The following is a 144,179-nucleotide window of genomic DNA, read 5'->3' as shown; positions in this document are numbered from 1 at the left end:
TCATAAATATTTCATTACTAGGTGGTCACTAAAGGTACCATGGCTAAAAATTTTAGTGATCAAAATATAAAATCATCAGAAAAAATTATTATATTGAATGATGAAATATAAATGATTATTAAAAATAAATATTAGTGACGATTATATTTGTAGCAAAATATTAAAAAAATTATTGTTAATGATCTAAAAAATAATGACTTGATAAGAAATTAATGACCAAACATAAATTTTAATGGGCGTTTAATATCGTCACTAAAATTTTTTGTGATGAATTTTTGTTGGTCACAATAAGATGATACAATTAGTGATAGAAGAAAAATGGTCATTAAAAGCAAGCATTTGTGATGATTTTCTTCTATGACAAAAAATTTAAAATTTTTTATAAATAATCTATTAAAATAAAATTTATTTATTATAAATTAAGATTATACTATCTCTATCTATATTTAGTCTAACTAGATTTGAATAGAGATCTTATGAATTTATTATATATATATATATATTCTTTATACATAAGTCTCTATGAAGAATCAAACCTAAGACCTATTGAATATTTATCTACTACCTAACCATTATGACAATATTAGCTTTTGATATGAAGTCACTTATTATACTTATTTAATTTTTTTCATGTTATAAATATTTTTATTTCAAATATATTATGACATATTTTATTTGTTATTAATTAATTTTTGATAATAATTTAATCATCTTCTTTTTTTAAAGCCCTTTAAAAGTAGATAATTTATGACTCTTTTTATTTACACTATAATTAATAAGTAATAATATTTAATATAGAATATTTTTTAATACTTCATATTATATATTTTATTTAAATTAGATTGATGATCTAAATTCTTAAGTTTATCGGTCTCCATGAAAGTTTTTAGTAGTTATGTTTTAAACTATTATCTGATTTTTGTATGTTACTTCTAATATTGATGGTATATTTTATAGTAAAAATTATTTTTCTCTAATTGTTAAACTATTTTAACTTATATAACTTATTCATTAAATAGAAAGATCAAATCAAGTTGAAAATAAATATTTGATCCATAAAAAAATTCTAGCTAAATAAAAAATATATAATTAATTTAGTTTAATTAAATCTTGATAAGACATGAATTTCTATAGTTTAATATATTTGAAAAATATATCAAGTTTCTAATCAAAATTATGTCATATTAGATATATCTTATTATTTTCTAATCTCACTCCAATTCTCATGATGATTGGTTTTATTTTACGGTATACTAAGTATAAAGTCAAGGTCCACTTTTTATTTTAGTAATTAATATATGCATCATTTAAATATTATTATAATTAATATTTTTATTGATGATATCGTTATTTCATCATACTATGTAAGATTTTAGTAATAACATAATAATTGATACTAAAGATAGAGATTTTTAATGACCACTCTATAGTTTTATCATTAATATTATATACCTATAGTGACTATTTTAAAATATCATCATAAAAGAATATACTTTAGTGATGAATCATAAAATTATTATTAATATATTGATCAATATTTATTTTAATGATCATTTTATTAGTTCATCATTAAAGGATATATACATATAGTGATCATTTTAAAATATCATCATTAAAGACATAAGTTTTAGTGATGAATTATAAAATTATCACTAGTGATTTGACCAACATCGATAGTGACACCAAAATCATGATAATATAATGTATTGTCACTGAAAATATAAACTTTTAATGACTACTTAATAAATTTTATCATTAAAACTATATATCTATAGTGATCATTTTAAAATATCATCACTAAAGAGATAAGTTTTAATTATTCCTTTAGTGATGAATTATAAAATTATTATTAATGAGTTGACCAAAATTGATTTTAGTGTTAAAATTATTTTTTATCATAAAAAAATTTATTTAATGGTAAATTATTTATGATAAATTAAAAAATAGTCATAAAAGATATATATTTTATGATGAAATCTCATTTCGTCATTAAAAATATTAATCAAAATGATTTGTTATGATCATTTTTTATTATCATTACTAAACATGAGGCTTTAGTGACTAGACTTATATTTTACTACCAAAAGTTCGTTGATAAAAAACTAAATTCTTATAGTGATAGTAGCTATACCATTTTCTCATGCAACAATAATTTCCTCTATCGATCCTTGAGACCATTGCATGGAAGCCTTAGTTCATTGAGAAATGACGTCGAATGTGGGATAAGCTTGTGGTGCCAGAAAACCTTGTCTCCACCAAAATGCACAACTCTAGATTATTATGCTATATGATCCTCCTGGACATTGAATGGAAGGAGGGCTTGCTGCTGTCCTACAAACGTTCCATAACAATATCTTCATCGACAAACTAATGAGGGAGGCATCTCCTAGGTGCTCTCGAATGGCGACCTAACTAGGTCTAAACTCCTTCCTTCCCTCCCATCTTCGAATCACCATTGATGGCTTCCAAGGTCAACTTCAAATAGCCTGCAACGCCCACATGGCCCAAAATTTCCAATTGGCCCATTTTACCTCCATTCATTATGGGCAAAGCATCACCTCTCCAACGGTCATGTGCTAGTAGTTGGATCGGATTTGTCATTGTAGACCATGGTGGAGGCAGCCATAGACTCCTGATGACCCTCTTCTGGCCTGGCCTCGAGTATAGTTGCCACTGGCCATGATTTGCTACCTGCAGCGCTAGGTCTTATGGGCATGGGTGATAGGTGCCTATCTATAGTCACCGACAAACCTTCCCCATTGGTGTCAGTGGTCGGTAGGAGGGTGGGGGGCCAAGGTAGTGTGACCCCCATTGGCACAGGAACCTCCTCTTTCGACCATGGCATAGGTGTTGTCCTCTTGATTTGGGCCCGATTAGGTTGGGCTTTAAGCCCACTTCAGTGAGAGCCCGCCTGCTTCCACTATATATTGGTCTCGTGGGCTTGGGCCTTCCTCGTGGCTCATGTCCATGGCATCGCAAACTAGGCCCAGGTTAATAAGCACCTGCAAGGCCACTTTTGACTTGGCTAATCTAACCTGGCTGGGTTCAAACTCTCCCCTCTGCTTCTTTGATGAGCGATGATAGGCAAGTTTGGTGGGTTTCTGCCATCTATTTGAATTATGTGGTGAATTCAGTAACCTTTACTACTTCCTCGATACACTTGGAGGGAAAGAAGATGAGTTGGGACTGGATGAGTATGGGTTGGACTCAGTCTCCTTCCTCAGTTTGGTCCCAACCCTAGGTGGCCATGGTTGTTGGATCTTGGATGTGATCAACCATAGCCCTAGCCATAGTCAGAACACCATAGCCATAGCCTCATCCCCAATTCCATCTCTCCTCGGATCACCGCCCCCTTCCATTATCATTGGAGATACTATTATTGTATGGGAGAACTACTTGAAAAAAGCTCTAAATTCTTGAATTTCCATATGGAGCTTCTTCCTCTTTTATGCAAGTTGCTTCCTAATGCCAATGGAGCACATGGACCATAAGATTAGGTAGAAAAGGAGAGAGAAGTTTTGAATTTGGTGGGAGAAAATTGAAAAACGAATGATAGAGCCTTGGGATATTTTAATTAAAAAATGCATCCCAGACATGGAGGTCGGCTCCTATTAAATCAAAAGTTGGCTCCTAAAAAGGGGTCGACTCTAGTAACATTGGGAGTAAACTCCTCACAGAATTATTTTTCTACATAAAAGCATGAGTCGACTCATCGATTTCAAGAGTTAACTCCTAGATACAGAAAATAATTTAAGAAGTTTCAAATCAAGAACAAATTATTTAAATTAAATAGAGATCAATAGACAATCAAATCAAATATCAAGAATGATATTCAAATCAATTTAAGGGATAAAGAATTAATGAATTGGGGTTTTATAATCAATCAAATCAAATAAAGAAGAATCTAGATGAAGGCTCTAAAATTTATGTTTCACTAGGGGATTTTCAAATTCTTAAAGATAAAGTTGATATGCAATGCAAGTCAACAATATTAAGCAATTCTTTTATTTTGGTACACAGTTAATCCAATATGATACATAGTAATTTTTATTTTCAGAGATTATAGATTATGACTTCCTGAGGTCGGAGCCGTCGCAGTCGAGGAGAGAGCTCTCATGCCGTCAGCTCGCATGCTTCTATGCTACACGTACCATGTGGTTAACTCTAATATTTTAGATATTCTTCTTTATGTTATTTTATCTTTTATTATCTAATATAATATTCTTTATGATATCTTGATACTCTCAAATTCGGATGATGTAGAGTCACCAATAACCGTATAGTCACACGGAGCAGCATCTGGCTCTCAAAATTAACGACGTGGTAGAGGACCCGCCTGGCTCGCGACACCTCCAACTCGGTCGGAGGATAGAGAACTCATCCACATTCAGAACCACTCATAAGTACTATATCTTCACTGAATATATTTAAAATTTAGGCATTGTAGAGTCTAACATTTATTATTCAAAATCAATTTTACAGCACATTTATAGAGACCTCCATGCCTCATGCGATTATCGAGATCATCTGATGATTGATGTCAGGACCGGTGAATGAGTTTTTCAGTTGATGTCGTGGGCTCATGATGCAGCTTGAAAGATGTTCTTGGTAAGTCAAAAGTATTTAATTTTTAAATTTATAGTAAGTTTATATTTTATTTATTAATACACGTTTGCTTCTACTTACAGGAGTACTATCGATTCGAGACTCTTCAGGATAAAGAGGCTGGCCATCGGACCTTCGAGGAGGTGGCCACCTGTAGGTTTCGAGATGGACTATATAGCCTTAGGCAATCCATTAGATAGTACTTCAGTTATGAGTCACCATCGAACTAGAAGTCTTACATAGGTCACTGGATGCGGATGAACATATGGGAGGCCCTTTGCAACCAATGGAGTATTGAGGAGTACTCTGATAGGTGATAGAGGATATGACAGAATCGATCCATCTAACAGCATCTGATCAAGCACACCAGTGGCTCCGTTGGCATATATGTTGTGTCCAACAGATTGATAAAAAATTCTATTCTTAAATTAATTTCATATTGAATTGATCATATATATATTTTAATTAATTTAATTTTATTATTTATTTATTGTAGATACGACAGTTGGGTCATGCATTCGGATAGCTGCAGATATGAGAGACCACATACTAGTTTAGAAGGACTGGTGATTACTTAGATCCTCATTCTCAATAGATTGCAATAACAACTTAAAATATTATTTCTTAAGCTTTTATACATGCTGATATGTATGGACTAATAAATTTCTAAACTGTATAGGTGGATTATATGGAGTGTCTTGTATCACGGCATAATGAGTATCCATTCTCTCAGCCCCTTCTTGACCTTGAGAGATAGCTCAAGGCCACCGGAGCGATGAGTAGGAGCCAGGTCATAAGATTCAACCATAGCTTTGACCCTCCACCAGCTTGAGGATCTTCATCGACAACCTCTTCTCAGGGATCGATGACCTAGATATGAGCTGATGTATATAGGGAGGAGGTCGTGTAGAGGCTTTTAAGCCAGCAATCTCAGAGCTTTCGAGATATCGTCTGTGATACGGTTGTTGAGATTCTTCAAGATCTGTATCTACGAGATCAGTTAGGCTCATTGTCACATCCATCACAGCAGATAACTTTATTAATAATTTTTTTTACTTATTTTAAATTTTTATATTTAAAAATTTTATATATTTAGGCTTAAGTTCAGAAAGAAGATCTAAGAGATAAAAATTTAATCTAACCATCCAAACGATGGGTCAGGAGTGTTTATATCTCCATATCATCGAATAAAATATATAGAAATAATCTGTTCGAAAATCAGAGTAGTATATCAAAATATACGTCTCCTATCGATATATATATTTTCATATCAAAACTTATTAATAATATTTTATTTTTTATTATAAGTTATTGGGATATTCGGCTCTTATCTATCAACTGCTGGAGAGGACGTACAGGAGCAAAAGAAAGATGAGGAGGATGACGAGAAGGATCGTACATGATATTTTTTTTGCTATGTATGTAATTTTGATACTTGTAAGGCATTATTTGTATGTCAAATTATATAATTTATATTTTTAATATGATATAACTAATTTTATATTTATGATTATATTACATAATTATTATCTTATTTATAACAAGTTTTAAAAAATATTATTGCTTGTTACTGTGATTAAAGAAGATTTTAAAATATTTAATTATAATTTTTTTTAAAAAATTAAAAATTATTAACGATGGTATTAGTGATGCAAACTACTATCACTAATAGTTTTTTAAATTTTAATTAAAAAAATTAAAAAAATTATTAGCAATGGCAGTAGTGACGGAACTATCATCGTTAATAATTTTTTAACAATTTAATTAAAAAAAAAATTAAATTTTTTAGCAATAAAATTTTATCACTAATATCTTCGCTAATTATCTTTATTAGCGATGGTGGATTTACCATTGTTAATAATGGTAATCAACAATGAGGTTATTTCTATTAAATTTTTAACAATGGAAGTCCATCGTTAATAGCATTAGCAATGGCAAACTGACTATTAGTGACGGCAATTAGCCATTGCTAATAGTCTTTTTCTTATAGTGATATGATTTTTTATGGTTGAATGTATTATATATATCTTGATGTTCTTTGAATCAAGTAATTTTTGAGATATTTCAATAATTACATATCTTATAAGTAATATTGAAAATTAATTTATGTGTTTGACATCAAAATGATTTCATATACAATCAAGCTTATTTTAATTTATATTTCTCAAATTATAGCATGATATGAGAGGCTAAGGAAGCATGCTGAATTTAGAGTAAAAACTCATACTTATAACAATTAAAATGATATGTGGAATTAAAAGAACACAAGAATATATAGTTATGAGCAATACATCAAAACATTCTAAACAAGAAATAAAATCATCAAAATCAAGCAATTAAGCAGAATAAATTCAGCAAATAAAGATAGTATAATATAAAAAAGATTTAGCTTTTATCAAACATCATCACCCACCTATTTTAAGTTCTAGACATCCATTTTCAAGAATTCACTCCTTTCATATCCTTAAATGCTTAGTATGCTAGTAAAATTATTTTTTAAACTTTGGTACCTAAGCTTTCTTGGGTCATTAGAGTCGGTGCACATGGTTCTTTTTGAAATCTAAATTTTTTTAATCTATGACCAATTCTTTTAGTATTGCATTCTAAAATTTTATAGTCAACTTTGTTATATTGAAATAAATAATATAATAATTTTTAGGTGAAGCTTTACTAAATATATTCTTGATAAATTTTTATTTTCTATAAGGATTGAAATCAATTCTAACTTTATTGAAAATAGCTTTTTGATTATTCAAAATTAATTGAAGCTTTTGTGAACCAATTATAAACTTTTGAAGCATAGATTTCAATGTTTCAACCTCTTTTCTTTATTTTTCATTTTCTGCAATAAGATCTTTCTTTTCTTTTAGAATAGTATTCTTTTCTTTCAAAAGATTTTCTCTTTGTTCAATAGAAATTTTAATTTTTTAGAATTTTCTTTTAACTTAATGTTTTCTTTTACCAAAGATTTTTCAGATACTAATTTTTTTTCTTTAGCTAAAGAGTTTTTTTCTTTCAAAAGTAAATTTTTTTCTTCAGTTGAGAATAGATTTGATCTTTTAATTTTTTTTATTTTTCAATCTTATATTTTTAAATTCATTCATAAGCTCATGAAAAGTATCTTGAAGCTTATCAAATATAAAATTAGAAGAAATTTTAATTTATCTCATCATTTTGAGTTAACAAATATAAGTTTTCAACTTTTTATTTTACTTTCTCACTTTTTTTTCCATGCCTTCTTCCTCTTCAATCAATGCTTTCTTTTTCCTTTACTCTTCTTCTTCTTTTTTTTTTTTTATCCTCATGAGTCGTGAGGTATAAGTTGGGAAGTTCTTTCTTATTTTCTTTGGAGCTAGATTCTTCTTTTTAATTTGCTTTCTCATAGATTGCTTATAATTTATCTCACACTTGTTTAGCTAAAAAATATGAAAAAATTATATTAAATTCATTAATGTCTAATGAACAATAAAGCAAATTCATGATCTTAGCATTCAACTGAATCATTTTTTTATTATTAATCAATATATTAGATGTGTGTGGATCATTGACTATAATCTTTCATAAGTTATAATCGTATGCTTGTATGAAAATTTTCATCCTAGCTTTTCAATAGATATAATTTGAGCCATTAAAAAGTAATGGTCGATTTATAGAGTGGCTTTCAATAATTAAGCACTCAAATTGGATTGCTATGATCTTTCGTTCAAGACTACTAGGTCAACAAATAATATTAAAGTATCTGCTCTCATACCAATTATTGTCCAAAAAGATAGCAACCTAAGAGGAGAGAGATAAATTGGGTTGCTTTGAGAGCTTCTAGCAAATTGATATCTAAATAAATATATGCTTCAAATTAAGCTCACTTGAGTAAATATGAGCTGTATGCAATGTGTTGCAGGGGAATTAAGGTATGCAAGAATAAAAATAACGTAAAGCAAGTATCAAAAGCAAGAAAGTAAATAAGATAAGGCACGATATAAATACAAAGTAATTTATAGTAATTCGGTACAATCCTATACCAACGTCCACTTCTCAACCTCTTCTTGAAAATTTTACTATAATTAATCCGATTACAATGTGTTTGTTTTACTCAAGTTTATAAATAAATTTAGTTGATTTTTTTGGGATCATCAAGCAAAATCATACATCGATTATTTTCAGATTTACAATCAATCTAGTTAGTTTTATAGACTCACTAACCACAATCTTATAAGTCCAATCTGGACTTGGACGGACCTTATCTCATATTTTTTTTCTCTAAAAAAATTTAAAAAGAAAACAAGATAAAAAATAAAAAATTTTAAGCTTAAAATAAAAAATAAAATTTAAAGTCTTTACAGCACAGAGAAGAAGCTGATGATTTGCTCTTTTGAAGTTTGACTTCTCTTCAATTAAAGCTTGAGAGGAGGTGGAAGATGATGGAGATAATCACTCTAGAAAGCTCTCAAAATTCTGTATTCAATTTTTTTTCTTTTTTCTCCTTCTCAAGAATATTCAACGATCCTCACTCAATTTGATGTATTTCACTTTTTAATCCTCTTATCTTCCTTCTCAATTGATTCTCTAATTTTTAATAGGCTTGAAAGTAGTTGGAGAATAAGTTTTGACTATTGAAAAGCTTGAAGTAGCCGTTAGACCCAAAACTAATCATTGAAAAGGTATAGAAAATTAGTTGTTGTTGCTGTCTCATTTTAGGAGTCGACTCACAGTCTTCATGAGTCGACTTAAGCTGCCCATGAGTCAGCTCACAGAACCCATGAGTCAACTCTTGTAAGAATTCTAAAATTATAGTATTCTATCTTTTCTGAGAAAGTCGACTCTTGCTATTCACTAGTTGACTCACCGATTATGCCAGTATATTCCAACGTGCCAAAGTCGACTTTTCACTCTTAGGAGTCGACTCTTTTTGGTCAAACATAAAAAAATTTATTTTTTGAAGCACTTTGGCTTGGCAACTTGAGAGGATTTCTTTCATGAATGATTTTTTCATGATGAGTATTTAGAAAATTCTATATCTATCCTTGAAATATATAATTAGTATCAATTATACTCGATATTTTATTTATTAACAAAATCAATCATAGAGTTAACATCATCCAAAAGAGAAACTAAATTCTTAGAATTTTTCCTTCACCTTCTCCTCGAGGTAGCCCTAAGGCAGTTGGACCATTGGCATAAGAAGAGTAGAAGCCATGGACTCCTTGGTGGCCAGCTCTAGTCGCTAGCTGAGACCCTGACCCCGGAGTCACTATCCTTGCTTCACGAGGATATGTCGCTCATTCTCTTCCAATAGTGTAATGAAGGGCATCATCTCTAATTGACCTAAAGATTTGAAGTTTTCTTTCGTAACTTGTAGAGCACACTCTTTTCATTTATATTCGCTGTCCTTTTGTGTAGTTTTTGCAGTTAATGGTTTAGAAGAGTGGTTGGTCATTTCAAAGCCTGATTCTTGAGTGATGTCATTGGATGCTGATCTATTACATGATATTATATTTACCATCAAAATAAGTGCATTCACAATATCAATGGGATGATCCAACTAAGAATGACTCATTGTATGTCCACATGTAGAGACTAGGATCTTCAACATCACTTTTCACATTAACCTTCTAAACAAAACATAGCAATTACAATATCATTGCTCCGATCAAGATAAGAAAACAATTTCCTTAAACCTGCTCAGCTCAAATTTATAGAATGAAATAAAAGATAATGAGATAATTGGAGAAAGTAGTTGTGATAGTCCCATACCGGACAAATTGAAAAAGTTGGCAGCATATAATAGTTTAATATTTACTAACCAATAACTAGGCCTAGGTATTTTGGGCCGTATGATTTAGGCTCGATCAAGTTGTTGGTTGGTAAAGTATTTGGGATATTGAGACGTTATAAATGGTATCAGAGCCACTCCCGAGCTTACTATCATGTGGGGCCATGCTGGAATAGACTGTGTATTTCGATGAGGTACCTTCGATCCAGCAGGGGAGGTTGACTACCAAGGATGGTGACAGCGGCGTGGTGGACTTGCCTCTGGATCCCATATGGATGTGTACTAGGAGGGGATACTGGAGTCAAAATGGGCCCAAAATACCTAGGCCTAGTCAAAATGGGCCCAAAATACCTAGGCCCAAAATACCAATAACTAGGCCTAGGTATTTTGGGCCGTATTTATAATTGAAGACAAAACTGATGTAGGAGTCAAATCATACGGTAGTCAGTTTTGTCTTCAATTATAACACTATATTATTTTTAGATTAGAAATTATAGCTTTTTAAAGTTTCAATATTTAACTAAGTTATTGATATAACGGGTCTTGCTCTTAAAGCTTGCCCATACATATGAAAGTGGCCAGATTAGCTCATGGCAGGTCAGATGATCCTCTTGGATCGAGTTCTTCTTATTTGTGGAGTTTAACTCCTGATAAATAAAATTGAAGTTGGAGAAACTCTTGCTTCCTTGTCTTTTGATTTCTGAGCCTTTTTGGTTTGGATTCATCCTTTGCCATTGAAGCATCCACCTCTTTAAGCATCAATAGGTTAAACTTCTCATCTACCTTGGTGTTGGAGATAATTTTCTAACCAGAGTTGCAAGTAGTAGTCAAGTTATTAGTTTGGTGAATTGTATGATTTTCCCCTTCAATTAACTAAATCATACTTACACATCATTAGTTAAGATAGAAGCAATTCCTATGTTTATCTTTATCTCCTATTTGTTTGTATTATTTGCATGTCTAGACCATATAATAAGACTCTATAGAGTAGGGATCTAGAATATGGTACTAACTTGATCCCTTTGAGAGAGAAAAATTTTCTTCAACCTACTTAACTCAAATCTTTAGAATCAAAGGAAGTAAGATCATCAGCACCTAGATCTCTTTTCTTTTATTAAGTTTGTGGGTGAAAAGTAGAGTCTATGCTCTTTGCTTCACTTCTTATATTGAAATTCTACCATATAAAAGTAGAGTATATGTTCTTTCCTTCTGCTATCTCTCTCTCTTTTTTTTTCTTTTGATATATACTTTTTATCTTACTTGTGAGTTCCCTATTTGAGATAGATTTTTCTTCGAGCCAAAAGAGAAAAAGTGCAAGTTCTTTACTATTCCTTAGAGCTCCCTCTTTAGTTGAGTCAAATTCTTCTTCTTGTTAGAGATGAAAACTTTTCTTCTCTTATGCTAGTGATTTTTAGTCCAAAATTAGGTCGTATTCTTCTCCTAATTAAACAAAGCATACAAATTATCAAAAACATAAAAAAATTTAAAAATATTCATATTTGCATACAAGCTGGATCTTGACTTATGCCAACTTTGTTTTTAGTTGCATCACTAAATTCTTTTTTGATTAGAGGTTATAGTTCCTTAAACTTTTGATAGTTAAGATCATCAGCACCTAGATCTCTTTTCTTTTATTAAGTTTGTGGGTGAAAAGTAGAGTCTATGCTCTTTGCTTCACTTCTTATATTGAAATTCTACCATATAAAAGTAGAGTATATGTTCTTTCCTTCTGCTATCTCTCTCTCTTTTTTTTTCTTTTGATATATACTTTTTATCTTACTTGTGAGTTCCCTATTTGAGATAGATTTTTCTTCGAGCCAAAAGAGAAAAAGTGCAAGTTCTTTACTATTCCTTAGAGCTCCCTCTTTAGTTGAGTCAAATTCTTCTTCTTGTTAGAGATGAAAACTTTTCTTCTCTTATGCTAGTGATTTTTAGTCCAAAATTAGGTCGTATTCTTCTCCTAATTAAACAAAGCATACAAATTATCAAAAACATAAAAAAATTTAAAAATATTCATATTTGCATACAAGCTGGATCTTGACTTATGCCAACTTTGTTTTTAGTTGCATCACTAAATTCTTTTTTGATTAGAGGTTATAGTTCCTTAAACTTTTGATAGTCGATTAAGTCCTAAATGTGGTGGATTTTGCTCCCGAAGCTTGTCCAATCTATTCGAAATGGCCAAATTAGTCCATGGCAAGTTAGATGATCCTTCTTGATCAATCACAATCATGTCCATCACTTCCACATCATTGAAATTCTCCTCCAGCCATCATTGTTGCATCAAGGGTCGAGGTCATGCGAAGATCACAAATTGGACAACTTACTCATGCAGATCCAAGCAAATCACCTGCTTTAGCATCTCAAAGTCACCAAGTTAATTTGTCTGAACTTTCACAATAATCTTGACTTCAATTTTCGTGTTGCAAATGTGAATTGGAGCCACATCTTGACAGACCCTAGATGCTCCAATCAAAAACTCCACTTTTACCCCTACATACATTTTACAGAAGTCTTCATAATTAAATTTTTCATGAAGGCTACGTTAGAAATCAATAGAGTGGTGCTCTCGGAGATGCCTAGGCACCGGAACAATGTGATCAATGTTAATAATAAACTCGGTAGCTTAAAAGCCAAACTCGTTGCAGCTCTCGCATACTGCTCGCAAGCCTCTCTAATAAATGATTGGTGCAGAATTCAGAAACAATGAGGCTTAAAGTATGTTCCAGCTTCTAAGCACAGGGTTAAGCTTTCTAAATTGCATCATTTAGTTTTCCAAATGGACCCAAGCTAACCCAAATCTAGGAGGGTATTGAGGCCACCAGTTTGATGGCCAGTGAGAAGCATCACTGGCTCCTCCCTGAAAATATAAATTTGTACATTGAGGATCGCAAACATACCATTTCGATCTTGATTAGGTCAATTAGATGGACATAGTCGATCAACAAAAGGATCTTTGCAAAAGATTTAAAATTTCAAATAGGATATAAACATTGTAAAAATGGTGCTAAGTAAAAATTCACAAGTAGAGATAGAATAGAAAAAATATCAATTATATAGAAGAAATATGGTTAGTGGCAACTGTTTTCCACAATAGAATCATTGTCATGCTAGAGAATGGATAAACTGATCAGGGTCTAGACGCTCCATTAATCTCCTCCAATTAGGTGGAATAAGACATCACATTGGAAAATTTTAGACTAGATTGTGGATGTGGAATGCTTCCGATGCTCATTGTGTTATTTAGGGGAGGTATAAAGCCTTATTCAGTATTGGGATAGTTAAGTATTCATATATGTAGAGATTGAATAAAGTAGATAGCTGTTATTTCCAGCAATATCTACTCTCTTTTGGTGGTTGCTCATCCTGGTAACATCCTTATTGATGGTTGTCGATGGTTACTTGCATGAATTACTCCCGATTACTTCTTTTAATAAGTCTAGCAATTAACTATCCAAAATATGGTCCCTTGTACAAGTGATAAATGACCAAGCATAGTTCCTTCAAGGTTATTTCATACATAAATTATTAATCACATCCTAATCACTTTTATATTTTTGACTATTTATTATATTTGGTCAATGACTGATCAACTCTTTTGGGTACAAACAACAACGATGTCATAAAGCTCCTTCTACATACCTTCCCAGTGGGTTTTTCTCATCTCTCCGCAAATGCCACTCTCTACATACAACGCGAAGAATTCTATGTCGCCATGAAGCTCTAAACTAGCTCTGGCAGAATGTCGTTGTTGATCACATGGAAGAATTCTATTGTTGGCATGCTACCTCCACCTTCGCCCCTCTGGCTATATTATGGCCAGCAAGGTGTTGCTACCAATGTCGGAGGATGAGAAAGCTGGGATAAAAATGGATTAGATAATATCTATTTAGATCTATTCATATATTCGAATCTATCTAGACATAGATAAAAATTTGAATATCTGACTAATATTTATATCCATATTTGTTGGAGAAAAATGGATATGGATAGACAAATATCTGATTTATATCCAATATGCGATTTGATTTATAATTCTATTTAATTTTATATAGCACTCATGAATTTTTAAAGAAAATAAATGATCACATTAACAAGTTATTAATTTGATTTATCATCCACTCAGTAATATCTTAGATTCTATGGTCATAAAATTTGATCATCCAACTTACATCTATATTTACCACCATACTTTCAGTATTCGACTTGTATTTATATTCATTTAAAATAAATATGATATAAATTTTTATATGCAACTAATATTGATTTTTATAGTTAAATAAAACAAATATGAATATCGACATATTAGTATCTCATTCGTTTGAGCCCTACGGGGGAAGTGGAGGTGAGGGGGGAGGTCAATCAATGGGGCTTCATCAGCATCAGAAATGGTGGGCTGGGCCCGACAGTTTGAGGCTGGGACAGTGGGTCGATCCACTTCAGAAGGCATCATTTCTATTCGCGTGAGAGGATTTGCTCCTGTTGTTCAATTGGGATTTACCTTCCCGTCTGGTGGTGTTTTAATGGTGTATCGTTTGGCAGGGTGCATTATATTTTTGGACGCTCTTCCGGCTTAGGTTGTTATTTGCTTTTGGTTCGCCTTCTCTTTTAGTGTGCCCAGCAACGGTATAGCTGAATTTTGTCTGTTTCTCTGATCAGCTGAAAGAGCATAGTGATGTTTTACACCCCCCCCCACCCCCCCCCCCAAAAAAAAAAAAAAAAAAAAAAATTGCGGCCAATCTCCTGTTGCATCCATCATTAAAGAAGAGCACCTGCAAAAAAAATCCTTACTAATCAGAGTTGTGTCCGGCAGGGATCCTTCCGATGTTTAAGTCAGCGGAGAGTGGTGAACAGCAGATGAAGAATATTTGAATTGACAGAATTTTATCTCAAAATTGTCTTACCAATGCTATTCATTTACTTTTATTTTATAAGTGATTTAGATATAACCATCGAGTACGTGATCCCATTTTTTATGGTAATAAATTATCGGACCATAATTATGGAGTTAATGGGCAGTTTATGCCCACTAATGACTGTGACACGTAATTGATAACCATTTGTAACGGTTAGATATGTAAGTTCCGTACATTTTGGCCTTATGTGATCGTGGAAAGATAAGCCGACTATATGTCGGTTGATCCGAATGAGCATCGGTCAGTAACTCTGATATGCCGATGGTCATCAGTTGGATATTAATTAAGTCATCATGGTCGTCTGTTGATGGTTGAGAATAGCCGACTGTCAGTCGGTCAACTGATTGTGAGTCGGCGTACTGTGTTCATAAGGCCGATGTAGAGTCGGAGTCGGAGGTTGGTTGAATTATCCCAACAGTTGCCCCCTACTCTCAAATCCAAAGTGATCCGACGTGTATATTGTCACGTGGTTTATCACGTTGAACGAAGGGAGTTGTCATGTGCTGCCTCGAGCCTTGACTCGGCTGTTGGATTAATGACTTCTTGAAATATGGGAGATCTCCAACTATTTTGTTGTTTCGATAGTTGTGAAATTATCATTGGGTTGTTATTTTGGGAAGATAATTCGGCATTTAGAAAATCCGAAAGATTTGATTCTAACTAACAGATCTTGGCCACATGTCCAAATGCCATTGGCCCTGAGTGTTCATGCGGATAATGGTGATGTGGCGTGATTTGAGAGTAGGTGCATCGAACTATCCGATCAACGGTCAGTCTCGATATTGCCACGTGTCGACATCTGAAGAGATCCTGATTTCATTCGGACAGTCGGGGGGCTTCTATATATATAAAGTTGCTTTCATCTGAATTTCACTTTTGCATTTGTCGCTTCTCTGCAACAGAAGGTTCTGCCGAAATATTATCTCTGTACTAGGAGCTCCTGGGTCTTGTTTCTCGCACCATCCTTGACTTCAGGTCGAGTCCTTCTTCCTTCTCTTAGGGTTTTCTCTCTTCTTTTTTAGTTTTTCATTTTCGATGGCCAATAAAAAGGCTTCTTCTTCTCAGGATAGTTGGTCAAGGAATTCGGTCGACGAATCTCTCTTGGGTCTGAAATGGGAAGCTTCTTCCTTATCCGGGCCGAATGTTGAACGGCTTCGGGAGTAATACCATATCCTAGAGCAGTATCAGCTTTTTACTCCTAGTGCAGATGGTCGGATAAACTCTCCTCCTCCAGACTAAGTCGCATTTTATGTCGAGGACCTTCGGGCCGGTCTTCGATTCTTGATTTCGGAGTTCGTTCGAAATCTTCTCGACTATTATGGTCTCTATCCTGCTCAGCTGGCTCCAAACTCCATCCGGTTGATCATTAGCTTTGCTTTGTTATGTTGGCTTATACTGACTAAACCTCATCCTTCTCTCTTTCGAACTTTCTTTATCCTTCATCCTCATCTAAAGGCCAAGGGTTGGTGGTTCTTCAACCTAAGGAAAGGCCTTTCTTTTATCATCGGTCTTCCATCGTCCATTCAAAGATGGAAGAATCAATTTTTTCTTGTCTCTTCTACTTTTCCTTAGGGCTTTTCTTTGTGCTGAGGTAATCCAAGAACTGGCCCAAACGAGAACAGTCGGATGGAGGTCGATGATCGAAAAGATTTTTTCTGATTGAAAGACATGACAATTCTACCGCAAGGAGAGCTGATGACCGAACAAGCTCTCTACGATGCCGGGCTTAGTTCGGTCACTTCTTCAGGTATAACATAGTCAGTTACTTTATTTTTCTTATCTATTTCTGAACTTTATACTGATCTCTTTGTTCTGATTGCAGCTATGCAGCCAAGGGCACGGGTGTCGGCTGCTGATATTCGCTCGCATGCTGTCAAGAAAAAGACAGCAACTGAAGCTGGACCCTCTCGACCACTGAAGAAGAGTCAGGTTGCCACTCCGTCAGTACCGGTGAGGGAATCCGACATTCTGTCGGAGATAATTCTCGAGTCAGTCTTGGTATTGTCAGCCCCGACAACATTTTCTGAGGCACCGTCTGCTGAAGATGGGATGGCAGGAGACAACGGAGCTGCAGTAGTACCATTTGTGGCTCCATCAGTAGAGGTTCGGATCGGGGTGGGAGTCGCGGCTGAACCCGAGCAGTCTATGGCTATGCCAGCAATTCCTCCAGTAGAATATTCTCGGGTGCAGTCGAGCACCGACTTTCCTGCAATCTCGAGCGCTCGACTGCCGACTGGGGATCGGGAGAAGGCGGCTGTGACTTCGATCGATGATGGGTCATCTGCGGGCCTTCCAACACTTTTCGACATTAGAATCTCTGAGGGTGAGTCAGCCCTGGCCAATCCGGTATTGGCCAGATGGCTCATCGAAGCTGTCCTTCTCCTGACTGATCGGGAGAACAGAAAGAATCAAATTGTTGTCGAAATATTTTCTTCTTTCTACTCGATAATACTCAGGGTCAGCTTTCCAACATCTCTTTTTTTTAATCTGATCTGACTTGATTTATCTTCTATTTTTAGTGGACGCACGATATGCACGCTCTAGAGAGCGGCTATCAAAAGATTGCCGACTTCCATCGATCTTGGATGGATAAAGTAGCGGCCGTCACCGTCGAAAAGAATACTGCCATCGAACAACTCCAGGTGGCAATCGAATGGGAGAAAAAACTTCAGGAGCAGATCTCTCGAATGACGGTCGATCTATAATCCTCCAGAGCCAAACTTGTGTCGGCTCACCAGAATATCTCATCCCTCGAGTCTCAGATTAGGAGCAAGAAGCACTCCATCCATCAGCTTCGACGAGAGAGAGATGGCTGCATTGAAGAATTTGAAGTGGAGTGCGAAAGGCATCGGACTACCCTGGAAAGGTTGGCACTGGCCGATGCCGAGTCGGCCTCTGTAAGAGCCGAAGCAGAGTCGGTGAGCGAAGCCCTAAGTCTGATCGTCGAGAACTTCAAAAATTCTGAAGAATTCAAGCAAGAATTTCTCAAAGGTGGATATGCTTCCTACTGCGTCGGATATGCGGACGGCTGAGATGCGATCGAAAAATTATAGCTAGACTTGGACTTGAGCAGCATCATTCCTCCTGGTTTGGAAGATAAAGCTGCTGAAGAGGACACTGTGCCAACCGAAGATGATGCACCAATTGCACCAGAACTTGCTCCAACTATCGAAGCTGCGGCGGAGCAAGATGAAGACAACGACTGATGATTGGTGTAGCATTTTTTTTTTTTTGTAATCAGATAAATTTTATAATCGGACCTTGGGTCCAATTTTATAATTTTCTCTTTAATGAATGAAAAGAAAAATTTTCTAAGTATAAACTCTTTCTCTTTGTATACTTTCAATGTTGTAGAATTATAGTCAGACAATCAAATATCGATCGATGAGTCGAACGTTCAGTAATAATAGTAGAATTTGTCCGTTAGTCAAATATTGATCAACATATCTTACCTTTTAGGTATTTGGATGGACGGTGATAAGCCAAACATCCTTCCATTGACTGTAGTTAAGTCGGTATGTCTAGTTATTTTGATAAACAGTAGTAAACCGAATATTCTTCGACTGACTGTAGTCAAGTCAGTGTATTTTCAATTCGATCGAAATTGTATTGACATAGTATTTCACTTAGTTAAAACTAAGTCGGCATAAGTAATTATTCAACTAAAGTCAGTTTTTACAATAAAAATTGAAATATAGTCGGTGTGTCGATTTTTATAATGGAAAATCGAGGTATAATCGATAAGAATTGATCGTTCATTTATCAGTCTATTGTCATTTTATAGTTGGCTGAAGCTTTCATGATTCTGAAATTCAATACTTCATTCTGAATATTGTACACACGAACAACTTTATTAATAATACATCTTTAAATTATCGGCATTCCAGATCCAAGGAATAGTTGTTCCATCAAAAGTTTCTAGTCGATATGCATCCGGTCGAAGTGTCTTTATTATTCTGTAGGGTTCTTCCCAATTTGAAGATAATTTTTTTTGATCCAGAGGTTTTGAAACTTTTGCTTTTCTTAGGACCAGATCTCCTAAATGGAAGACTTTTGGCTTAACTTTTGCATTATAATACGGACTACTCTTTGTCGATATGCTGTGATCTGAACTTGAGCTTGTTGTTGGACTTCTGAAAATAGGTCTAGATCGGCTCTCCGATATTCTGAATTGCTCGGCTCATTGTATTGTTCCACCCTTGTTGATAATAGTCCGATCTCAAGTGGGATCATCACTTCTATTCCATAAGTCAGATTGAATGGTGATTCTTTCGTTGGTATACGAGGAGTTGTTCGATATGCCCATAGGATCGGATACAGTTCTTCCACCCAGAGGCTTTTAGCTTTATTCAGTTTGGTTTTGAGTTCATGCAAGATTATTCGATTTGTCACTTCTACTTCACTATTGGATTGTAGATGGCCGACTGATGTGAGTTTGTTCGTAATATAAAATTTTACATAGAACTTTTGAAGTTCTGATTATCGAATTATTGACCATTGTCGGTGATGATGGTATGTGGTAAACTGAATCTGTATATGATTGACTTCTGAATGAAGTCTTCCATCTTACTTTCAGTGATCTGTGCCAGAGATTCAACTTCCATCTATTTGGTGAAGTAATCAATGGCAACTACTATGAATTTTTTCTGACTAGATGCCGGAGGAAAAGGACTTAGTATATCTATTTCTCATTGTGCGAAGGGCCATGATGCAATAATTGATGTCAGCTGACTGACCGATTGATGTTGTATATTTGCATATTTTTGACATGGTTCACACTTTCGGACAAGTTCAGCTACATCTTTTTTCATGGTGGGCCAATAATATCCTTGTCAAAAGATTTTATAAGCCAAAGATTTGCTTCCCAAATGATTTCTACAAATCTCTTTGTGAACTTTTCTAAGTACATAGTCTGTATCCGTTGGTCTCAAACACTTTAGTAAGGAAAGAGAAAATGATCTTTTATAAAGTTGGCAATTCATCAAAATATATTGTGAGGCTGTCCATCTAAGTCGTTTGGCTTTTGAAGGGTCTGTTGGTAAAGTTTCATCAATCAAGTATTGGATGATTGGATCCATCTAGCTTGGCTCATCATTGACTTGCAGCACTTCTTCGACTTTATCAATACTTGACTATTCAAGATATTTGACGAATGTCCGACCCAGCGAGTTGAATGAAATGGTCGTAAGTTGGAGAAGTACATCGGCTGAGTATTTTCTGTTCTTGAAAAGTGAGAGATCTCAAAATATTTTAGAGTCGACGCAAGATCCTTCACTTTTTGAAGATATTTCACCATATGGGGTCTCGAACTTTAAACTCGCCCTTAACCTACCCGATGATTAGCTGTGAGTCGGTGACGACCTTTAGGTTGCCTATGTCAGGCTCTTTGATAATTTTTAAGCTAGTTAGGAGTTCTTCATATTCGATTTGGTTATTTGAAGCTTTGAAATTGAATCGAAGGGCATATTCTATCACAATCCCTTCAGAATTGGTTAGGATGAGACCAGATCCACTACCCTGCGCATTAGATGCTTCATTAATATATAGCACCCACATCGATGTTAAGTTAGGCTTGGGAGTTTCAACTGACTTTATTTGATCATTGGATTCATCCTTCGGATTATTGTCTAGTATAGTACACTCGACGATGAAGTTGGTCAAAATTTATGCCTTCATCGATGGACATGGGCGATATTGGATATCAAACTCACTAAGTTTTATTATTCATTTTATCATTTGACCTGAAGTATCAGGTCGGTATAAAATTACCTTCAATGGCTGATCTGTCAACACGATAATGGGATGTGCTTGAAAGTATGGGCGAAGTCATTGTGATAATATGATTAAAGCATAGATCATCTTCTTCACCTTCGAATATCTTATTTTAGTATTATAAAGTACCTTGCTAGTATAATAAATTGATCATTGAATTCGGTTCTCATCTTCCTGGATGAGTATCGAACTAACTGCTTCTGTTGAAATTGCCAAATAGAGATACAAAGTTTCTCCAACCTTTGATTTTATAAGTAGCGATGGAGATGCCAAATATCTTTTTAGATCTTCAAAAGACTGTCGGCACTCGTCTGACCATGTGAAGTCCTTTGCTTGTCTCAAGGTCTTAAAGAAGGGCAAACATCTTTCTACCGATCTTGATATGAATCGACTGAGTACGACGATCCTTCCATTAAGTTGTTGTATCTCTTTCTTGAAACTTGAATACTTCATATTGATGATAGCTTTTATTTTTTCAAGATTGGCTTCGATTTCTCTTTGTGACATAAAAAATTCAAAGAATTTTTCAGAAGTTACTCCGAATGCATACTTAGTCGGATTTAACTTCATTTGATGTCGTCGAAGTATGCTAAAGATTTCTTCAAATTCTGAACATGATCAGTAGTTTGAGGACTTTTCACCAGCATATCATCTATATAAACTTTCATATTTGTCTGATTTGTACCTTGAATATTTTGTTAACTAGCCGTTGGTAAGTAGCTCCGATATTTTTTAGATCGAATGGGATTACTTGTAACAGTAGATGCTTTTGTCGGTTATGAAGGCTGTGTGCTTCTCATCTTCAGGTGCCATCCAAATCTGATTATAGCTTGCAAAGGCATCCATGAAGCTTAAGAGTCGGTGTCCCGAAGTTGCATCAACTAGTTGGTCGATCTTCAGCAAAAGAACACTATCTTTCGGATAGACTTCATTTAGATTTATATAGTCGATGTAGATTCTTTATTTTTTATTGGCTTTTTTCACCATCGCTACATTGACGAGTCAATCAGGATAATTAGCTTCTCTAATGAAGCCAGCTGTGAGGAGCTTGTCGACTTCTTCATCATGACCTTCTATTTTTCAGGAGCAAAAGCCTTTTCTTTTGTCTCACCGACCCAACCTTTGGATCAATATTTAGTCGATGGGCTATTACCTCCGGAGGAATGCCTGGCATGTCAGTAGCCGATCAAGTAAAAATATCATATTTAATCTTAGTAGATTTATTAGTTGTTGCCGCTTTGGATCAGGAAACTGCGATTCAATTTGGACCGTCTTCTTAGGATCTTCTTCTTTTAATGGGATAAAATCAATTGCTCGACTAGTTCATCCCTTTCTTTATTTTCTCGTTGGTCCAATTTATCAACAGATAAAGAGTCTTCAGGTTGATTATTTTGTGTGGAGACTAGAAAACAGCATCGGACAAGTTGTTGATCTCCATGCATCTCTTCGACTCCATTTCTTGTTAGGAATCAAACCAATAGATGATATGTTTAGACTGCTGCTCTCAGAGTGTTAAGTCCAGGTCATCCGAGTATGGTATTATAAACCGAAGAAATTTGGACAATCGTGAATGTTAAGAGAACATTACTCTATCATAGATCTGTTTCGATAGTTAGTGGAGTTTTTTCTTTCACGATAACTGCATCTCCAATGAAACGACTAATGGCATCAAGACTCTCTTGAGTCGATCAGTCGATAGTCATATTCGGAAGAAAATCAAAAAAATAAAAATTTGTTGAGCTTCTATTATCAACTAATTTTTTTATATCATAATTTGCTATCATCGTCGAAACAACAACAGCATCATCATGAAAAGTTTGAATCTCCGAACATCATCTTTCAAAAAAGTAATTACATTATCGAGTCGTCGTTTCTTCACCGACTCTTCTTCGAAAGTTGCCCCCCAGTTATTTGGTCGCCCGGAGATCATGTTGATTACTCCTGTCGTTGGTCGATTGTTGATTGTCTCCTCAGCTTGAGGCTAAGGTTGCTGGTCGGTGGGAGGTTGAGTCGGACAATCACGTCAGAATTTTTCGAGGTAGCCTCATAGAATCAGGGTCTTTATCTCGTCTCTGAGCTGGATGCACTGTTCGATATCGTGACTGTGATCATGATGGAATCGACAGTACTTTTTCTATCATGGCTCCTCGATGGTGCTTTCATTAGCGGGGGTGTCGTAAATATTCTTCTCCCTCGATCTCCATCAAGATATGCGCATGGGGAGCAGAAAAAAAAGTACAGGAGTCATACTTGTCATAGCTGTTCGGTTTTGGACTCCGTCGTCGAGGTGAAGCTCGTTTTTGATAATTGGCCAACTTGATTTGGTCTGAGCTTCACTTTTTTTTGATCTTTTTCGTCTGTCTGGCGTTAGTCAAAGCAGCTTCATCCATGTGAATATACTTGTACGTGCGCTCTAAAAGTTCAGCATAGATCCGAGAGAGAGTTTTATCTAGAGAATACGTGAATCTGGATCCCTCAGATCCCTCTTTATGGCCGATATGGTCATATCTTCATTGAGATCCCTGACCTCAAGTGGGGCATCATTAAATCGAGCCACAAAATCTCTTAATATCTCTGTCTCACCTTGCTTGATAGAGAAGAGACTGTCTGATTTCGTAGCGACCTTCGACTAGTGCTGAAGTAGGCCACGAAAGATTATTCGAGCTGCTCAAAGGAGTTAATGCTCTCCACTATAGCCCAGAATACCAGGCTCGAGCAACCTTTCGAATAGTTGCCAGGAAGTTGATGTATAAGTGGGCATCGGTTGCCCCTTGGATCATCATAAGAGCCTTATAGCTCTCCAATCAGATCGGTGGAGTCACCGTATGGCTCCATCTGCAGCATGTTGAACCGAGACAGAATCGGTTCGTCCAGGATGCGCTGAGAGAGAGGCTGGGCAATATGAAAGTCATAGTCATTGGAGGACTTCCGACCTTCCACTTGAAGTCGGGTAAGCTGACGGTCAATCTTTTTGAACTTACATTCGTAGTCGTCAAGCCGCTGTTGCTGGAAAACTCCAGAGTTAGAACCCTCTGAAGACCTTGAAGATGGAGAGGCAGAATTGTCCGCGGCCTTTTTTCCTTCCTGATACTATGTGCACGAGAAAGAGAGAGAGAATACAGTGAATGATGAGTGGCACGATGGAATGTCGAGAACGTGGATGCCCATCTAGGTGAGAGTGTCGAGACGGTCATCATTTTGGAGAGAGGAGGGTGAACGTCGTGGTGGATGGTGGCTATGCCTAGATGGCACTGATTGAGCTACTGACTCTTTTGCTGGCAGTAGCTGTTGTTGCTGAGTTTACTGTGCTGGAGACTTTGAACCATCTCTATTAGTACCTTCATTTGCTGCATAAGTATAGTAATTTGTGCATCTGTAGTAACTACAAGATGTGAAGAACTGGGCTCTACCACTGGAGATGGGGCAGGAACATCTTTCCAACGGGATGACTGCCTCGCTGATCCCATCGAGTGTTGAGCTCTAATTTTTGGTATGGTTGTTTGTATTCTCCCCCTACCTGCATGCCAATCTGTTGCGGCCAGTCCTCTGTTGCGCCCGTCGCCGAAGAAGAGCACCTGCAAAAGAAGTCCTCACTGACCGGAGTTGTGTCCGACGGAGACCCTTCGATGCTTAAGTTAGTGGGAGTGATGAACAGCAGATGAAGAATATTTGAATTGGCAACTGTTGGGATAATTCAACTAATCTTCGATTCTGACTCTACATCGACCTTACGAACACAGTAGTCGACTCACAATCAGTTGATCGATCGATAGTCGGCTATTCTCAACCATCAACGGATGACCAGATAACTTAATTAATATTCGACTGATGACCATCGGCATATCAGAGTTACTGACCGATGCTCATTCGGATCTACTGACATATAGTCGGCTTATCTTCCCACGATCACATAAGACTGAAATATGCGAAACTTACATATCTAGCCATTATAAACGGTTATTAATTACGTATCACAGTCATTAGTGGGCATAAACTGCCCATTAACTCCATAATTATGGTCCGATAATTTAGTGCCATAAAAAGTGGGATCACATGCTCGACGGTTACATCTGAATCACCTATAAAAGAAATAAATGAACAACATTGGTAAGATAATTCTGGGTTGAAACTCTGTCAATTCAAATATTTTTATCTATTGTTCATCATTCTCCATTGACTTAAACATCGGAGGTCCCATCGGATACAACTCGATCAGTGAGGACTTCTTTAGCAGGTGCTCTTCTTCGACGACAGGCGTAACAAAAGATTGGCCGCAAAAAGAGCATGGTGATGTAACTTTAGGATAGTGCATGCAGTTCAGTGTATGTTTGATTGATTAAAAAAAATATACAAAAAGATAACATAAAATAAATTTTTTATAATAAGAAAACTTTTGCGAGCATAGCAATTTTTTTTTTTTGAAATCTATCAATTCTCTTTTGAAACAATTTTCTTTTGAAACAAACAAATAAAGAGAAAATCTATGATAAAACCATTTGCATATGCAAACAGACCATGATTGAGGGCACGGAGGATCCCACCCCCTCCGGACAGTGATTGATATGCACGGAGCTTCCCTCACCTTTTTTTTTTTTTTTTGATCATGCCATCATCGCCTGTCATGTCGTCATATATGCTTATACGTGTGTATTAAAATATTAAAAAATAGAAATAGATAAATCATAAGAGTATTTGAACAGTTTAGATAAATATCACATAATCATCCAATCATCACGTAAGGTGATTGGATCATGTGCGGAAGAGGGGGGTGAGAAAAAAATAAAAAAAAAGAGCGGGGAGGGGCGGTCCTCTGTAGCATCAATCACCATCGTTTGTATCAATTATCATAGATTTTTTCACAAATAAAAAAAATGAAGTTTTTCATACTATTTTTCTTGCAACCAATTAAAAAATGGAAACTCGTTTTGATAGAAACACAAGGTTTAATGCGAAGTGAACTTTAAGAGCTGTGCACGTGGGACTGATATAAGTTAGTGGAGGACATCGTGGGTACAATACGATATCCACTATTTATTGATCCTAGAACAGTTATACGTCCTAAAACCACGCCACCGTTTGAAGCAAAATGTTAGCCTGAGTTCTGGGGTCACAAGTCGTTATTTTGCGTCAGCAAAATGTTAGCCTGGTTCTAGGGCCACAAGTTTGTTATTTTGTATTTTTTTTTCTTAGTATAAAACAGACGATCATATCATTATAGTATATGAGCAATTTAAAAAATTAAAACATAAAATATCTTTCAGATCATAAGAGTAAATGTCGTCTTGATGTCAGATCCAGACTCCAGTATCCTGAGCCATATTGGAGGTAATTCAATTTGCAGCATTGTTAGTCTCTCGATAAATATATCCAATAGTCACCTCGGTAGAATGTCGAAGGGATCTCCAGATGTTGCATACAAGCGGATGAGCATTCAGATGTTTCGTCTCATACTATATCCAACTAACAACTGTGGCAGAGTAACCCTCAATGAATATTCTCTCAGCTCGAAACTCCTGTCTTGCGCAGATGATGTCCGCCAAACGACATGAAGTTCAGCATCAGGGACGATCGGATCAAAGAGTGTGCCCTCCTACCACCAGAAGTCTAGAGTTTGGATCCCGGATAACAAAGTCCGACCCACTTCTGCCCTCTCTAACACTGCCGTCGAAGTTAATCTTGACAAACCCCAAGAGAGGGAGATCCAAGAAATGAATAGAACCCGTCAGATCACTGCAAGTGTAGCAAGAAAGTCCCAAAATCTCGTGATGGCAAGACTCGGGCTAGCAGTATTGAAGTAGCAGTACTCCATAGCTAAGCGGCATGCTCTCTCCAACACACACCGCATAGGTACAACTTCAGCATCGAACATTAGACTGTTTTCGAATAGCCACATTTGATAGATGACATATGCCATCCTGCAACCCTGGGTCAGCTTTTGATCTTGCTCCGATGGATCGTATCTATCGATGCAGGATTTGCTAGAGTTGTAGGTGTGAATAGGGGCCTTGGGTGGTGTACCTGCAAAAAGTTTGGATCCAAAATTGTTCCAATGGGGATCCTCCGATGCTCAAGTCAGCTAGTCGAACCAATAGATAGAGGAGCATGGGGCTTAGAATTGTTGCATACCTGAGGTCTCTCTTTTAGTCTCCTTTTATAGATAGAGGTTGAAGTCATAGTCGATAGGTGGGCTGGCATGATTATGCGAGATTCGAGGCAGATTTTACGTAATACGCCAACTGTTCAAGAGATTTCTGTGTTATGGAGATCATGGTTGCCTTATCTACACCCTGATGGTTGTTATTAGAATGGCGCCAACTTTTTGAGTTTTGATTTGATCGGTTCAGACCGATCAGGGCTCGATATTGATCGATGATGAGTTTGAACTGTATATTGGCTGACTAGGAGTCAACACCAAGTCATGGACGACCAAAGGTTGGTACTGAGAGCCGCTTGATGAGGATCGATCAAAGATACTGGCCGACCAAAGGTCGGTATTACATGACTAGGGATTGGATGTAAGATGACGGTCGAGATTCCATACTGTCGACAAATCAAGTGAGAGTAAAAGAGAAGCACGCCCCGATTAGGGCTTGGTGCTAGATACTAGTCGACTCGAAGTTGTAATGCACTTTATCCTATGGAGGTTATTAAAATTTACAAATGACTATCAATTGAGGAGAGGAAGCTATTTGATCTGGAATCGATCCCAGGTATTGGCTGAGTAGCTGTTGGAACTAAGAGCCGACGACCAGGGGTTAGACCAAGCACTGGCTGACCGAGATCGAATACTTGATCGGACAGCCTTTGGTCGAACTTGGATAAGTGAGTTATGGTCGATCGTTGGTGCGGCTGAGGCATATTGGCATGGGTTTAATGGGCTAGATATCTGTCAATTTCTTCATATTATCGGTCCACTCTAAAATTCTCCCAACACAAACCCCCTACTCTGTAGTCCGAGCTTTGGTCGGGCTATGAGAGTATTTACTTGGCATTTAAACGACAGGAGATATGAAGAGATTTTTCTGACGGATATTTTCAAACAGATGTCTGTGCGTAGTTTTTCAGATGAAAATGATGATGATATAATTATGAGCTCATTTTAAAATCTGTACGGATGCCGCCTTCATTTCATTGTAGTGTATTTAATGCGGAGACTGATGGTATACCCATAACCAATAGGGGCTGATGCATAGCATGCACTAGAAATTTGTATCGATTTGAAATCCCCGAAGGCCATGCATCCCTCTATTTAAAAAGGGTTCTTCTTCATTTCTAGCACTTTTACCTGCTGCTCTCTCGTGAGTCTCCTCTTTTTTCGCTATTGCTATCCTTTGCCTCAATATTTTGCAGTCGGCTTTGTTTTTTCTTCTCATCGTCCTTCCTTCTTCATCACAAGAGGTGCTCTTGGATGCTTTTCTTTGAGCTTTTGACCGAAGGTATGCTTTCCTTGCCTTCTACCATTTCTCTTTTCTTTCTCTTGCATTTTTTCTCCTTATGGTGGACTCTGAGGGTTCTGTGAGTGAGCATCTCGTGTTGGAGAGGGATCCATCACGAAAGAGTGTGAAAGACCCAAAGAACCCAAAATCCAAGACTAATCCTTTGGCTGGACCTGGTGAGATTCCATCTGTGATGAATTTGGACGATTTGGCCTTGATTCAGGCTCAGTATTCCGTTTCGAAAGAATTCCATCTCGAATTTTTTGATACTGATGCTTGTGTTCATAGTCTTCCTCTCGACGGACTGGCGGTATGTGATGAAGCTTTTTGGGTGGGTCTTAGATTTTCTATCTCTCCCTTCATTCTTCAATTTTTTAGGTTTTATGGGATCTTCTTTTGTACAGTCTCTTCGAATTTCTTTAGATATATAGTAGGTTTTCTCATCCTCTATTCTCGGATAGGAGTCCGACCTTCTATTCCTCTTTTTCGAGCCCTTTTCACTCTTAAGATGCATTCATATACTAACCGATGATATGTCTCATCGCAGAGGAGTGTAGCCTCTCTGGTTACCGACGCTCCTTCATCCATGCACGAGTGGAAGAAGCGATTCCTCTTTGTCTCTTGCTCTTCTATAGATGATTGGGGTCTTCCTGAGTGGGGTCACCTGAAGCTTCATCTCTGAAGGCTGTAGAGTTGAGTGCCCAGGAGAAAAAAGGACTTAGGGATCTCCAAGAATATAAAGCTCTCGTCTGGAAGGACATCTATCCGATGAATCCCTCTTCTTGGCAAGGCTCTATCCAAATGAGTCTAGGAGTGAGTGGGTTGTTTATACTTTGTAGCTTTTTTTTTTTCTGCTTGTTTCTTTCTAATCCGACGTCTGTTGAATGGTTGTAGATATGAAACCCTCAGCAAAGGATTTCACTAACTTAAAGGCCACTCTCCTCTAGAAGAGAAAACTCGGGCTGCTAGAGCTGAGAAAAAAAATAAGTTGAAAGCTATCGACCCCAACAAGCAGTCTGTCTCGACCGACCAAGCTCTCTCTACCAAGATCGGAGTGGTGCTGGCAACTCCTGCTCTAGCTCCAACTTTGACTGTTGATTCCTGAGAAGGTATATTGAATAGCCTCAACCTTCCAAAATCTCAATCCGAGTAAGACCTTCCAAGGACTTAGCTGATGAGGAGGAGTCTCCTCTCGATGACATTCTAGAGGCCTTATTTTTTCAAGATTGGAAGGTAGTTTGAAAATTAGTTGAAAACTTTGTAATCTCGATGGAATTGGAACAAATCGAGAAGATGAGTGCCTCTAGCCTCAAGAGGTTATCTCTGATGATTGGACATCAGTATTACTCTAACTATTCATTTTCTTTCTTCAGTTCGTTCCCCTTTACTTAACTTGATCGGGTGCAGCTATTTCATGTCCTCATCAATTTAGCATATCACTCGGTTAACGAAGCTGGAGCATGGGAGGTAGAAAGAAAAGCTCAAGAGGCCGAAACAAAGGCCGAAGAGGATGCTTTGGCCACCTGCAGAAGGTGAAAAAACTCGAAGCCGACGTCAAGCATCTCCAAGAGACTCTTAAGAAGGCAGAAGCCAATCTTGCTCTTACACAGAGGAGGGAGAAAGAGACTGAAGAGAGGGTCGAAGAGGCATTTTGGGAGGCCAAACGCCATACTGTGGAGGAGTACAAGTTATCATTTGCCTTTGCTGAGGAGAAGGCTCAAGTAGTTGAAGCCTTCAAGGATCGTAGGAGTATTGTAACAGCCACGTGGCGTTCAGTAGAAAGATTTATCATGGGACTCACAAGGAGGGGTAGATCAACTGTCAGAAGCTGATCGAGGAAGAGCATCTGAAAATAGATCACGAGGAGAAAGAGGATGAAGAAAATCCAACCCCCTAGGTCTCTACTCTTGAAAAGGAGAATGTTGTTGAGCCGGTTCTTGCAGTCACTCATTCTTCTAGTGCTAACGTTGGTCCTTTCGAGCCTCCCTCGGATGTCATTGATCTCCAAGAGAAGGTTGGGGACTAAACACTTGTACTTTTTTTCTTCTTCTCTCTCTCTTTTTTTTAAAACCTTTGTAAGTAGTTTTCTTTAATGGAATAAAATCATGAATTTTTGAATATACCGTTCTTTAATTGTTTGTATAGTTGATGGATGATGTCTTTGGCATCAAACTCATAGCAACCGCCCCTTTGCCGGCCAAGCCTCTTCTGGCGATGATGGCAGTGAGGATTGACATTAATAGTTTGGAAGAAGAACTCAAATTCTTCAAGAGAAAGGCTGCTAATCAAGGAAAAAAATTGCTGAAGGCACAGAAAGATCTTGGGGAGGCTGAAAAGGAGATCATCATGCTTCAGTAGAAAGTTCGATGAGGGGTTGTGGCATGTAGCACTGAGAAAGTATGACTGATGAGGAGATGAAGAAAGTGTCTGATTCGGTCGGAAAAAGACATGGGGTTTAGCTATAAAATTGACTTCATATCATCGTCGGCTTGACTCTGCTTGAAAGAAAATACTTGCTCTAGAATGCTGATCGCCAGTAGAGATTCTGGATGGGCAACGTCTGCATGCACGCTGCAACTTCAAGGTGAACTATATAATGCTAAAGAAAAAATTTCCAACCTACAGCAGGCATTGAATGATAAAAAGATGGTTGCTGTTGCTGAGGTCATGCAAGAATGAGATGTTCCAATGGCTGCTTCATCAAGCGAAGAGAGGCCAAGAAACCTATCGCTTTCAGGTGAAGAGCTCTAATGAGGAATGTAGAGAGCCTCCTGGGTAGGTGGCCCATCGATGCTTAGTTCATAGTTGATGATCCACACTACATTTGTTGGCGGATGCTATACATATATAGTTTCTGTTGGAACTCCATTTGGATATTGTATCCATATCTTGATCTTTTTGATTTGCCTTTTCTGGAAGTGAACTTGGATGAAGCCTTAATGCAACTGAGTGAGAAGCAAAAATATAGTTATAGATTTTTCGAGTTTATAGTTCCTCGCTGAGTACATCATGACAAGGATGATGGAGACCTTCCGCTATTGATAAAGTCAAGTCGATTGAGTTAGATCCTACTGTGGAGCTTGATCCAGATGGAGAAACGTTGTATTAAACTCTAAAAATTTGGGAGGCTTTTTCTTTTTCTCCCTTTTTTTTTGTAAGATCGCTGTAGAGCTAGTTGGATCCTTGTAAATATTTTAATGAAATGAAATAATAGCTCTTTCATTCACGTGCTCAGCTTCTATATATATATATATATATATATATATTTATATTTTTTTATCATAAACAAACAAGTTAAGATCGTATTCCACATTTTGCCGATTAAAGGCATTCACTCATTGTCGATCAAAGGCATTCCACTCATTTCGATCAGAAGCATTCCACATTTTGCCGATCAATGGCATTCTTCGCCTCTAATCAAAGGCATTCCACATTTTGCCGATCAAAGGCATTCCATGCTTTGCTGATCAAAAATATTCCACGCATTGCCAATCAAAAGCATTCCACACTTTATCGATCAAAGGCATTCCTCGCTTTGCCGATCAAAGACATTCTTTGCATTATCAATCAAAAGCATTCCATGCATTGCCGATCAAAGGCATTCCACATTTTGTCGATCAAAGACATTCCATGCTTTGCTGATCAAAGGCATTCCTCGCTTTGCCGATCAAAAGCATTCCTCACATTGCCGATCAAAGGCATTCCATATTTTGCTGATCAAAGGCATTCTTCGCATTGTCAATTAAAGGTATTTCATGCATTGCCGATCAAATGTATTCCACATTTTGTCGATCAAAGACATTTCTCACTTTGTCGATCAAAGGCATTTCTCGCATTGCCGATCAAATTAGTGAAGTCTATATAGATCCACTATTTGCTGTTTGCCTTCTTCACCATGACCACATTGAATATCCAATTGGAATATTAGACCTATCGGATGAAACCAGCATCAAGGAGCTTATTAACTTCCTCGACAATGGCCTTTTGGTGCTCTGGTGCGAAGCTCCTCTTTTTTTGTTTGAATAGATGGTACTTCAGATCCACGTTCGGGTTGTGCACCATCACCAAGGGGTCGATCCTTGGTATGTCTGTCAGAGCCCATACGAATATGTTCGCATTCTTCTACAAAAATAAGATTAGCTGCTCTTTAGTTACCTAATCCAGATTTGACCCGATCTGTACCGTATGCTCTTTATTTCTATCCTCCAAGTGAATAGAGATGAGGTCTTTGACCGGTTCTCCCCAAGTTTCTGCCAGCTCGTCATGGGTATCTAGTCCCTCGATAGGGTAGGTCTCCATAGTTTTGGTTTCCTACAATGAGATGTGATAACAGTGCCGTGTCAGATTTTGATCTCCATAGATCTCCCCAATCTTATGGGTGGTGAGGAACTTCACTTTCAGGCAATAGGTCAATACAGTAGTACAGAATGCATTCAGGTTAGGTTATCCAAGAATTGTATTGTAGGCCGAGGGTCCTCGGATTATAAGAAAATCAATTTGGGCAGTGGCCTAACGTGGGTATAGGCCTACTTTTACGGGTAGCATGACGACCCCCTCCACTGGGATTGCATCACCAGTGAAATTGACCAATGGAGCCTCCACTCTCCTGAGTCTGTTAGGAGATAATCTCATTTTTTCAAAAGCATCAAAATACAAAATATCGGCTAAGCTTTTATTATCAACCAAAATGCGACATATAAGATGCTTATCAATATTCATAGATACAACCACCGCATCATGGTGCAAGAATTAGATTTCTGAGTATCCTCTTTAATAAAAGTGATTGGCTCTTCTATCCTTCTCCTTGTGGACCTTCCTTCATCGCTGAAATTTCTCCTGCGATACCCCCCCAGTAATTACATTGATTATTTCGATTGGGGCTCGTCTTCTTGGGGGTCGGCCGGTGATGGTTGTTCCTGGGGCTGTAGGGATCTTTGTCGGTTCTCCTGCTCTCTCCTGCACCGAATGAAATGATTTAGATGGCCATGCCTGATGAGTTCCTCGATCTCATCTCGGAGTTGTAAGTACTCCTCCATATCGTGACCATGATTTTTATGATATAGGCAATATTTATAAGAATTTTTTCAAGCCAGATGAGTCCGCATTGGTGTGGCCTCTGGAATTTGTCCCCTGATTTGCATCAGCACAATCTCCCTTGACTCCGTTAAGAGAGTGTAGTTATTGAATCTTTTGGGTGGAGAGGCATGCCGTCCTCTCCATCGAGGACTTCTCGACCGGCGATTTCTGGGAGGAGAATCATTTTTTTGCCGATGAGGCAGAGATCTTGAACGCTGTCTGGGCCTCTCCTCCCTTTTTGTAATTTATTCTTCCTGATTTACTGTGTTTCTCCCTTCGTCATGGAAGAGTTGGTAACTTTTAATGCGAGCATGTCCTCCGTTCGCGCATACTTCTCTACCAGGACCAGCATGTCAGCATAGTCGCGGGGATAGGTTTTTACCAGAGACTTCTTGATGTCATTCTTTTGCAGCCCATTCATTAGGGCTGATATTGCAATTGACTGATCAAGGTCGTACACTTCCAATTTAGTCAAGTTGAAACGGTTAATAAAAGAATGTATTTCTCTCTCCTTTTGCTTGATAGTGCAGAGGAAGTCAGATCTTTTCTGCTACCGACGACTACTAACAAAATGATTGGAGAAGGATCGGCTTAGCTACCAGAAAGAGTGAATTGACCTCGGTTTCAAACCAGAGTACCAATATTGGATGGCTCCCTTGAGAGTCGATGAGAAGGCCTGACAAAGGATGGCATCTGAATCCCCCTGGAGGAGCATTTTCGCCCTGAAGCTTCCTAGATGATCAGTAGGGTCGGTGGTCCCATCATACATCTCCAACTGAGGCACTTGAAAATGTCATGGGAGTGGTTTCCACATTATTTCAGAGCTGAAAGGTGGAGCACCATCAAACTCATCAGGTGATGGAGAGGTGTGGTTACGGATTGCTTCAATCCGTTGGTTCAACTCTTGGAGCCTCCACTTGATTTCAGGATCTCGAGCGGCATGAGTTGCTAATTCATAAGGAGATCGATGACCTGAGTTTGAATCATGCTTTGCTTGGGGGCTAAAGGAGCATTGCCTTCTTGGTTTTGGGCTTCTGGGGTGGTGTTGGTGAGCAGCGTATCATTCTGAAATTTAGGACTGCTCAGGTGGAGGTGGTAGAACTATTTTAGTATAAGACAGCAATGCTGCAGGTTGAAAGTCTACTGGAGGTAGGCCGATATAAATCGTGCCGCAAGAGGTGGCGGAGGAACCGTCTGCACCACAGGTGGTGGCACCTATTCCACAGGAGGTGGCGTAGGAACGACCTGGATTGTTTGGACTGCCGCTGTTAGATTTTGAATCTACTGAAAAAGCAATTGAACTGCTCCATCGTGATCACTGTAGGCGAGGGAGCGAGACTCCCGTCAGAGGTGGCAGGGCCGACTGGTTGGCATGGTTCTCCTCTTGCTGCGAGGCTGCTGCACCGGTGTTGTGGGATCGTGCTTGACGAGAAGTTGCTATTCTCTTTGGTGGCATGCTGATATTGTCCTAGATTTACGCTTCTCAATTTGGGATAGACCCTTCCTCTAGTACCAATATATTATTGCTAAAATTCGTTGACACCGGATTTGTGGAGTTGTAGGTGTGAACAGGGATCTTTGGGGGTATACCTGTAAAAAGTCTAAACCGATAATTATTTCGATAGGGACCTTCTGATGCTCAAGTCACCTAGTAGAACCAACAGATAGAGAAGTATGGAGCTTAAAATTGTTACATACTGGGTCTCTCTTTTTGTCTCCTTTTCTAGACAGAGATCAAAGTCATAGTTGGCAAATGGGCTAGCACGATTATACGAGATTTGAAGCAGATTTTACGTAATATGCCAACTGTTTGAGAGATTTTTGCGTTATGGAGATCATGGTTGCCTTATTTACTCCCTGATGATTGTTATCAGAATGGCGCAAACTTTTTGAATTTTGATTTGGTCGGTTTAGACCGATTAGGGCTTGGTGTTGATTGATGATGAATCTATATTGGATATTGGCTGATTAGGAGTCAACACCAAGTCATGGACAACCAAAGGTTGGCACTGAGAGCCACTTGATGAGGGTCGATCAAAGATACTGGTCGACCAAAGGTTGGTATTACACAACTAAGGATCGGATACAAGATGATGATCGAGATTCCATACTGTCGACAAATCAAGCGAGAGTAAAAAAAAGCACGCCTCGACTAGGGCTCGGTGCTAGATACTAGCCGATTCAAAATCGTACTGCACTGTTGGGGCAATTGAGTTTACTCTCCTAATTCATAGTCGGTGAACCCGACTCTCAGTTGGTGGAATAAATGGAACCTTCGACTATCAATCAGTTACACCCACAAATAGTTGGAGATTCTCAACCAATTTCTTTCTAGAACCGAGTTGACAAGAATAGTTGGTATGTCAGAATAATCAATTGACGATCAGCCGATGCACTATATACACCGACATACAATCGGTACAACAAGATTACCGATATGCAATCGATATATCAGAAATCACCAGTGCAAAAAATGCATAACGGCCACATATGATCATCAAAGAATTTTAGCTGCCCATCTCACGATCATATAGTGTCGAAATAATCGGGATCCATGCGTCTAACCGTAACAAACGGTTACCAGTTAATTATCTATAAAAGTGAGATAAATGAACAATTTTGGTAAAAGGCTTCTGGGCTAACACTCTGTCATTTTGAATATTCTATCTGCTGTTCATCACTCTCCACTGATTCAAGCATCGGAGATTTTTGTCGGACATAATTTCGATCTGTAGACTTCTTTTGCAGTTGCTCTTTGCTGGAGCTAGGCGTAACAGAGGATTGGCCGTAATATGTGCTTTATCTGTCTGAAAATGGTTAAAATTTACAAACGACTATCAGTTGGAGGAGAGGAAGTTGTTTGAGTAGGAATCGGTCTTAGGTGCTGACTGAGTAGCTGTTGGAACTAAGAGCCGGACGATCAGGAGTCGGATCAATGCTGATCAATCAAAGATCGAATATTTGGCCGGAAAAATTTTGATTGAAATTATTAAATTTAAATAAATAAATTATGATCAATTATTGATGTGACTGAGACATATTGATACAAATATAATAGACTGAATATCTGTCAATTTTTTTATATTATCGGTTCACTTTAAAATTTCTCCAACAGCATCTAAGAACGACGAAAGCGAACGTCGTTTACACCTTGAACGTACTCTCGATTTACTGTATTCACTCGTGATGGGAAACTATTTAATTCGTATCGTGATGCGGATCGGTGCTACAGAGGAATGGAGTGGAATCCAAGGAAGAAAGTGCAGCGTTGATATAGTATGCGGAGAGCCAGGCGACGTGTCCGTGTCGTGGCTTTAGCTTGCGGAGAATCCCTCCCTTATAATAATTTTTTAGATTATATTCTTTTAGTATCTAGTACGTGCATTGCGCATCTCCTATAAATAAAATATTTAATTAAAAGAAAAATAAAGCATAATTTTTATAATAACATCCGAATAAAATGGAGCAGCTTTCAAATAAGAATAAGCAAAGCAAATAAATTTACTTTTCGAGAAGAAATACAAAAGATTGTCAGTTGCTGGGTGCATCTCTCGTTACATGCACAAAGTAATGTTCTAATAAATTTTCTAAAACAAGTTTGAAATTGGAGGTGTTTAGGCCTTAAGGGACAATAGCAGGCACCTACTTTAAGTTCACATAGGAACAATTTAAAAATGAAAAAAAAAACATATTTATTATATTTATAAGTTTTATAAGGGAAATTCTTGAGCCAAATTAGAAACTTTGTATAGGTTCATATTTCATGAATGCTAATGTAGATGTGTTTTGACCACAGCTTTGAACCCTCATCAGGGCATTATTCTATAACATATCTATATCAACCAATTAATCGGAGTGGTTGTAACGAATAAAAATATTTTATTTTGCATTATTTATTTATTTTATGTAAACAAGACCATACAGCTCTCTCCACCCCCTTTACCTCATCCGTTTCCCTTTGCTATCAACATTAAAATTCTAAAAAAATCATTACCTTTAGGAGCTAATTTTACGTATATGTTAATTGCAGGATCCACATCTCTGTCGGTATTAGACAACCAAATGGCGAAATCATATAAGACTAAGTTGGAGATATTTAACAACACATTTTCACAACAACAAATGCTGGCAAACCATACAAGATAGCTGCAATTTGGAAGCAATCAAACTCTCCCAAGTTCTGCTTCTTTCACATCATAAAACCATCCCTTTATACTCTTAATAGCAAAGATCCCCCAACAATCCTCGATGATCAATTTGACTGATGTCTAAATGACTGGTTAGACAAGGGGAATATAAGGTCTGTTTACATTTCATAATGGAGTTTCAGCATCAAACAGGCTTGCTTGATTATAATTTCAGTGCAATCTCATTTCCCTCTATGCTTTTTTATACTGAACTGGATATCCATAACCTTATTGATGATTTCATTTTAATAAAAAAGCAGCTGGTTCGTAAAATTGTGAAATTTATAAAATTTGTTGCTACCATGTCACCTCAGCTAATTACCATAACCAACTCTTTTGTGCTGATCATTGGACAGCCTACCCACTATTAATCACAAGATGCAGCAGCCTAGTATTCACTCAGGCTTCCTGAAATGAGAGACCTGGATGTTTTCCACCTCTAGCTTCTTGAAGTCACTGAGTTTCCTTGTCTTAAAGAACTCTCCCCAGTTATACTCCTCATACTTGGCCGGGCTCTTCTCATCATCCACCAGCTCCTCCAATGGCTTCACCATCACATAATGAGCAGGGTTGAAGAATAATGGAGTGGAGAACCTCTCCTTCTTTGTGTTCACCGACACCCGGTGCTCTGCGCTCTTATACTTATCATTGCTCCAAACCTGTCACCATTACAATATAGTAATTACTCATGAAAATTATATGTTAGAAATCAATGGTAGTATCATCAAATATGTAAGTTAAGCATTCAATTGATGCCTAGGCACCTGAACAATGTCACCAATATTGATGATCAAAGAGTTGGGGATGGGCTTGACTCTGACCCACTTGCCATCGGACTGCCTCCTAACATCGAGACCGCCAACATCATCCTGATACAAGATGGTTAGTGCTCCAGAGTCCTTGTGGCGGCCGACACCAAGAGCAAGATCCGGAAAGGGGCATGGAGGATAGTAGTTGAGGCGGATGAAGCTGGTTTGATCTTTGAAGTAGTTGTTCAATCGCTTCGCTGGCAAGTTTAAGGTCAGTGCAATGAGCTCGAGCAGCTTGAATGCCAGGCCTGTAACAGCTTTGGCATATTCCTCGCAGGCTTCTCTACACACAAGCAATGGGAAAATTGATGAACATCAACATTTTGATTAGGTTTTGATGTAGCTTTCAATCCATATGGTGAGCTTCCTGAGATAAAATTATTTAGTTCATGTATGTCTTCTCGTGAATTTTATAAGTTTCTGAATCTGGATTCTCAAAACTCGAATTCCAAGATCAAGGGATGTGATCATGTATTTGTTTCATGGTACTGTACTGAAATTTTGGCTAGTTTTATTTTTTTTTTGAAGGGTCCATTCAGAGGAAGTGCAGTTTTTCCAATTTTCAATGTTGGTTTTCTTGCGATTTTCTTGAAAGTGATGGTGAGATTAATCCCCCTGCATCATCACTTGTGGACTTAGACTTTTAGGCATATTTATGCATAGCACAGAACCAGGAAACATATTGATAACTGAGATTGTTATTAAAATTTACAAGGATAATGTTGAACACATAAACATTGTGATGAGGATCAAATGTAGCTCAAAGCTAATGGCCAAAATAAAAATCTATATTTTGGGAAGCAAGTGCAATAGATAAGAAATCATTGCAGATCAACAGTTACAAAAAGGAAAAAGAAAGGACAAAACTCTTCTTAACCTGCACAAAATTTGTACTAAAAAAAAAGATCTAACCACCGTACTACAGCAAAACAAACAGGAGTGTTCCCTCACTGATGGTTGTACCAAATGTTCAGACCCCTGAGTTACGAGCAATAAGTAATAGATTTGATCCAGATTTAAACCCAAACAACTAGATTTGTCTTCCTTGGATCTCTAGATTCTTGATCAACGGCTACTTCTGATTTTTTTTTTTTTTTTTTAAAATGATCAATTCTCACCTGAATTCTGGGGGATAGTTTGGCCACTGATTCCACAGCTCGATCAACACACCGCCCCCAACGCTGGCGCGCTCCGCCGGCGAGGGGATCACCGCCGGCTCCTCGACAACAAAGTCGAAGACCTCCTTCCAGTCGCGGACGTTCTTGGTGTGCTCCGCCTCGTAGTAACCCAAGGGATTCACCTCGTCCCGCCGCACCGCCCGCTTCTCCTCGACCGGCATGGCGAAGAAGCCCCTCGCCGCGGCTTCCACTCGCTCCACCAGCTCCAATGGAACCCCGTGGTTGATCACCTGGAGGAAGCCCCAATCCCGGCACGCCGCCTCCACCTCCTCCAGTAAATCCGACTGGGCCGGCGGGAAGGCGTCGCCGGCTTCCGGGATAGGGGAGCGGAGGAAGGGGGAGAGGTCGATCTGTGGGATACCGCTAGCCTCGACGACGGTGGGGTCGGGTCGGTGCTCGGGAGATTGGACGAAGGCTGGATCCACCTCCACTCCCATCTTATGTCCTTCGCTTCCCCGCCGCTTGTATGTGGTGGCTGCTACTCTCGCAGTCTCAGACACAACAATATTCACCTCTTAAAACAGATAAAAAGAGAGTCCGATGAATCTAGACCCTTTTGGGTCCCCTTTCGGCAAAATGAATGTCGATATTCTATATAAAAAAAAAAATGAATCAAAATTTATGTTCCAATATTTTTTTTAAAAAAAAAATTAATTTTATTATGGATCACCATCTGGTCTAATTAGATTACGATCATAATTGAAGTTGGCGTAGTTGAAGCAGACAAGGGTTGGCTACGGCCAACTTAGACGAGTTATACGTAATGAGTTAAATTCGACAGATTGCCTCGATCCGGTAAAAAAGTTATTTTGAGAGAATAATTTCTTTTATGATCGTAAAAAGTCAAATAAAAAAGATCTAGTCATCGAGATCATATTTCGTCCCTAAATGGCAACTATTGATTCGCTTTGCATCGCAAACGTGGAAACACAATCCCTGCTAGTGTAATCATATACACTTTCTAAGAATAGCTAGTTTTTTTGGTGTGTATGACTCTTACTCCCCTTTATAAATAATGAAAAAAGAGAAGATTCTAGATAATTCTCAAAAGGTCTCAAGATGCTCTGCTTTCTTTCTATTCTTCAATTTCTAACCGACTTGAACGTCGAAGGATCTCCATCGAAAAACATTTCAATTAGAGACTTTTTGTAGTCCATCTCAAGCCAGAGATGACTTCTTCAGCACCTCATCTCTCGATTGAGGAGTTCTTTGCTTGGATTCCATTTGATGAGATCAGTTTTGACCTTTGAGATTGGTATTTGGTAGCAACAGATTGGCACTAGAGGAAGACATTTGCAGTTACATTCAGCACTCGTTTCGAGAGAGAGCACTTCGACATTAGGCTGCGAAGAAGAGCTTCAAATGTCTCTCACCGCTCCAATAGTACATGACCCAATGATGCTCAATAGGAAGCTGTTGTGCTCGAATCAGTCTAGGCACCACCGCCCCCTCAACCTACTCTAGCGGTCTCCAATGATCAATTTAACAGTCTCATCCAGCCGATGCAAGTTCTGATTGCCATGATGAAAGGAATACAGCAAGCTACTATACCTCAACCTACTTTAGAAGCTTCTCATCAAGATCATGCTAGATAGACAACATAGCATTCACCTCCTCGTAGTCTGAGATAGGGGTATAATCGACACAATACTTGACCTACAAAACTCGATTGAGGACAACATAGGTGCTCACCGATCCTACAGTCAGGGAAGGACTCCATCCCAAACAACTTTTCTCCTTGATATCGAGAGCCCTACGCTGCTCGGATGCTGAGGTAAAGAAGAGATTTTAGGAAATGTAGCAACGGATCAAAGCATTGCAGGGCTGAACTCAACAATAAGAAATAGAGCTCAGCTTTAGCATCAATCCTCCATTTTCTAGAAGGATCATGGATAAGCCACTTCCCCCATAGTTTAAGGTGCCACAACTAGAGCCGTACAATGAGACCTTGGATCCCATTGATCACTTCAAGAGCTTCAAAGTTCTGAAGCTCCTCCATGGGATAATTGATGCAATTCTTTGATGATTATTCCCATCCACTTTACAAAAGGCCATTCGATATTGGTACTTAAGCCTTCAACTTGGCTCGATTAATTCCTTCGAGTAGCTTAGTCGACTGTTTGCAACTTCATCAGCAGTCATTGACAGCATTACGACTTGAACTCACCTTTTCAGCATCCAACAACAAGAGGGCGAGTCTCTCTAGGACTACATCAATTGTTTCAATGCTGTGACCTTAGAAGTGCGTGACTTGGATTAATCGGTGGCTATGACTGCTCTCAAAGCTAGATTGCTCAAGAATGATTTGCTCTTCACTCGAGAAGAGGTATCTTAAAGACTTTATGAAGATGTGGTGAAAGCAAAAAAGTACTCAAATATAAAGGAGGCATGGGCTTTGCATGGGGAGCACTCCAACGAGCTTGGGGAAGAGAAGAAAGGCAATGAGCACAAAGGTAGGGAGCATAAGCATAAAGGTTGACAAGGTGATAAAAGATCATATCGATCCCAGACACCTCATGATAATCGGGCGAAGTCTCTGCCCAGATGTCGTCGATCTAGATCTTCATTTTAGAGATTTAATAACTATACCCCTCTCAATGCACCTTGAACCTAGATATTGATAGAGATGAGCACCAAGGAGATCTACCGTGGTCGAGAAAGATGACAGCCCCATCTCATGTGTGGAATACTAGAAAATATTATCGATGCCATCAGGACCATGATCATAATTCTGAGGAATGTCAATAATTTAAAGATGAGATCGAGGTGCTCATCAGGCGGGGATGACCAAGGAGGTATGTCAAAAAATAGTTGAATTGAGAGGAAACCAGATCCGAACCATTCCAACCCAATAGTCCCCAAGAATACACCAATAGTGCATGTGATCTATACCATCTCTAGGGGGCAGCTTAGCAATCTGACCTCAGAGCCCGATCGAGCTGAGGAGAAGCAGATGAAGTGAAAGACTGAAGATGAAGGAATTATTTTCTCTGATGCCGACCTCAGGGGTATAAAATATCCTTATGATGATCCAGTTATAGTGACTTTGAATTTTTTGAACTATGATGTATGCCATATTTTAATTGATAATGGAAGCTCTACAGATATTTTATTTTATGGTGCCTTGTAAGAATGGATTTGGCTTTCATCAGTTGAGGAGACTTGATTCTCCTCTTGTTAGTTTTTCTGGTAATATTGTATCAGTAGAAGTGGTTATCTCTCTCTAGATGACTGTAGGATGAGCTTCAAAGCAGTCAACTATCCAGGTTAACTTTTCGGTCATAAAAATCCTATCTGCTTATAATACTATATTAGGTCAACTAGGATTGAATACCCTCCTTGCCATGGTGTCAACTTATCATTTGTTGATTAAGTTTCCCATTTTACATGAGATAGACGAAGTCTGAGGAGATTAAAAGCTGGCTAAGGAATGTAACATGGCAATCCTATATGGAGAAGCCCTTATGGAACCTCAGTCCGCAGAAGAGCTCGATGTTTGGGATGAGCTGATGGAGCAAAGAGGCCAGTTGATAGAAGACCTCATTCTGATTATATTAGAGGAGTCTGACCTGACCAGAATAGTCTAGGTCAGCTCTAATCTGAATGATGAGGACCATCAGCATCTCGCCTCATTTTTTCAATTCAATGTGGATGTCTTCACTTGGTTGGCCTCGGACATATTAGGTATAAACTCGAAAGTCATTTTCCACCATCTATATATGAATTTGGAGCATCATTCTATCAAACAAAAGAAGAGAAGCTTCACATCAGAGCAACAAAAAAGTCATAGAAGAAGAGATGGGCAAACTCTTGAAGGCTAGCTTCATCGCTAGCCAATGTAGTCCTAGTCAATAAGGCGAATGGAAAATGATGGATATGTGTGGACTATACGAATCTGAATAAGGTGTGCCCCAACAATAGTTATCTACTACCTTAGATCGACTAACTGATGGATGCTACCTTAGATCGACCAACTCCTCTCCTCATTCTTGAAGGCCATATGGATCTGATTATAGTAGAGAAATATAGATTTTACTATTAACAAAGATCTTTTTTGTTATAGGATTATATCTTTCAAACTAAAGAATGTGTGAGCAACTTATCAGAGGCTCATCAACAAGATCTTCAAGGAGCAAATTGGGAGAAACATGAAGGTGTACATAGATGACATACTGATTAAAAGTAGGACTACTAAATACCACATTGTCAATCTCAAAAAGGCCTTCACAATACTGCGACACTTCCATATAAAGCTCAACCACAACAAGTGTGCCTTCGGGGTCACCTCTGGTAAGTTTTTCAGCTTTATAGTGTTGTTGCATGAAATTGAAATAAATTCAAAGAAGATTTGAGCACTCCAGAAGATGACTCCACCAAGAATAGTTAAAGAAGTACAATGTATTATAGGAAAAATCACAGCTTTTAGCAGATTCCTCTCAAGATCGATGGAAAAGACCATGCCCTTCTTTAGAGCTCTTAAGTGAATGAAAGATTTTTGATGGATGGAAGAATGCCAAGCTACATTTGATGAGCTGAAGAGGTACCTCAGCTCCCCACCACTTCTCAGCAAAGTAGAGTTAGATGAAGTCCTATGCTTGTATCATGCAGTCTCCCTCAAGCAGTCAGTTTGATGCTCATCTGACAAGAAGGTGTGCTCCAAAAGCCAGTGTATTATGCAAGCCAAGTCCTTCATGACACGGAGATCAGGTATACGAAGCTAGAGAAAGTGGTGTACATGCTTATAATCTAAGCAAAAAGCCTACATCCATACTTTCAAGTGCATCGATCATGGTGCTTACTGACCAACCCATTTGGTTGGTACTCCATCGACCTGAGACCTCAGTTCGGCTAGCTAAATGGGCCATTAAGCTCAGATAGTTTGATATAAAATACCTTCTCCAACCATCTGTCAAAGCTCAAATATTGGTGGATTTCATTTTGGAATGCACCTTCCTTAAAGAGGAGGAATCCATGCTAGAACTTGAAGTCGGAGAACCTGAGGAGTGCTGGGTTCTCTATGTGGATGGTTCTTTTAATGCAATAGGATTTGGGGTCGAGCTGATCCTCACTAGCATAGAAGGTGCAGTTGCTGAATACACTTTACACTTCAAATGTAAAGTCTTAAATAATGAGGTTGCATACGAGGCCTTGGTGACCGAACTTAAAATTACCAAGGAGTTGGGAGTTTGACATCTGAGGGTCTATAGTGATTCATTGCTTGTAGTCGATCAAATGCGAGGCGAATATGAGGCATGAGAACCTAATATTATTAAGTACTAACAAAAAGTGAAAGATCTCATATCTGACCTTGCATCTCTAAGTATTGAACAAATTTCGAGGTTTGAGAATGCTAGAGCTGACCTCTTGTCAAAGCTTATCACCATGGGAGTTATCGACATCAAAAGGAGCTAATATATGGAAACTAAAAAATTAAAGCATCGAAGAGGCTGTAGTGATGCAAAATGATCTCGAGCCAAGCTAGATGGATCCAATCATCTAATTTTTGAAGGATAAAACTCTACAAGCTAATCATGAGGAGGCTAAAAAATTAAAACACCAAGCACCCCGGTACTTGATATATGATGGAAAGTTATACATAAAGTCCTACTCATTGTCATTGCTTTGATGCCTCCGCCTATTAGAAGCAAATAATGCCTTTCGAGCGGTTCATGAAGGCACTTGCAGTAACCACCTTGGGGGCAGAGCTCTTGCTTACAAGGTATTGCGACAAGATTATTTCTAGCCGATGCTATAGTAGGATGCAACTGATCTAGTGCGAAGGTATGATCAATGTTAGAGGAATACTAATATCCAATGCTGGCCTTCAACTCTCTTAGCACCAATCATAACATCTTGGCCCTTCATCCAATGAGGGACGGATATCCTTGGGCCCTTCTTAATCGCTACAGCATAAAAGAAGTTCCTACTCATTACAATTGACTACTTCATAAAGTGGATAGAAGTAGAGGTGCTAGCACGTATCACTAAAACCAAAGTTCACGACTTCATGTGCAAGTCCATCATCTACAGGTTGGCCTACCATGAGCCATCATCACAGACAATGGACACTAGTTCAATAATATGAAGTTCATGAAATTCTATAGAGAGCTTGGAATCACACACCACATGACTTCGATCGTGCACCCTCAAAGTAATAGTGAGGCCGAGGTGGCTAATTAATGAACTTTATTGCATGGACTGAAGATAAGACTGGACTGAGCCAAAAGACTATAGGTTGAAGAGCTCCATAACATACTTTGGGCCTACTGGACAATGCAACAAATCTCTATTGGAGAAACATCGTTTAACTTGGCTTTCGAGATTGAAGCTGTGATACACTTGTAGTCGGCCTTCCTTTGTTCAGGGTGGAGAAATTCAGTGAGGAAAGCAACTCAAATGACTTGAGGACAAACCTGGACTTGTTGGAGGAGATGCGAGAGCAAGCTTGACTTCGGATGGTGACTTATCGACAAAAAGTGATTCAATATTGTAACTCAAGAATTAGAAGAAAAGCCTTCTGAGTAGGAGACCTTATCCTATAAATAACTAAAGTGTCTCACCTAGAAGAATAGGAAAAGCTATCACCGAATTGAAAAGGTCCGTATCACATCGATGAGGTGGTGCACTCAAAAGCCTACCAACTTTGTCGATTAGATGGAAACTAGTTTCTTGAATTTGGAATGCTAAAAATTTATGAATTTATTATCCCTGATGTAATTGTTACTAATAGCAATAAAGATTCATTTTTTGTAGATCAAAAACATCTTTCCAATATCTTCAATAAAAAAGGTCAATGGACACTCCTCATCCTCGTAAGAGTCAAGTGGAGGCCAGCAATATAACATGACTTGGATGCTCCTCGACCTTGTATGAGTCGAGTGGAGGCCAGCAATATGACACTGCTAATAGACACTCCTCATCCTCGAATGAGTCGAGTGGATGCTAGAGACACAGCCAATGGGTGCTTCTTATCCTCATAACAGTTGAGCAAAGATAAGCGACATGGCCAATAGACACTGCTCATCCTCGTATGAGTCGAGTAGAGGCTAGTGATATGACATGGCCAATGGGTGCTTCTCATTCCATACAAGTTGAGGAGAGCCTAGTGACATGGCCAATAGGCACTTCTCATCATTGTATGAGTCAAGCAGAGGCCAACAATGCAACACGACTAACAAGCACTCCTTATCCTCGTACAAGTCGAGCAGAGGCTAACAATATGACATGGCCAATAGGTGCTTCTAGTCTTCAAACGAGACGAGCAGAAGTCAGTAATACAACCATTAGATGCTCCTATCCTTGTATAAGTCACATAGAGGCCAGTGACACGACCCGACCAATGGATGCTCTTCATCTTCATAGGAGTCAAGGGAAGCCAACGACATGATATGATCAATGGGTGCTTCTCATCCTCGGATGAGTTGAGTAGAGGCCAGGGACATGATTAGCAACATTCTTCATCCTCCGAGTGTCAGCAACCTCGACCTCCATCAACCTTACCTTAACTTGTGGGGATTGAATTTTTCTATCAGCTGTCGCCTTCATCTCCGAGATCTCATCTGCATTCTTCTCGACCTGAGCAACTCAGGCCATGATCTCCTCTAAGAATAGTCGAGCTTCCTTCAAAATGCCTATGAAATAGTCCACATGGTGGACAAGCTAAGGAATAAACAAAGTCAAAATAAAGGAGGGGAGAGAGGAAAAGAATTTTTTGAATTTTTCTGAAAGAGAGTCATAAGAATCCTTAACATGGTATCTAGGACTTTCTATATTGATCACTTCGATATTGATCGAAAGAATAGCGGCCCAAAGTAGTTCATGGGCAACTTGATTATTCACGAAGCCCGACCTTCATTCTTGGACCCCCTACCTGGGATGAGCAGTGAGCATCTGAGAAGCTGAGGCTGGAAGATCGGCTCGATGAGAAAAAAATACACACAAAAATCAAAGTAGTTATACCTCGGAGAGATGAAGATGTGGATGAAGGAGAAATTGGTTTGCCCGAGGTGACTGATTTGATGGGAGGAATGACCTGGGCTCCAGAGGAGGAAACCCCCTTCCCTAGGGCTGAACCTTGAATTGATGCCTAAGGAAAGCTAGCAGTTTGCTGGACAAGGATGGACTCAGTTCAGCCTTGCTTGAGGGTAAGACTGTCACTCAAAGACTTCTTTCTTTTGGCAACACAATGCAGAGCCTCAAGCTCCTCAGGCTTTATGTCTGTAGAACAATAATCGTCAGTTAAAACAAATCAAGGTGAAACATAAATTAATGTCGACTTATCCTAAGGATTGGCCAGGCTCAATCAAACCTTATACAATATCTCCTCAGAAAGCAAGATATGAAGAGGAGGGGCAGCATGATTGAAAACAAACTTCAAGATCTCCTCCTTAATGTCTGATAGCATCGAAGCTTTATTTGATGATCTCCAAGATCGAACCCATGAAGTATAAAAACTCTAAGACTACTCCATCGAAACAAAAAAAATGATGCTCCTTTTTGTTGGGCCTTATGTGGTACTCTCAAGGCTCAAGAGACCAAGGCTAAGGCCAAGGTCCAAAGTCTATGAGGTGGTCATGGGATTTTTAGGGCTAGTTTGGACCCTAGGACGAAAGGCTGTCAGCCTTTCGGATCTTGAGGTCCAAAAATTTTGGGCTTTGAGAGGCTAACTTATATTTGGACTAGGATTGAATCCAATATTATGAGATTGGGTCAAATCATGGGTGTACATGGGCTTGGATGAGCATAATCTTGTATTGAGTTAGCCAAGAGAATTTTTGGGTTGGGTCACATTGATCCTGTATATAAACATACATTGTATCTAACTTGATGAATCGAAAGGAATATAAAATTATTTTTTCTCTAACTTTCTCTCTCTTTCTTCTTCTCTTTCTTTTTGATCCTCTCCACATCCTAGAAGCAAGAAACCTAGGGTTTCTTGGCCGCCACCCCAAAAAGGAAAGAAAGGAGGCACTAGAAACCAGTGCCCCTCTTGTGCATGCCCCTTGTTTGTGTGCCCCCTCTTGGCCGTCCAAGAGGAGTTCTAGGTCTCCTCTTTTATTTTTTGGAGGCTTCATCAAGAGTACTTCTAGATCTCAAAAAGTCAGTTTTAGATCTGGTGGAGAAGGGGTTCAAATCGTAGAAAGAAATCCTACCGACAGAATTTATAAGGCTGCTGAAATTCTAAAGGCTGTTTTTATTTTACTTGGTTGCTGACTTTCAAGGACCTCCACAATCAGATCCTTGCTGTTTCCTGATGTCCATAATCTGAAAAAGTTGCTCCAATAATTGGTATCAGAGCACGGATTATGTGGAGAAAGAAGGAGACTCCAGAAGTTGAAGATCTTCAAAGGCTAAAATTTCAGCAAGGACCCTATCAAGGTATTTATCAAATCCCTTGGAGTTTTGTTGTATTTTTGGTTTGGATCCAGCCATGGAAAGTAACATGAAGGTTGATTTTGAGAAGTTTGATGGAAAAAAAATTTTTTTTATGTGAAAAATTTGGGTAGAAGATCTTTTGGTTCAAGTAGATCTGGATTAGGCATTGGAGGAGAAGCCTGAAGGAATGACGGATCATCAATGGAGGTCTCTGGAGAAGAAGGCTTATTCTGTGATTAGAGGATGTTTAACAGATGCGGTGCTCTATTCGATGTTAGAGGAGAGGATCCTGAAAGGTTTATGGTCAAAGTTGCACACTATGTATATGGAAAAAATATGTGCAACAAGCTGATATTGAGAAGAGACTATACAGCCTTCGGATGCAGGAAGGTGGAGATATTTTGGGTCACATCCAGAAATTCAACTAGATATACAATGAGTTGCTGAACATCAGAGCGAAGATGGAGGAGGAAGATAAGTCGTTGCTACTACTATGCTCGCTGCCCCCTTCCTATGATCCATTGGTGACAACGCTGCTCTACGGCAAGGAGATCTTAGAGTATGAAGACATGGTCTCGGAGTTGCAGTCCAATGAACAATGAGAGAAGTTGACCAAGGAAGGTGCTCTCCAGAAGAGCTTGACCGTAGGGGAGAGATCTAGAAGAGGAAGAAAAAGAGGCAAGTTAAGTGTACGGTCAAAGTCTCGGAAGAGCAGGAGCAAGAAGGAAGTCAGGTGCTACAAGTGCAACGAGATCGGGCACTTCAAATGACATTGCCCGCAGTGGAAGAATAAGAAGGGAGATAAGGGAGGATCTGATGCACTGAGTACGATGGCTGATAGTGAGATGGAGGATGACCTCTTGATAGTATCAGATGGTCATAAGCAAAACACCGATGTATGGACCCTGGATTCAGTCTATTTGCATCACTATACCCCAAACCGATCTTGGTCGCTACATACACCAAGACAGATGAAAGGAGTGTGACACTTGGAGATGATCACCCATGTCGAGTTGATGGTATTTGAAAGATTCGGATGAGGATATTTGATGGGATGGTACGGACTCTCACTAATGTGAAGCACGTCATAGATCTGAAGAAGAATCTCATGTCACTTGGTTATCTGGAGCAGAGCGGCTATAGCTTTAGCAATCATGCCAGGAGTGGGGAGTTGAATATCTCAAATGGAGCCATGGTAGTGATGAGAGGTAGGAGGATGGAGAACAACCTCTATAGGATGGAAGGATCTATGGTGACTGGAGAATCTAATGCAGCAGCAGCACAAGATCAGCAGAGGAATCACCGATTGTGGCACTACCGCCTAGGCCACATGGGAGATCGTGGGATGAAGGAGCTGAGCAAGCATGGTCTGATTTTTAATTTGGATGGAGGTATCTCAAAGATATATGAGTTATGTCAGATGAAAAAATAGAGGAGAGTGCAGTTTGCCAGCAGTTCAGCCCGCAGTGCAGTCCCACTGGAACTAGTTCATACTGATGTGTGGGGACCGGCTCCGATTTCAGTCAGAAATGGGATAAGATACTTCTTGACTTTTATAAATAATTTTTCAAGAAAGGTATGGGTCTACTTCATGAAGGAGAAATCAGAAGTCTTTATCAAATTCAAAGTATGAAAAGCTGAGGTGGAGAAGAAGACAGGTCGGAGCTTGAAGTGTCTGCGGTCTGACAATGATGGAGAGTATACTAGCAAGGAGTTTTAATTTTTTTTGTGAGGAGTGTGGCATCAAAAGGCACTTTTCGATGAGAGATACTCCTCAACAAAATAGAGTGGCTGAGAGAATGAACAGAACCCTTATGGAAAAGGCACGGTGCATGAGGCTGCAGGTAGGGCTTCCTAAGGTGTTCTGAGTTGATACAATGGATACAGCTTGTTATTTGGTAAATCGATCACCTCACACTAAGTTAGATGGTGGTATTCCAAAAGAAAAATGATCTAGAAAAAAGATTGAGCTGAGCCATCTAAGGGTGTTTGGATGTACGGTATTTGTGCACATTGGTGCTGGTGAGTGGAGCAAATTGGATGCCAGGTCACGAAAGATGGTGTTCTTAGGATATCCACGAGGAGTTAAGAAATACCGACTATAGAATCCCTTGGAGAAGAAGGTTGTCATCAGTAGAGATGTCACTTTTGATGAAAATTCAATTCTCCAAAGGCGAGATGGCATGGAGGAGCAGTAGGAGCAGCAGGAGGTTCAGTAGGGCAGCGCTGGACAACTAACATCTTATTCTATTTTGTCACTTGTAGGTGCATCGGGAGGACTTGGTATTAAGGTGGAGCACTCCCCAAAAGTGTCTCCATAGGTGAAGAGGGCTCGGATGGATAAAAGAAGTCAGGAGGTCTAGCAGAAGCAAATTGGACCTAGGATGGATATCGGGGTTGCACTGCACAAGCCCAAAAAGAATGTCAGGCAACCAAAATGATATGGCTTTGAAGATATGGTGTCATATATCCTGGTGATAGTGAATGAAGACCCCTACACCTACGAAGAGGCTATGGAGAGCCAGGATAGAGAGAGGTGGGTCCAAGCAATGTCTAAGAAGATGCAATCTCTCTATAAGAACGAGACATGGTGATTGGTGTAGTTGCTACAAGGGAAGAAATTCATTGGTTGCAAGTGGATTTACCAACGCAAGGAGGGGCCTTTGGAGCAGGGAGGTATCAGGTACAAAATGAGGCTAGTGGTCAAGGGATACTTTCAGAAGAAAGGCATCGACTTCAATGAGGTTTTCACTCTCATCGTCAGGCATACTTCCATCAGGGTGCTGTTGAGCATTGTTGTAGCTCAAGACTTGGAGCTAGAGTAGGTGGATGTCAAGATGGTGTTCCTCCATGGATATCTAGAGGAGAGCATCTACATGGAGTGGCCACCTGAATTTCGAGAGCTAGGAGCAGAAGAGAAGGTTTGTTTATTGCAGAAATCACTGTACGGGCTAAAGCAGTTATCGAGGTAATGGTACTAGCAGTTTGATTCTTATGTGAGGAGCATCGGGCTTTTCATATGCGAGTATGACTCTTGTGTTTATATTAAATCTTTGGAGGATGGGTCTAAGGTGTTTCTACTTTTGTATGTGGATGACATGCTCATAGCATGCAGGAGTAGAAAGGTTGTGCAGGAACTTAAGGCAGCCTTGTCTTGAGAGTTTGAGATAAAGAATTTGGGGCCTGCGAGGAAGATCTTAGGTATAAAAATTTTTAGAGATCAAACCAAGAGGGTGATGCATTTATCTCAAAGAGGTTACATCAGGAAGGTCTTGGAGAGGTTCGAGATGAATGATGCAAAATCGATGGAGCTGTCACTCGTCGGGCACTTTAGACTTTCGAAGACGATGTCGCCACAGACTAAGGTGGAGGCTCAGAAGATGGAGAGAGTGTCATATACCTCTAGTGTGGGGAGTCTTATGTACGTCATGGTGTGTTATAGACCGGATATTGCCCATACAATGAGCCAGATCAGTAGGTTTATGGCATAGCTTGGCAGGGAGCACTGGCGAGCACTGAAGGGGATCTTCAGATACTTGACGGGTACTGTTGGAGTCGACATCTGCTACAGACAGTGAGGAGGTGCTGAGGGACTCTCCAACACATCCAAGGAGGCTCGGGGGCTGATAGGAGGGTTCATGGATGTGGATTTCGGTAGAAACGTGGACACTCGATGGTTGATGATAGGTTTTGTATTTAGCCTGTTTGGAGGTCCCATTTCATGGAGATCATGCTTGCAGTCCATCACGGCCTTATCCATGACTGAGGTGGAATACATTGGTGTTAGGAGGCAGCGAAGGAGGCCCTATGACTGAAGGATTTGGCGTTGGAGATGGACCTTGTATAGGAGGCCATCAGGGTGCACTACGGCAGTCAGAGTGCACTGTTACTTGCACAGAATTTTGTCTACCATGCTAGGACAAAGCACATCGATATCAGGTATTATTAGATCAGAGAACTTGTGGAAGAAGGTGAGGCAGAGCTGGTGAAGGTCCACACCAAGGAAAATCCAGTGGATGCACTGATGAAGGTTCTTTCATGGGACAGTTTTTGAAAATATGTGACACTGATGTACTTGATGGACAGGATGGAGTCGGTTGAGGCCTTGGGATATCAAGATGGAGATTGTTGGGCCTTATGTGGTACTTTCAAAGCTTAAGGGACCAAGGCTAAGGCCAAAGTCCAAAGTCCATGAGGTGGTCATAAGATTTCTAGGGCTAGTTTGGGTCCTAGGACGAAAGGCTGTCCGTCTTTCGGATCTTGAGGTCCAGAAATTTTGGGCCTTGAGGGGCTAAGTTATATGTGGACTAGGATTGAGTCCAATATTATGAGATTGGGTCAAGTCATGGGTGTACATGGGCTTGGATGAGCACAATCTTGTATTAAGTTAGCTAAGGGATTTTTGGGTTGGGTTACATTGACCCTGTATATAAACATACATTGTATCTGACTTGATGAATCGAAAAGAACACAAAATCATTTTCTTCCTAATTTTCTCTCTCTTCTTTCTTTTCTCTCTGGTCCTCTCCACGTCTTAGAAGCAAGAAACCTTGGGTTTCTTGGCCACCACCCCAAAAAGGAAAGAAAGGAGGCGCTAGAAACCAGCACCCCCTTGTGCACGCCCCCTGTTTGTGCGCCCCCTCTTGGCCGCCCAAGAAGAGTTTCAGATCCCATCTTTTATTTTTTGAAGACTTCATCAAGAGTACTTCTAGGTTCTAAAAAGTGAGTTTTAGATCTAATGGAGGAGTTTAAATCGCAGAAAAAAATTCTACCGACAGAATTTATAAGACTGCTGAAATCCTGAAGGCTGTTTTTATTTTACTTGATTGCTGGCCTTCAAAGACCTCCACAACCAAATCCTTGCTATTTCCTGACATTCACAACTTGGAGAAGTTGCTCCAACACTTCTAGTTATGAACTGAAGAAGGAGCATATTGAATAAGGCATTGCCCCATCTGAAGAGAAGTATACCACCATCTGACCTCACTGGGGTGTTTCTTAAATGATAAACACATCTAGAAGAGGGGGATGATCGACCTCATGAATTATCAAAATCCTAAGACTGCTCGATAGAAATAAAAAAATATTGTTCCTTCCAATTATGAACTGAGGAAGGAGCACCTGAAATAAGATACCGGCCCATCTGAGGAGAAGCATACCACCATCCAACCTCCTTGGGGTATTTTTTCAATGAGAAACATGTCTGAAAGAGGTGGATGGTCGATTCAACTCCATAAGTTTGGCACTACACTATAGAGAGCTATTTGAAAAATCCTAAGAAGATCTATAATAAATAATTGAAGAGGTAATCTGAGGCCAACTTTTAAGGACTCTTCATAGAGTTTGATCTGACCTCAAGAAGGCTTAGCTATCCATCCTCGGGACTGGCCAGCTCCGGCTTAAATTTTTGTAGGAATCTGGTATTGGAGATGGATGACCTCCAAGTCCTCATAGGTGAGGACAGAGGCCACTCAAAAAGGATCAAAATTTGGTACCTCCTCTACCTTGGAGCTCCCCAAGGAGGACTCTCCACTTGACCCAAGACCCCCATCAGATGGATCCCGATTGGAGGATCAAGTGTCAGGGGATGAGCCCCATGTACTCATCCTCAGCAAAACTTAAAAAAGAGAGAGAAAGAAGAAAGAAAAACTAACCTAGGATGGGGATGACTGAGCAAGCCCAAGGGATGGACTTCGAGAATCAGATTTCAGAGCTCGATTACAGTCGAGGATGACTATGGCTATCAATGGTAATTACTGAAGATTGCTGAAAATCACTTGAGGACCCCACTCCTCTCTTGAATGGTAGAACTATGTACGGTAAAGTCAAATCTGAGAAAATTGCCATCTATTTATAGGAGCTCAGATGGCTTCGATTTGGTGGTGATTCATTTAGCCACCATCGATAATTGCCAAGTGGTAGCCTGAGGTTGGTCATGCTTGAGCTCATGTGGATCTATGGCTTCAATAGCCCAGATCAACAGATCAAGGAGATCAGCAATGCCGATTTACGACTTGCGTCTAGATCTCTAATGGTGCCCAAGCTCGGTTCTAAAGCATATTTGACTTTACTAGGTCGGCCTTGGTTTTGAGTCTTTACTCTCTTCAGCTGACCTCGATTCGAGCTTCAACTCAAGAGTGGGGGATAACTGTTGTGGACCACCACATCAGTCTCCGTCGACTAAGTCCTCGATCATGGTCGAGATCTCAATAGACTCGACTTGGGGCGTAGCCAAAGTAGGCAAGGGTCAGCTATGGCCGACTTGAAGGAGTTGTATGTAATGAGTCAAATTGGATAAGTTGCCTCGATCTGATAAGGAGGTAATTTTGGAAAAATTATTTTTTTCATGATCATGGAAAGGCCAGATAAGGATGACCTAACCACCAAAATTAGATTCTATCCCCAAGTGGCAACCATCGGCTGGCTCCACATCGCAAAAACGAAAATGCGATCTCTATCGGTGCAATCCATGTGCATTTTCCAAGAACGGCCAGTCTCATCGGTGTGTACGATTCTTACTCTCCTTCTATAAATAGAGAAAAAAAAGAGCTACAGGTAAGTCCTAGAAAGGCCTCAAGATGCTCCACTCTCTTCCTATTCTCTAATTTCCAACTGATTTGAGTATCAGAGGGTCCTCACTGGAAAATATTTCGATCAGGACCTTTTTGCAGACTAGCTCCAGCCCGGAGACTGTTTTAGCACCTCGTCTCCCAGTCGAGGAGTTCTTCACTCAGTTTCCATCCGATGAGATCAACTTCGATCTTTGAGATTTGGAATTTGGCTGCAACAAATTCTAATAAAATAAGCTAGTGTCATGCATCTCCACATCTCTTAGAGCAAATATAGGGGGAGTAAATCTGGACCTTTTTTCTTAGAAATATGAATATGCACACTTTAAATGAAAAAAAAAGAAATTTTTACATGCCGAGATCTGTCTCCAGCTCAATGTATTTCTATGCGTGGTTTGCATCACATATTATTGTACAGTACTTAATCGCCATGGTTAAAAGATAGATGGCTATCAACAATGATACATCGCATATGATACATAAGATATTTTTGTTTGATTGCCGCCTATCTCTTAATGGAGGACACCGAATGCCACTGAGCACTCTCCGATGCAAACCACATACCACAAAGGGTTTGTGCTTGTTGGGCCGAGGTTAAACAAGCTCTTAGCAAACCGAAATACGAGCAACTCAGTTGTTTTGCCACCCCATGCATGCGTGATAATGGGGTAAGAGTATCCCAATGTATCATGGCAAACCGATTATTTTCCACATACTTAGCCAACCGCCTTACATTTAGTTAATTAGAGTTTAGAAGTTATATTAAACATGTGATTAAGTTGGGTTAGCTTTTTTTTTTTTTCCCTTCTAGTTACATTGCACAAGTGATCAAAATCACTAACAAGAAAAGGAACTCTATACATAGACTGAAAATTTATAAAACTCATGGGGGATGAATAAGAACGAAACAGAACATCAATTAAACTCTATGATACCAAACTCCATATGCATCAGATCTGATAATGTAAGCCAAATCTGACTGAAGACGGTCACCCTTTTTGAATTAAGAAATCACCAGTCAATGCTTGAGCCGTGAGCCATTTAGTAGATTAATTCCCTTCTCTGAAGATATGGGAGGCCACGCATAGATATATATGTATGTAACTTCTCTTTCCACACAGGAATGTCCTGTAGAAAGGGTTGTTATTGAAGCTGTACGAAAATGATCTGTTAATCCAAACTAGGACTGCACTAGAATCAAGCTTCCTGCACTTAACAACACAACATAGCAACTTTCATTCTATACCAAGCTCCCAGCAGTCTAGCAAAAACAACACTGCATGGGGCAGCCTTTTACCAAATGTATCTCTGATGATAAATCCAGATGCTGCAGAGGAACCCTAACTGCCCCATCAAAGTTGACTTCAATAACTCAAGAGGGAGGGGAAGCCATGAAGTATGCTTAATTTGGAAAGATGGCTGCTGAGGCAAAGTAGAATCTCTTCAGTTCCTTGAAGGAGTTCTTCGATAATATCTGTTGGGACAATACAATCGACCAACAACAATAGTCGATTTACTCCGATCGAAGACCATCGGCATATCAAAGTTACCAGCCGATGTACATTCGGATCTTCTACCAACTTATCAGTATTACTGACATACAGTCGGCTTATCTGTTCAACACATCCTAACCGTTGTGAACGGTTATCAACTACGTATCATGGCAATTAGTAAAAATTAATGACCTACTAACTCCACAATAATGGTCCGATAATTTAGTACTATAAAAAGCGAAACCACATGCTCGACGGTTACATCAGGATCATCTATAACAAAGAGATAATTCTGAGTCAAGACTCAGCTACTCATTTTATCTACTGTTGACCAACTCCTCTCTGACTTAAGCATCGGAGGGTCTCCGCCAAACACAACTCCGGTCTGTGAGAATTTGATTTTGCAGGTGCTCTTCACCGACGATAGACGATAAGGAGTTGGTCGCAACAGATTGGCGTGCCAGGTAAGGGGATAAACTACAATCATCCATGCCGAAAACTAGAGCCCAACACTCGACTGGATTGATGAGGCACTCTTTCCGTCGGGTAGATGCTCCTCTCCCACCTTCGGTAGCAGAGCCTAGTTCCTCGCATCCTGTGGTCATCACGGACGTGCAGATTGCTGCACTCGTGCAACAAATGAATGTTTTGATGGAGATAGTCAAAAGCTTCCAGCAGCAACAAATCCAGCAGTAGCAGCAGCCACCAACGGAGCAACCGGTGGCATAGTTGGTGCCATCTAGACACAACCGCCGTCCTCCATTGTGATCACCTTCCTCATCCTCGGAGCGACCGTCTCGACATTTCCATCGAGACGGACAACCACATTCTCAGAACTCTCATCATGCCACCCATCATTCATGGTGTTCTTCCTCTCCTTCTCGTGCACACAATATCAAGTAGGGGAAACGACCGTGGATACCTTCTGCTTTTTCTTCTTCGAATTCTTCAGGAGGTTCCACCCTCGGAGTTTTTCAGCAACGACGACTTGATGACTATGAATGTAAGTTCCAAAAAATTGATTGTCAGCTCGTCCGACTTCAAGTGAAAGATCGAAAGTCATCCAATGACTACGACTTCCACACTGCCCAGTCTCTCTCTCGGCACATCCTGGAGGAACTGATTTTCTCTCGGTTCAAGATGCCACAGATGAAGTCATACGGTGACTCCATCGATCTGATCGATCACCTAAAGAGCTATAAGGCTCTCATGATTATCCAGGGGCAATCGATGTCCTCTTATGCATTGACTTTCTGGCAACTCTTCGAAAGGCTGTTCGAGCTTGATATTTCAGATTTCAGTCGGAAAGCATTAATTCTTTCGAGCAGCTTAAACATTCTTTCGTGGCCCACTTCAACATAAGTTGAAAGCCGTCACGGACATTCGATAGTCTCTTCTCAATCAAGCAAGGTGAGATAGAGACATTGAGAGACTTTGTGGCTCGTTTCAATACAGCCATGCTTGAGGTCAGGGACCTCAATGAAGACATAACTATATCGACCATGAAAAGGGGTATGAGAGAATCTAAATTTACTTATTCTCTTGACAAAACTCTCCCTCGGACCTATGCTGAACTTTTTGAGTGTGCGTACAAATACATTTGTGCGGATGAAGTTGCTTCTGACCGATGCCAAACAGATGAAAAAGGTCAGAAGAAAAAATAAAAAAAAAGTAGAGCTCTAGCCAAATCAAGTTAGCCACCTCTCAATAAGCGAGCTTCACCTCGAAGATGGAGTTCGAAGTCGAACTATAGTAGGTATGACTCCTATACTCTTCTTTTTGCTCCTCGTGCACAAATCTTGATGGAGATCGAAGGAGCAGAATACTTACGACACCTCTACCAATGAAAGCAACATCGAGGAGTTGAGACAGAAAGAAGTACTGTCGGTTCCATCATGATCACGATCATGATACCGAACAGTGCATCTAGATCAGAGACGAGATAGAAGCCCTGATTCAATGAGGCTATCTTGAAAAGTTTCGAAGGGATCAACCGACTTAACCTCCTGTTGACCAACAACCTCAGCCGCAAACTGAGGAGACTATCAACAATTGGCCGATCGCAGGAGTGATCAACATGATCTCCAGATGACTAAACTGGGGGGTAACTTTCGAAGAAGAGTTGGCAAAGAAGCGATGACTTGATAATATAATAACTTTTTCAGAAGAAGATGCTCGGAGAATACAAACTCTCCATAATGATGCTGTCATTGTTTCAGCAACGATAGCTAATTATGATGTAAAAAATATTCTTGTAGATCATGAAAGTTCAACAGATGTTTCATGTTACTCATCTTTCTCTCGAATGTGACTACCGACGGATCGACTTAGAAGAGTCTCGACACCATTAGTCGGTTTCACTAGAGATGCTGTTACTGTGGAAGGAAAAATCTCTCTCTCCTTGATCGCAGAAACTAAATCAGGATACAGTACTATTCCTTTGACATTTATGGTTGTCTAAGTTTCTTCGGCTTATAATGCCATACTCGGATGACCAAGACTTAATGCCTTGAGAGCAGTAGTCTCAACATATCATTTATTAGTCTGATTTTCAAGAAAAAATGGAGTTGGAGAAATATGTGGAGATCAACAACTCATCCGACGCTGCTTTTTAGTCTCCTCACAAAATAATAAATCTAAAGACTCTTTGTCCATCGATAAATTAGATCAAAGAGAAAATAAATAGAGAGATGAACCAGCCAAACAACTAGTTTCCATCCCATTAAAAGAAGAAGATTCAGAGAAGACGGTCCAAATTGGATCATAGCTATCTGATCCAGAGCGGCAGCAATTAATAAATCTACTGAGGGCAAATGCCGATATTTTTGCTTGGTCGGCAACAGACATGCCAGAAATTTTTATAGAAGTAATAACTCATCGACTCAATATTGACCTGAAGGTCAAGCCAGTGAGATAAAAGAAAAGATCTTTTGCTCCTGAAAGATAGAAGATCATCGACGAAGAAGTCGACAAACTCCTCATAGTTGACTTCATCAGAAAAGCTACTTATCCCAATTGGCTCGTCAATATCATAATGGTAAGAAAAGTCAATGGAAAATGAAGAATCTGCATCGACTACACAAATCTGAATGAAGCTTATCCGAAGGACAGTTTCTCTTTGTCAAAGATTGATCAACTAGTTGATGCAACTTTAGATCACCGACTCTTGAGTTTTATGGATGCCTTCGTCAGATATAATCAGATTTGAATGGCACCTGAAGACAAAGAGTACATAACCTTCATAACCGACAAAGGCATCTATTGCTATAAAGTAATATCTTTCGGTTTAAAAAATACTGGAGCCACTTACCAATGGCTTGTCAATAAGATCTTTAAAGCACAAATTGAGTGAAACATAGAAGTTTATGTGGATGACATGCTAGTGAAAAGCTTCCAAATCTCAGATCATGTTCGAAACTTGGAGGAAGCTTTCAGCACACTTCGACGACATCATATGAAGTTGAATTCGATTAAGTGTACGTTCGGAGTGACTTTCGAAATTTTTTTTGGATTTCTTGTATCACAACAGAAAATCGAAGCCAATTTTGAGAAAATTAAAGCCATCATCAATATGAAGTATCCGAGCTCAAAAAAGAGATACAGCAACTCAATAGAAAGATCATCACACTCAGTCGATTCATTTCGAGATCGGTTGAAAGATGTTTACCTTTCTTCAAGACCCTGTGGCAGACAAAAAATTTCTCATGGTCGGATGAATGTTGACAGTCTTTTGAAGATCTGAAGAAATATCTTGCATCACCACCTCTACTGACAAAATCGAAGGTGGGAGAAATTTGGTATCTCTATTTGACAACTTCAACAAAAGCGATCAATTTGGTACTCATACAAAAAGATAAAAATCAAGTTCAACGATTGATCTATTACACCAGCAAGGTGCTTTACAATGCCGAGGTGAGATATTCAAGAGCAGAGAAAATGATCTACGCTCTAATTATATCAACACAACGACTTTGCCCATACTTTCAAGCACACCATATTGTGGTCTTGACAGATCAGCGGTTGAAAACAATCTTACATCGACCTAATACATCCGATCGAATGGTAAAGTGGATGATAAAGCTCAGTTAATTTGATATACAATATTATTCACGTCCATCAATGAAGGCACAAGTTCTGACCGACTTTGTCGCTGAATGTACAATACCAGATAATAAACCTGAGAATGAAACTAGTGACACAATAAAGCAGGCCATGGCTCTCGAGCCTGACTTAACGTAGGCATGGGTGCTACATATTGATAGAGCATCTAATGCATAAAGCAGCAGAGCTGGTCTCATCCTTACAAATTTTGAAGGAATCATTACTGAATATGCCTTTCGATTCAATTTCAATGCTTTCAATAACCAAGCTGAGTATGAAGCACTCTTAGCCACCTTAAAAATTACCAAAGAGCTTGACATCGACAGCCTGAAGGTCTTCACTGATTCATAATTGATTGCTGGATAGATTAAGGATGAGTTTGAAGCTCGAGACTCTATTATGATGAAGTATCTTCAGAAGATGAAAGATCTAACTTCAATACTAAAGTATTTTGAAATCTTTCAAATCTCAAAGACTGAAAATGCTCGAATTGACATACTTTTACGACTCGCAACTACCTCCTTCAACTCACTGGGTTGGACATTCGTTGAATGTCTTCAATTGTCGAGTATTGATAAAGTTGAGGAAGTGTTACAACTCACTGTTGAACCAAACTGAATGGATCCGATTGTCCAGTACTTGACTGATGGAACTCTCTCTACAGATCTCTCAGAAGTCAAACGACTCAGATGGATGGCCTCTCAATACATTTTAATGAATGATCATCTATACAAAAGGTCGTTCTCTCTTTCCTTATTGAAGTGTTTGGGACCAATAGATGCCGACTATGTACTCAGAGAAGTCCATGAAGGGATTTGTGAAAATCACTTGGGGGGTAAATCTCTAGCTTACAAAGTTTTACGACAAGAATATTATTGGCCCACCATGAAGAAAGAAGCAGTTGAACTTGTCTAAAGGTGTGAACCATATCAAAAATATGTAAATATTCAATACAACCGACAAGTCAATTAACATTAATTACTGCGCCATGACCCTTCGCACAATAAAAAATTAACATATTTGGTCCTTTCCTCCGGCATCTGGCCAGAGAAAGTTTATAGTAGTCGCTATCGACTATTTCACCAAATGGATAGAAGCTGAACCTTTGGCATAAATTACTGAAAGTAAGATGGAAGATTTCATTTAGAAATCAATAATATGTAGATTTGGTTTACCACACATTATTATCACTGACCATGGTCAGCAATTCAACAATTAGAACTTCAGAGAGTTTTATGCGAAATTTTATTTTACGCACAAACTCACATCAGTCGGCCATTCACAATCCAATAGAGAGGTAGAGATAATCAATCGAACGATTCTGCATGGACTCAAAATCCGATTGAATGAAGCTAAAGGCCTCTAGGTAGAAAAACTATATCCGATCTTGTGGGGGTACCAAACGACTCCTCGCATACCAACGAGAGAATCACCGTTTAATCTGGTTTATGGAATGGAAGCAATGATCTCACTCAAAATCAGATTGCCATTAATAAGGGTGGAACAATATAGTGAGCCGAGTAATTTCGAATGTCAGAGAGTCGATTTAGATCTACTACCAGAAGTTTGATAGCAAGCTCAAGTTCGGATGGTAGCAGATCAGCAAAGGATAGTTCGGTATTATAATGCGAAAGTCAAATTGAAGGTCTTCCATCCAAGAGATCTAATCTTAAGAAAAATAGAAATCTCAAGATCTTTGGATCGAAAAAAATTATCTCCGAACTGAGAAGGACCTTACAGAATAACATAGACATTCAGACCGGACGAATATCGATTGAAAACTCTTAAAGGATCAGCTATTCTCCGAACATGGAATGCTGATAACTTGAAAATGTATTATCGATAAAGTTGTTCGTGTATATATTATTCAGAATGAAATGTTGAATTTCAGAATCGCAAGTTTCAGTCAATTATGAAGTGATTTTAGACTGATAAGTGGATGGTCGCTTCCAACTGACTATATTTCAATTTTCACTATAAAAATTGATATATGAATTATACTTCGACTTTCACTGTAAAAGCTGAAATATCGAGTATATCTCAATACCGACTATATCTCGACTTACTACTATAAAAACCGACTCTAGTCGAACGACTAGTATGCCGACTTAGTCTTAACTAAGCGAAATATTATGTCAATATGATCAAAGTCGGATTGAAATTATATCGACTTGACTACAGTCGGTCAAAGGATATTCGGCTTGCCATCGATTATCAAATAATTTAACATACTAATCCGACTAAGATCGGACTCAGGGTATTCGGCTTATGATCGATTATCTTAATACTTACAAGTATGTTAAATAGATATGCGACTCACTGATGATTCTACAACTATTATCGCATGTTTGGCTTATCGATTGATGTTCAGAAGTTAAATGATTACTCAACTATTGTCGAATGTTCAGTTTATCGATTGATATTCGATAGTTAAACAATTACTCTATGACATTATACTCTACGACATTATACACATACAAGGAAGATAATAGGTACTTAGAAAAAATTTTATTCATTTCATTGAAAAGGAAGATTACAAGTGGACCGAAGTCCGATTACAAGTATTTGATTACAAAAGGAAAGCAAAAATTACACCGATCACTAGTCACCATCTTCGTCTCATTGCTCCGGTGTGGAATCAGGGACTCGGATAACTTCTGATGCTGTCGGTGTTCTGTCTTGAGTTGGTGCAACATCTTCTTCAACAGCTCCATCTTTCGATGTTGGAGGGACGATGCTGCTCAAGTCGAGGTCCGGATATAATTTTTTGACTGTATCTCGATCGTTCTCATACCCGATGCAGTAGAAAGCGAACTTGCCTTTGAGGATCTCTTCTTTGAACTCCTCCAAATTCTTGAAGTCCTCGATTGCTCGGTTCAGAGCCTCCCTCGCCGACTCTGCTTCTGCCCTCATCAATTCTGCATCTGCTCTTGTGGAAGATTATTCCTCATCGGCCAGTGTCAATCTTTCCAGGCTAGATCGATATCTCTCATGTTCGGCTTTGAGTTCAAGAATGCACCCATCTCTTTCCCGTCAAAGTCGGTGAATGAAATATTTCTTGCTCTTGATCCGCAGTTCGAGAGCCAAGATATTTTGACGAGCCGACTCAAGTTTGGCTCCGGAGGATTGAAGGTCGGCGATCAGACAGAAGACCTCCTCCTGGAGCTTTGCCTCCCATTCGGCCATCGTCCGAAGTTGCTCAAGGGCAGCCACCTTCTCAGCATCGACGGCCATCACCTTATTCATCCATGTCCGACGGAAGTCGGCAACCTTCCCATAGCCGACCTTCAGGTCGAACATATCATGTACCAACTGCAATCAGAAGATAAGTTGGATCAAATAAAAAAAAAATGCAAAGGAAGACTTACCCTGAGTATCATCAGGTAGAAAGAAGAGAACATCTCGGCCACAGTTTTATTCTTTCGATTCTCCCAATCGGTCGGGAGAAGAGCGGCTTGGATGAGCCACCTGACAACGTCGGATTGGCCAAAGCCGACTCATCCTTAGAAAGCCGAATGTCAAAATGAACTGTGTGACCTGCAGATGTTGCATCATCTGCCGATGTCATTGGCGCCTTCCCTTGGTCTCCTGTCGGCGATCCCACATTTGAAAGCATGGGGAAGCTTGAACTTGATTGCATTCGAGAAATTCCCACTGAAGGAGCGATCGGTGCAGCTGCAGACTATTCGGATTCGTTCACGGCCTCCACCTTGGCCCGAACCTCGGTTGGTAGAGCTACAGATGTTGCCACGATAGCCCCATCTTCTCTCGCCACCTCTTCTTCAGCAGATGGCACATTGGGGAGCGCTGTTGGAGCCGACAGTGTCAGAATTGGCTCGAGAACCGATGCTGATGGTAATCAGATTCCCTTGCCGATGCAGATGTGGTTACCTAACCCTTCTTCGATGGTCGGGAGGATCCAGCTTTGGATACCGTTGCCCTCTTCTTAGTAGCATGCTGGCGAATATCGGCGGTCGATACTCGCCTCCTCGGCTGCATAGCTGCAATCAAAACAAGGAAGTCAGTACAATTCAGAAAACAAACAAAGAAAAAATAAAAATGATCGACTATGCTATACCTAAATTGATGACTGAATTAAGATCGACATCATGAGAGCTTGTTCGGTCATCAGCTCTCTCTGCGGTGGGACCACCATATCCTTCAATCGGTGGAAGTCCTCCCGATCATCGATCTCCACCCGAGTGTTATCATTGGGGCCAGTTCTTGGATCGCCCCAGCGTGAAGGAAAGCCCAGGGAAGAGAGAAAGCAGCAAAGAAGAACTGGTTCTTCCATCTATGAATAGATGATGGAAGATCGATAATGAAGGAAAGATCCTTTCTAGGGTTGAAGAGCCACCAACCTTTGGCCTTTGGATGGGGACGGAGAATAAAAAAGTAACAAAAAAGTGAAGGACGAGGTTCGGTTAGTATTAACTGACACAACAAAGCAAAACTGATTATTAGTCGGATCGAATTTGGTACCAGTTGAGCGGGACAGAGATCATAATCATCCAAAAGATTTCGGACGAACTTCAAAATCGAAAATCGAAGATCTGCCTGAAGGTCTTCGATATAGAAGGCCACCTGGTCCGAAGGAGGGGAGTTCACCCGACCATCGGCACCAGGCATAAAAAATTGATATTGCTTTGAAGTATGATATTGTTTCTGGAGCCGCTCGACATTCGGTTCAGAAAGTGAAGAAGCCTCCACTTCCGGACCCGATGGGGAGTCGTCGGTTGGATTCTTTGACCAATTATTTCGAGAAGAAGAGGCCCTAGCCATTGAAAAAGAAAATGAAACAGAATCAAAAAGGACCCAAGGAAGGACAAAAAAGACTTGACCTGAAAACTTAAAGGAAGACGAAAGAAAGGACTGGGACTTCTGAGGCTGGGGTGACTTTCCGACAGGATTTCAGCAATAGAGGATGAAGACAAAATGCAAAGTAAAAGTCTGGCCGAAAGCGACCCTATATATATAGGATCCTTCAATAGTTAGGATGAAAGCAATCAAATCAGAGTATTAGCAGATGACGATATGTGGCAACATCCGGATCAATCATTGATCGGACGGTTCGACGTACCTATCCCTGATCGTGCCATCCCATCGTCATCTGCGTAAACAGGTCCGACCCATTGTCATTCGGACATGTGGCCAAAATCTACTAGTCAGAATTATATCGTCCGACGCTGAATTATCTTCTTGAAATGACGTTTGATACAGACGTCTAGTACCAAATTGTGCTATCAATATAACAACCCAATAATGATTTTGCAACCATCGAAACGACAAAACAGTCGAAGAACCCTCATACTCAAGTGACTAGCAACCAAGTCGGGGTTCGAGATGACATGTGATAACTCTCTTTGTCCAATGTGACAGACCACGTGATGAAATATATGTCAAGCTACCTTGGACTTGGGAGTGGGGGGTAGCTGTTGGGATAATACAACTGACCCCTGACTTCGACTCTACATCGGCCGAATGAACATATTACGCCGGCTTACAATCGGTTGATCGACCGAGAGTTGGCTATTACCAACCAACAATAATCGATTTACTCTGATCGAAGACCATCGGCATATCAAAGTTACCAGCCGATGGATATTCGGATCTTCTACTGACTTATCAGTATTACCGACATACAGTCGGCTTATCTGTTCAACATATCCTAACTGTTGTAAACGGTTATCAACTACGTGTCACGGCAATTAGTGGGAATTAATGACCCACTAACTCCACAATAATGACCCGATAATTTAGTACCGTAAAAAGTGGGACCACGTGTTCGATGGTTACATCAGGATCATTTATAAAAAGGAGGTAATTCTGAGGCAAGACTTGGCTACTCATTTTATCTACTGTTCACTAACTCCTCTCTGACTTAAGCATCGAAGGGTCTCCGTCGGATATAACTCCGATCTATGAGAATTTGATTTTGCAGGCGCTCTTCACCGACGACAGGCGATAAGGAGTTGACTGCAACAATATCAACAAGAAAAATAGAGAACAGATCTTACCATAGGAGGCGGGAAACATATTTTCATTAGGATTTCTTCGATAATATCAACAAGAAAAATAGAGAACAGATCTTGCTACAGGAGGCGGGAAACATATTTTCATTAGGAAAAATCTTGCATTACGGACAGGCCATAACTTCCAAGGTAGCATAGCATAAGTAGATTGGATCCATTTCTCCACTTGGGCTGCGATTAAGAAGGAAACCGGACCCAGTAAAGAATGGACCAGACCCAACCTTGGTTTCATGAGCCATCAGTTGGCAACACTCGGCAGCAAAAGAACATCCAATCATCACATGATGATAGTCTTCCAGGTGACCTGGATATAAATCACAAGACGCTTGTTCATGAGATAAAACATCCCTGCAGGATAGCACCTGTTTGTAAGGATTGCTTTGCCCGACCAATTTCCACCAAAAGAACTTTACTCCCAGTGGAACGGTCAGATACCAAATCCATGAGTAATAATGATGAATTCCTACGTCATTGGGTTTAAGAAGCGAAAAGGAGACAGAGAGGCTTCAAGTTGTTTCCCACACAAGCTGATCAGACCACTACACATGAGGCAAAGGACTGCTTAAAATATTTCAGCAGTAAAGCGTCGTTGAAAGCATCGAACATCCTACTGATTAACCGAAGTAATAAAATCAGCCACAGTAGATAAACGTAACAACTCATGTAGATTTATATAGACCAGCCAAAGAGATAAAGGCACATTTGAAACCCAAGGGACATTTAGTATATAGATCTGCCTACCTAAACTAATAGACCAGACAAAATGATTTTGAATCAAAGATCCATGGTGGCAGATTTGTGTCCAAATAGCAGAGCAATGCTTGGGTTTCTAGTAAGCAAACCTGGAATCTTGAAACTCATGCTTAGCCCTTACCAATTAATGTGCCCACAAAGAATTGGATTGCAAGATTACTTGGGCAACCAACTTACCCATGTGAGCTTCTTCATTCTGAGATCCTACCACCTAGTCCTCCTTGACTTACCTTGTTATAAATAGCATTCTAAGAGACAAGATGAAGAGCTCGCTAACTCAAGGATGACCCCACAAAAAAGCCCTAAGGTAGATATGCAGTAAAGTGGATTGGAGGCCAAGATAGATTAAAGAAGGGTTGCTTTGCCCACAAAAGATAGAGCACTTCACTTCCATGTCACCACCTTAGCCACCACCTTGTCAACCAAGAAGTGAAAATCAGATGCACGAAGCCTCATACTTGATAGTGGAACCCTAGATATATCCAAACCCCTTGCTTTATTGCACATGTTGGGGAATACCCACCGACCGACTTACGGTCGAAGGGGCCGACCCCGACGGACGACTCCGACTGGCCGACCCCGACTGGCCGACCCCGACGGACGACTCCGACGGCCGACCGACCGACTGGCCGACCCCGACTGGCCGACCCCGACTGGCCGACTCCGACTGGCCGACTCCGACGGCCGACTCCGACGGCCGACCGACCGACTTACGGTCGAAGGGCCGACCGACCGACCCCGACTGGCCGACCCCGACTGGCCGACCCCGACGGACGACTCCGACGGCCGACCGACCGACTGGCCGACCCCGACTGGCCGACCCCGACTGGCCGACTCCGACGGCCGACCCACTGGCCGACCCCGACGGACGACTCCGACTGGCCGACTCCGACGGCCGACTCCGACTGGCCGACCCCGACGGACGACTCCGACGGCCGGCCGACTCCGACGGCCGACCGACCGACTTACGGTCGAAGGGGCCGACCGACCGACCCACTGGCCGACCCCGACGGACGACTCCGACTGGCCGACCCCGACGGACGACTCCGACTGGCCGACCCCGACGGGCCGACCGACCGACCGACCGACTCCGGCCGACCGACCGACTGGCCGACCGACCGAGAAGTCTGATGGCCGACTCACTCGCCGACCAATGGAGGGGCCCGACGCCACTCAGCTGGCCACCGACCTAGGGTCGGTCGACTCCTCTGATCGCCGTACAGCCGCCAGACCTTGTCAGCTCTGACACGGACATGCGGCGCGGTTACCTAGGGACATGGTCCCGCCGAGAGCCGGGTCAACCCTGGTGATTGGACGGCCACACGGCGACATGACGTTTTTACGGCGGCTCTGACAGTCCACAGTGAGTTGACAGTTCCTCACTTGTCCGCGCCATTAATGACGGCGCCATACCTAGCTCCACTATATATACCGGGGAAGGCAACAGTGCAAAGGGTCGATCCGCCCGTCTCTCCCACTCACGCAGGCTCGCTCCTCCCCCTCTCTCTCTCTCTTTCTCAGAGCTCTCTGTCTGCATTTCACTGTTGCCCAGTCACCTCTCTGACTTGACCGTCGGAGGGTCCCCGCCGGAGCCGCCTCCGGTCAGTGCGGACTTCCTTTTGCAGGTGCACGCTTTCCGGCGATCGGGCGACGAGGCGATTGGCCGCAACAGATTGGCGCGCCAGGTAGGGGTCAGCATGACAAAGACAAGAGCTCAACGATCGAGAATCACTGGGTCGGCAAGGCGCTCTTCCCGCCGGGAAGAGGCCTCCCCGCCACCGCCGGCGGCGGAGCCTAGCTCTCCGCACCCTGCAGTGACCACGGAGGCCCAGATTGCGGCCATCGTGCGGCAGATGACCGTACTGACCGACGCAGTCAAAAGCCTCCAGCAGCAACCGGCGGCCCGACCTATGCCTTCCAGGAGCAGCCGCCGACGGCCGCGCCGACCCCTGTCGCCTCCATGCGAGCGCTCCCAACAGCGCTCCTACGGAGAGGAGGAGGGACGACCACGGCGCGACGACTGACGGTCCCAGCGGCCCTCTCCTTCCCCGTTGGAACGGGCGAGGAAGGAAAAGCGGCCGCGCACACCGTCGTCCTCTCTCTCAGAATCTTCCGGAGGCTCCACCCCTGGGGTCTCCCAGCATCGACGAGCGGACGACTACGAGCGACGGTTCGAGGAGATCGACCGCCGACTCGCCCAGTTGCAGATGGATGGCCAGAAGTCTTCGAACGACGTTGACTTCCAGACCGCCCAACCTCTCTCCCGACTGATCCTCGACGAGCCGATTCCCAGTCAGTTCAAAATGCCGAACGTGGAGCCATATGACGGCTCCACCGATCCAGTCGACCACCTCGAGAGCTACAAAGCTCTCATGACGATTCAAGGGGCAACCGACGCTCTTTTCTGCATCGGCTTCCCCGCCACACTCCGCAAGGCTGCCAGGGCCTGGTACTCCGGCCTCCGATCGGGAAGTATCCACTCCTTCGGACAGCTCGAGCACTCGTTCGTGGCCCATTTCAGCACCAGCCGAAAGCCGCCGCGAACGTCGGACAGCCTTTTCTCCCTCAAGCAGGGGGAAAACGAGACACTCCGACACTTCGTGGCGCGATTCAACGTGGCCACGCTCGAGGTCCGGGACCTAAACGAAGACATGGCAATCTCAGCCATGAAGCGGGGGCTGAGGGCATCCCGATTCACCTACTCCCTGGACAAAACCCTCCCCCGAACATACGCCGAACTGCTGGAGAGCGCATATAAGTATATGCGCGCGGATGAAGGGGCATCCGACCGACGTTTGGCCGAACCCAGAGGCCCGAAGGAGAAGCGGAGGAAAGGTCGGGAACCCGCCGAACCAAGCAGGCTCCCGACCGATAGTCGGGTCTCGCCACCCCGACGAATCCAAAAGTCACCCTGACGATGGAGTCCGAGACCGACGCATCGCAGGTATGACTCCTACACCCCTCTCCCCGCTCCTCGTGCGCAGATCCTGATAGAGATCGAAGGAGCGGAGAATCTACGACGGCCTCGGCCTCTGAAGGCAAAAGGCTCCGACCAACATGGCCGATCGTCGATCGCCGAATCAACGGCTCGATCACTGATCGCCGAACCGACGGCCTCGGCCTCTGAAGGCAAAAGGCTCCGACCAACATGGCCGATCGTCGATCGCCGAATCAACGGCTCGATCACTGATCGCCGAACCGACGGTCTCGGCCTCTGAAGGCAAAAGGCTCCGACCAACACGGCCGATCGTCGATCGCCGAATCAACGGCTGGATCATCGATCGCCGAAATCGACGGCCTCGGCCTCTGAAGGCAAAAGGCTCCGACCAACACGGCCGATCGTCGATCGTCGAATCAACGGCTGGATCATCGATCGCCGAAATCGACGGCCTCGGCCTCTGAAGGCAAAAGGCTCCGACCAACACGGCCGATCGTCGATCGCCGAATCAACGGCTCGATCACTGATCGCCGAATCGACGGCCTCGGCCTCTGAAGGCAAAAGGCTCCGACCAACATGGCCGATCGTCGATCGCCGAATCAACGGCTCGATCACAGATCGTCGAACCGACGGCCTCGGCCTTTGAAGGCAAAAGGCTCCGACCAACACGGCCGATCGTCGATCGCCGAATCAACGGCTGGATCATCGATCGCCGAAATCGACGGCCTCGGCCTCTGAAGGCAAAAGGCTCCGACCAACACGGCCGATCGTCGATCGCCGAATCAACGGCTGGATCATCGATCGCCGAAATCGACGGCCTCGGCCTCTGAAGGCAAAAGGCTCCGACCAACACGGCCGATCGTCGATCGCCGAATCAACGGCTGGATCATCGATCGCCGAAATCGATGGCCCCCACCTCTGAAGGCAAAGGGCTTCGACTAATGCGGCTGGCTAACTTGCCGACTTAGCTTCGACTAAGAAGGGCAAAACGCCAAGATGACCGCAGTCGCATTCGCGACATACCGATCTGGTCACGACCGATCGAAGGATATTCGGCTTGCCACCGTTTATCATACATCCCGACGCATACGTCCGACCAAGGGCTGGACAATGGATATTCGACTTGCCATCGTTATCCTATCCGAATACGTCGGATGCTACTCGACTATCAGATTCTGCAGAATGATCGTGTCGACGAGCAACGTTCGAAGGTTGGCCGACCTCCGATCCGACGTGCATGCTCGACCTACAGTCGGGACGACCGATATTGGATCGTTCACTGATGTGATCGCCAGAGTCGGGGCAAGAAAAGATGGAACACCACTCCTTTCGTCCGGAGCCGTCGCCCACGTGTTCACGCGAGCCAACACGACATCGGGCTCAGGAGTGGAGGGGGGCAACTGTTGGGGAATACCCACCGACCGACTTACGGTCGAAGGGGCCGACCCCGACGGACGACTCCGACTGGCCGACCCCGACTGGCCGACCCCGACGGACGACTCCGACAGCCGACCGACCGACTGGCCGACCCCGACTGGCCGACTCCGACTGGCCGACTCCGACGGCCGACTCCGACGGCCGACCGACCGACTTACGGTCGAAGGGGCCGACCGACCGACCCCGACTGGCCGACCCCGACTGGCCGACCCCGACGGACGACTCCGACGGTCGACCGACCGACTGGCCGACCCCGACTGGCCGACTCCGACTGGCCGACTCCGACGGCCGACCCACTGGCCGACCCCGACGGACGACTCCGACTGGCCGACTCCGACGGCCGACTCCGACTGGCCGACCCCGACGGACGACTCCGACGGCCGGCCGACTCCGATGGCCGACCGACCGACTTACGGTCGAAGGGGCCGACCGACCGACCCACTGGCCGACCTCGACGGACGACTCCGACTGGCCGACCCCGACGGACGACTCCGACTGGCCGACCCCGACGGGCCGACCGACCGACCGACCGACTCCGGCCGACCGACCGACTGGCCGACCGACCGAGAAGTCTGATGGCCGACTCACTCGCCGACCAATGGAGGGGCCCGACGCCACTCAGCTGGCCACCGACCTAGGGTCGGTCGACTCCTCTGATCGCCGTACAGCCGCCAGACCTTGTCAGCTCTGACACGGACATGCGGCGCGGTTACCTAGGGACATGGTCCCGCCGAGAGCCGGGTCAACCCTGGTGATTGGACGGCCACACGGCGACATGACGTTTTTACGGCGGCTCTGACAGTCCACAGTGAGTTGACAGTTCCTCACTTGTCCGCGCCATTAATGATGGCGCCATACCTAGCTCCACTATATATACCGGGGAAGGCAACAGTGCAAAGGGTCGATCCGCCCGTCTCTCCCACTCACGCAGGCTCGCTCCTCCCCCTCTCTCTCTCTCTTTCTCAGAGCTCTCTGTCTGCATTTCACTGTTGCCCAGTCACCTCTCTGACTTGACCGTCGGAGGGTCCCCGCCGGAGCCGCCTCCGGTCAGTGCGGACTTCTTTTTGCAGGTGCACGCTTTTCGGCGATCGGGCGACGAGGCGATTGGCCGCAACAGCACCTAAAACAACCACCGAATGTTTGATTTGATGGATATTGGTGTAGGACTAAAGATCATATGGGATTTGGATATATATATATATATATATATATATATATATATATATATATATATATATATATATATATATATATATATATATATATATAAATTGCCTGGCCGAAAAAGATCACAAAATGCTTGAATTAACAACTTAAGACATAAAGCATCTCTTATGGTAGCACAGCTACAAATAGACAGTCATCTGCAACCAGCACATGAGAGATGGCCGGTCCCGAAGTTGATGGCTGATACACCATAGCAATCAGGTAGCCATAGCATCCTACAAGGTTCTGGATAGCATTTCAGACCATAGGATAAATAAATAAGAGATACCGGGAATCCCTGCCTTGCGCCACAAGAAAACGTAAATCGTTTAGTTGGTAATCCATTAATCAACAAAGAAAATATAGGATGAGGCACATAGCGTTGGAGAGAATCCAAAAGGAAACACTCAAATTTTTTTTAAAATTTTTTCTCAAAAATTTTAATTTTAATTTTTAATTTTTATCATTTAAATATTTTAATTTTTTATTATCATAATTTTAATTTCTAACTGTTGGACTCCTAATTATCAATGATCATGTGTATTTAATCTCATTTTTATTTTATGACCGTTGAATTTTGTATTAAGGGTTTTGACCATCGGACTTATTATTAAAAGCTTTGATGGGTTAATAAAAACCTAAATAGTCATAAACAATTATAAACGATTATATTGGATGGCAATAAAAAGATCATTTTGAGATCCAATTTGAAATATCCCATCTAATCCTCTTCATCTCTTCCTTCTAACTATTTCTATTCAAATTTTTTTGTTGTAATTGTTTTTGTAGGTTTTGAAAGGATCTCTATCAACCTCCTCCATGATCATGCTCGTAGGTGGAGGATACCGATCATATCTTAGGATGATGTTTCCAGATATTTTCTATATGAGGGATGGAAATATGCCTTAGGACAGCGCCTCGTATGCTTCCGATTTGATAATTTTTATTCTTAATTTTTTTGTAAGTTATTTATAATATTCTTGCAATCAAAATTTTTATTAATTTTATTAAATCACATCTGAAGTTTTTAAGTATTGTTCTAACAATTTAAGATATATTCTTAAAATATCTTCATTCTTTTTTATAGTAGATGTTCTCTTCATTATATTTGTAGTTGTTTCTTGTATGATAAGGCATAAGCTTCTTTTTTTTTCTGGCATCATATTGTGACTGTTTACAGGGCACATACCGCAAGCCATAATTTTGGGCCTTCGGTAAGTCATGGATTGTGGTTGTAGAAAAAAAAAAAATGCTGATACTATTCGATCACGTAACTGGAAGAACTTATTTCTAGTGCGAAATGATCATGATGGAGTTGTTTATGATTTTATAGTTGAATATCATGATTGGTGACAAGCCAATTATATTATCATATTACAGAGTGTACGAGGCCAAGGCTGCATAAATAAGTAATTTGTATGTTGTAACTATTAAAGTGAAAAGCACTCTTAGTTTCTCATTTCACTATACTAGGGGAAACATATTGTCCGGATATGTTAAAATAAGTTATTGAAATAGAACGTTAAAATGAGAAATGACTTATCTATTTCAAATAAGAATAGAGCTAGGTACATATGGCTTCTTATTATGATCTTACATTTGGTTTCCGATTGGTGTCGTTGATCATGTGCTGTATTCAAGAAGGACCTAATATCTGTGACTGTTATTACTACATATTAAGCATCATGAATGTTGGGTGGATGTCTGGTCAGGACACCACCTTTCAAGATCTTTTCAGTACCACGCGATGCAACAGAAAGAAAGAAGAAACAAAACAAAAATAAAATAATCAAAATACGTGGATCAGCTACAAAAGGACTCGTCTTCACGGGGCATGCAAACTTCATTATGAAAAAGAAATTTTACAAGAGGAGACCTCACCCTCAACCCTTGTACACCCAATTCTCTCTCATCTGAAGTTTCCCTCACAAAAGCTCTCTCTCTTGGAAGACCCCCTGAATCCCTGAAGTGCCTGGCGACCGCTGTCCAGAAGCCTCCTGCTCCTTCTCTCTCAGCACTTTTGCCTCTCTCTTCTTCCTCTTCTCGGGTTCCGCATGGCCTCAGCAGAAAAACCGAACCCCCCTCCTCTCTGTTTCACGCATAGGCCCTTTTAAAGGGTTAAAACACAATTAGATTAGGTTTAAGAGTCCTTAATAAACCCAAATCAGGTTCTGAACCGTCGGATCAAAAAACAGATCAACCCACGCCCTCCGATCGCGACCGGTCCACGGAATAGTGCCGTGGACCGCACGAAACGCGTGGGAAACGCCCGCGCGGTCCACAAGCCCAGCTGTGGACTGCCCGGTCTACGGTGGACCGGGGCAAAGGGCCAGCAGGCCGCTGGGCCTGGGCCGGCCCGCTCCCGCGCACGGGCCTGCGCGAGCTTGGGCCGTGCGCCCGGCTGGGCAGTGTGCCCGCCTGGGCTGCCCGCCCGCGTGGGTCGCGCGTCCCGCGCGCCGCCGCCCGCCGCCGGTCGTCGGCGGTCCTCTGCCGCCTCGAATCTCGTGCCGACTTCAAAAGCTCATATCTCCTCCATCCAAGCTCCGTTTCGGGTGATCTTAGTCTCGTTGGACTCTATTTTTTACCGCGAACCTCGCTGTGGGCTCAATGTGGGCTGAATCTCGAGGTGTCAAATCCTAACAATCTCCACCTCGACTCGATATTCGGCCTCCTCCAAACTCCGAGAGCTTCTAGATCTCCTTGCCCCCATGCCCTGGGGCAATCGCCTGCTGATCATGGATGGGCAAACATGGGAGTCGAGCCAGGCTGCTCGATCCCATCTCCGTCGCATGCTGTGCTCCTCCTGACCTGAGACCTGCTCGGGGCATCATCCTGCGGCAATAGGAATCTTACCTTGCGACGTCGCCTCTCGTCCTCCCGAGTCTCCTGTCTCGTGCCCGATCCGCCTCCTGGAGCTCCACCTCGCTCTGGGCTCCACCTGGCTCCCAAAGCTCCACCTCGCACTGGACTCCCTGTCAAGTAATAATGTCCTCTGCTTCCTTTCTTCCCCTCCAGCATAATTCTATCGTCGCATAACACCCCTAGGATTCCTCCACCAGCTACCGTCCTATAGCCTCTTGAATCCAGTCTGCTAAGTGAGATAAGATTCCGCCTGAAATCGGATATGTATTGGACCTCCCCCAATCTCCTCACTGCACCGTCATGTGTCCTCCAGCTGACCGTCCCAATGCCTCTGATCGCACAGCTCGATCTATCCGGCAGATATACAGTGCCCTCACTATTCTCTAGGGAGTCAAACTGCTCCTCTCTGCAACATACATGATAGGGGCATGCAGAATCTAATATCCACTGCTGGGAAGAAGTAGATACCTCGTCAGATATCTCCAAGACATCTCCATCTAAATCGCTGCCGGCCGTCGCTATAGCAGCCACCGTCCGATTTTTAAGTTGAGGGCAATCTCTGGCTAGATGCCCCAACTCCTCACACTGGTAACACCTGGTTTTGCTCAAGTCCCTCCTGGACTTAGACCGCCCTCGTTGCGATCTCCTGTCGCTCCGTCTACCGCCTCCTGCTCTTCCAGAAGCCACCAAAGCTGAGCTACTGCCACCTGAGCTCGAAGCTGGGTTCTCCCTCCTGAGAACCTCGTTCTGGAGTATCACCGCGGTGACCTCGTCTATCTTGATAGTGCTCTTCCCCACTAGAAGAGCAGTCACCAAGGACTCGTACGAAGGGGGAAGCGATGCCAGCAAAACCAGCACCCTAGTCTTCTCCTCAACATTCTCGCCAACGCTGAGAAGGTCGGTGAGGATCTTCTGGAAGTGGCTTAGATGCTCCTGCACGTTCTGTCCTTCAGTCATCCGCAGTTGGTAAAACTGCCTCCAGAGGAAAAGAGTGTTGGTGAGAGACTTCGCCATGTACAACTCCTCGAGCTTCGACCACAGCACCGTCGGGGAAGTCTCGCTCAACACATGGATCACCACCTCATCCGTCAGGTACATGCGGATGGTACTCACCGTCTGCATCTGTAGCCATTTTCAATCCCGCACCTCCACGGTGGTCGGCTTCTCATCGCACAAGAGAGCATCGATCAACCCCTGTTGGATGAGCACATCCTTCACCCTTGCCTGCCATAAGGAGAAATTGCTCTTGCCATCGAACTTGTTGATCTCCATCTTGATTGTTCCTGTCTTCTCCATCTTCAGTCTTGCTCACCACCACTGCAATCTGCATCCTTGTACCGTCTTGCTCTGATACCACTTGTTGGGTGGATGTCTGGCCAGGACACTACCTCCCAAGATCTTTTCAGTACCACGCGATGCAGCAGGAAGAAAGAAGAAATAAAACAAAAGAAAAACAATCAAAATACGTGGATCAGCCACAAAAGGGCTCACCTCCACGGGGCATGCAAACTTCACTATGAAAAAAAAATTTTACAAGAGGAGACCTCACCCTCAACCCTTGTACACCCAATTCTCTCTCACCTGAAGTTTTCCTCACAAAAGCTCTCTCTCTCTTGGAAGACCCCCTGAACCCCTGAAGTGCCTGGTGACCGCTGTCCAGAAGCCTCCTGCTCCTTCTCTCTCAACGCTTTCGCCTCTCTCTTCTTCCCCTTCTCGGGTTCTGCGTGGCCTCAGCAGAAAAACTGAACCCCCCTCCTCTCTGTTTCATGCACAGGCCCTTTTTAAAGGGTTAAAACCCAATTAGATTAGATTTAAGAATCCTTAATCAACCCAAATCAGGTTCTGAACCGTCGGATCAAAAAACAGATCAACCCACGCCCTCCGATCGCGATCGGTCCACGAAATAGTATCGTGGACCGTGCGAAACACATGGGAAACGCCCGCACGGTCCACAGGCCTAGCTGTGGACTGCCCGGAACACGGTGGACCGGGGCAAAGGGCTAGCAGGCCGCTGGGCCTGGGCCGGCCCACTCCCGCGCACGGGCCTGCGCGCACCTGGGCCGCACGCCCGGCTGGGCCGTGCGCCCGCCTGGGTCGCGCACCCGCCTGGGCTGCCCGCCCGTGTGGGTCGCGCGTCCCACGCGCTGCCGCCTGCTGCCGCGCCGCTGCCGCTCGCCGCCGGTCGCTGGCGGTCCTCTGCCGCCTCGAATCTCGTGCCGACTTCAAAAGCTCGTATCTCCTCCATCCGAGCTCCGTTTATGGTGATCTTGATCTCGTTGGACTCCATTTTTCGTCGCGAACCTCGCTGTGTGCTCAATGTGGGCTGAATCTCGAGGTGTCAAATCCTAACAATGAATTTAATGTAATAGTTAATGAGATATCAACCTAGCCTTAGGTCAAAATATTTTGCCTATTTAATTTCATTTTGGACACCCCGGCCAAAAGTTGCCCAAAACAGAGAAAAAATGATGTAAGTTATTTTTTTTAAAAAAAATGTCATATGCATAGTTGCACATAAACATTTGTGTGCTTGTTAACTATGTTAAACTATTATTTATGAATGTTATAAGGAAATGGTCAAGTTGACACTAACACTACTCATTGATATTGACTTTGTTGAGACCATGTGTTTGGCATATTTTTGTTCGGTTTTATACAATAAACTCAATGGTATACTACTGGTTTAAGTCTGTTAGTTAAATTTTTGTAGTCTGCAGAAAAAAATGTTTAATAGTACAAAGTATTAGGGGAAAAGTAGAAAGCAAAGAAAAATAAAATAAGAAAATTAAATAATTTTAAGATTGTTTTAAATTTTATTCTATTGTTTATGGTCTTCTGGTGTATTGTTTTTTTAGTCGTTCCATGCTGAAAACAGTCAATTATAACTTTTTTCTGAAAAGTTAATAATCATTCCAATATGTGACTTATTCACCCCTCTTTCACTTCTTCTCACAGCTCTCTCCTATTATTTGATGACGATCAGAAGCATGAGAAATTTGATGTCTTGTGATTTGAGCTAACAGCCAAAACCGTGCCCAAAATATATATTGTATTAAGGTTACTGCAGCATCATATTCCATTTATTTTGTGAAAGTGAAGTTCAAAAGTAGTAATATGCTACAACGATTCTAATCTAGATTTTCCAGGCTTGGTTAGGAGTAATATAATGCATTCTTTATTCTAGATATAATTTGTGAATCACTTACAACAATATAAGATTGTTTCTTTTTATCTCATCCTATGATAATATATATATATATATATATTATATATATATATATATATATATATATATATATATATATATATATATATATATATATATATGTCTTCTATTTATTTTATTTATTCCAATGATATGGTTGAACAATTGCAAGATACAGTCACTGTCATAACTTCTGGTATTTCTCAAAAATTATGGGGGGAGAACCTTTTATATTAGTTTATCTTACAAAAAGCTTAAATAAGACTAAAGTCTTAAAGCCATCGACGAAGATGGGGTTTTACCCATAATGGACCTTCCAATAGTTGGAACCCAACCTCTATAATAAGATATCTCTTGAAGGTGGTTCAATATGATAATAATAAGATAATTGGTGGGTCAGAGAGCATATGTGATTTATCTGATATAGAAACCAGAGACTCCATTCTATCCCTATGATGATTAGTGCTCTTGTGTACTAGTTAAAGAGGAGCTGTAGTTCTAAATGAGATCCGGGATAGTATTTTTCACGAGATGTGACTCTATACATATCCTTGGAGCGGCTCATTTATATGAGAGTATCCATATATGGTTGTAGATATAAGATTTGGGCTATTTCTAACAACTCTTATGAAGAATCAAGATATGTGTGCAGGGCCACTAATGTATAGACTCGCAATAGAGAATTCTATACTATATGTGTGGTAGTTGAAATCTGAGTTAAAAGAACATAGTTCAAGATCTAATTCACTTCCATTCCTTCAGATAGAAACTATGCACATTAAGTAAGATTAAGTCATCTTACCCATTGTATAGTATAAGCATCAAGAAATTTGTGTTATTTTATTTTATAATTTTTTCAAAAATTTTGAATTTTATGGGAGATTGTTGGAGCGAATCCAAAAAGAAAAACTTAATTTTTTAAAAAATTCTTCTCTAAGAATTTTAATCTTATTTTTAAATTTTATTATTTAAATATTTTAATCTTTTTATATCATGATTTTAATTTCTGACCGTTGGGCTCCTAATTATCAACTGTCATATGCATTTATTCTCGTTTTTATTTTATGATTGTTGGACTATGTATTAAAGATTTTGACCATTGGACTTCTTATTAAAGATCTTGATGGGCCAATAAAAGCTCAAACGATCATAGATGGTCATATTAGATGGCTGTAAAAAGATTATCTTGAGACTTGATTTGAGATATCCTATCTAATCCTCTTCATCTCTTTTTTTTTTATTTTCCTGGATACTGAAAGGATTTCCATCAACCTCCTTTATGATCGTGCTGGTAGGTGAAGGATGCCGGTTGTATCTTAGGATGGTGTTTTCAGATATTTTCTATATAGAGGATGGAAATACACTTTACGATAGTACTTCGTATGCTTCCAATTTGATAATTTTTATTCTTAATTTTTTTTATAAATTATTTACAATATTCTCTTACAATCAAAATTCTTATTAGTTCTATTAAATAACATAAGAACTTTTAAGTATTGTTCTAACACATTGGCCTTGACCCAATGTATAAACTTTTCATGGAAGCCAAAATAGGACATCACCTTCAAGAGAGAATGCCATTTATTATGGTCAATGGCTCATGGCTTGGCATGTGAGATATTGTCCGCTCTATTCTGTGGGCCTCACAGTTTTGCTCTTTAAAAGATGTCTCACAAGAGAAGAATGGTCCTCTCTTATATAAATCAGAATCCCTCTTGACTCACACTAATGTGGGACTAATAAAGCCCTCTCATCTACAACAGATCGTGTCTGTGTACTTCCATAGATTGGTGTATGGATGAGAGAAGCCTCACAGTCCGAAGGAGGTGCATGAGCCCCATGGTGGATGCCAATGTTGCGATCAAGGGTTCATGGCTCAGCACGTAAGGTATTGTCCGCTCTAGTTCATGGACCTCATAGTTTTGCCCTTTAAAAAGTACATTATATGGAAATGATGGCTCTTTTCTATACAAATCAGAGTCTCTCTTGATTCACAATTAATGTGGGACTAATGAAGTCCTCTCTTTTATACCACAATACCATTGCACATGCTCATAGGCCTTTTTCATGTCAACTTTGATTAATATTAAGCATTTTGAGTGTATATTAAAAAATGCATGAGCTCTTGTGCAACCAAAATATTGCTCCAGATCTTACACATGCACAAAAGCTTCTTTTTCTGATGAAATCAAAGAAGGTACAATGGGCTTTAATCTGTTAACCAAGGTTTTAGCCTATGTTGTACAAGCTAATCGGCCTGTAACTAGTGATGGTCTATGAGATTTAGACAGCAGTCTAGGCATAACAGCGTACCCAAAAAAATGTTTTATGGCTCGGATAACGTCTTTTCTGATAAGGCACCAAAATTATTGGAAGAAAAATGGCTGAAACCCATGAAATCCTGCTGCTTTATTAGGATTCATACTCTTCGCTGCGTCCTGCACTTCATCCTCTGTTACTGCTGAAATTAAGACATCATTTTGTTGTATAGTAATTGTGGCCAAGGGTTGATATAATCATGTATTATCACCCTACGGGAGCAACCCCTATCCTTGCCTAAAGTGGTTGGAGAGAAGGTGACACATACCATCTTCATGTTCCACCCACTAACCCTGGTCTTGTAGAGCTCTAATTCTATTCCTTCTTCACAGTAAATTAGACTTGTGGAGATATTTGATATTAGAATACCCCTCCTTCAGCCATTGCATTCGAGACTTGTGTCTCCAGAAGGTTTCTTACATTGCTAGGTTTCCATATTAAGCTCTAAGAAGAGCTAGCATTGACTGATACTCTTGGCCATCAAGCCACCCTTGCCAAGTTTCTTTTCCTGAGCTACAATATCTTAGCATTTAGAGGCTCCCTTTGCAGAAAATGTTAGTCACCACCCTTTTATTCTACTTGCAAATAGCAGTCTGAACTTTTCTCAGCTTCAAGGACAGAGTGACCCTCGAATAATGGTTACCAGGAGACCCATGCCTAACCAACCACTTCATCCACGCCATCACAGACTAACCAGAACTTGGCATTGTTCTATTGGGTTTTTCAGCACTAGTTGTAAGTAAAATAAGGCAATGGTCAACCACATAACAATAGATGAGATACCCTAAGTTCTGGATATATCTCAGTTAGAAGCTAGGGCACGATCTAGATGCTCCCACGCCCATACCAAACGCTATCTGCGATTCTAAAAGCCCAAATCTACAAACCCCGTAGCTCTCATAAAAGCCCCAAATTCGCAGACATCTCGACTGAGTCGGAATTGCTTGCCTCCCTTTTGTCTTTTGCCTGGAGAACACAATTGAAGTCCTCAATTAGAAGTGCCGGCAACCCCATGGAAAGGACATTTGTCATAGATTCCCAGACAATCCGTTTGTGTTGGTTTGTGCGTAACATAGGTGCTAGCATATACAATCTCCATTATTCATGATGGATTAGAAGGTGGTGTGATCACCTCAAACACCCCCTGCTGATCCTAGTGTGTGAAAGAGACTTGTCCTACCTCTTTATACCAGGACACAATTATCCCCCTTGACAAAGCTGTAACAGGCAGCATGTAGACATCCCACAAGGGCCTAAAATCCTAGAAATTCTAGACCGAGATTGATTAGATAAGTGGGTCCCCATCAAAAAACAAAAATCCTGTCTATGGTCTCTAACCAATTTTTTTACATATTTAATAAAAGAAAGCTTCGCAGCACCCCAACAATTCTAAGCTAATATCCACGTCATTGCACAACAAGAAGGATTAGCCCCCAACCCAACATCGCCTTTTTCACTAATACCTGCTTCTAATCCACTTCTCATGGCAACCCCTCCAAAATTTTGATCCTCCTAACTAGGCTCAGGTTGAGACTGAGGTTGAGAAGTGATAGAATGTACCCTAGCTGAGAGACATTGAGGAAATGTGACATGCGAAGATGCTACCACATGCTCAAAAAAAATTCGAGATTAGCATTATCCTCAAAAAAAAAAAAAAAAAAAAAAAAAAAAAAAAAAAAGAAAAAGAAAAAAGAAAATCAAGCTTAGCATTGAAAAAAGTATTTTGCTTAAAGAGAGGCCATCCAATTTAAGTACCAACCCAATTTTTCAAGGTTAATTGTTTAGCTTGATGTTAGTTTGGTTTTTTTTTTTTCATAGATAATAACAATCATGGAGGTACAAATGTGCTATATGCCCTTGGTGTCCGTCATCTGTCTTGTATTCTTCCTAGAAAATAAAGATATGGATATCTGTTATCCATGTTAGGGTATAGCATATGACTAGGTACTGATTTATAGGTTGTACTAGACTTGCACTAAATGGTGACTTCTCTAAGTAATTTAGTTAGCAAGTTAGTGGATGATGGAGAATTTTGATCAAAGATGATCAATGGACCCTTATGGATCATGTTGGTGTATTAAATCAATCTTGAGATACGTGGCATCATCATACAAGATCAAGGAGATATCGATCTTAAAGTATGCTAGATCCCAGCATACTAATCTACCTGTAAGCTTAGATCGGTATTGTACTGAGCTAAATAAAAAATATCCTTATACTCTAGACGACGTCTTTACTGATAGAAATGCTCAGGTCGGGTGTATACCGACCTGAACCCTGATACCTTTATCTGGAATGAATCTTATGGCACCTCTAGTTCATTCGTTCATCTATCGAGGTGAGTTATTATTGTGATAGACTCAACCGTTCTGCAAACGCCCATGGTGATTTTCTTAACCAGACCACAGCTGGTCACGATCTCATGTCTAGCTCATATGCACAGCTGTTCGCCAGCTCATTTACAGATGGCTCTCTAACAGCCTAACAAACTTCTCTAACAGTCTAATAAACTCTGGAATGACTTCCTCAATCCTTCTATAAATAGAAGTCAGGAATCCTCCATCGGTAAGTCCAATTCTCTAAAACTAGAAGAAACTCTGTCAGTAGGAAATTAAGCTAGGCTCTCGGCTCCTACTCAGTTCTCCTCTAATTCCATCTAATTTTTCTTGTTCTTCCATTTTTTCCATCCTTGTTTCCAAGGCTCGAATTGGTTTAAGCATCGGGAGGATCCAGAATTGGAGGATCTCCATCTAATTTTTTGACTGATTTTGCAGATTGAAGGAGTTTTCACCAGATCGAGAAGATTGTTTCAGCCCAATCTCATCCAAGTCGATTCACTTTACTTCAGATTTTGAGCCTTACGGCAACAGATTGGCACTAGAGGAAGGATAATTGATTTCTTCATGAAAAAGATGGTCAAAGCAAGAGCTCAGCATCCCTCTCCCTTCGCTCCAGAAGGAGTACCGAAAGCGCCACCTCAATAGCCAATTGTTGTCGATCCTCAGCAATTCAGCTTCCTTGTTCAGTAAGTTCAAGCCCTCATAGCAGTTGTTTAACAGCTTTAAAAGAGAGAAAAGCAACCATCGAAAGAAGCTCCTCCCCAAATACTGTCTCAGTATAGTTTTAACCAGCCCATCAAGATGAACATCATATTGATGAGGCTGACAGCAAATTTATCCTCAGCACTCTGAAAGTTCAAAGAGGGGCAATCTGGAGCACAAGATCCTAGATCTTGAAAGGTGTATGATAGAACTCCAAATAGGAGGGTCGATCTCAGAATAAAATAGTTTCAATCTTCGATCTCCTTTCTCTCATGAAATTTTGAGTGAACCTATTTCGAACCGGTTCAAGATGTCTGCCATCTAGTCTTTTGATGGCTCTACTGATCCAATGATTATATCGAGGGCTATAGGGCCCTCATGGCTTTACAAGAGACTTCTGATGTTCTATTATTATTACTTTTCCTGTAACCCTCAAGAAGGTAGCAAGGATTTGATTTTCTGGACTCCCAAAAGATCCATCTCTTTTTTTAAGCAGCTTGGAAGATTGTTTGTTACTTATTTTGATACTAACAGATCTCATTTGAGGTATGTAGATAGTTTCTTCTCTGTTCAGTAATAGAAAGGAGAAGGTCTCCAAAAGTACGTGGTTCATTTTAATACGGCCATCCTCGAGATGAAAATTTTAATGAATCAGTTGCCATGTCTACTTTGAAAAGAGGACTTTGGAGCAACCATCTAATTTTTTCTTTGAATAAAATTTTTCGGACACCTATGATGAGATGCTCGACTGGATACGTAAATATGTCTAGTCGAAGAGGAGCAGCTATCTTGAGACAGGCGAAGAAAGATAAAAATGAAAAAAAATGATCAAAGGAGAGTGATGAGCAGACTGAAAATTCAAATCAACCTTGAAAAAATTCGAGGTCAAGAAGCCCACCTCGACATTTTAATTCATATGCCCCTCTATCCACTTTTCAAGCTTAGATTCTGATGGAGATTGAAGGAAAGAGATATCTTCGAAGGTCAGGTCCTTTAAGAGCCCTACTAGAGAAAAGAGACAAGTGGATGTATTGCCATTTTCACAGAGATCATAGCCACGACACCAAGGAATGCAGATAGTTGCGAGATGAGATAAAAATCTTGGTGTGCTGGGGTTACCTTGGTAAATATGTCTGACTGGCCAAATCTGGAGAATACAGGCCTCCAGCAGAAGAAAAATTTGATGATCACAATCGATCAATTACTAGTGTTATCAATATGATATCCAGTATCCTACCTAGCACTGATAACCCATCATCCAAGATGCAGAGAACTGAAGATGTTATTTCTTTTTCTAAAAATGATGTAAAGAAGATCCAAACCCCTTATAATAATGCTATCATCATCTCTATGACGATAGCAAAATATGAAGTAAAAAAATTCTTATTGATAGTGAAAGTTCTGCTGATGTATTATTCTATGATGCTTTCTCAAAAATAATCTAGTCGGATAGCTTAGGTGGATCAATACTCCCCTCATCGGATTCTTAAAAAATTTGATGACAGCTGAAGGAGAAATTACTCTATTAGTTACAGTGGGATAAGAATCAAGGCAGTCAATAGTGTAGCTCACTTTTTTAGTAGTCAAAGTCTCATCTACTTATAATGTTATCCTTGACCGACCTGATTTTAACACTCTCAGGGCCATTATCTCTACTTAGTATCTATTGGTACATTTTCTGACTAAGGAAAAAGTTGGTGAAATACGTGATGACCAGACGGTAGCTCGACAGTATTTTATATTTCTGCTAAAATGAACCAACCGACGGAAACTGTACCAGTTGATATATCAGATGCACTAGATGAGATCAGAAAAATTCGAGGTGAACTGACAGAAAAGCTTGAAGCCATTTCTTTGAGAGATGATCCAGAAAAAATGGTCCAGATCAGTGTTAATCTTAAACTTGGCTCAAGAGACAGACTGATTAAATTTCTACGAGTAAATACTGATGTCTTTGCTTGGTTGGCTTTTGATATACTTGACATCCTAGTTGAGGTAATTATTCATAAACTAAATATGAATCCAAACTTCAAGTCAGTTTCACAAAAGAAAAAAAGTTTCACCTCGAAAAGGCAAAAAATAATTGATGAAGAGGCTGATAAGCTTTTAAAAGCAAGATTCATCAGAAAAACTGACTATCCGAAGTAGATAGTCAATGTTATTATGGTCAAAAAGGCTAACGACAAATAGAGAATCTGCATTGATTACAAAGATCTCAATAAAGCTTGTCTGAAAAATAATTTTTTCTACTAAGAATTAATTAGCTTGTAGATGCTATCTCTAATCACAAACTCCTCAACTTTATGGATGCTTTCTTCAGTTATAATCAAATCCAAATGACTCTAGAAGATGAGAAAATACTATCTTTATCACCGAAAGAGGTTGTATTATTACAAAATGATATCTTTTGGTCTTAAAAATGTAGGTGCTATATTTTAGCGCCTTGTCAACAAAATTTTTAAGCAATAAATTGATCGAAATATGAAGATCTATGTTGATGATATGATAGTAAAGAGCATTGAGGAGGATCGGTATATTATCGATCTGAAGGAAGCATTTGGAGAACTTAGAAGATATCAAATGAAGCTTAATTCCAACAAATATACTTTTGGAGTTGGCTCAGATCAGTTTCTAGACATTCTCTCATTAATCAAAGAAGAATAGAAGCTAACCCTGAAAAGATAGAACTTTATTGAAAATGAAATGCCCAATTTCTATTAAAAAAATCCAGCATCTCACCAGATGGATGGTAGCCCTCAGTCGATTTATTTTCAGATCAGCTAAAAGATGCTTTTCATTCTTTAAAATATTGAGAAATATCAAAAATTTCAGTTGGACAGAAGAATGTCAGACTATTTTGAAGATCTTAAGAAGTATCTTGGCTCTCCACCTCTTCTTTCTAAGCCGATCAAGGGTAAAAAACTGTACATGTATATTTTCGTCTCACCTTTTGTAGTAAGCTTAGTTCTTATAAAAAGAAAAAAAATTTAAAGGTCTATCTACTATACCAGCAAACTGTTGCGAGACATAGAGACTCGATATAAAAAGATGAAAAATTGATATATGATCTGATCATGGCAGTCGAAGACTTAGGCTTTATTTTTAAGCTCATACTATAGCAGTATTGATGGATCAGCCACTCAAATCGATATTACAAAGAGTTGATACTTCAGATCAGATCGTCAAATGGATCATTGAACTTAGTGAATTTGATATCCACTACTGACCTCAAACTGCAGTTAAGGATCAGGTATTAGCTATTTTGTTGCAGAACGCATTGTTCCATATGATGGGTTGATCTCGGTAAGTCCTAAAAGTGATAATTCCTTATAGATTCTATATGTGAATGGAGCCTCAAATTTTTAAAAAAGTGATGTCGGTTTAATTCTGGCTATCTTGAAGGATTCGTAACTGAGCAAGTCCTGAGATTCAATTTTAATACTTTCAATAATAGTGCTGAATATGAAGCCCTCACGGGGTCTCAAGATAGCAAAAGAGCTCGAAATCAGAAAATTAAAGATTTTTACGGACTCACAACTTGTAATCGACCAAGTCCGAGGTCATTTTGAAGCCAAGGATCCCACGATGGCCCGTTATCTGTGGAATGTCAAAAGGCTATCTGAAAATTTTGAAAAGCTTGAAGTGATCCAAATTTCTATATCTAAAAATATCCAGATTGACGCTCTATTGCATCTTGCCACTTCTAATTTTTTTGAACTGAATCAAAAATATTGATTGAATAGTTGGACAGACCTAGTATTGAAGTACTCTTCATATTTCAGATCGATCATGAGCCGAGTTGGATTGATCTCCTCATGGATTATATATCTAAAGAAGTTCTATCTAATGATCCGATCAAGGCCCAAAGCATTAAAAGATAAGTCCCATGATATATTCTCCAAGAAGCCTATTTATATAAAAGGTCTTATTCTCTTCCTCTACTTTGATGCTTGATGCCATATGAAGCTGACTACACACTTCGAGAAGTGCATGAAGTATATGTGAAAACCATTTGAAGGGCAAGTTGCTTACTTATAAAGTAATCCGACAAGATTACTACTGGCCCACTATTCAAAAAGATGATGCTGATCTTGATGGTGGCTATTGATTATTTCACAAAATAGATAGAAGTGAAACCATTAGCCCAAATCACAGAGAAAAGGATATAAGATTTTGTCTGAAAATCCATAATCTGTCGTTTGGTTTACCTTGGATCATCATCATCGATAATGGTCGGCTGTTTGACAATCCCAAGTTCAAGAAATGTTGCTTCAAGTTTTATATTGATCACTAACTCACTTCTGTTGGGCATCCACAGTCGAATGGTGAGATTGAAGTAACCAATAGAACTATCCTTCATGGTTTAAAGATAAGACTCACTGATGCAAAAAATTTATGGATTGAAGAGCTACAGAGTGTACTATAGGCATACCGAACCACACATTGGATTCTGACAGGAGATACTCCTTTCAAGCTTACTTATGGGACTGAAGCTATGATCCTAGTTGAGATTGGCTTATTGTCTGACAGAGTTAGAAATTTTCATGAGGCTACCAACTTTGACTGATTGAGGATCGATCTGAATCTTCTTGATGAAATAAGAAAACAAGTCCATATTAGAATGGCGATCTATAAGCAGAGAATTGCTAAGTATTACAATGCCTGGTGAAGTCGAAGTTATTTTAGAAAGGTGACCTTGTCCTGAGATGAACTGAAGTTTCAAAGCCTACTGAGTAAGATAAATTGGCTCCTAATTGGGAAGGGCCTTATCGAGTCACTAATGTAGTCACTTAGGGGCTTATAGAATTGAGAATTTAGATGGACCTGTTATTCTCTGCACTTGAAATTCTGAAAATCTCAAAAAATATTATTAATGAAAATACTCTAACGAGCTCTTTCTTGTCCATAATGTTCTCCCATTTATCGAGATTCGATCCTTAAACCAGTTGAGCCCAGTCCGATAGAGCCCCGTAGGGCACAAATATCAATTCGAATTTTAGTCCGATAAAGTTCGAAGGGCATGAATACCAATTCAGATTGCAATCCAATAAAGCTCCGAAGAACGTGAATATCAATCCAAATTTCAGTTCGGTAAAGTCCCAAAGGGCATGAGTATCAATCCAGATTTTAGTCCGGTAAAGCCTCGAAGGGCGTGAATATCAATCCGAATCCAATCCGATAAAACCCCGAAGGGCACGAGTATCAAATCCAAATTTTAGTCCGATAAAGTCCCATAGGACATGAGTATCAATACAGATTTCAATCCGATAAAATCTTGAAGGGCATAAATACCAATCCAAATTCCAATCTGGTAAAGCTCCAAAGGGCATGAATACCAATCCGAATTTTAGTCCGATAAAACTCTGAAGGGCATGAATATTTATCTAGATTCCAGTCTGATAAAGCTTCGAAGGACATGAATGTTTATCCGGATTTCAGTCCGATAAAGCCCCGAAGAGCATGAATCTTTGTCCAGATTCAAGTTCAGTAAAGCCCCGAAAGGCATATGTATTCTTTTAGATTTCAGTCCGAAAAGGTCTCAGAGAACTTGATCCCCCCATCGACCGACTGCTTATGCTGGATATAAGACTAGAGGGATTTTACATCGGTTTCTTACCAACATGATTTTATATTGATCTCTGGCACTTCTAGTTTACCTCGATCATCTACCTAGGTAAGCTATTATTGTGATAGACTCAACCATTCTGCAAACGCCTACGGTGGTTTCCTCAACCAGGCCATAGCTAGCCACGATCTCATATCCAACTTATATGTATAGCTGTTCGCTAGCTCATTTACAGGTAATTTTTTAACCGCCTACCAAACTTTTCTAACGGCCTAATAAACTCTAGAACGGCTTCCTCAACCCCTCTATAAATAGAAGATTTGGGATCCTCCATTGGTAAGTCTAATTTTCTGAAACTAGAAGAAATTCTGACAGTAGAAAATTAAGCCAGGCTCTCAGTTCCTATTTAGTTTTCCTTCAGTTCCATCCAGTTTCTCTTGCTCTTTCAATTTTTTCCATCCCTGTTTCTAAAGCTCGAGCTGACTTAAGCATCGGAGGGTCAAGAATTGGAGAATCTCCATTCAGTTTCTTGACTAATTTTATAGATTAAAAGAGTTTTCGCTAGATCGAGAAGATTGCTTCAGCCTAATCTCATCCAAGTCGATTTATTTTACTTCAGATTTTGAGCTTTACAGCAACAGATCAATTTAGTCATTTTGGATAGATTTGATAACTTTGAAGGACATAATTTTTGCATATAATGTCTATTTTTAATATTTTCTTTTTGAAAATCTGATGTCTTTATGAGATTTTAGATGGCAACTCCCATCAATAGACTTATTCAACTCAATGATTGTGATTCGACATCCTTTGATGCCCTTAAGCTTTTTCCCAAACTTGGCATATTATTTTGATTAAATATTGAAAAATTAGATGTACGTTTCATTATGTAAAAAATTTAGCAATCTATAGAAGATAAAGTTCCCACATCCTTGTGCTAGCCAACACCTATGGTGAGGCGCATGGAGGGCTATGGAGGGTAGTGGTTGAAGTGAATGATGCTGGATTGCATAAAAAAAATTATAATAGCAATACCAAGAGATTGAAAACTAAAAAATTATATAAGCATATGGAAGAATTTACTATTCATTGTCTGTATTCATAAAATTTTGAAGATAGCCAACAACCATAGACAAGACAAGGGGCTAAACAATAGTTAGGGAGATGCATAGTGAGTACATGTATCTAGGCTAGGAATTTCCTCTACCTCTCCAATTTCTATTTGGTGGCTCTTGATGGGACAAACTGCTGTCAATAGATATTTATATAGACTATGGCATTTTGGATGGAGAGGAGACCTAGCCATAGGGTCAAATTTTTTTTGAGCCCTTCCATCGAGCAGCCCAATCTTTAAAGTAGGCTTTATACCTTTCATGAGTAATTCTTTGTACACCACACTTGATATAGAAAAAATGCACTGCTTCATTTGGTTAGACCAAACAGCTACTGCTTTCCAATACGTATTTTATGCTTGCAGTTTCATTTTTTTATTTAAAATTTTGAATGATAAAAATACTTGTTGGTGCAAAAATCTGCCTACGTCGGAGAAGCTGGAGTCGAAGGAGTCGCGGTCGCCGTTGGGACCTGCAAAAGAAGTCTAAACCGGAGGTGGGGTTGCTCCGGCAAGACTCTCCGATGCTTAAGTCAGTTCTCTGCCTCAACAAGAATGGAGTGCTCGAACGAAAATTTTAGCAGAGTTTCTAGGTAAAAATGAGAGCTTAGAGAATAACGTATCTGGGATCCCCTTTTATAGATGGAGGGAGCAGCGGATTGATAACGACTGTTTATGATCGCCTCGTCGTGGGCCGTATGGGGCTAGGAGGAATTTATCATGAAGAGTAATGGGGTGGAGTCGTGGCTATCACCATGGCTCACCACGTGGAATTAGTTGCGGGGCATGGAGCGGCGACCGTTGTCATGACTCATCAGGGAGTGGTGGAACCGCACAGGATCCGCCGCAGGGAGTGGAGCAGAATCGTGACCGTTATTGCAGCCTGCCAGGGAGTAATGGAGCCACGTAGGATCTGTCGTAGGGAGTGGAGCAGAGTCGTGGCCGTTACTACGGCCTGCCAGGGGGTCCAGACTTGTCGGCTGAAGTTTGGTTGGAGTCTGTAGCTAGAGTCGGAGGCGAAGTCCGGCTCCCATAGGAGCTCGGACGAGGTCTTCCTGTAGTCGAAGTTGGAGATGAAGTACGGCTCCCGTAGGAGTTTGGATGGAGTTTGTCTGCAATCGGGGTTGGAGACGGAGTCCGACTCTTGTAGGAGTCCGGACGGAGCTTACCAGTGTTCGAAGTCGAGGACGAAGTCCGACTCCTATAGGAGTCCGGACGGAGTCTTCTTTCGATCAAAGTTGAGGGCGAAGTCCGGCTCCCGTAGGAGTCCGGACGAAGTTTGCCTGCAGCCAAAGTTGCAGATGGAGTCCGGCTCCAGTAGGAGTCCGGTCTGTAGTCGAAGTTGGAGATGAAGTACGGCTCTCGTAGGAGTCTGGTCTGCAGTCGAAGTTGGAGATGAAGTACGGCTCCCGTAGGAGTCCGGACGGAGTTTGTCTGCAGTCGGGGTTGGAGACAGAGTCCGGCTCTTGTAGGAGTCCGGACGGAGCTTACCAGCGTTCGAAGTCGAGGATGAAGTCTGGCTTCCGTAAGAGTCCGGACGGAGCTTACCAGCATTCGAAGTCGAGGATGAAGTCCGGCTCCCGTAGGAGTCCGGACGAAGTCTTCTTTCGATCAAAGTTGAGGGCGAAGTCTGGCTCCCGTAGGAGTCCGGACGAAGTTTGCCTGCAGCCGAAGTTGGAGACGGAGTCCGGCTCCTGTAGGAGTCCGGTCTGTAGTCGAAGTTGAAGACGGAGTACGGCTCCCGTAGGAGTCCGGACGGAGCTTGTCTGCAGTTGAAGTCAGAGACGGAGTCCGGCTCCCATAGGAGTCCGGACGAAGCTTGCCCGCAGTCGGGGTTGGAGATGGAGTCCGGCTCTTGTAGGAGTCCGGACGGAGCTTACCAGTGTTCGAAGTCGAGAATGAAGTCCGGCTCCCGTAAGAGTCCGGACAGAGCTTACCAGCATTCGAAGTCGAGGACGAAGTCCGGCTCTCGTAGGAGTCCGGACGGAGTCTTCTTTCGATCAAAGTTGAGGGCGAAGTCCGGCTCCCGTAGGAGTCCAGACGAAGTTTGCCTGCAGCCGAAGTTGGAGATGGAGTCTGGCTCCCGTAGGAGTCCGATCTGCAGTCGAAGTTAGATATGGAGTACGGCTCCCGTAGGAGTCCAGACGGAGCTTGTCTGCAGTTGAAGTCAGAGATGGAGTCCGGCTCCCGTAGGAGTCCGAACGAAGCTTGCCTGTAGAGTCCCCGAGGGGTCACTCCGGAAAGTCGGAGACGGAGTCCGGCTCCCGTAGGAGTCCGGACGAAGCTTGCCTGTAGAATCCCCGAGGGGTCACTCCGGACACGAACTTCGGCTGGAGGGGGTTTTGTTGGAAAATGTGTCCCAAAAAGCCAATCGTCAAGTTGTTGACGGTTGAGCAATCAAGTATTGTAATTGATTTGTTAATAAATAAAATATATTTGGTATTTTCATCATAAGTTTTCATCTTCTAATGAACTCCGTTGTTATGATGAAGTCCTTAGGACTATTTAAGTTCGATAAAGAGAGGATTTATCGATTAGTCCTTAAAACAGTTCACGACCAAATGATGGCTGTTAATAAGGACAACAGCTTCTATCGAGCATAGGTCGCTGTAGGCCATATGGGTTGGTTGTCCTCTTAACCAAAGAGTGTGGAGACACTGGTATGGCATACAGGTAGATGTAAGGGTACATCATCATTGAACGTGACCAACTCCAGAGCATTCTGCTGTCGAGAATATCTTTGATGGGCTATAGGTATAAGTATCCCTTAGACCTGAGATCGCCTCAGTGACTTGCAAGCAACTCACTGTGCTTTGGTACTGGACTAACTGAATTTCTAATTCAAGGACGGAAGGCTTCTGAGCACAGTCAAGTACTTACGAAGTCAGAGTGTGATCGAGATGGGATTGACCACTCCAAGAGTTGGAGAAGAATGAGTCGCTGTATTTCAATTTAGCAAAACCTTGGCCAGGGTAATCCATCAGATGGATTTGATATTTTGAAATACAATGTGGACAACCTGATCAGAGTTGATAGTTGAACTCTGGGGTGTCCTATGATCATTTTGGTCAAGGGGATGAATTATATGAAAACTATATCTGCATGGGTTCTAAGGATGTTGTTCTACACATTCGACCTATCCGGTCGTCGGGTACCATTGCTAGATGGTCACTTCGATTGGTACAAAAATTTATTCTTATGCTACTGGCTTAGGTTCGGACCTATGAGGTCACACACATTAGAGTTCATGATCTGATCGGATGGTTGATCAACGATTAAGAATCGTTCTAGGGTTAAATGATCAATACGATTGACATTTAACCCAGTACAAGTATTGCAGAAGGATCGATTAGCAATTCGATTGCTAATTGGCTTAATTTGATTAAGCCAATGGGCTGAGATTAAGTCTAATTAAATATAATTTAATTAGATTTATTTTGAGCTTGATTGGATCAAGTCCAATTGATTTATTGGATAAGCCAAGTGCAAGGAAAAATTAGTCCTAGTTCAACTAGGACTTGGGTCAATCTAATTTCTAATTTGATTAGAAAATTAAATCAGATTTAAATCTAATTTAATCTGATTAAATTAGGTTTTTAATTGAGTTAAGATCTATTTTAATTAGGTTGATCTAATTTTGGTTTGATTTGGTTTGGGAAACCAAATTAAAACAAGTCATAAGATAGAATCCTAGTAAGACTAGGATTCCACCTTGCGCCACATAAGCCTTCCCCACGCCCTCTCTCTTATTCAATGCCAATCTTCACTTATTTTGCGTGATAAAAGCCCTCTCCCAGGTCTCTCCCACGTTCACAAAAGGTTTCCTCTCTTCTTTCTTACATGGAAGGTGGTTTGGATCAAATAAAAAAGGAATAAGTTTGGATTTCGAATTCTATGAGATAGAGTTTTAGAAATCCAAAACTCTTTCAATTTTGCACCGAATTTATTCAAATTTTTTTTAGAATTTTTGTGACTTTTAGGATATACATTGTGCACCCTTTTCTAGTGATCCATGCATGAAAATATGGAGGAGGTGCTCAAGAGTTGGGCGCCCCTTAACTTGCCATGTTTGGATAAGCCTTGACTAGGTATTTGACCTAGACAAGGACTCTATCGAATATCTCTGTATAAAATGATTTTCTTCATAAAATTTTAGGTGAAGATAGAGATTTGAGAGACCTTTTTGACATCCAAAAATCATAGAGAAATACTTTTGGGTCGTGGAGATATAAAAGATGCAAGTTAGGGTGTCTAGAGAAAAAAATGTGAAGAAGAAGAGGGTCTTCTTCTAGGGTTTTTTGTTTTCATATCTTTCCTCCCTCCATCTTGAGTTTCCTAAGAGCGTCTCAGATCTGAAACTCCTCCTTTTACTTTCCATCTTTAGAAGTGTTCAAATCAAGAAGAAGGAGGCACCTGATCAACCATCAAAGAAGGATCAGCGCAGTACTAGCATACTGTGCTGATTTCCTGAAGCAGGACTTCTGATCGAGATTCGTGGGCTTGTGTGGACGACTCCTAGAGGCCGGATGCTTGTGTGGCTTACAACATCATCCTTAAGCCCGGATCAGCGAGGTTAGAGTGTCTAACTTGCAAGGTAATAGATCTGATCTATTGTTTAATACATACATTAGATGTGGTATAGAAACATGTTGATATAATCAACATGTAGCTCATGCTATATTTATATATTTTAATTTTTGATTTAATGTTATGTAATAATCATGTAATAGAATCTTAGATCTAGAGATTCTCTTATTTTAAAAAATAAATTTTGATTTATTTTAGTCTTCTGCTGTCAGATCTTGAAAAAGTTTCAAGATCTAACCCTGAAACCCTAGATCTGGTTCCTATAGGTTTTACACCCAACACCAGTCCCCCTACTTCTGAGTTCGAATTTCGATCGGAGGAAGTACAGAAAATTTTCACAGTCGAAGTCGTTTCCTTGAATTCTACACACGACCGTCCTCAGAAATCTTGGTATTTAATGCACGCATGCTGGAGCCTTTTTCCGATTAGGGCGACCCGAAGAGTCTTTTCGAAACTCCCACCAGGACATGATCCTAAGCGTCGCGCCATGAAAGTCTGTGAACGGTCAACCCTATGCTGCGGTGAGTGGGACATGTGGTGGGCACTGGTTGGCCTAGGGACACCTGCCACCATGACTGCACTAGGCTCCGTTGCTTATTTAAGCCCCCGCCTTTCCTCCAGGGGCTTCACTTCGCTTGAGGGTCGACGCCTTTCTTCCGCCTGAGAGCTTAGCCACTCAGCCACTCCATCGGTGCCCTTTCCAACTCCAAGCATCCTTCGCGTCGGTCTTTGCCATCTCCGCCGGCTCTCCGCTGTCTTCAGTCCCCCGAGTCTCTCCGAGGGGTTCTCCCGCTGGGGCCTCCGCCCCGGAGACCAGCCTCAAGAGGATGCCATGGACTAGGAAGAGTGCGAGGAGGAGAACAGCGGTCTGCGAGTTCTCCGGTTGTCAAACTGTCGCTGAGGGTTCCTGTCGCCTTAAAGGGGGGTCGAGGGAGAATTCCTTCAACAACAGGGGTTTAATAACGGGGACAACCGGTGAAGGCGCTCCGCTTGAGAATTTTGGAGTAGCTGAACGGAGTGACACCGGTCAAGAGGGCAGAGCTGTCGTCACAAGCCGTGATGGGATCCTTGATGTCGTCGGGGCCGAGGGACCAGAAGCGGTCGGCGCCGACGGTGGGGCAGTAGAACTTGTTGTGGGGATGGTGGAAGTAGCGCATGCCGACCTTACCGGAACACCTAGGACGGTGGTTGTCGTGGAGCACACGGTGGTGGCGCATGTCTCCGGCGCCATCGCTGCCTCCGGGGTAACTCCGGTTCTTCTTGAAACAGGTCGTCATCGCCGCTGCCGTTGCCTTTGCTGCCCCCTGAATTCTATCCCATCCTTTTCCCCCTAGGGTTGGGATTTCAGAGATGGAGCGGAATGAGGCGGGGCGGCGAGAGCCGAGAGGCTTGTCACACGTACTGAAAAATGCTGTTGGGAGGGACAGAATCGGGAAGAGAAGTCTATAGCTCGAAGTGGCCTCCGGTGTATCCCTTTCGAGTCTTGTAATAATGTTTTCTTTTTCTGACCCTCCGAGTCTTGTAACGTACATCTTGTTAATCAAAAAATGAGAGGAAGATTTTGTTACTTCGTTCGCACTTTGCATCGAATTATTGTCTGCCGAACTTCTTTTCTTTACCATTGTTGTTGTTGTATTCTCTTCTCTCTATTTCTTTTCTTTTCTTCTTTTTCTCCTTTTTTTTTTTTTTTGACGTCGTCCGTAGGTTACCGATAGTTGTCACGTTGGCTCGCCTTTCAGTTGTCTTTCTCTCTCAACCTCAATGGCTCTATGATGTATATTTGATGAATAATATGAGAAGAGAATTTTCTACTACCTCTTTTACTCATGTGTTGAATTGTCGCTTGCCGAGCTTCTTTTCGGTCTTTGCATCGTTCGGAGGTACCCGATTGCCATCGTATCGACTCGTCTTTTTCGTCCGTGGCCGCAGATTCGTCTGGGGCCGCTCGGGTTTGGCGCCCCCCATCAGCGCTCGAGCTCGGAGGTCTGAGCTTCCGTCACCCTGAGGAAATCGTCTCATCTCGGACTTGCGTTGAAAGCTTCCTTGAAAGTTGGGGTTCTTGATAAGAACCCCAACACTTGCTGAGACGGGGTTCTCTGCATCTTTGACGCTGTTTGTTTTTCATTCGTCGTTGACGTAGTCCATCGCTTTCCCTTTTAACTCCTCTGCCCCTTTTTTTTTTTGAGTGAGATTTTTCCCTCCGCTCTTGGTGGGGCTGCGAGAGTCCGGCTCCCGTAGGTGAAGTCGGAGCGAAGTCCGGCTCCCATGGGAGTTCGGACGGAGTCTACCTGTAATTGAAGTCAGAGGCAAAATTTGGCTCCCGTAGGAGTTCGGACGGAGCTTACTAGCGGTCGAAGTCGGGGACAAAGTCCGGCTCCCGTAGGAGTCCGGACGGAGTCTTCCTTCGATCAAAGTCGAGGGCGAAGTCCGGCTCCCGTAGGAGTCCGGATGAAGTTTTATTGCGAAGGGGCCGCTGGGGAAGGTCTCCCTTTTTCTCATCTGGTCTTGAATGACCAGACCTTAATTGATATCGGGGCGAGGTTCTTTTCCTATTTCTGTCATAACAGGTTTCAGCTCTGGTTAGGACGAGGTTCGCCTCTTGTCTCTAACACGGCTGTAGGGACACATATGGGCATTGCTGGGCCCTTCCCCCCATCTGATCTAAAGAGAACCGGACCTTTGACTTTGCTCAAGTTAGGGCGAGGTTCTCCTCCTATCCCTAACAGGGCTGTGGGGGCGCATATGGGCGTTGCAGGGCCTCTCCTCCCATCCAGTCTAAAGAGAACCGGACCTTCGACTTTGCTCAAGTTAGGGCGAGGTTCTCCTCCTGTCCCTAACAGGGCTGTGGAGGCACATATGGGCGTTGCAGGGTCTCTCCTCCCATCCGGTCTAAAGAGAATCGGGCCTTCGACTTTGCTCAAGTTAGGGCGAGGTTCTCCTCCTGTCCCTAACAGGGCCGTGGGGGTGCATATGGGCGTTGCAGGACCTCTCCCCCCATCCGATCTAAAGAGAACTGAGCCTTTGACTTTGCTCAAGTTAGGGCGAGGTTCTCCTCCTGTCCCTAACAGGGTCGTGGGGGCGCATATCGGTGTTGCAGGGCCTCTCCCCCCATCCGATCTAAAGAGAATCGGGCCTTCGACTTTGTCGAGATGAAGTTCCCCTCCTGCTTCCGACACAGTTTGTTTTGACTGTCCTGTCGATATAAGCTAGTGCCAAGAGGGGAGACATGTAGATATGCAATTTTTATTTAAAATAAAGTTATCGGTAATACATTCGTAAGTTTTTCGAGCTTCATGGTCGTGGGAGGTCTGCTCCTCCGAGCTCCTTGAGGTAATAGTTTCGGGCCGGACTACTTCTTTGACCTCATACAGGCCTTCCCAGTTTGGGGCGAGCTTCCCTCGATCCTGAGGTTGCGAGACAGCGGCTCGTCGAAGCACTAGATCTCCTGCTCTAAAGGCTTTATTCTTGACCCGGGAGTTGTAATAGCGGGCGACTTTCTGTCTGTAGGCTGCCATTCGAACTTGAGCTACCTCCCGCCTTTCTTCCACCAAGTCGAGGTTGGCTTTAAGACCTTGCAAATTTTGATGTTCGTTGAATGCCACGACTCGTGCCAACGGGAGTTTAAGCTCAATTGGGATGACGGCCTCCGTTCCGAAGGCTAAAGCAAAGGGGGTCTCCCCCGTGGGCAGTCTTTGGGTAGTTCGATACGCCCACAGCACATGATAAAGTTCGTCTGCCCAAGTTTCCTTCGTCTTTTCAAGCCTTGTCTTGATCCCCTGCAGCAGGGTTCTGTTGGTCACTTCAGCTTCGCCGTTCGCCTGAGGATGGGCTACTGATGTGAAGTTGTGGAAAATGTTTAGATCTTCACAGAATTCGGCGAATCTTGCTCCCACGAATTGCTGCCCATTATCAGTGATTAGGGTCCTTGGCAGACCGAACCTGCATATGATTGACTTCCAAACGAAATTTTATACTTTAGCTTCTGTCATTTTTGCCAGGGGTTCGGCTTCAACCCACTTGGTGAAGTAGTCAATCGCTACCAGGAGGAACTTCCTCTGCCCCAACGCTACGGGAAAGGGTCCAAGGATGTCCATCCCCCATTGCGCAAAAGGCCATGGGGCACTCAAGGGTGTAAGCTCGGTGGTGGGTTGTCTCTGGATCTTGGCATATCTCTGGCATCGATCGCACTTTCTGACATATTCAATCGAGTCATGATGCATCGTCGGCCAGTAATATCCTTGGCGGAGCAACTTGTGGGATAAAGATCTAGCCCCCAGATGGCTTCCGCAGATTTCTTCATGCACCTCCCACAAGGCGTAGTCAGCCTCCGAAGGCCGGAGACATTTTAAAAGGGGCAAAGAGTATGATCTCTTGTACAACTTGCCCTCATAAAGGATGTATCGGGAGGCTTGATTTCGGAGCTTCCGAGCTTCTTTCGCATCCTGGGGGAGAGCCCCGTCTCTGAGATATGTTATCAGTGGGTCGATCCAGCTGGGCTCGTGGTTAATTTCCAACACGGGCTGCGATTCTTCCGTACTCGGGCACTTGAGCACTTCAAAGAGAACACCCTTGGGTAATTCGACCGGAGCCAGTATTGCCAGCTTGGAGAGAAGGTCGGTCCTAGTATTTTCCAACCTCGAAATCTGCCTGATGTTGAAGCTGCTGAAGGCGGAGACGAGCTCCTTTACCTTTTCAAGATATTTAGCCATGCTGTCCTCCCGTGCTTCATAGTTTTTGTTGACTTGTCCCACTACTAGTTGAGAGTCGCTGTGGACCTGGAGCCGATCTATTCCCAGCTCTTTGATGATCCTCAGTCCTGCGATCAGAGCTTCATATTCTGCTCCATTGTTTGTTGCGGGGAACTCGAAGTGCAGAGCGTACTCCACGATGATTCTCTCTGGACTGATCAAGATCAGACCCGCACCTGCGCCTGTCGTGTTGGAAGACCCATCCACGTAGAGGACCCAAAAGCAATCAGAGGGATCCGCTTCTCCTTTGGGGGAGTTCGGTCGGGATTCCAAGTCGTCAGTTTCGCCTTGTTCAAGTTCGGCCTCCTCTGGGATAGTACACTCCACTATGAAATTCGCCAATATCTGGGCCTTTACTGCTGGCCTGGGTCGATAGTTGATGTCGAATTCTGTGAGCTCGATTGCTCATTTTACCATCTTCTCGGAGGCATCCGCTCGGTGTAGAATCGCCTTGATCGGTTGGTCGGTGAGCAGCGTTACGGTGTACCCTTGAAAGTAGGGTCGGAGCCTCCGGGCTGCAATCAACAGGGCGTAAGTCAGTTTTTTCAATTTAGTATACCTGGTCTCGGCGTCTCTCAACGCGCGACTGACGTAGTAGATCGACCGTTAGACTTTTGCTTCTTCTTTGACAAAGACTGCCGCGAGAGCCATGGGAGAGACCGCCAGGTATAAAAATAGTTCCTCTCCAGGCTCTGGCTTCGCCAGCAGCGGAGGTGAACCGAGGTAGCTCCTTAGTTCTTCGAATGCCTGTTGGCACTCAGGGGTCCAACAGAAGTTCTTCGGCTGCTTGAGGGTTTGGAAGAAGGGTAAGCACCGTTCGGCCGACCTCGCGATGAAGCGATTCAGGGCTGCTACCCTCCCTATAAGGCGCTGAACCTCTTTTATCGACTTTGGGGCGGCCATTTCCTGGATGGCGCGAATTTTCTCCGGATTGGCTTCAATTTCGCACCCCGATACCATGAAGCCCAGAAACTTTCCTGAGGTTACTCCGAAAGCACATTTAGTCAGATTCAGCTTCATTTTATATTTTCGGAGGGTATCGAAGGTCTCCTCGAGGTCGGCGACATGGTCCATGAAAGATTTGCTTTTTACGAGCATGTCGTCCACGTAGACCTCCATGTTGCGGCCGATCTGCTCCTTGAAGATTTTGTTCACCAACCGCTGGTAGGTTGCGCCTGCATTTTTGAGGCTAAAAGGTATGACCCTGTAACAGTAAAGGCCATGGTTAGTAATGAAAGCGGTCTTTTCTTCATCTTCCGGCACCATCCTGATTTGATTATAGCCGGAGAATGCATCCATAAAGGTGAGGGCTCATGGCCCGAGGTTGCGTCCACCAGTTGATCAATTCTGGGCAAAGGGTAGCTGTCCTTTGGACAGGCTTTATTCAGTTTTTTGAAGTCTATGCACATCCTCCACTTGCCGTTTGCCTTTTTGACTAGGACAACGTTGGAAATCCAATCAGGATAATGGATTCCCTAATGAATCCGGCCTTAAGGAGTTTGTCCACTTCCTCAGCTATCGCCTTCTGCCTCTCTGGTGCATGACCTCGAATTTTTTCTTTCGTCGGTCGATGCTTGGGATCGACGGCCAGATGGTGCTCCATGACTTCCATGTCGATCCCCGGCATGTCCACCGGAACCCAAGCGAAGACGTCCGCATTCTTTCGTAGAAAATCGATGAGACGCATCCGCACCTCTTCCCCCAGGTTGGAACCGATCATCGCCACATGCTCCGCATTCCCGTCGTTCAAAGGGATCGGTACCAGATCTTCAATTGGGCCGCCCCTCTCTTCAGTGAGGTCGTTGCGAGCATCCAGCCCATCAACTGGACAGGGGTCGGATTGGTCGCTTCTTTGCAAGGCTATGTTGTAGCAGTGTTTGGCCAGGGCTTGGTCTTCTCTGACCTCTCCGATCTCCTGGTTGGTAGAGAATTTCAACTTCAAATGGTAGGTTGACACGACGGCTCGGAGAGCATTGAGGTCAGGTCGGTCGAGGATTGCATTATAGGCTGACGGTGCCTTCACCACCAAAAAATTTATCAGAGCCCGGGATTGCCTTGGATATCGATCCGCGGCCACAGTCAAAGTTATCATTCCCTCCATCGGAACAGCGTCGCCGGTTAACCCTACTAGAAGGGAGCTAATCGGCCTCAAATGATCGTCAAGGATGGACATTCTTGAGAAGGCGTCGTAGAACAAAATGTCGGCCAAACTTCCATTGTCGACGAGAATGCGGCAGATATCGTAATTTACTATATTCAAGGAAACTACAACCATGTCGTTATAAGAGAATTGGACTCCCTGAGCATCTTCTTCAGTAAAGGTTATGGGCTCCTCAATCTTTTGTCGCTTGGGGGTACGGCTAGTACGTTGGTTGCTTCCTGCCGGGATCCTCCCGAGATGGTGTTGGCGAAATCTGTCGGAGGCCGATTGTCCGATCGCTCCATGCCGGCCACCGTTGCCGGAGGATGCGGGGCCTGGAAAACTGGAGGCGAGGCCGAAGCCTGAGATCTGGCCGTGGAGGCCGTGGGTCATCGTGTGGATGCTTCGCGAGAAGGCATCGGGCGAGGATCCAGTGGAGGAAGGAGGAGAGGACGTCAGAAAAGATGCCCGGGGGCGGTCCCGTTGAGCGCTCCTTTAAGAACAAGGGTACCGCAAAGACACACCCCTTCCTCTAGCGCCAATCATGTTGGTGCAAAAATCCGCCTGCACCGGAGAAGCAGGAGTCGAGGGAGTCGCGGTCGCCGTCGGGACCCTCAAAAAAAGTCTAAACCGGAGGTGGGGTTGCTCCGGCAAGACCCTCCGACGCTCAAGTCAGTTCTCTGCCTCAACAAGAATGGAGTGCTCGAATGAAAATTTTAGCAGAGTTTCTAGGTAAAAATGATAGCTTAGAGAATAACGTATCTGGGGTCTCCTTTTATAGACAGGGGGAGCAGCGGGTTGATAACGACTGTTTATGATCGCCTCGTCGTGGGCCGTACAGGGCCAGGAGGAATTTATCATGAAGAGTAATGGGGTGGAGTCATGACTGTCACCATGGCTTGCCACATAGAATTAGTTGCAGGGCGTGGAGCGGCGTCTGTTGTCGTGACTCGTCAGAGAGTGGTGGAACCGCACAGGATCCGCCGCAGGGAGTGGAGCAGAATCGTGGCCGTTACTACAGCCTGCCAGGGAGTAATGGAGCCACGTAGGATCTGCCGCAGGGAGTGGAGCAGAGTCGTGGCCGTTACTACGGCCTGCCAGGGGGTCCAGACTTGTCGGTTGAAGTTTGGTTGGAGTCTGTAGCTGGAGTCAGAGGCGAAGTCTGGCTCCCGTAGGAGCTCGGACGAGGTCTTCCTGCAGTCGAAGTTGGAGATGAAGTACGACTTCCATAGGAGTCCGGACGGAGTTTGTCTGTAGTCGGGGTTGGAGACGGAGTCTGGCTCTTGTAGGAGTCCAGACGGAGCTTACCAGCGTTCGAAGTCGAGGATGAAGTCCGGCTCCCGTAGGAGTCCGGACGGAGTCTTCTTTTGATCAAAGTTGAGGGCGAAGTCCGGCTCCTATAGGAGTCCGGACGAAGTTTGCCTGCAGCCGAAGTTGGAGACGGAGTCTGGCTCCCGTAGGAGTCCGGTCTGCAGTCGAAGTTGGAGATGAAGTACGGCTCCCGTAGGAGTCCGGTCTGCAGTCGAAGTTAGAGATGAAGTATGGCTCCCGTAGGAGTCCGGACGGAGTTTGTCTGTAGTCGGGGTTGGAGACGGAGTCCGGCTCTTATAGGAGTCCGGACGGAGCTTACCAGCATTCGAAGTCGAGGATGAAGTCCGGCTCCCATAAGAGTCCGGACAGAGCTTACCAGCGTTCGAAGTCGAGGATGAAGTCTGGCTCCCGTAGGAGTCCGGACGGAGTCTTCTTTCGATCAAAGTTGAAGGCGAAGTCCGACTCCCGTAGGAGTCCGGACGAAGTTTGCCTGCAGCCGAAGTTGGAGACGGAGTCCGGCTCCCGTAGGAGTCCGGACGAAGCTTGCCTGCAGTCGGGGTTGGAGACGGAGTCCGGCTCTTGTAGGAGTCCGGACGGAGCTTACCAGCATTCGAAGTCGAGGACGAAGTCCAACTCCCGTAAGAGTCCGGACGGAGCTTACCAGCGTTCGAAGTCGAGGATGAAGTCCGGCTCCCGTAGGAGTCCGGACGGAGTCTTCTTTCGATCAAAGTTGAGGGCGAAGTCTGGCTCCCGTAGGAGTCCGGACGAAGTTTGCCTGCAGCCAAAGTTGGAGACGGAGTCCGGCTCCCGTAGGAGTCCGGTCTGCAGTCGAAGTTGGAGACGGAGTACGGCTCCCGTAGGAGTCCGGACGGAGCTTGTCTGCAGTTGAAGTCGGAGACGAAGTCCGGCTCCCGTAGGAGTCCGGACAAAGCTTGCCTGTAGAGTCTCCGAGGGGTCACTCCAGAAAGTCGGAGACGGAGTCCGGCTCCCGTAGGAGTCCGGACGAAGCTTGCCTGTAGAATCCCCGAGGGGTCACTCCGGACACGAACTTCGGCTGGGAGGGTTTTACACCCAACAGTACTCATCCTTTTCTAAAAAAATTTTGATATCCTGTGGCCATATTATGATATTCTATGGTTAAATTATGACTTTTTGCTCACAAAATATCATAGGAAAGAGAGGGATATTTTTGTCATTTAAAAATTTCATAGATTTTCAATGACGAAAATATCCTTCCCTCTTTATGACTTCTGAAAGAAAAATTATGACATTATGTATATAGAAAGTTATAATTTGACTGTAGAATATTATAATATGACTGCAGAATGTCATAGTTTTTTTTTAGAAAAAAAAAATTTTTCATCTTTCAAAACTTTAAACAAAAAAGTGGAACTATAGGCATTAAATACATGTTGGGAGACGATGGCTACGTGCTCCAATGCACGCAATGCACAAAGACTTCTCTACCTTTCATTCCACATTGAAAGTAACTACCCAGATGGACCTAACCCTACGAGCTGTGTGGATCACATGGAATTGTATTGAGATTTACCGGTCTAACATCCAACTTGTTTTTATATCCCATTAGTGATAGCCCATGGTAGGAAATATTCTTGATCTTTAAAGAACCCATCCAATCCTTGGGTCGGCAAGCCCATAGACAATGAAATAAGTTCCAATAAACTTAAAAGCTAGCTCTTCCATAGCTTTGGCATATTTTTCAACAGCATCCTTGTACAAAAGAGAAAGAATATGGAAGAGACCATGTTGCTTAAAATCTTTTAATTTCAAAGAATAAAGATAAAACAAAATCATCAACTTCCTCCAGGCTTTTCCAATCAAAGCCATACACTACAAGTCTAGTTTGAGAAGACCTTATTGAAGGACTGGGCTGATATTATTTGATAGGTTGTACATTTGACATCACCATTATAAACATGAATTATGCTTGAAGTCTTATGTGGAAGTCAACATACTGCACCCAATCTTGACTGCCGCATGCAATAAATGGACACATGATATACAGCATTACCTTTTGTGGATGTTTAGTTATTGATCAAAGCAAGTTCGGGGAATAAAGGGACATTATATGAGCATATGAACATGGACTAGATTGCATATGCGCCTATGGTCATATGACGCGTGGGGTCTTTGAAATGGATCCAATAACTTTTTGCATTGTGATAATTTAAACCGCGTCCCTCAGCACGCATTGCATAGTTGCAAGCAGGAATATTTATCTCATTACTAGTGGTTAATTAGTGTTCACAAACTTGAACAAGCAACTTAAAATAGCTATATATCACGGAGATAATATCATGGGAATAAGGAATACTTTTTTAATTTTTTATAAAATCTGAATTAATTAAAAATGATAAAGTTTGATGTAGAAAGTTGTGCACGTTTCAAAAGCACAGATAGACTAATTGATCTGATTTATGGGAAAAAAAAAGCATAGATAAATGCATGCAGCATGTCAATAATTTTTGAGAAAAAAAAATAAAGAAAAGTCGTTACCTAAATCCTGTAGGGTGGCGAGGCCATGGGTTCCTCAGCATGAGAAGCTTACCGCTACCAGGAAAACCACCAGCTCCACCAACAAGTCAAACTCCTCCTTTCAGTCCCTGATGTTCTTGGTGTGCTCCAACTCGTAGCACCCCAGCAAGTTCACCGGATCCATCCTCAGTGTTATGGAGTCATGCCATCTCGGTCGATATTCTCGCAATTCATTCATAGAAATTCTAGACTGGCATAAATGCCAAGGTGAACCATGACAACATGCACCACCGAACCCGTTGTGGACCACCATGATGAGGCAACCTCATCAGGTTCCATCCGACTCTTAGGTCGGAGTACCGCCAACCTCCAGGTCGACATCTCATCGATAATAAGAATGAAGTCCCCCGACTAGCATCGATTCGAGCTCTCACCAACCATAAAAGATAGGGTTTCATCTGCCTTGAGGTGAATCTAAATGGGACAAACCTTGGCCACAGGTCGACCTCAGTGCATCGATTAAGTTGGGTCACATGAGCAATTAGTTGAGATCTCCCAACAAGCTCTCAGAACATGGCCACATCAACCGTCCATGACTAACAATTTGGTTAGTGGGTGGACCCGCTATCCTAACAATCTATAGATTTAGGCATAACAAATTCTGGCACCTTCTTTATATAAAGATAATAAGAGGACCCCAACATCCAACGATACTCAATGCCTCACTAAACTGGCATTCTATCCCTCTCTTGACTGTGCTGAAAGCTCCGACTGACTTAAGTATTCGAGGGTCCCCCGTTACAACACCCCCTCTCCAGCATGAGTGGACTTTTTTTGCAAGCCTTCCGCGATGCCCTGGTGTCCCGACTAGTGTCTCTCTTCTACCACAACAGCTCACCTCGGAGCCTTGATGCAATAGTTTGGTGCTAGAGGAAGGACTCACAATATAATTGCATAGAGAAAATGCCTCACTGCAAGAACTCTGCTGGTTCTCGCTGGCGGTCTACTTAGGGAAGGCAAGGTAGAGCCACCCAATTGTTTGCCTCTCGTAGATTTGTGGAGCTTGTGCAGCTGATTGTGCATGATCGCAGACCCCTAGCAATTTGGCGACATGGTCCGTCAGGTCCAAGTGCTGACGAACGCCATCTAGCACCCACAATGAGCCACAGAGCAGTGACAGCCATCCCACTTCACTCCTCAGATGGTGCCATCTTGGCATAGCCATCAGGACCAATCCCAGTCTTGGAGAATCCTCCTCAAGCAATGCATTGGTCATCCCCACCCAATCGGCGATCACCATCCCTGTGGTCCAAAAAGGTAGTAACCCAAGAGGCGGGATGAATTGGGTTGCTTAAAAATTTTAATTAAATCTGAAAATTAAAATAATTTATATTTCAAATTAATCTAACTTATGTGATTGTGAAGTGAATGCAAAGTGTTACAGTGTAATTAAGATATTGAAGCAACAAAGAAAGAACTAAAAGCAAGTAAAGAAAGCAAAACAATAAAGCAAGGAAGGGATGAGGCATAACATAAACACAAAATAATTTATACTGATTTGGTGTAACCTCATACCTATGTCCACTCCTCAAGAACTCCTTGAAAATTCTACTATAATCCTTTTGATTACAGTGTGTTTATTTTACTCAGGCTCACAAATAAATCTAGTTGATTTTCTGAGATCATCAATCAAAATTTTACATCGATTATTTTTTGAATTCACAATCAACTCAGTTAGTTTTACGGGCTCATCAACCAAAATCTATAAAGTTCAATTTCGGGCTTGGACGGGTCTTTACCTTAAATTTTTTTCTCCCAAAGAAACTTGTAAAGAAAACAAAATACAAAGTGAAAAGTTTCAGCTCAAAATAAAAACAGAATTTGAACTCAATAAAGCTTGAAGAAGAAGCTCATAATTTGGTCTTTGATGCTTAATTTCTTCCTCAAATAAAGTTTGGGAGGATGTGGAAGAAGTTGGTGATGATTTCTCTTTGAAAGCTCTCAAAATTATGCACTAATTCTTCTCTTTTCTTCTCTTTTCAATGGTATTCAATGTTCCTCACTCAACTTGATGATTTTCTCTTTTAATCCATTTTCTTACTTTCTAAATGATTTTCTAGCTTTTTATAAACTTAAAAGTGGCTTGAGAGTGAGTTTTGGCCATTACAGAGCTTGGAGTAGCCGTTAGACTCAAAAACTAGCCGTTGAAAAAGTGTAGAAAGCTAGCCGTTATTGCTGTCCTCGTGAATAGAGTCAGCTCCATTTACAGACGAGTCGGCTTGGTTTACAGATAAGTCGACTTAGATTGAAATCAAGCTAGCTCAAGCAGAGATCTGAAAATATAATTTTCTATCTTTTCTGAGAGAGTCAGCTCAGATTCAATCCGAGTCAGCTCGATGACTGTGTCAAGATATTCTAACGTGCCGGAGTCGACTCGAAATCTTTTGGATTGGTTTCAAACCTTCTAACAATATTTTTCTTCATATTTTAGTCTCCTAAACTTGAATTTTTTGACCCTAATACTTTCAAATGATATTTACTTTTTTTAATTTTATTTTTTCATAATGAGCCATCTAAATTTGTGAGAACTTGTTCTTTTAAGTATTTTGGCTTGGCTTCTTAAGAGAATTTGTTTTTAAGATAAATTCTTCATTTTGGATACTTAAAAAATCCTACATCTAATCTTGAAACACATGATTAGAATCATAATTACTCAAATTTGGTAATCATCAAAATCAATCATAGGATCAACATCTCTCCTTTTTTGATGATAATAAAATTTTGAGTATATGCACAGTAAAAATATAATATATTTTAATTAATTTACTAATGTAAATATAAAATAAATAAGTAAATATTTGTAAATACTTACTTCATGAATGTTACTATTATTATTGACCCCAAAAATGATTTTGATAATTATAAAATATTAGAGCATAAATTGATACTAATATCTTTTAAGTATGTCAAAGAATATTTTTATTAAACAAATGATCATTGGAAGACTCTAAGTATGATTGAAGATCAGTTGAGTCAAATGAAATCAATTTTGAAGATAAATGGTATAAGAAAAGCCTTCTTGAAGAATTAGAGCTGACTCAACGAAGAATCGAGCCAGCTCTGGCACGATACAGAACTGAAAATTTAGCTTGGCAGGTAGCCGAGCCTACTCGAATTAAAATCGAGCCGGCTCTTTAGAAGGACAGAGTTGTTTTTTGGGGTCTGAGACTTGAGCCAGCTCAAAATAAAATTGAGCCAGCTCTCTCAATGGGACAAAACATTGATTTTTAGAGAATTGAAGTTGAGCTGATATGAAATGAAGTGGAGCAAGTCCGAATGCAATTTGAACTGGCTCGAGATAAGTTCCAGCCGACTCAACATCGTCTGATAGGTATAACGGCTAGTTTTAAAATTGTACAGACGCATGTAGAACTCTTTTCAATGGCTATTTCTTTGGTTTCAATGGCTACAAACATTTTTAATAATCTTAGCTTAGATTAGAAGGGTTCCAAGTGATTATTAAAGTAAGAGAACTCAAGAAACAAGCAACAAAGAGAAAAAAAATTAAATACACATTGAAAAAGAGAAATCAGCTTTCAAGAGAGCTTTCAAGAGAATTTACTCCATTCCAACCACCCAACCTCCTATAGAATCAAGTTATTCTTCATTGAAGGAAGGAAGCATTCATTGTAAAAGCCCTCTAACCTCTCATCTTATGCATCAAAGTCTTAAATCAGCTCATCAAGGAGTTTGTGTTTGTATTTAAATTTTTGTGCCTATATTTTCTGTATTTCAAGTTTCAATAGGATTTGAAACTTGGGAGATTGGCTCATCTAAGCCTTGAATTAGATTTGTACAAGTCTAAGATTGGTTGGGTTAGGTTGTAGTTGGTTCTCCTACAAAATCAACTGGATTAAGATTGTGATCTCAAAAAATAATCTTACTGTAATCTTGGTGATTATAGTGAATTCTCAAGTAGGTTGCTTAGAGATGGATGTAGGTATTGGACTACATTGAACCACTATACATTATTTATTTGTGTGTGTGCTATCCTCTCTTGTATCATAACTTTAACTTTCTGCTGATATATGTACTACTTCCGCTGGATACATTTAATTTTCAGCATAAGTAGTGTGCATAGGTGTTCTTAACTTACAATAAAATTATAAAATCTAATTCAACCTCCCTCTTGGGTTGTATCTCTAGACAATAAGTGATATTAGAGCAGGCACTCTCATTCACTTGTTTGTCTTATGATCTAGAGTAAAAGATAAAGATGACAACTTAATAGAATATTTCTCTAGCTGAAAGACAATCCACCAGCCGACCTCCCTTGTTTAATGGTTCTAATTATACATATTGGAAAGCATGCATGTGCATATTTATTCAAGACTCGATTATGACCTATAGAGTGTTATAATTAATGGACCACACACACCTACTATCACCATTGATGGCAATGTTGTTCTAAAACTGAAAAAGGATTGGGATGATATTGATAAGAAAATGATACAATTGAATGCTAATGTAATGAATGTGCTTTATTGTTCACTTAATGCCATAAATTTAATGAATTTTCATCTATATTTTTATAAAAAAAAATATAAGATAGACTTGAGGTTACCATGAGGGTACAAACCAAATAAAGAAATCCAAGATTAACATGTTAGTGCATATATATGAGTTGTTTAAAATGGAACCAACTGAAACCATAACTAAAATATTCACTCATTTTACTGATATATAATTAATGGTCTTAAGAGCTTGGGCAAATCCTATTCTAATAGTGAACTTGTGAGAAAATTCTTAGATCTTTTCTTTAGACTTAGAAGGCAAAGATGACGGCATACAAGAAGCAAAAGATCTCAACACCTTGCCACTTGATAACTTTTACTTCTTAATAACCTATGAACTAACTATGAACAAAATATGAAGGAAGATACCAAGAAGAAAAAGATCATAGCTCTCAAGTCAACAGCCAAGATTGAGAAGAGAGCGAGGATATGGAAGATGAAGATGAAGATGAAGATTTCACCCTCATAATCAAAAATTCAGATGGTTTATGAAGAAGAGGAGACCAAACTTTAGAAAGAAGCCATTTGCTATGGATGAGCCAAGCAAAGAAAGAGAGGACAGAGAAGAGCCACTGACATGCTTGAGTGTAGAAATCGAGGCATTTCAAGATAGATTGCCCCTAGCTTACTAAACAAATCCTTCAAGAAGAAAAGAAGAAGAAGACAATGATTGCTACTTGGAATGATAGTGATGAGTCAAATTCAAAAGAAGAGGCATAAGAAGTGGTGAATCTTTATCTCATGGCATAAGAGGAAGAAGAAGAAAATTTGAAACTCAATGTGAATTTTCTTTTGATGAGTTACAAGAGGCTTTTCTAGATTTAATTGGTGAACTTAAAAAGTTTTTCTTGAAAAAGAAAAACCTCAAATCCTTAAACCAAACATTAGTCAAGGAAAAAGAAGAACTCTTAAAGAAAAAAATCTATTAAAATAGAAAATCAGAATCTAAGAAATGAGATAGACAAATACAAATCAATAGTTGAAAAATTTACCTATAGTTCAAAAAAATTGTATATGATTTTGAATGACTAAAGAGCTGTCTTCTACAAAGTAGGCCTTGGTTTTAAACGTCAAAACAAACAAAAATTTCTAAAGAATTTCTTTGTAAAAGAATTAGCCATTGATTTTCAAAATATAACCTATTTTTGCTGTGGTAAAAGATGACATAAAGTATACAATTTGACTTTAAAAAATTAAAAAATAGATAGAAATTTAAAATAGTTTGAGCTCCCAAAGGAATATGTCTACTAAGCTCAAAGGATCCAAGATGACTTAGGAACCTAAATCTTCTACTTGATTTTTGCATGTAGGTGTGTCTTGCAGTCAAGAAAAAGAAAGGATTGTGATACTTTGATAGTGGCTACTCAAGGCATATGTTAGGTGATAGATCAAAGTTTATCACTTAGAAGCTAAAGAAAGAGGAGTGGTGATCTTTGGTGACAACGGCAAAGGACACATCATTGGTATCGATAAAATATGTATCACTCCATCCACTTTCATAAAAAATATTCTTCTAGTAGATGGACTAAAATAGAATCTTTTAAACATAAGTCAACTTTGTGATAAAGGGTTTAAAGTTATTTTTGAATCTTTGATGTGCATTGTATCTAGTCCCATTGATAATTGCATCATTCTCATTGGACATAGGTATGGAAATATCTATATGTTTGATCTAGATGATCATTTCATAAAGCATAACTAATGTCTAATGGCAATGAATGCCAAGATCAATGAAACCAGCTGGTTATGGCATCGTAAACTAGGATATGCTAGCATAAATTCAATCTCAAAATTATCAAAAAGAATCTTGTAAAAGGTTTACCAAAATAAATTTTGAAAAAGATAGAATTTATGATGCATGTCAATTTGAAAAATAAATTAATTTTTTTTTAAATCTAAAAATATGGTTTCAACTTTAAGACCTCTTGAAATACTTCACATGAACTTATTTGGATCAACTAGAATTATAAGCCTAGGAGTAAAAAGATATGAATTTGTGATAGTAGATGACTTTTTCAGGTTTACTTGGATATTATTTTTGGGATAAAAAGATAAAGCATTTTCAGCATTCACCAAGTTTTATAGAAAAATCATAAATGAAAAAATTTAACAATCATTTGCATTAGAAGTGATCATGGAATTAAATTTAAAATCAATATTTTAAAAATTTTTGTAATGAAAAGAAGATTGAATATAATTTTTTGCTCCTAGAATACCTCAACAAAATAGGATTGTTGAAAGAAAAAATAGAATCCTAGAGAAAATGGCCAAACCATATTGTGTGAAAGTCAACTTCCAAGATATTTTGGAATTGAAGCCATCAATACAGCATGTTATATTCTAAAGAGAGCATTGATATGACATATATTGAAGAAAATTTTTTATAAACTTTAAAAAAATAGAAAATAAATATCAATTATTTCATATTTTTGATTGTAAATATTTTATACTTAATAATTTCAAAGATAATATTAAAAAATTTGATACCAAATCAGATGAGGGTATCTTCGTAAGATACTCATTATCTAATAAGACTTATAGAGTCTTCAACAAAAGGACACTTGTTGTTGAAGAGTCTATATATGTAGTATTTGATCAAACTAATGATAAATCTTCTAGAAAAGAAGATTTTACTAATGATTATACAGGAATAATTGAAAAAAAAGTTAAAAAGCTACTCTAAAAGATTCTTCAACTCAAGATAATAGAAAAGAAGGCAAAGAAGCTGAAAAAGAAATGGAACATCATGAAGTTGAACAAGATCAAGGTTTGTCTAAGGAATGGAGATACACGTATGGGCATCCCAGGATCTAATCATTGGTGATCCATCACATGGGATAAAAACTCACTCTTTCTTGAGAAATATAGATAATTATCTAGCTTTTGTATCTCAAATTGAACATAAAATCATTGAAGAAGCTAAAAATGATCCTAATTGGATAAGTACTATGCAAGAAGAATTAAATCAGTTTGAAAAAAATAAATTATGGATATTAGTTGATAGACCTATTGATCACCCAATAATAGAAATTAAGTGGGTATTTCAGAAATAAATTAGATAAAAATTATATTGTAGTAAGAAATAAAGAAAAGATTAGTTGCTAAAAGATATAATCAAGAAGAAGAAATAGATTTTGATGAAATATATGCATCTGTAGCTAGATTAGAAGTTATTAGATTGCTACTTATATTCGCTTATTACATAGATTTTAAATTATATCAAATGAATATAAAAAATATATTTTTAAATAATTTTATTATTGAAAAGGCTTTTGTAGAATAACCATTAGATTTTAAAAATCATACTTATCCAAATCATATTTTTAAACTTAATAAAGTATTATATGATCTTAAACAAGCATCTAGGATTTGGTATGAACGATGAAACAAATTCATACTTGAAAACAATTTTCATAGAGGTAATGTAGATATTACTCTATTTTTAAGAACAAAAAATGATGACCTACTAGTAGTTCAAATTTATGTTAATGATATCATTTTCGGAGCTACTAATAAAAATCTTTGTCAAGAGTTTGCTGAGCTAATGCAGGGTTAATTGAAATGAGCATAATGAGAGAGCTCAATTTCTTCCTCAAACTTCAAGTCAAGCAAAGAAAAGAAGGTATCTTCATCAACCAAACTAAATATATTAGAAAGATACTCAAAAAGTTTGGGATGGAGAATGCAAAGGATATTGGAACACCCATGAGCTTATCTTGCAAATTTGAAAAGGATGAAAATGATAAATATATAAATTAAAAGCTTTATCGAGGTATGATCGAATCTTTACTTTACCTCACAGCTAGTAGGCCTCACATTCTATTTAGTATATGCATATGTGCTAGATTCTAATTAAACCTAAAAGAATCTCATATGCTTGCCGTAAAAAAATATTTTAGATATTTAATGGGCACTCAAAACCTAAGATTATGGTACACTAAACACTTTTCATTTAACTTAATTGGATATTCTGATGGTGGCTGTAGAATTGATAGAAAAAGTACCTCTAAAACTTGTCAATTTTTGGGTTGAATTTAATCTATTGGTTTAGCAAGAAGCAAAGCTCAGTTGCACTTTCCACAACTGAGGTCGAGTATATTATAGCTGGATGTTGCTATACTCAAATCCTCTGGATTAAACAACAACTTGAAGATTTTAAATTAAATAGATTAAAATTTTAATAAAATATGATAACACAAGTATAATTAATCTGACAAAAAATCCTGTCTTACACTCTAGAACAAAATACATAGATATTAGACATTATTCAATAAGAGACCATATTCAAAACAATATTATTGTGCTTAAATTTGTTTCAACTGAAAATTAATTAGCTAATATCTTCACAAAACCTTTGAATGAAGATAGATTTAATATGATTAGAGATAAATTAGGAATTTATGATTAACTTTTTATTCATATATTGATTGATTTGATCTAAGATTTCTAAAATTTTTTTGGACAAATTTCGAACTCTTTTGAATTTTATTTTATTTCTAAAACTATGGCCCGAGCCAGCTCGACTGTGCAATTGAGCTGACTCGACTATCGAGCCAATCCGAATAGAGCATCAAGCTGACTCAATGGTCAGGGCCCAATTTTTTTACTTAAAATGTCTGACTTTTCCAAACCCTGTTCACTCCCTCGTTTGAGCACGCCCATCTCAAATCCTCTCGGCTCCATTCCTAAACCCACCAAAACCCCTTCCTTTCTCCTTTTACCCTCCTAAACCTTGGGAATTCGAGCAATGGCACCCTGAGCATGAACTGTGGCATAAAGAAGCGAGGCATGGTCGAGGATCGTGAGGCACGGTCCAAGTGAAGACGACAGCTTGAAGATCTTCGACCCGCACCTTCAGTGTCTATCTCTCCATCAAATCATGTCTTTATGGCTTCATGGGCAGTGACAATGGGTAGAAAGGTCAATTTTGAATTTTTGGATCAAAAAATTTTTAGCATTGGGTCTTGGATTCGTCAACAAGGGTGAGAGAAAATCTATTACCTAAAAGTATCGACCTATCCCAACCGTATGAGAGAGTTTTTTGAAAATTTGATGACTGATGCGGACTTCATCTGGTCAATGGTTAAAGGGACTGAGCTTGTCCTAGATCAGAGAAAACTAGGGCATCTCTTGGAAATGCCATCTTCTAGAATCAGTGTACCTAAGCTAGAGAATGATTTTGATTGCTTAAGAAGGATTCTAGATAGAGATAATGTGGAGAACTTTGACTTTTATAAAGCCAATCTGCTGCCTATTGAACTAAAGCTACTATGTAGCATGATTTGCAGGATTTTCTTTCCTAGGGCAAGGAGATTTGAATGGGTTTCAAGGAAAGATCTTGCTGTGATGATTCATATGGTTGAGGGGATTGCACTGAACTTGCCATCCATAATGATTGACTAGATTAGAAATGCTGTTGGGAGATCGAAGACCAAGGCCTATTTGCCCTATGGTATGGTCTTCACCCTTACTTTTATTGACGTCGGGATTGACTTGGATGTTGAGGATTTCAAGTCCCTCACCCACACGCACTACTATATTGTTCATTCTCTACATCACATGGGATACCAAAAGGTGAATGATCAGTGGGTTAGGGAAGTTGAGGGTCAGACTTCTGGATCATCTTCATCAACCCCATTAGATTCTACAGTTCCATCCTCACCAGCACCTATAGCTAGACCATCTTCTCCAGCACCAGCACCGACCCCTACATTAGTAGCTGAAGAGCATGTACTTGGTGCTTTTGTCTCTCCCCACACCCCTATTATGCATTACAGTTTCACTGCTAAAAGGGCTGTAGAACAAGCTGTGGAAAGAATTATGAAGAGAATGGAGGACTTGTTTATTGTTTTCAGCAGCAGATCACTCTAAGTCTTGATGAGCACAGAGTTTCATCTCAGGGACAGTTTAAGCAGCTAGCTTAGTTAGTAGATCAACAGCTTATCTCAGAGATTGGAGATTTTGGAGAAGGCTCAGGATCAGACTTCTGACCTATCTAGAGATTTTGGGCATCTGACTGCAGAGGCTGCCAGAGTTTTCAAAAAAGTTAAGGAAGCTATTATTTCTCAGCAGGGCAGCATTGAGGTTCTCATCATTGCTGTTCAGAGGATTGAGGCACAGATCGATCTACTCATGGCTCGGATATCCCCTAGCCAGCCTATCCAGCCTAGACCCTCCCCTAGCCAGCTTCACCCATCTCCCTCCACTGTTAGACCCCTTTTAGTGCCATTATTAGCCCTGGCACTGGTTTCCCTCCTCTTTGTCCCAAACCCTTTGCAAGGACCCAAAGCAAGAGATCAGGATCCTCCTCCTCCTCTGATCCAATTAAACCCATCATAAAGTTCCCTTACTCTGATGAGGACTAGTCTCTTTAGGCTTAGGTTTCTCTTTATGCTTGTCTTTATGTTTGTAATGTCTGATATTATGTTATATTTTTTGAGTTGCAACTTTTTGTAAACAATACAAATATGTAATGAATATTATCCATCAATAAATATTTACTTCAGCTTATCTCAAATATTTGTACTGTTTGAACTTTTGAATGTTTTTTTTTGATGTTGTCAAAAAGGAGGAGAAAAATTGATCGAGCATATTAATTTGGAGAAATTTGAAGGTTGATATGAACTTTTCCTCTACAAAAAGTTTAGATGAAAATCACTTCATAAAAAGCACTTATTAAGGGGGAGAAAATTAAGGGGTTAAGATGAATGTTAAAAATTTTTCATGTTAAAAATTTTTCTACAATAAATTTTAAATATGTAGTCCATTTCAAAAATTGTACTTAGTAAGGGGGAGCATAAATTTAATAGATTGATACCTGTTAAGAATTTTACAAGACTGGTGGAAATGTATGTATTCTATACAACTTGCCGAACCAACATTTGTTCATGCATATAGTATACAATGAAGTGTAAACTTCTATAACATTTATCTACTCTTGATATTGTATATTTCTTTATATTAAAAAATTTTATACACAACTATATGCTCAATATTTTATCATCATAAAAAAAGAGGAGATTATTGACCCCAAGAATAATTTTGATGATTACAAAATACTAGAGGATAAATTGATACTAATATTTTTCAAGTATGTCAAAGAATATTTTTATTAAGAAAATCACCGTTGGAAGACTCTAAGTATGATTGAAGATCAATTGAGTCAAGTGAAATCAATTTTGAAGACAAATGGCATAAGAAAAGCTTCTTGAAGACTTAGAGCTGACTCACTGAAGAATCGAGCAGCTCTGGCACGATACAGAACTGAAAATTTGACTTGGCACGCAGTCAAGTTGGCTCAAATTGGAATCAAGCCGGCTCTCTCAGAAGGACAGAGAGTTATTTTTCAGGGTCTGAGACTGAACTAGCTTGAAATAAAATTGAGCCGGCTCTTTCAGTGAGACAGAATGCTGAATTTTTGAGAATCGAAGTTGAGTTGATCCAAAATACAGTGGAGCAGGCCCAAATGCAATCAAGCCAGCTTGAGACCAATTCGAGGTGACTCGACATCGTCTGATAGGCGTAACGGCTAGTTTTGGAACTATACAAATGCATGTAGAACTCTTTTCAATGGCTATTTCTCTAGTTCAATAGCTACAAACCCATTTTTAATAATCCTAACTTGGATTAGAAGGATTCCAAGTGATTATTAAAGCAAGAGAACTCAAGGAAACAAGGCAACAAAAAGAAAAAAAAATAAATAGACATTGAAAAAGAAAAATTAGCCTTCAAGGAGCTTTCAAGAGAATTTACTCCATTCCAACCATCCAACTTACTGTGGAATCAAGTCATTCTTAAGTGAAGGAAGAGAGCATTTATTGCAAAAGTCCTCTAACCTCTCATCTTATGCATCAAAGTTTTAAATCAGCTCATCAAGGAGTTTGTGTTCGTATTTAAATTTTACATCTATATTTTCTATATTTCAAGTTTCAATAGGGTTTGAAACTTGGGGACAGGCTCATCCAAGCCTTGAATTAGATTTGTATAAGCTTAGGATTGGCTTGGGGTTCGATTGTAGTTGGTTCTCTCACAAAACCAATTGGATTAAGATTGTGATCCTGCAAAATAATATTGTTGTAATCCTGGTAATTATAGTAAAATTCTCAAATGGATTGCTTGAGGAGTGGATGTAGATGTTGGACTAATACTGATTCACTATACATCATTTATTTATGTGTGTGCTATCCTTTCTTGTATCATAACTTTAATTTTTTATTGATATATTTACTGCTTCCATTGCATATATTTAATTTTCAGTATAAGTAGTGCACATAGGTGTTTTTAACTTGTAAGAAAATTATAAAATCCAATTCACCCCCCACCTCCTCTTGGGTTGTATCTCTAGGCAACAATTATATTCAAGAGTACATACATCAAAAATTATATTCAATATAATATACTCATTCTATATCATTATCTCAAGCAAAATAAATTAATGAGCATTTCAAGCATATAATCAACTCGAGTATATACTCAACATAACTCTTTTCCTTTTTGATAGCATCAAAAAGCACAAGAGAAGGATTTAAGATAAATCATCAAAACTAATTTAAACCAAATATACACATATTCAATTTCAGAATTTGATTTCAGTTCTCTTCCTTTCAAATCTTGGATTCAACTTTCAAATTTAGATTTATTTTTTTTTCTCACAAATATAGATACAAAAATATCTTTCAATTTAGTTAGAAAAATATCTTAGGCTTTAAAAATTTAATGGAGATGGAATTTTTTGAGTAATATAGTCTTAGGAATACTTGTTTTGATACTAAAGCAGAGCACTCAAAAATATATCATAAAAATTTATCTCAAATGATGTAATAGCAAGAGTATAGTCATAAAAATTTAGATTTGATACATAGCATATTTTTTTTTGCCAAAAGATAAAGCGATAGAATTTAAGGTATGAATAAACTATTTGATACCAATTATAAGAATCATGATACTAATTATGATGATATTCTTGAAAAATTCTATCTAATATCAATTAAAAGAAGTTTGAGTTTATTTCTTTGAAAAACGATCAATAGAGAATAATCAATTTAATTCTTCTTCAAACCAAATATTTTGAGATTCAATCTAAATAGCAATTATCCAAAAAGAATTATCTTTCTTCTTTTGATCAATATAGATTTAAAAACATATCTCCCCTTTTCTAAACATAGTTGATGCATTAAAAGATTCTCAAATTTAATTACAAAATAGCTTTGAATTTAAAAAATTTAAGAAGGATAAAGGCTTTCAGAATAATGAATTTTCACAAGATAAGTTTCATTTTTTAAAAGTTATTTCTTTCTTTTCTTGAAAAGAATCAAATACTTAAATTCAGAAATGATATCAATTTTCTTAATTTGTCTCAAATAATATCATACTAAGACCATATCAGAGCGAAACATGGTATCAGAGCAAAATAAACTTGAGATAAGGCATTCTTTTCTTTTTACTAAGAGATAAAATAATAGAGTACATAGCAAAACTAGGTTGCTTGATACCAATTGTGAAAACTAATCTTCTTGATATCAATTATTTTGAAAATCAAACCAAATAGTAATTATCATGATATCAATTAGAGATTTTAAAAAGAACATATTCTAAATCTATTTCTTAAAATAATCAATTATAGTAAAATATGAAAATATATTTCAAATTTAACTTGATACTAGATTTTTTGAAATAGCAACTTTTTTGAAAAATTTTTGGTACAAATTGTTTTACTTTTGAACTGATAAAGATATATCGATTCAAATTAAATAGTTTTGAGAATGATAAATCAATTTGAATTGATATTAGTATATTATTCAAATTAAAAAATTTTAGTTATTCTTCAAAAAGATCATCTCATCTTTTTCATAATTTAAGCAATTAAATTCAAAAAAAATTAATTTTTTGGATTTATCTCAGATGATGTCTTATCAAGAATGTAGCTTTGCACAACCAGATTTGAGATAAAGATATTCTTCTTTTTTTATCAAAAAATAGATAATAAATACAAGATGAATAGTAAGCTATCTGATATCAGTGAAATAAAATTAAGATCTTCTTTAAATATTTAGCTTTAAAGATAAATAATAATTTTTTTGAAATATTTTGCTTGATATCAACTTTGAAAGTTCAAAAAGAGTATATTTTAAATTCAATTTTTGAAAAAAATCAATCGGATTGAAGTATCAATGTTTATTAATAATTTTTTTGAGATTAAAATAATTTTTTGATATCAATTAATTATCAAAAACTGATGATATGATCAAAATATATGAAGTATGAATAGTTGTTCAAAATGAATCAAATGATGAAAATCACAAGAATGCTCAAATAAATCTATAAGACAAGCTAAGTGTAATTATTTATTAATGATCTTTCTTTAAGATTAATAATGATTTTAAAAAATAAATCAAATGGATAGAACAACAAGAGCATAAAATAGACCAAGATAAATGATTATCAATAATTTCTATTTTTATTAAGTTTCAAAATGATTTCTCTTTTGATATTCTGATAATATTTTCTCTCCTTATCTTTCATAATAAATACAATAAAACTTAATTTTCTTAATTCTCCTCCTTTTTTTTTCAAAGAATACACATTAAAAGTAAACATCATAAGAGTATATATTTCTCTCCCTTAGTTTTATAAACAAGGTAAATATTCAATTAAGCAAATAGGTACAATTATTTAATTCAAGTAAGCAATCATTTCTCTCCTTTTGTTTTGCACATAAACACATACTCAATCAAACAAGTATAAACATCAAGTACATTATATTTTCATAAAAGATCAAATTTTTATTGATTAGCTAAAATATGAATACAGAATATGATGAAGATATACAAAATGTATGAGTGCTAATTCCTATACAGATGATAGAAATAGATTGTTAGGTTCACTAAAGCTCTATGAAAGAAATCTTAGCATCTTAAGTAAAGATAGATCAGGATAATCTTAAGAGAAAGGTCCAGGCTAGCTAGAAGGAGAGGGTGGTCTAATATTTTCAGATGACTGACCCAATCGCAAGCATCCTCCCTCGCTGAAGTAAGTATCTAAATCAATCTTTCTGACTTCTCTCTGACCAAAGATAGAGCCTTTAATAAATCTCACCTCATTTGTTGTTCCTCTGAAGTATACCTTTAAAGCTTTGCATAGACTAAAGTGATGATCCTGGTGGAAACTCTCTCAATAAATGTATCCTCATCCAGTCTATTAGATAATCATGAGCTGCTCTCTGAATGGCTGGTTTGTGAAGGTGAGCTATCTCTATTTGCACAACTGGCTCCTCAGTTCTGATATCTACCATAATGAATTTTGCTGTAGGAGTCTCATCATCATCATTTGCTGTAGCATGAATGCTGGCACTAGTATCCTCGATATCCTCAACATCATCTAATACAATATAGATACTTTAAATTTCTGATTCTAAGTTTTCAACCTGAACTTTATATTTCTATATAATTCTCGAACTAGGTTCAGGTAGGTCAAGAGATCCAAAAAATACAAAAATTTTTAGTCCAATCTCTTGACTTTTGTCCAATTACAAATCCTACTTGCTCCAAAAACTTAGTTTGGTCTTTCTTTCTTGCATGGGAGAGCCATTTGGAGAAGCCTTTGAATTTTCATATGAAACTTCCTCTTTCTCTGGATGAATTACTTTCGGGGTGCCATTGGAGAATAAGAACCATAAGAATCAGATGAAAATGGAGAGGTGAGATCCAATTTTGAAGAGAGAGGGGTTTGGAAATGGTTTCGGTTCGAAAGAAATGAGAAAGGATGAATAGAGTCTCAGAACGTCTCCAATTAAAAAAACCCATCCCGGATTAAGGAGATTCAAATTTATTAAGAGAACATTGAATATGGGTCAACTTGTTGTAGAACTATTTTTCTTTAAGAAACCATGAGTCAACTCCTCGATTTTAAAAGTCGACTCCTTGATATAAAAAATAGTCCAAGGAGTTTCAAATTAAAAAAAATTTGATCGATTTGGTTGGGGATCAATGGGCAATCAAATTGATGATCAAGAATGATGTTCAAGCCAATTTAAAAAATCAAGAATTAACCAATTGGAGGTTTAAAAATTAATCAAAACAAATTAAGGAGAAATCTAGATAATGGCTCTATGAGTGAAGTTCAATTAGAAAATTTTCAAATCCTTAAGGGGTCAAGCTATGATGCAATGCAAATCAATAACATCAAGCATGTGCTTTTTTTTATTATTATATATGATTTGATGACTTATCTTGTATTTTTCAAATCAAGTAATTTTTAAAATATTTCAATAGTTACATGTTTTATAAGAATATCAAAAATTATTTGATAGTTTTGCACCCAAATATTTTCATATGCCATCATGTTATTTTAATTTAAGTTTCATAAGTAATATCATGTTATGAAGGGTTTGAGAGCATGATAAATTTAAAATAAAACTTATGTTTACAATAATCAAAATGATGCATAGGCTTAAGAGAGCATAAAATTCAATACATCAAACATTCAAGTCATAAAATAAGATTATTGTAAACACTAAAAAGTTATCAAAATCAATCAATCAAGCAACGTAAATTTAACAAGTAATGATAGTATGATGTGTGAAAAGTTTAGCTTTTACCAAATATCATCATCCATCTACTTTAAGTTCTAAGCATCCATTTTTATGAATTAACTCTTTTCATACCTTTGGATGCTTGCTATACCTATAAAATTATTTCTTTTGGTACTCAAGTCATCTTGGATCCATAGGAGTTAATGCATACAGTTTCTTTTGAAATTTAAATTTGCTTGACCAAAGTATGACCATTTCTAATAATATTACATTCAGAAATTCTATGACCTACTTTATGACATTTGAAGTAAACAATAGAATTAATAATTTTTATGATGAGCTCTAGTAAACATATTCCAAATAAATTTTTATTTTTTTGAAGAATTAAACCTAATTCCAGCTTTATCAAAAATAATTTTTTGATTATTTAACATCAATTGAAAATTTGAGAACTAAGTGTAAATTTATTTATAAAAGACTTCAATCTTTCAATTTCTTTCTTTTGTTCACTATTTTCAGCAATAAGATCTTTTCTTTCTGCATTCATTTCTTTTAAATATTTTTTTTCATCCACTAAAAATTTTAATTTTTCAAATTTTCTTTTAATTTAACATTTTCTTCCATCAAGAATTTTTTAGATTTAAATTCTTTTTTCTTCATCTATTATTTTTTTTTCTTTCAAAAGATCAACTTTTTCTATCAAAATCATATTCTTTTTTTCAACCAAAAATAAATTAAACTTTTTAAGTTCTTTATTTTCTAGTCTCATCTTTTTGTATTTATCTATTAAATTATTAAATACTTTAAATAATTCATCAAAAATAAAATCGAAAGAGGTATTAATGTTTACCTCATCGTCATTGGCATAAAGCAAGAATTTGTAATACTTTCTTCTTCTTTCTCATTTTGCTTTTCTTTACCTTGCTCTCCCTTAATCGTTGCTTTCTTTCTCCTTTGCTTCTTTTTGTTTTCTTTTTTTCATCCTCACGAGCCATAAGACATATGTTGGGACGGGCCTTCTTATTTTCTTGGGAGTTTGATTCTTCTTTTTGATTTGCTCCCTCATAGGTTGTTTTCAATTTTTTTCATAATTATTTAGTTAAATACAAGAAGAAATTAGATTGAATTCATTTATATCTAATGAACAATAAAGCATATTCATGGCTTTAGCATTTAGTTGGATCATTTCTTTATCATGCTCACTTAATGCATTGGGTGTGTATGGGCCATCGACTATAATTTTTTATAAATTATAATTATGTGCTTGTATAAAAAAATTTATTCTAGCTTTTTAATACATATAATTAGATCCATTAAAAAGAGATGGTCGATCTATAGAATGACCTCCAATGAGCAAAGACTCAAATTGGATTGCCATCATCTTGGGCTCTAGATCATTAGATCAACAACAAATAATAGAGCACCCACTCTGATACTAATTGTTATCCGAAAAGATAGCAACCCAAGTGGAGGGATAAATTGGATTGCTTAAAAATTTTAACTAAATTTGAAAATTAAAATAATTTATGTTTCAAATTAATCTAACTTATATAATTATGAAGTGAATGCAAAGTACTACAACAGAATTAAAATATTGAAGCAACAAAGAAAGAACTAAAAGCAAGTAAAGAAAGTAAGACAATAAAGCAAGGAAGGGATAAGACACAACATAAATATAAAATAATTTATAATAGTTCGGTGCAATTCCGCACCTACGTTCACTTTTCAAGAGTCTCTTAAAAATTTTACTATAATCTTCTTGATTATAGCGCATTTATTTTACTCGAATTCATAAATAAATCCAGTTTATTTTTCGAGATCACCAACCAAAATCTTATACTGATTATTTTTGGATTCATAATCAACTCAGTTGGTTTTACAGGCTTTCAAACCAAAACCTATAAAGTCTAATTTCAAGCTTAGACGGATCTTTATGTCAAGTTTTTTTCTTCCAAAAAACTTGTAAAGAAAATAAAATACAAAGTGAAAAGTTTCAGCTTAAAACAAAAATAGAATTTAAACTCAATAAAGCCCAAAAAAGAAGCTAATGATTTGCTCTTTGATACTTGAATTCTTTCTCAAATTAAGCTTGAGAGGATGTGAAAGAAGTTGGTGATGATTTCTCTTTGAAAGCTCTCAAAACTATGCACTAATTAATCTTTTTTCTTCTCTTTTCAATGGTATTCAATGTTCCTCACTCAACTTGATGATTTTTTCTTTTCAATCCATTTTTTTACTTTCCAAATGATTCTCTAATCTTTTATAAATTTATAAATGGTTTGAGAGTGACTTTTGGCTATTGGAGAGCTTGGAATAGTTATTAAATCTAAAAATAACCATTGAAAAAGTATAAAAAACTAGCTATTATTACTGTCTCCATGAACGGAGTTGGCTTGATTTGCAGACGAGTCAGCTCGATTTGTAGATGAGTCGACTTAGATTGAAATCGATCTGCCTCAAGCAAGATTCTGAAAATATAGTTTTCTATCTTGTCTAAGAGAGTCGCTTGGATTCAATCTGAATCGGCTCGATGACTGTACCAAGATATTCTAACATGTTGGAGTCGACTCGAAACTTTTTGGAATTGGCTCCAAACCTTTCAACAATATTTTTCTTCATATTTTAACCTCTTAAACTTGAATTTTTGGCTCTAATATTTTTAAATAATATTTGCTTCTTTTAATTTTATTTTCTTCATAATGAGCCCTCTAAATTTATGAGAACTTATTCTTTTAAGTATTTGGCTTGGTTTCTTGGGAGAATTTATCCTTCAGAAAATTTTTTATTTTGATACTTAAAAAATCTTACATCTAACTTTAAAATACATAATTAAATCATAATTACTTAAAATTTGATAATTATCAAAATCAATCATAAAGTCAACAATCCCACCATAGATCCTTCCATGGTAGAAGACATCGACGATCCCCCATCTCTTCCAATGGAGACTCGATGTCTGGCTATTTTTCTTAGCCTGAATGGTCTCATTGGGAGAAGGGCCTTGAGCAAAGATCCATAAGATTGAGCGCTAGTTGGCCAAGGTCAGATGGGCGGTAGAGGGAACAACAAATCTTAGCTTCAATTCTCGACCATCCTTCGCCACTCCATCATTCAGGAACTGATCTCAAGTTGGTTTAAGATATCGATGGTGAAGCCCTATGATGGTTTCACCGATCCGCTAGATCACCTTGAGCGCTATAAGGCTCTTATGATGCTCCAAGGTGCTTCAGATCCTCCTCTGCCTCGCTTCTCTGCAACTTTGAAGAAGTGGCACAAACCTAGTACTCCATGCTTCAGTTAAAGTCCATCACCTCCTTCAAGCAACTCAGACGCGGTTCGTTGCTCACTTTAGAAATATCCAAGTCTAACTGAGGACTTCAGATAATCTCTTCTCCCTCCACTAAGAAGAGGGAGAATCTTTGCATGACTATGTAGCACAATTTAATGTGACTATGTTGGAATGCACAACATGGGCGAAGCCATCCCATGTTGGCTTTCAAGTGAGGCCTCCACAATGAGTGCCTTATCTACTACCTCACAAGAATATCTGAGAGACTATATTGATCTTCTGGCTCGAGCCTGTAAGTACATGCAGATCGAAGAAATCAGATTGTGCATCAGAAAGATCGGGCATTCAACAAAAAGCATGCACAGGAGGACACACACCTGAACCAGACTGGACTAGAATGCTCACAACTAGAAAAAGCTCTGCAATCGAGAAGCCCACCTCAGTGCTATAACAACTATGCCTTATTGACTGCCTCTTGAGCCCAAATCCTCATAAAAATCGAGGGAAAGAATACCTTCACCTACCATCACCAATGAAGACCCCATCTACTCGATAGAAAAGTAGAAGTACTACTACTTCCATCATAATCATGGTCACGATACTGAAGAGTACCTCCAACTAAGGATGAGATCGAGAATCTCATTTGTAAAGGCCATCTAGGTAAATATGTCTGAAAGCAATGCAACTAGGCATCCGAGGAAATGGCTCAGCACCAGTTGATAGGATAATAACAATCGATCAATAGCCGATCAATAGCTTATGTCATCAACATGATCTCAAACCTCGAAGGCAAAGGGGGCAGATGATCAAGTTAGAAGTTGAAGAAGCAGAGGACTGGCGATTTGATTTCTTTTTCTGATGATGATGTTCGAGAAGTCCTAACTCTTATAATGATATTGTTGTTATTTAAATGATGATGGCAAATTATGATGTAAAAAGAGTCCTTATTGATAATGATAGTTTTGTAGACTTTTAATTTTATGATGCTTTCAACAAATAAAATTATCAATTGATCGACTAAGGTGAGTGAATACTCCTTTAGTCGGATTATCAAAAAACTCCATGGTGGTGGAGGGGAAGTCATCTTGTCAGTAACTGTTGGAATGGAGCCACAGTAACAAACTGAGTAGCTAACCTTCCTTGTTGTCCAAGTGCCTTCTGCTGACAACGCAATCTTGGGACAACTCAAACTCAATGCATTCTGAGTGATCATCTCCACATTCCACTTCATGGTCAAATTGTCAACTCGATGTGGAGTTGGCAAAATCTAAGGGGACCAAATGCTTGCTTGACAATATTTCCTTGCGACAATCAAAGGGAAGAAGCTGTTGGAGACCCTACCAATCAACGATCATAGAGAGGAAGCAAAAGAGTCTCAGGGAAAGCTGGCTGAGGAGTGCATCATCATCCTTTTTGAAAATGATCTGATAAGAATAATTTGGATCGGTTCCCAGCTCACAACCAGCAACTGGGATTGGTTGATAAACTTCTTCAAGCCAACGAGGATATCTTCACCTGGTCGACATCGAATATGTCAGATATCTTTTCTGGCATCATTGTTTATAAGCTAAATGTGAACCGAGTCACTGATCAACATGATAAAAGAAAAGAAGTTTCATCTAGAAAGAAAATGGGCTATCAAAGAAGAGGTCGATATGTTGACGATAGCAGGATTCATTTGGGAAGTATAGTATCTAATGACAAGTGGAGAATTTGCATTGACTACACTGACCTCAATAAGATTTGTTCGAAAGATAACTTTCCACTCCTATGGATCGACCAACTCATCGATGCCATCTTAGAACATTAACTCTTAAACTTCTTGGATGCCTTCTCGATCGGGATACAATCAATTTGGATGGCATCCTAAGATGAGGAAAAGACCGCATTTATAACCGATAAAGGTTGTATTGTTACAAAATGATATCTTTTGATTTAAAGAATACAGGTGTAACTTACTAGCACCTCATCAATAAGGTATTCAAATACCACAGCTGCAATATGAAGTGTATGTTGATGATATGCTCGTCAAAAGTATAGAAGCTGATTGACACATAGTTGACCTCAAGGAAGCTTTTGATAAAATACAACGATATCAGATGAAGTTGAACTTGAACAAGTGTATCTTTAGGGTCACATCAAAAAAAAATTTTAGCTTCTTAGTGATCCAGCAAGAGATAGAGGCCAATCCGAAAAAGATCTAAGCTCTCCTCGATCTGAAACATCCAACCACTAAGTGAAAAATCCAAAGCTTAGTGGGTTGTGTTACAACCCTTAGCCGATTCATCTTTAGATTGATCGAGAAGTGTCTCTCCTTTTTCAAGACAATTAGGTAGATAAAGATCTTCAAGTGAATGGATGAGTGTCAACTACATTCGAAGATCTCAAACTATACCTTGAATCCCCTCTGCTTCTTTCCAAACCAGAGGAAGGTGAGCAATTATCATTGTATTTTGCTATTTCACCTGATGCTATTAGTTTGGTTATGATCCGAGAGGATATAGAAACTCAAAAACTAGTTTACTACATGAGTAAAATTCTCCAAGATGCTGAGACGACATACTTCAAGGCTAAAAAGATGATCTACATGCTCATCACTTCTGTGTAATGTCTCCAGCCCTATGAAGGACCGATACCTCTAGATACATAGTGAAGTGGATAATAGAACTTGGAGAATTTGATATAGCTTCTAGCTCGACTACAATACAAGTCCAAGTATTGGCTGATTTTCCATGGAGTGCACCATTCCAAACAAGGAACCATCCTCACAAGATTTGTGGACACTGGAGAGCTACCCTTAACAAGATCTGTGGACATCGGAAATCTCCACACTAGATCCCACATGTCGATGGGGCCTTGAACACACAAGAATATAAGCAGGGCTCATTCTCATCAATCCAGATGGGGTCATGATAGAGTATGCCTTCTAGTTTGACTTCAAAGCCTCCAACAATGAGGCCAAGTATGAAGCCCTGATCGTTGGATTTCATCTCACGAAGGAGCTTTGGGTGTAAAACATCAAATTCTTCATTGACTCATAGCTCGTCGCCAGATAAGTCCAAGGTGAATATGAAGCTTGAGGCTTAACAATGGTAAAGTACTTGCAAAAGGTTAAGGAGATGTCAGTAGCTTCCAAACTCTGAAGGTTCAATAGATAGCCAGGTCAAAAAATGCTCGGATTGATGCTCTCTCCCATCTTACCACCTCGGGACAGATCGACCACAATAAGTGAGTCTTCATCGAGAGCTTGCAGACCTAGAGTATTAAGGAGCCCATGGTACTTCAGGTCAAATACGAGCTGAGCCAGATGACCTGATCATCAACTACATGGAGTACAAGGGATAACAAACCTCTGATTTTATTCAGACTCACATAATTAAATGACAAGCACCATGGTATGTGATCCTTGATACGAAACTCTATAAAAAGTCTTTCTCCCTACCTCTACTCTAATGTTTACAATCTTTTGAGGCTGACTATTCTCTTCAAGAAGTATACGAGGGCATCTGTGACAATCACTTAGAGACAGATTGCTCGCCTACAAGTTCATCTGATAAGGCTACTACTGGCCAACCATGCAGAGGAAGACAATCGAGCTCATCAAGCGATATGAATAGTGCCAAAAATATGCTAATATCCAAAGTAGGCCGACAACTAAACTCATATTGATCATTCCCTTATCTATTCACCATGTGGGCAATCAACATCCTCGAACCATTCCCATAGATGACTGGACAAAGAAAGTTCTTGATCATAGCAGTCAACTATTTTATCAAGTGGATGGAAGCTGAGCCCTTGGCATAAATTATTGAGATAAAAGCTCAAAACTTCTTATGGAAGTCAATCATTTACCAATTCAGATTTCCTCAGATCATCATCATTGACAACAAGTGCCAGTTCGATAATTAGAAGTTTAAGAATTTCTGCTCCAGGCTCCACATCAACTACAGACTCACTTGTTAGAGTTTTATGGTTTCATGCACGCATGATTTTACAAAGCAAGTACCAGTAAAATTTAAAAAATTTTTAGATTAAATCTAATTTAATCTAAGCATGCATAAGATAAATCTTCAAACCATAAACAGGATCATCATATGTGAGATAAGATTCAGATACAGAAGTTAAATAGAGAAAAATAAATTTAAAACATACCTGGACATGGATTAATCTTCAACATGAACTATGATCATGGATATCTTTCGAAAGTTTTTTTAGCCGCACAAGCATCGGCCTCTACGGTATCCACATGAGACTCTGATCTGATCAGAAGTCTTTTGATCTCACCGGAGTGCTAGTCTCTTGCAGAGATCACATCTTGATGGTTGAAAATCTTTTTTTCTCCTAAGATACTCTTAGAGAATAAGAAGATATAGAGGATCTTGATCTCTATGCTAGAGATTATGAGAAGAATCTTTTTTTCTAAAATCTATGCACCAAATCTCTACAATAGAGATGTAAAAATTTTATCCAACTTTTGAATAAAGAAAGAGGAGATATCTATGTCTAAACATGGACAAGAGAGAGAAATAGAGATGTCTAAACAACCCACACTTGGTTGTTGCAAGAAAGAAGGGATATCACCAAACTTTCTCACCATAAAGCACCACGCCATCCGTCCACTTCTCCCTTATTTTTCTCCATGCCTTCTTCTCTGATTTTGGGCATCAAAACTTGATCTCTATCTCCCTATCTCACATCCCAAAGGGTGGGATTTTATAGGTGTTGGATGAAGTCTAATTTGATTAGGAGATAGAGTCCTTGTAACCTTGGACTCTTATCCTTTTAATGCCGCCCACCCCAAAGGAATTCATGCCCAGAGTTTCCATGCTAAAAAGTGATTTGTTTTCTTTCTTACATGCTAATCAGGAGGGAAAATATGGTGTCAAAAGCTTGTGGGCATGGGTTGGTTTTGGGTGCACAAATCAGGTTGGTGTGGGATTCTTTTATGGTGCGTGGAAAGAAGGTGGTTTAAACTTATGAACTCTTCATTACTTGGCTGTTTTAAACCAAATAAAATACCAATGAATCCTAATCAAATTAGGACCAGGGTAGACTCAAAAAATGAAAACAAATCTGATTTGGAGCTCAATTTATTTAGATTAGATATCTTCTAATTGGAGGAGTCCTAGTCTAATTGGACTCTTTCTTGGTGCTTGAGTCAAACTCAATTTTTAATCCTAATTCAATTAGATTTGGTGCACCTATGAAAATAAAGATTTTATTCAATTAAAAATTCATACATCCTAATCTAATTAAGAATTGGATTAAATCAAATCTTAATTCAACTAAGACTAATCATCCGATCCTTTTGGGTTATCCTATAACCCTGTTGGATTGATCAAATCAAACCATAATGAGTCAAATTAAATTCAATCAAATTAGACTTAATGCACGCCCATTGCTCAATCAAATTGAGCCAATTAGCAATCCTATTGCTAATTAATCTTTCGATAACTCACTAACTCTTTAGTAAGTTACATAATGCAATATTTGCATTGGATCAATTATCAATCAAATTGATAATCAAATCCAATTACGATTCATAATCATAATTTATCCATTTGATCAGTTAAAAGCACTTTTGTGTATGACCCATAGGTTTATTCTATCTATAGTGAGATATATTGTGATCCCTATCACAATATTATTGAAACTCTTTTCAATGGTTGGAACAATTCTAACTCTACCTACAAGGATCATTGATCATCAAGATGATGCTTGTGAGTCTCACAATCTACCAGTGACACCTAGTAATATGTAGTGGCAACCCAACAGAATAAAAGATGAACTCTAGGTACAGTTAACGCATGATACAGTCCTCTATCGTGAGTTCCGATCAGATGAAGGTCATGGATGAATCGTCAAACCTCAACATCGATCATATGATAGATTCAATCAGCTTGAATCCATATGTGATTCTATGAAAACTCTTTTCCATCATCTCACTGCTATGGCCATAGACTTAAGGACTCAACCTCTTAAATTCATAGGACTACTCTCTTCTGCTAGGGTGATAGATCCCATCTTGATGCACACCCTACTCCTACAGTGGATCAACTGTCGCCAACATCACTACAAGGCTTTTGAGACTCATGTTGATGTGTAGTCAAACTCCAACAGCCTCATTGGAGCAGTAGTGTCATCTCAGGTCAAAGAACCAGTCATACAACTACAGTATCGAGAAATCACTAACGAGTGAGCAAACATCCATGTGACTTCTCATGTTGGTCATGCTCAGTGCTAGTTGTTCTCTAACAATCGCTGTACTCTCGCTCCATGTCTCTACACTGCAGACTCGAGATCATCTATCTGAAGGAAGTGATCCATGCACTGATTTATTCAGATCAATCACATTTTCATGATGATCCTATGATCAGGAGCAATTTAGGAATTAACCATTAATGGCACATGTCTTAAATTTTTAACTCTTTAAGAATATGTGTCATCATCTTGTTAATCTCTTAGATGATTCAGAGACACATAAATATGAATGATAATATAACTACCCAATAAGTATAAAAACACGTCCTAGAGATATGAAATGTGTCAGCCAAGATTGACTTCTAAGGTATATATCCAACAATCTCTCACTTACACTAAAGCAATCTGCCATGTACCAAGCTCTATTTTCACAAGACAGGCTTTAGTCCTAAGGTAGCTATGTGACTTACCAGTGAGTCAACCACATCATATGTGAGTTTGCTCTCTGCACCTCTATGTATTTCTACTCAAGATAATCGCGTGTTCTGCTGTTCTATGTGCTTGGATATCTGATGAGACCTAGGCTCCTTAGCAAGGGCTATGGTACTATTGTCCTTGCAGTATAGTGTTACTGCATCTGATGACATGACAACCAATTTGCAACTAACATTAGAACCAGAATGCATCCTACACATCTACAGTGTACTCAGCTTCCATCGATCGATTATTTGGTACCCTTCCAAAATATCGACATAGAACACATGTTATAATGTAGATATTCTACCATCAATGTCAAACATAAAATCTGAATTGGTGTATCCTCCATTCCTAACTTTGATTCTTCTCCAAATTAAGAGCATATCCTTAATTCTTCTTAAGAGCTTAAGATCATTTTCACAGCAATCCAGCGCTCACAGTTGGATACAACTGATATCTACTTGTACATTCAAGTAATAACTATATTAGTTCAAGTACATTATATGGCAATATCAATGTCTGAGAGGATAGCAGACCCCTCTTTAAGATTTCTATGCTAAATTTTTCAGCATTAGTCTCTATACTTTATCTATAAAATACAAGCATCCAATTACATCTATCTCTATAGATCTTTTGGACACTCGTTTATATCTTTTATGAAGAAATCTATATTCAATCATATTTTAACTGATATTATTTTGGACACTCCCACTGACCCTTTTGAAATCCATAATTTCTCTTTTCTGATCAAACAATTTGATCATATCATTGAAATGAATATTTCAATTCCAAGAGTATTGTAGTCTTTGTGATCACCTATCATAAGAAGTGAAATTCATAGGCTATTCCATACAAAAATCTTCAGAAGATTTCTTCTCAGGCAAGCTATTTCACATCTTTTTTTGGAGTCGGTCTCACATCGCCTCGTTGTAGTTTTGGGATCATCTCTGTGCTTGCATCTCTCATGAGAAATGACTTTCTCTACATCCTCTATTAGCATACCCAAGTACCTTTCGAGAGGATAGGAGATGCTACTATATATACAAGATGGAGGAGGAATGTACGTCTACTGGCTCATAGGTTCTTAAGGTCTCAAGGCTCGCTGCTCTTCAGAGACACTCTCTTTGAGTTTAACTTTCCTCCACTGCTTTATCTTGGTTAAATAATTTTTCAAGAAGATAGCATGTCAGGTCACAATCATATTGTAATCCTTTTAGAAAGTAGTATCCCAAACTCTTTTAGGATGAGCTTTATAGACTATCCTCTAACATATCCACCTACTGTGCTAAATACAGGCTGGATATCCTTGAATCTCAAATAATCAAGATTCAGTTCTCACCATACATATCTCATATGGTGTGGTAGGAACAGGTTTAGAGAGAACCCAATTTCATAGAAATAAAGTATGTCCCTAAAAAATATAAATCAGTGAAGTTCATTATGGATAGACTATATCTCATATAGTCCCTTGACTCTTCTTATCTCATTGAGCTAAGATGTTCTAAGAGCAGTCCAATATGAAACTACGCCATTTTATAAGATAATCGAAATTTTTTTCAATGATATTGCATCTCGATCTGATCGAAGTACTTATAAGAATTTTTTGATTTGCTTCTCTACTTTATATCTGAATTCTTTGAATCTTTCAAAAATTTTAGATTTATATCTCATATACAAAGTAGAGACAACTCTTGATTAGCACATCACATGGGCTACACACATCAAATATGTACAAGGATAAGTATCTCTATGGTCTTTTTCTCTTATCCCACAAGAGTAGCTTGGTCATATTTTCTCAAGGAGATAATACACAAACTAGATTTGACTCAATAGTCAATGAGCCCAAAATGCATATTTCTTCAGTTTGTTAATTATTTCTTCTCCAATATGACTTAGCCATAGGTTCTACATATACTTTAAATTTTATCTCAATTCTGGATGTATCAGATCCAATGGCATTCACTGCTTGCTCAATTAAGTTCATATATGCATCACCATGCAAATGATAAAATTATCTCTAAGAACTAAATCCAAATGATGATCATGAAGGACAGATACCATACTACAGTAGCAACATTGTCCTATAGTCAATTTAAGGGTTACTTCCTCAACCCTCTACCTTCTCATCGACTCTACTTAGAGTCACAGCTCAACTGGAGAAGAGAAAATTGTAAGAATAGCATTAAGCAATCTTGACATGCTTACTCTAGGCATGTCTTTATTTTTTCAGGCTTTCCAGGTATTTACCTCTGAACTCTTTTAAGATTTCTTTGTTATCAACACTTTGACCAATTCAGATAAACTGCCATGATGGTTTTCATATAGTAGTTTACCATAAACTATCCATATAAACTAATCAGGAATCACAGGATCAAATTCATAAGCAATTTCTTATGCATGATCATGTCGAACCTTTCAAGCTCCTTAATGTCTTTGATTATTATCAAATAACAATCATAGACTGACTACCATCATCCATCATATGCACTGTGGACTCTGATCACCTCATAACACTTGTGAGAATCAACATGACGTTCGTGTACTCATACATACACCTTCTTTATTATCATTATCCATCCACTCATCAAGTATAGCTCGTTGACTATAGGTTGGACGGATTGTTAACATCAGAATAATTGATAGAGAACATAGCTTAATTTTTTAAAATTAAAAATAATTTTTAAGTTTGTGAGCCAATCTATGTAATCAGTTTTGGTTAATCGGTTATATCTAAAATTTGAACTAGATGGTTGGAAGCTAACACAATGAACAATAGAGAGTAAAGATTTAATTGGATGTTTGTACTTATTTTTATAATTTACTTTAGAACTTTTAGATGCAAAAGGAGACTCCCATTATTTTTTCAGATCTCTCACACTCTTCGATGAAAAAACAAAAATTTGATGTGACAATTAATTTTTAGTAGATGCTGCGTCCCACCGATGCCGTGCACCTCACCTAACAGTTATTGATAATACAAATAACATCGATGCATGGACAACTCTTTATCCAGATGCTTCTCTAAGCATGTTGCAGCCACTTGATCTCTAAATCATGTAAACTCACCTAACAGTTATTGTTCATACTTCTTAGTTAAGCCAGACCCACCATTCACAAGCATGTGCAAAGCCATTAGGTCCCTCATCTAACAGTTATTGGGTCCAATCCCATCTTTACCCCAATCAACTCTTTGCTAATAGAGTAGTTGTATATTTTGATATAACTGAACCACTATGACAGTCGAGAATAATCAACGTCGGTAGCACACCCCACATCTACAACGATGGACGATCTTGGACTTAATATTTGATGGAGAGATTTGCTTTAGATTTCATCTAATCAGTCATCACATGACTGATATAATTGGCATAGGCTAAATCAAACAACCAAGCAACCATATTTGAGATCAATCTTCCAAATTGGCCAGGTAAGTGGAGATTGGTGGACGTCCCCCATTACTTTCTTAGACACCAATAAATTGATCAAATAAGTGAACGAAATAATTAAATAACCATCTTTAATTACTTACTTAGACACCAATCGATCAATTGATCCAAACAGGTTAGCTTAGGTGAATCAGACTGAGCCACAGAGCGAATTAGGTCCTTAGGTTAATTGATTCTACATATGGGTGTCAATTGATTCGATAACAATAATTATATATCTTAAGCTTATTGACCTCATCCTAATCAACACTTGACTCAGTTTAATCAATTGCTAAATTGATTTAGACCCAACATGATCAAATCAAAAATCTTTTGATGTAATCAAATTACATGATCTAATTTGATCTACCCATGATCAATCCCTCATACAAAATATTAATTTCAAATCTTAAAATAAAATTTTTAGATTTAAATTTTTATATGAATAGTAAATTTTTGATCTCAAATAATTTTATATCATGCATACAAATATGTATTACATATATAAACAAGTTCAGACCATAAAATAAATTTCAGTCCTAAACTTGCTTTCATATATCACATATATGAATCAAAATTGATCTCAAAATCTTTTCAGATCTAAATAATAAAACATATATCACATATATGTAAAAAAAATTAGATCTAAAAATTTAATCTAATTAAAAATTTTAACATCGTTCTAGGAAACCATATGCATAACAAATTATGTCAGGATAACTTTATGTTAGAACAATATCAAAACCTTTCAGATCTAAATTTTTCTCTACAGATTTCAATCTAAATCTAAATCTTATGTATATAATGTGGCTTTGATATCACTGTTAGAGTTTTATGATTTCATATACGCATATTTTACAAAATAAGTACGTAACAAAATTTTAAAAATTTTAAATTAAATCTAATTTAATCTAAGCATGCATAAGATCAAATCTTCAAATCATAAACAGGATCATCATATGTGAGATAAGATTTAGATACAAAAATTAAATAAAAAAAATAAATTTAAAACATACCTAGATATAGATCAATCTTAATATGAACTGATGATTATGGATATTTTTTGAAAGTTTCTTTTAGCCGCACAAACGTCCGACCTCTATGAGTATCCACACGAGACTCTGATCTGATCAAAAGCCTTTTGATCTCACTGGGTGCTAGCTCCCTTGCAGAGATCGTATTTGATAGTTAAAATCTTTTTTCTCCTAAGATACTTTTAGAGAACAAGAAGATATATGAAGATCTTGATCTCTACGCTAAAGATCATGAGAAGAATCTTTTTTTCTCTTTTCTTCCTAAAATTCATGCATCAAATCTCTACAATAGAGATGTAAGAATTTTATCAAATTTTGGATAAAAAAAAAAGAGACATCCATGTCTAAATATGGATAAGAGAGAGAAGTAGAGATGTCTAAACAACCAACACTTGGTTGTTGCAAGAAAGAAGGGATATCACCAAACCTTTCTCACGCCATAAAGCACCATGCCGTCCACTTCTTTCTTATTTTTCTCCATGCCTTCTTCTCTAATTTTGGGCATCAAAACTTGGTCTCTATCTCCCCTATCTCACGTCCTAAAGGGTGGGATTTTATAGGCATTGGATGAAGTCTAATTTGATTAGGAGATAGAGTCCTTGTAACCATGGACTCTTATCCTTTTGATGTCGCCCACCCCAAAGGAATTCATTCCCGGATTTTACATGCTAAAAAGGTGATTTGTTTTCTTTCTTACACGCAAATAGGAGGGAAAATATGGCAACAAAAGCTTGTGGGCATGGGTTGGTTTTGGACGCACAAATCAGGTTGGTGTGGGATCCTTTTATGGTGCATGGAAAGAAGGTGGTTTAAACTTATGGTACTCTTCATTAGTTAGCTGTTTAAATCAAATAAAACACCAATGAATCTTAATCAAATTAGGATCAGATTAGACTCAAAAAGATGAGAAATCAAATCTGATTTGGAGCTCAATTTATTTAGATTAGATGTCTCCTAATTAGAGGAGGAGTCCTAGTCCAATTGAACTTTTTCTTGGTGCTTGAGTCAAACTCAATTTTTAATCCTAATCCAATTAGAATTTGATGCATCTATAAAAATGAGAATTTTAATCCAATTAAAAATTCATACATCTTATTCTAATTAAAATTGGATCAAATCAAAATCCTAATTCAATTGGGACTAATCATCCGATCTTTTTCGGATTATCCTATAACCCTGTTGGGGTTATCCTATAATCCTGTTGGGATTGATCAAATCAAATTCATAATAAGTCAAATTAAATTCAATCAAATTGGACTTGATGCAAGCCCCATTGCTCAATCAAATTGAGCCAATTAACAATCCTATTGTTAATTAATTCTCCTATAACTCACTAACTCTTTAGCGAGTTACATAATGCAACATTTGTATTAGATCAATTATCAATCAAATTGACAATCAAATCCTGTTACGAGTTATAATCATAATTCAACCATTTGATCGGTCAAAATTTTTTTTGTGTGTGACTCCATAGGTTCTATTCTGTCTGGTAGTGAGATATATTTTGATTCCTATCATAATATCATTGAAACTTTTTTCAATAGATTGAATAATTTCAACTCTGCCCACCAAAGATCATTGATCATCAAGATGATGCTTATGAGTCTCACAATCCATCAGTGAACCTAGTAGTATGTAGTGGTAATCCAGTATAATAAAAAATGAATCTCTAGATACAGTTAACATATGATACAGTCCCTCTATCGTGAGTCCCGACCAGATGCAGGTCATGGATGAATTGTCAAACCTCAACATCGGTCATATGATAGATTCAATCAGCTTGAGTCCATATGTGATTCTATGAAAATTCTTTTCCATCATCACACTGCTATGGTCATAGACTTAAAGACTTAGTCTCTTAAATTTATAGGACTATTCTCTTTGCTAAGATGATAGATCCCATCTTGATATACATCCTACTCCTACAGTGGATCAACTGTCTCAACATCCACTACGAAAGCTCTTGAGACCATGTTGATGTGTCAGTCAAACTCCAACAGTCTCACTACGAGCAGTAGTATCATCTCAGGTCAAAGGATCAGTCATATAACTACAGCATCAAAAAGTCACTAACGAGTGAGCGACATCTATGTGACTTCTCATGTTGGTTACGCTCAGTGCTAGTTGTTCTCTAACAACACTTGCACTCTCGCTCTAGTGTCTCTACACTGCAGACTCAAGATCCATCTGTCTGAAGAAATGATCCATGCATTGGTCTATCCGAATCAATCACCATTCCTATGATGATCTTATGACCAGGAGCAATTTAGAAATTAACTATTAATGGCATATGTCTCAAATTCTCAACTCTTTGAAATATGTGTCATCATCTTGTTAATCCCTTGAATAATTCATAGACACATAAACATGAATGGTAATATAACTGCTCAATAAGTATAAAATCATGTCCTAAAGATATAAATACGTCAGCTAAGATTGACTTCTAGAGCATATATCTAACATCACTTCGGTCAGGCATCCATAGTCTAATGAAAAAATTGAAGTAATCAATCGTATCATCGTACAAGAGCTAAAGATCAACTCGCCCTGACAAGGAGACTTTGGATAGATGAACTCTACAACATCTTGTGGGCGTACTGAAGCACACTCCAGATAGCAACTGGAGAAACTCCCTTCAACCTCACCTTTGAAGCTAAAGCGCTCATACCTGTTGAGATGGGATACCATCAACTAACTCGAACTCTATGATGAGTAGGATAATTCCAACTGACTATGAACAAATTTAGTCCTGCTTGAAGAAATAAGAGAAATTATGTGGGTCAGGATGGCATCGTACCAGCAACAAGTAGCTTGTTACTATAATGTCCAAGTCAAGGCAAAAGCCTTCCAATCTAGAGACATCATCATGAGATCAGCTGAAGTATCTAGACCCACAGAACAAGCCAATTTGGCCCCAAACTAAAAAGGATCATATCGGATTATTAAAGTTGCCTAACCTAGAGCCTATAGGCTAGAGACCCCCAGTGGAACTCGATTTCCTTAAACATGAAACTCTGAAAATCTTCGAATGTACTTTTAGTAAAAAGTGTAATCTTTTCATTTTTATCAATGAAGTTATCCTTTCCCAAAATCCATATAAATTTTTGGCTAAAATAGACAATTGAAAGCCTGACTAAGATTGATTGTCAAAATTAATCAAAGACAATGACAAAGAGGGCTAACCCTCCGAAAACCCCAAGCGGCCACCTGGCATGCCCCATCTACAAATGAGCTAGATGGAGGTCTTCATGAATCTACATCGAAGATCTCTTAGAATGAAGAAACAACAACAGTTCGATAAGGACATTGTACTAACACAACAAGAAGATATTTTATTCAAATTTTGTGCAAGCTTGTTATAGAACGACTTTCATCGGATATCCATTACAACAAAAAGAAAAGGACACAGGCTCAGTCACCACACTCAAAGCATGGGCCATACGTCAAGATGATGCAACCTCCAATGTAGAACACAGGACTTGACGATGTCGGCTCCGCCATTCTCGAAAACACATTCGCCTTCATAACGCATCTCTGTGGAGGGCCGAAAAGCTATCTCATTGAGGGAGGAGTGGCCCCCTAGAAAGGTCCAAGACCCTTCTATGGGGCATAATGTAGGAGCAAACCCCGATGCCTGTCATTGCGACTCGGTGGGCCAAACGATGGATTTTTCTGACATCTCCCATGCCAAGTAAGATCGTCCATTAGCATCATCCCTTGAACCACACTACAGTTAATCAGAGATATAGCTGGAAAGCATGCTATGACGATCTCATGGCGTCGGACAAGGCAGCATCGTGAAAAATAACTGGAGTGGTTCTAGCCTAAAGGCAGAGTCCTATTTATAGGAGAATTAAGCTTGAGAACCCCCAACTATCCCTTTGACTATGTGATGGATGCCATCATGTGAAAGGCCTAGAAGACCACACCTTCTAGAGATTAGGGTTCTAGCTGTCCTTTCCAACAAGCTATCATTCTCGAGAAGTGACCAACATTAAATGCCTGAGAAAGTGACAAACATTAAATACCTGGAGACTGCAACCCTTCGACACACAACCTGTTAGAGATATCTCAGTCCCGATCGAGTCCTCTGAAAAAGTATTCGGTAAAATATCAAATACAATGACAATAAAAACCACAGGACATTCGAGCACCAAACTAAACCTCGATGACTAGATCAGTGGATTGATCCCTTAGAGATATCATGGCTTAGGCTAAGACCTCTGAATAATAGTCGACAAGGCACCGACGATTGGAGATATCCTGATCCAAGTTAGAACCTCCACAAGTAAATCTCGAAGATATCTTTTCTCAGGCTGAGACCTTCAAATATTAGCCAAAAATGATCTGATGATAATAAGAAGACATCATGACCCAAGTTAGGATCTCTACGAATAGATCCTCGAAACTGATTTGAGGACATCACCGAAGCTGTCAACTCGACAGATTCTACCCAACTTAGTCAAGATAAGCTTCAAGAATCCATAGGGAATATGACCACTGAGACCGTCCACATCCGAAGGGAACAACCCTTGGATAAGGCAATCAAACTTTTACAATAAGGGATATTCTAACTTAGGCTAGGATCTCCACAAGTGAATGTCTCGAAAATGGATATCATCCATCCAGATCATTTTTGTATCCGAATCAAACCAAATATGGACAGAAATTTGAGGTTTGACTAATATCCATATCTATATCTATATCTATGAAAGAAAAATAGATATGAATACGGATAGACAACTATCCGATCCGTATCCAAATATCTGAATGTACATATAATCTCATATAATTTTATATAATAATTATTAATTTTAAGAGAATTACACAACTATATAAATATGTTATTAACTTGATTTATCATTTATTTAGTCATATGTTTGATTTTATAGCTATAAACTTGAATCATCTAAGTAATATCCGTAATTATATTCATACTTCCAGTATTCGAATTATATCTATGTCCGTTTAAAATAAATATGGATATAAATTTTTGCATCCAAATAATATCCATATCTATATTTGTATTCGTCAGATAAAACAAATATGGATATGGATATGGTGATATCTGATCCATTTTCAGCCCTACTCAGGAGCGACACAAGGCATTTAGTCATCTTTGAGTGATTGGACTGCAACCATCGACTCTTGGCCTTTCGAGGTTGAAATAATGATGTACCCCGATCCGTTTGTCCCTCATAAATGCTCCAAAACCCACAAAGCATCAGATGTCTCTAAAATAATTAAGGCAAAATTTGCGAAGCGGCTTGTTAAATCAATGTCATGTTCTATGAAGCAATGCACACTCGAAAAACAGTCAACTTGGATTCACCAACACAGATAAACTCTGAGGACTTTTTTTGAAGACTGCTTCCTCCGCCTGAAGCGACCACTTGAACTCGTAAGTGAAGGGCAAGTATTATAGAGTAATGTCACCTTAGCCGATGTCCTCATGACTCATCCGCAGAAATCTCGGACTGGCATAAATACCAAGATGAACTATAACAACGTACACCACCAAATCCATCGTAGACCACCATGACAAAGCAACCTCATCGGATTCCATCCGACCCTTAGGTCGGAGTACTGTCCACCTCCGAGTCAACATCTC

The 144,179-nt window shown here is 39.7% G+C and overlaps 1 protein-coding gene across 1 annotated transcript; it reads right to left on the bottom strand.

Moving 5' to 3' along the window:
- Positions 1–37,855: 37,855 nt before the first annotated feature.
- On the bottom strand, positions 37,856–40,250 carry LOC105034854 (protein LATERAL BRANCHING OXIDOREDUCTASE 1). The gene is made up of 3 exons (XM_010910170.4): positions 39,690–40,250; positions 38,527–38,854; positions 37,856–38,421 (listed from the first exon to the last, which is right to left on the bottom strand). The coding sequence occupies exons 1-3, from the start codon at positions 40,184–40,186 to the stop codon at positions 38,158–38,160; spliced, it is 1,089 nt and encodes a 362-aa protein (XP_010908472.1). The 5' UTR covers positions 40,187–40,250; the 3' UTR covers positions 37,856–38,157.
- Positions 40,251–144,179: the final 103,929 nt, after the last annotated feature.

The sequence above is a fragment of the Elaeis guineensis genome, chromosome 2, assembly GCF_000442705.2.
Source record: "Elaeis guineensis isolate ETL-2024a chromosome 2, EG11, whole genome shotgun sequence".
NCBI classification, from domain to species: domain Eukaryota; kingdom Viridiplantae; phylum Streptophyta; class Magnoliopsida; order Arecales; family Arecaceae; genus Elaeis; species Elaeis guineensis.
Note: the sequence above shows the minus strand (reverse complement) of the source record. Positions and strands in the feature narration are given on the sequence as shown.

Excerpts from the sequence above, each read along its gene's own strand:
- LOC105034854 (XM_010910170.4), bottom strand. The coding sequence starts at position 40,186 with ATGGGAGTGGAGGTGGATCCAGCCTTCGTCCAATCTCCCGAGCACCGA. Across the intron at positions 38,855-39,689 it reads AACTATCCCCCAGAATTCAG|AGAAGCCTGCGAGGAATATG; the intron begins GTGAGAATTGAT and ends GCTTGTGTGTAG. Across the intron at positions 38,422-38,526 it reads ATATTGGTGACATTGTTCAG|GTTTGGAGCAATGATAAGTA; the intron begins GTGCCTAGGCAT and ends TAATGGTGACAG.